Source organism: Pseudorca crassidens, chromosome 13 (assembly GCF_039906515.1).
Source record: "Pseudorca crassidens isolate mPseCra1 chromosome 13, mPseCra1.hap1, whole genome shotgun sequence".
In the NCBI taxonomy this organism is placed as follows: Eukaryota; Metazoa; Chordata; class Mammalia; order Artiodactyla; family Delphinidae; genus Pseudorca; species Pseudorca crassidens.
The window spans coordinates 31,668,642-31,783,589 of record NC_090308.1 but is presented as its reverse complement, the minus strand read 5'-3'; the positions used below and the strand labels follow the sequence as shown (position 1 = coordinate 31,783,589).

The 114,948-nt window shown below is 40.3% G+C and overlaps 1 protein-coding gene across 3 annotated transcripts; it reads left to right on the top strand.

Annotated features, from left to right (window-relative positions):
- Positions 1-36,998: 36,998 nt before the first annotated feature.
- TMEM200A (transmembrane protein 200A) lies at positions 36,999-114,635 on the top strand. 3 transcript variants are annotated; one of them, XM_067702115.1, is made up of 2 exons: positions 36,999-37,204; positions 111,669-114,635. In XM_067702115.1, the coding sequence occupies exon 2, from the start codon at positions 111,685-111,687 to the stop codon at positions 113,158-113,160; it is 1,476 nt and encodes a 491-aa protein (XP_067558216.1). In that variant the 5' UTR covers positions 36,999-37,204; positions 111,669-111,684; the 3' UTR covers positions 113,161-114,635. The 3 variants fall into 3 exon arrangements, with proteins under 3 accessions (XP_067558216.1, XP_067558214.1, XP_067558215.1); XM_067702113.1 differs by lacking the exon at positions 36,999-37,204 and adding an exon at positions 37,888-38,028; XM_067702114.1 differs by lacking the exon at positions 36,999-37,204 and adding an exon at positions 97,408-97,543.
- The last annotated feature ends 313 nt before the right edge of the window (positions 114,636-114,948 follow it).

Below are 114,948 nucleotides of genomic sequence, written 5' to 3'. Positions count from 1 at the left end.
TGTTGATGGGCAGGACTGCATCCCATGGTGTGTTTTGGGGTGTCTGTGAACTTATTATGATTTTAGGCAGCCTCTCTGCTAATGAGTGGGGTTGTGTTCCTGTCTTGCTAGTTGTTTGCCCTAGGGTGTCCAACACTGTAGCTTGCTAGTCGTTGAGTGGAGCTGGGTCTTAGCATTGAGATGGAGATCTCTGGGAGAGCTTTCGTCATTTGATATTACGTGGATCCGGGAGGTATCTGGTGGACCAATGTCCTGAACTCAGCTCTCCCACCTCAGAGGCACAAGCCTGACCCCCAGCTGGAGCACCAAGGTGCTGTTAGATGTTAGATGCCACATAGCTCAGAAGAAAAGGGAGAAAAAAAGAAAGGAAAGAAAGAATGAAAGAAAGAAAAGAAAAGAAAGTTATTAAAAAATAATTAATAAAAATTAAAAAGTAATAAAAAAAACAAGATAGAAAGAAAGAAAGAAGAGAGCAACCAAACCAAAAATCAAATCCACCAATGATAACAAGCACTGAAAACTATATTTAAGAAAACCCCCAAAATGGACCAACAGAGCCCTAGGATAAATGGTAAAAGCAAAGCTATAGAGACAAAATCACACAAAGAGACATACACACACACACTCACAAAAAAAGAAAAAGGAAAATATATATATACCTATATATACTAAAAAAAGAAAGGAAAAGAGCATCCAAATCAATAAACAAATATACCAATTCTAATAAACACTAAATACTAAACTAAGATAAACATAAAACCAGAAACAAATTTGATGCAGAAAGCAAACCCCAAGTCTACAGTTGCTCCCAAAGTCCACCGCCTCAATTTTTGGATGATTCATTGTCTGTTCATGTATTCCAGAGATGCAGGTACATCAAGTTGATTGTGGAGATTTAGTCCACTGCTCCTGAGGCTGCTGGGAGAGATTTCCCTTTCTCTTCTTTGTTTGCACAGCTCCTGGGGTTCAGATTTGGATTTGGCCCCGCCTCTGCGTGTAGGTCGCCTGAGGGCATTTGCTCTTTGTTCAGACTGGACGGGGTTAAAGTAGCAGCTGATTGGGGGCTCTGGCTCACTCAGGCCGGGGAGAGGGAGGGGTACGGATGCGGGGTGAGCTTGCGGCGGCAGAGGCCAGCGTGACGTTGCACCAGCCTGAGGTGCGCCGTGCGTTCTCCCGGGGAAGTTGTCCCTGGATCACGGGACCCTGGCAGTGGCGGGCTGCACAGGCTCCCGGGAGGGGAGGTGTGGATAGTGACCTGTGCTCGCACACAGGCTTCTTGGTGGCAGCAGCAGCAGCCTTAGCGTCCCATGCCCGTCTCTGGTGTCCGCGCTGATAGCCGTAGCTTGCACCCATCTCTGGAGCTCGTTTAGGCGGCGCTCTGAATCCCCTCTCCTCATACACCCCGAAACAATGGTCTCTTGCCTCTTAGGCAGCTCCAGACTTTTCCCCAGACTCCCTCCCGGCTAGCTGCGGCGCACTAGCCCCTTCAGTCTGTGTTCACACAGCCAACCCCAGTCTTCTCCCTGGGATCCGACCTCCAAAGCCCGAGCCTCAGCTCCCAGCCCCCGCCTGCCCTGGCAGGTGAGCTGACAAGCCTCTCAGGCTGATGAGTGGTGGTCGGCACCAATCCTCTGTGCAGGAATCTCTCCGCTTGCCCTCCACACCCCTGTTGCTGCGCTCTCCTCTGTGGCTCTGAAGCTTTCCCGCTCCGCCACCCGCAGTCTCCACCCGCGAAGGGCCTCCTAGTGTGTGGAAACCTTTCCTCCTTCACAGCTCCCTCCCACTGGTACAGGTCCCGTACCTATCCTTTTGTCTCTGTTTATTCTTTTTTCTTTTGCCCTACCCAGGTACGTGGGGAGTTTCTTGCCTTTTGGGAGGTGTGAGGTCTTCTGCCAGCGTTCAGTAGGTGTTCTGTAGGAGTTGTTCCACATGTAGATGAATTTCTGATGTATTTGTGGGGAGGAAGGTGATCTCTACATCTTACTCCTCTGCCATCTTGAAGGTCTGCCCCTGTCTTCTTATATCAGGGAATAGCATTCTACGAGAGTTTTCTGGCAGGCCTTTCCATTTGAGTCACAGGATCAGTTTCAGTGTGTTTCTAAGAAGGTAAAACACCATCACCATAATTGCCTCCCTACCTTTATAAATATTGGAACTTTTTAATATGAATGTAATCTTAGTAAAACCTATATTGCCTTTTGAGAAGACTTCATTTCATATGCAAAACATTTTAGAACCCTTCATGGGTAGCATTTGTATTAGTAGAAATATTTCATATATGTTATCTCATTATTGGCCAAAGGAATGATTTATTTTACAAGGTTAATTATCTTTGTCTTCTAAAAGTACTTGTTGGTTAATAAAACTATTTAAATTCTTTTTGTTTAAAAATTAAGTCACAATATACCACACTGTAACAAAATTCCTATACATTGTGCACATACATAGCTCTGGTTTTGATCTAGGGAACACAATTTTCTTGAATGTTATAGATTTCTATTCTATTTTAGTATTATAATTTTTCCTGGCAATAAATAATGTGCTTCTATTGAATTCAAAATTACAGTAAATGTGCTCACTGCAGATAATGTAACACCTGTAAATTCCCAAGCCCTACAATTGTAGATTGCATATCTCAAAGGCTTAAGGATCTGAATTCTATTGCAAAAGTAATGAGCTGAAGATTGATTGCAAATGTGTATCTGTTAAGACAGCCACTAAGTTTTTCTACTGCTTTGGATAGATCTGAGCATGAGGCATTCAAAAGCCACAGCAATGTTTTGGATTTAGCAGGTTTAGACCTTTAAAAAATAAACTAAAATCATAGCTAATACTCCTCTCCCAGAGATTGAGAAGGGAGAGTCGGTCAGTGGTAAACCCAATGGTAGGTACTAGCCAGGAGTACCTTCGGTATATGATCTCACATGGAGCAGTGCAGGGAGGATGGAATAAAGGCTGAAGCAGAGCCAGGAAGCCCTGACAAAGAACCACACATTCTGTGCTCCATCTCACCTCTTCTGCCAAATCACGCAGCTACAGAGAGGAGGAGCTAGATTTAAAAAGGAAAACCAATAGAATAAGTAAATAGAATCGACCTCCTCCCCATTCTTCTGTTTTTCATACTTTCAGAAGTGATGTTAGAATTATTTGATTCGAATATTTTCTTGTAATTGAGTCTTTTCTACTGAGTATTGATTTTATTTATCCAGTTATCAAAAGAGTGTTTTATTTTATTGTCAGAATCTCAACATATTAGCCCTGGAAGGTTATTTAGAAATCACTTACATTTGATTAAAGATGCATTTGACAAGACATGAGGGAACTGGGGCTTGGAGAAGCTATGTGCTCAGCCAAAGGCCAGAGGCAAGGGCAAGCCCCCACCCCAGCGCACTGACCTGCCCTGGACTTTCGTGCAGCCACTCTCATGGTACTGTGTGCCTGCACAGCAGTATTCTGAGTCTTCCTGAAAAAGCGAGGGAAGCATCTTCCAGGGGCTGACCTTCCTATACTTTTAAAAATCAGCTGAAACTTAGAGCAAGGGGAATGCCTAAAGTGTTAAAAATAAAATTTGTAAAGACAGTTGTTGGACTACTGCTTTCTTTTAGGCTTTTTCCTGATTCATCTCCTAGGTTCTAGTCTGGAAACATCCCATTGAGAAGGATCAAATATACATAAAAGGAAATACTTTGCTGAATATGCATTTCCTATCCTAAGGTTTGGATTCGGTCACACACTGGTGGGCTGACCCAGTTTATGGGGCTTCCAGTCCTAGATCCTTTTTCTCCCCAGACCATGACTGAGTTTTTAAAAGAGCAAACTACTCAGTCTTTAGCCAAGGAAAGTGTGGGTAGTTACAACCCGGAGTTGGAGGAGGGGATTTTTAAAAATTTATTTTGGGGGCTGACTTACCACACAGTTCGTTGTTGGAGCTTCCACTTCCTTCCATGTGTATAATTGTACAAGTCTGTAAGAGTAGGATTCAATCTGCCTCATTGTCAACTTGGGCATCAGTACAATAGGTGTCAGATATAAAATGATTGAGGCAAATCCTCCCACGCAGAATTTATGAAGAAAATGTTTGAGAACTGATTCAATATTTTTTTGACCTCTTTGCCAACTTCAAACGTAAAAGGGCTGAGAGCAAGGCAACTATGAGAAGCTCTTAGAGAGAGTTGTTATACTGTCCCTTCATCCCCACCAAACACAGTGGGAGTCACTGACCTCCAACTCCACACTAAGTGAGTGAGGGGCTGCTCAGAGAGCTTGATGCCTGAGACAAACTGAGAAAGTTTAAGCAGGATGGAGGTGGCTGTGTTGAGGACACAGGCTATGGAAGGGTTTTCTGTGGCCAGAAGCCAGCTGTGTTAGAGAGAGGGAGATGAAGAGCCAAAGGGAACTGGTCTGGAGCAGAATTTAAAGTCCTGTCCTAGAGGAACTTCTGCTTCTACTTGGTTGGACAACCAGAAGACCAGGAACCAAGGTTGGAGAGGTAGCTAGAGGAACGGATTCTATCTCCCATCAGGAGAGGGGCCTCTGATGAAACCAAGGAAGTGCCCAGTGAGGAACAAGCCTGTTTGAAACCTCCATTGAGCCCAGAGAGTGTCTCTTCCCCTCTTCTTCCTCACTTCCGAGACCTCAGGTGCTAAACCACTGTTAGCACTGGTGGCAGAAACAGAGCAAAAGAGAGGAAGCCAGAGCTAACAAACACCTCTTCCTAAAGAACACCTTCTTGCCTTTGTGAGTTGTAGCTGAAAGAGAGGGAGGAGAATAAATTTGGAACAAATAAATACGGAAGTGTTGATTGATATACTGGGCTGGACATTTCTCATGTGTAAATTGAGACTGTGTTTCGTGACTCTAAGTGATGGTGGAATATTTTATTAGTTTAAGAGTGAGAAGACATTGAAACTGCTGAATGTTTTTTCTGAAAACAGGAGAAGACAACTTTCACTGAACAACTTTGAAAACCACAGCGGGAAACAAAAAGTTAAGTAGGCACTGATTCCCAAGTCATACATGCTCAAGATATTGTTACAAAATGCTCTTGCCTTGTCAGGAAAGTCCTTCCTGGTCTCTAAGTTTTGCAGCTCCCCTCAGTCAGAGCTAGTATCTCAACGTTTGAACCAACTATCTGTCCGGAATCAATTCAGTCCTTAGAAGATAATAAAGTCATTTAACTCTGTTCACTCTGGGATTCAGTATCAAGTTATCCTTGTTATAATTTGGGACCTAATTTTGAGACCTCTGTTCTGATTCTGTGCCTTGTTTTTGAACCCCATCTTATTTTGTTGAATATTCATGTATTAATATTAATTACAGGTATACCTCATTTTATTGCACTTCACAGATACTGTGATTTTTTACAAATTGAAGGCATCAAGCCAGACTATCAGCGTCACTCTTCAAACAGCATTTGCTCACTTCATGTCTCTGTGTCACATTTTGGTAATTCTTGCTATATTTCAAATGTTTTCATTGTTGTTATATTTGTCATGGTGACCTGTGACCTTTGATGTTACTACTACGACTCACTGAGGGCTCGGATGATGGTTAGCAATAAAGTTTTTGTTAATTAAGGTGCGCACATTGTTTTTGTTAGACATAATGCTACTGCACACTTACTAGACTACAGTAAAATGTAAACCTAACTTTTATATGCACTGGGAAACAAAAACATTTGTGTGACTCACTTTATTGCGATATTTGCTTTTTTGTGGTGGTCGAGAACCAAACCCGAAATATTCCGAGGTATGTCTGTATAAGATTTCAGTGTGTGTGTGTGTGTGTGTGTGTGTGTGTGTGTGCAGCTGACCCTTGAACAACATGGGTTTGAACTGCATGGGTCCACTCGTACATGGATTTTTTTCAATAGTACATACTACATGATCCATGGTTGGTGGAATCCGTGGATGCAGAACTGCTGATACGGTGGGCCAAGTTATACGCATACTGTCAACTGTGGGAGAGTCAGCATCCCTTACCTCCCTGTTGTTCAAGGGGCAACTGGACATATATGCACACGCATAAACCTTTTGTTTGTTTTGGTGGCTGACTTTCTCAATAATCTTTTGATGTATCTTGATGTTTGTTCTTTTTAAAGAGTAAAGCACTAACAAGCTGATGGTTCTCATGGGGTAGGAGTGGGTTTCGCATGTGATGAGAATATTGAGGAAGTGACAAGACTTTTGCGTGGAGGATCACCAGCTCTCAGCACCTGTAGGACCTTTTTCTTGGGTTGCAATTTCCTTAGAGCGTTGGTTCAGCAATAGTTGTCATACTGTAGCTGGATCAGAATTACTCGGAGGGTGTGTTTAAAAGGAGGGCTGAGCTTCACCTCCCTCACCGCCACACGCACAGTCCTCAAGGTTTGTGATCCAGTAGATCTATGGAGACATCTAGGGAGAATTTGCATTTCTGTCAAGTTCCCAGTCATTGCAGATGCTGTTGATCTGGGGACCACACTTTGAAAATCACTGCCTTGGTACAGAGTTTCTCAAACTCAGCACTATGGACATTTTATGCCACATAATACCTCGTTGTGTGGGGCAACGAGGTATTATGCATTTGGAGGAGGCTTACCAGCATCCCTGGCTTCTACCACTACGATGCCAGTACCAAACATGTCTCCAGACATTGCCAAATGTCCCCAAAGGGGCAAATCACCCTGGACTGAGAACCACTGGCGACCTTATGTTTTTCTGTTCCCTGCCTGGAAAAGAAAAGCCCAGCTATAAGCAATCTGGGAGACAACGGAAGCCTTGAGAGTCTCACCATTCAGTTAGGACATTCAGTTAAGACATTCTGTTTAATTCCCTTAGTTTTGGTTTTGCCTTTCATCAATACCAACACACTTTCCATTTTCAACTGTAAGTCTCTCCAAAGATAAATCTCTTCAGTAGAGGTAGAAAAGGGCCAGACTCTTGGAGAGGGAACCTGGGGGTCTATCTGACTCTCACACAAACTTTCTACTTATCCTCCAGGTTGCAGTTTTTCTCTCAAGTTCTGCTTTCAGAAATATCTACTGTCTCTAGAATTTGTGCCTTTCTGACATTTAGCAGAGCTAAGCAACTTTCTCTCCGGCAAGCTCACAGTTCTGTTATCTCTGATCTGTTAAATCAATTACTTTTCATCCATCTGCTTCCCTGAGCCCAAAGTTTTGTTGACATCTTTCATCTGCTGTTATCTGTTCTTCCATTCTTTTTGTTTTTGTAGATTTGTGCCCTTTTATGCATTTATTTTCATTTTGCAGTATTAGAAAGGATCGACAGTAAATGCGTGTGTTTAATTCACTCTGTATAACCAGAATTCCCAGCTGCTTTTTTGATATTAGCTTTTGGTGAGAGGGAGGGTGGAAAGGGCATAAAAGTATGTGAATTGGGGAGGTATTATTAATGACTTTGGTTAAAGATGAAGAAAAGAAACTTAAAGATACAAAATACAGTCTTTTCACATGTTTTGGCCTAAAGTCCTTAGTGTTATATTTTGTTATCATCTGTTCAATAAAAACAGCATTCGAAGTGGAAAATATAGGCCTTATGAGATTCTGAAATGGCGAAACCCAAAAAGCAAATATCTTTGAGCAAGACAATATTTATTAAAAACCTTTTATAAATTTCAAATATACATCTATGTTAAGCTATAATTCCTCATTTAAGAATATAAAGATTATAGGTCTTAATTTACCCACAAAATCAAAGCCATATATTCTTATAGTAGACTCGTTCTCTACTTTGAAAATAACACTGGCAGTAATCCAAGTGGCTTAAAAATGAGTTTAAAAGCCCCTGGAGAATTTAGAGATTTTTAAAATTTATTATTGTTATTAATATTCTAGTCAGCAGAACCACTTGGCTGCTTCCCCCCAGATATTAATAATCTGAAATCTGAACACAATCTGAATGTGTTATTTAGGTATTAGTCATACTTGCTCATGTATAACTCCTCTTATTGTTGAGAGAGCCCAACTTGTGACTTTTGGGGATCAGGTGGGATTTAGTCATAAGTAACCAAAGAGGTTATTGAATTTAAATTCAGTGATTAACAAAATGACAGGTGGAAATTCTTTATAGATACATATCTGGCTCTGGGAAAATTACTGGATCCCTCAGAAGTAAATCTCTCTCAGTAGGGGAACTGTACGAACATCACGGCTGAAATAGACTAAGTGTCCCATGTCTAAAACTTTGACCTTGCATTTGACTTCTTCTGAGCTTTCTGCAGGTATAGTTGTATGTGACAAAATGCCCTCCAGCTACTTCTAAGAATGATCAGTGCTTTTTGAATACTAGCACTTTAAAAAGTTTGGTTAGCGCAGAGTCATTAAATATAAGTGAATAGTTCCATGGCATTATGACTTATTTGGATCTCAATATATGGACAGACCAGAGGGCTCCGTTAAAATTGTGTAGTATATCTGCAGGAATTCCCTGGAGGTCCAGTGGTTAGGACTCTGCGCTCTTACTGCCAAGGGCCTGTGTTCAATCCCTAGTCAGGGAACTAAGATCCCGCAAGCCGCGCTGCATGGCCAAAATAAATTAATTAATAAATTAATTAATAATAAAAATAAATTTATGTAGTATACCGTGCTTTCAAGCTAACAAGCATTGAGAAATAATACGGTGTTCTTGTCCTTGATTTTCACAACATCTGTTGACTTACAATGGCATGTTGTATAACTTGAATGTGCTAGGATGGAAAGTCAATAGAAAGTGTGGGAGGGGAGAGAAGAGGTCATTGCCATCCTATAGTGTGCCAGAAATATATATGGAACATTTATATATTCTCTATATACATATATAATATATAAATGTATGTAAAAACAAATATAATTATATGTGTATCAAAAAGAAGTCAAATGCAGAGATAATTTAGAATGTCGATGAAAACTTGGAATGGAGAAGGCATATATGGGAATAATTGTCATAAGAGCCAGTGATATATGGTGGTATATTCACTGGATTTGACATTTGGAGATCCAGGCTTGTGACTTCAGATACAAGTCATCTGGCTTCTCTGAAATTTCACCTTTTCATCTGTAAAATGAAGATAATATTTGTCTTTCCAGGCTCTCAAGAGGTTTGTGAGGATTTATTGAGATAATAGAGGTGAAATCACTTTATAAACTATATATATTACATGAATGTATGTTGTTTTTTTTTGAATTTCATTTTATTTTTATATGGCAGGTTCTTATTAGTTATCTATTTTATACATATTTTTGTATATATGTCAGTTGGGAGATTGTACGTTGTTGACAAGAATATAATCATAGAAAAAAACAGAACTGTTAGTATCCATAAGAGATTGCTTGGTTTACTCACCTGCCAAAGCCATTCAGGAAAGCAACTTATCTGTATATTCCTTTATTTATTTTGATGATATTTCAATGTTCTCCAAACATTTAACAATTGTATCTATTAAAACTGGGCACAGTATTTTTTTAGTATGAAATAGTTTCAAAAATAATTTTAAATTATTAAAAAAATAATAATCTATCACGTGAATGGGATTTTTCTTAGACATAAAGATGAGCTCCCCAAAGCAGGATCCCTTGATAGACTCTGGGGAAATTTGTGGCTTCCTTGAAATGCATGTGAAAGTGTGTGTACGTGCTAAGAGGCAACTTCTTGGGAAGAAGAGCCATATCTTTCATCATATTCTCAAAGAGATGAAAAAAATGGGATATTAGAGGGGAGAAGAAGGAAGGAGAAGAAAATGTAAGAAAAAAAGAAAGAGAAGAGAGAGGGAATAGAAAGTGTGAACGCATTGATGGGAAGAGTGTGCTTTCAGTTGTCTGTGCCCATCCAGGACCAAGAAAATGTCTTTTATTTAAAAGGAATGAAGGGCTTCCCTGGTGGCGCAGTGGTTGAGAGTCCGCCTGCTGATGTAGGGGACACGGGTTCGTGCCCCGGTCCAGAAAGATCCCACATGCCGCGGAGCGGCTGGGCCCGTGAGCCACGGCCGCTGAGCCTGCGCGTCCGGCGCCTGTGCTCTGCAGCGGGAGAGGCCACAACAGTGAGAGGCCCGCGTAACGCAAAAAAAAAAAAAAAAAACTTCCAACAAACAAAACTGCAGGACCACATGGCTTCACAGGCGAATTTATCAAACATTTAGAGAAGAGTTAACACCCATCCTTCTCAAACTCTTCCAAAAAAATTGCAGAGGAAGGAACACTCCCATACTCATTCTACGAGACCACCATCACTCTGATACCAAAACCAGACAAAGATATTACAAAAAAAGAAAATTACAGTCCAATATCACTGATGAATATAGTCGCAAAAATCCTCAACAAAATACTAGCAAACAGAATCCAACAACACATTAAAAGGATCATACACCATGACCAACTGGGATTTATCCCAGGGATGCAGGATTCTTCAATATACACAAATCAATCAATGTGATACACCATATTAACAATTTGAAGAATAAAAACCACATGATCATCTCAATAGATGCAGGAAAATCTTTTGACAAAATTCAACACCCATTTATGATAAAAACTCTCCAGAAAGTGGGCATACAGGGAACCTACCGCAACATAATAAAGACCATATACAACAAACCCACAGCAAACATCATTCTCAATGGTGAAAAACTGAAAGCATTTCCTTTAAGATCAGGAACAAGACAAGGATGTCCACTCTCACCACTATTATTCAACATAGTTTTGGAAGTCCTAGCCACGGCAACCAGAGAAGAAAAAGAAATAAAAGGAATACAAATTGGAAAAGAAGAAATAAAACTGTCACTGTTTGCAGATGACATGATTCTCTATACATAGAGAATCCTAAAGATGCCAACAGAAAATTACTAGATCTAATCAATGAATGTGGTAAAGTTGCAGGATACAAAATTAATTGCTCAGAAATCTCTTGCATTCCTATACACAAATGATGAAAAATCTGAAAGAGAAATTAAGGAAATACTCCCACTTACCATTGCAACAAAAAGAATAAAATACCTAGGAATAAACCTACCTAAGGAGACAAAAGATCTGTATGCAGAAAACTATAAGACACTGATGAAAGAAATTAATGATGATACAAACAGATGGAGAGATATACCATGTTCTTGGATTGGAAGAATCAATATTGTGAAAATGACTATACTACCCAAAGCAATCTACAGATTCAATGCAATCCCTATCAAACTACCAATGGCATGTTTTACAGAACTAGAACAAAAAAACTTAAAATCTGGACACTATAAAACTCTTAGAGGAAAACAGGAAGAATACTCTTTGACATAAATCACAGCAAGATCTTTTTTGATCCACATCCTAGAGTAATGGAAATGAAAACAAAAATAGACAAATGGGACCTAATGAAACTTAAAAGCTTTTGCACAGAAGGGAAACTACAAACAAGACAAAAAGACAACCCTCAGAATGGGAGAAAATATTTGCAAATTAATAAATGGACAAAGGATTAATCTCCAAAATATATAAACAGCTCATGCAGCTCAATATTAAAAACAAACAAACAGCGCAATCAAAAAATAAGCAGAAGAGCTAAATAGACATTTCTCCAAAGAAGACATACAGATGGCCAAGAAACACATGAAAAGCTGCTCAACATCACTAATCATTCGAGAAATGGAAATCAAAACTACAATGAGGTATCACCTCATACCAGTTAGAAACGGCATCATCAGAAAATCTACAAACAACAAATGCTGGAGAGGGTGTGGAGAAAAGGGGACCCTCTTGCACTGTTGGTGGAAATGTAAATTGATACAGTCACTATGGAGAACAGTATGGAGGATCCTCAAAAAACTAAATAGAATTACCGTATGACCCAGCAATCCCACTACTGGGCATATACCCAGGGAAAACAATAATTCAAAAGACACATGCACTCCAATGTTCATTGCAGCACTATTTACAATAGCCAGGTCATGTAAGCAACCTAAATGCCCATCGACAGACGAATGGATAAAAAAGATGTGGTACATATATACAATGGAATATTAATCAGCCATAAAAAGGAACGAAATTGGGTTTTTTATAGAGACGTGGATGGATCTAGAGACTGTCATACAGAGTGAAGTAAGTGAGAAAGAGAAAAATAAATATTGTATATTAATGCATATATGTGGAAGCTAGACAAATGGTACAGATGAACTGGTTTGCAGGGCAGAAATAGAGACACAGTTGTAGAGAACAAACATACGGACACCAAGGTGGGAAAGTGGCGGGGTGGTGGTGGTGGTGTGATGAATTGGGAGATTGGGATTGACATATATACACTAATATATATAAAGTGGATAACTAATAAGAACCTGCTGTATAAAAAATAAAATAAAATAAAATTCAAAAGGAAAAAGACACTGTTAAAAAAAAAGAAAAAAGACTCCTTGAATCTGTGACTGCAGATGGATCAACATAACTGGAAAGTGTTCATTCAAAGTACATTATGAGATGAATGATTTTGTGAACAAGCTGGAAATCTAACAACCACTCATGATATCATTTCTATATTCAAAGGAGTTTTGTATTCCAAGCAACCAACGTACAAACAGAAATTGTAAAGTGTGGGCTTGAGATACTTGCATTACAATTTGTCAATCATGGAGGCTGCTGCTAAGACCCACTAGGTGGCAGTGTGTTCGTGATTTGCTGGTAAACACAGAAAATGGAATAACTAGAGGTGAATCTCAAGCTACTATTTCTTTCTGACATTTATAAATGTACAATAGAAAATGTTCCCAGAATAGTAAATGGAAAGTCAAACAATGACTATCATGCCAACAGCCATTGACATATGAAATAAAATTGTTTTACAAGTAGTTAACAGTGAAGCATTTTATAAAAGTCAAAACAGCAAAGAATGTTGCCTGTTATGTTCTTTAGTGATTCTTCTGATAGATGAATATTAGACATATCTGAAGTATAGACAGGTGAGAGAATAGGATGATGAGTACCTCTTTGCCAACAGTTACAAAAGCCAGGTTGCCTGGCTGTGCCTAGCAGGCTTCAAGGGTTTTCTGTCCTCAGGCCACAATTCCTCTTAATCAGTCCACATTCCGTTTCCTTTTGAAATGCTATTGGAGACAAATCCCTGACAAGTCACTTCATCTGACTTTTTTTTTTTTTTTTTTGCCCTACGTGGGCCTCTCACTGTTGTGGCCTCTCCTGTTGCGGAGCACAGGCTCCAGATGCGCAGGCTCAGCAGCCATAGCTCACGGGTCCAGCCGCTCCGCGGCATGTGGGATCTTCTCGGACCGGGGCACGAACCTGCGTCCCCTGCATCGGCAGGCGGACTCTCAACCACTGCGCCACCAGGGAAGCCCCATCTGACTATTTTACTTCATTCTCTCCATTTGTATTTCTCTGAAGTTATGTACAAAGACACTCTAACATTTTGCACTGTTAATTTTCTCTATTCCTTTCTGTTTCTGGGACCACTACTTAACTAGCTAGCTGTGTGACCTTGGACAAATTACTTAACCCCTCTGAGCCTCATTTTCTTTATCTGTAAAATAGGATAACAATAGTACTAACTTCATAGGATTGTTGTAGGGCTTACATGAGTTAATATGAGCGCTTAAAATAGTGGGGCACATGGTAAACACCACACGATAGTTTGTTCCCCAACTGTTACTGAATCAAACTTGGGTCTGCTTGCCCGATGTACAGTAAAGCCAATCTACTGACACCAGGTTGTGTTGTAGGAAATTACAGTGCATATTGCAGGGCTAAGCAAGGAGAATGGACAGCTCATGCTCAAAGGACCTGAACCCCACAATAGCTTTCTGGGAAGGGTTTTTAAAAGCAAGATGAGGGAGTTCCTCCTCAAGGGCTATAGATAATATACTGAGCCATATCCTTGCATTGTTTTGCAGATACTAAAACCCCCACCAGGTGGAAGAAGTTAGCTGCATGCTTACCATAAGCACATAGACCCCAGACTGGTTGGAACCAGAAGGTTGATGATGTTGACTAGGTGAAATATCACCTAGTTACCTCACCACCAACCAATCAGAAGAATGTCCACAAGCTAATCACAAGCCTTGCAGAGTCCTGCTCATTTTCACCACCAGAATATAAGGGAAAAGGGGAAAAAAACTGCATTCTTGTTCCCTTTATTTGTGGCTTATAAGTGGTGGATATGCAGCATATGCTCAATAAATACTTAAATCAATGAATGAATAAATGAATGGCTAAAATATGATGGTGCATGTGAGATACACAAGGGAGGATTTAGTAAATACAATCTGGCATTTAACTTTGGAACATTTTTATGAATATATTATTCTTGCATAGTTTTAAAAATATTATTTATTAATCTATTATTTATTTATTTATTTTTGGATGTGCTGGGTCTTAGTTGCGGCATGCAGGATCTTCGTGGCAGCACGCGGGATTTTTTTTTTAGTTGTGGCATGCGGCTTGTTAGTTGTGGCATGCGAACTCTTAGTTGCGGCATGCATGTGGGATCTAGTTCCCTGACCAGGGATTGAACCCGGGTCCCCTGCATTGGGAGCACAGAGTCTTAACCACTGGACCACCAGGGAAGTCCCTTTTGTGATTAAAAAATAGAACGTTTAAAAAAATTTTTTTTAACATTTAAAATATTTTTTTACATTTTATATAGATCAAATGTTATTAAACGTTAGGATAATAGCTAAGAAAGATGAGTTGAATCCCAAAATATTGATTTAGTAGACTTTATTAGTTAGAAACTAATTTTGAGATAATTAGGTGAACTCTCTCAAAACAAGGCCTTTAAATTCAGTAAATTTTCTTTTCCTTTTTAACCCATATTGCTGCCCCAATCTGGTAAAAGCCGTAAGTATGATGAGTATGTTAAGTGTAGTTGATTTTATTGTTTAAAAATACATGTGAGGAATACTCTTGGCATCTTATGTGTCTGTATGGTTGTATCAATTTATGGAGTATCAAAACATAATTAATTTTGGAACTAGCTTCTTTATCATAAAAATATAAAATTTTATTCTTGGATCTGTCTTAGACTGTTTCAAATTATGAAGCACTTTCTGGATGTTTGTACCAATTTACTGTGTGCTTTCCTCTTCCTTGAAACTATTTCTCTCCCCTTGAGGAAACTAGGTTAAAACTCAGCTTATCAGGAAAATTAGGCTTGGAGGAAGACAAATGATCTTTTAAATATATCAAGTAAATTCCTTAGTTCAAAAGAGTTGAACATTATTCTTGAAAATAACTGGAACTAAAATAACAAAAGTTACATTTTGGAAAAAATTTCTTGGAACAGAAAAATGTTAATTCATGCATAAAACTTGCCCAGACGCCATCACCTAATCTGGTCTGGGTGCAGCCTTCACACAAGAACTAATCCTTTCCTTGTGTCTTGCACTGGAACACAACCCGGCAATTTGCCAAGGAGTTAGGGCGTCTTGTGGGGCTTTTTTGTTTTTGTTTTTTTTACCATTTTAAATGATAATCTTGTCATTTTTATTGAGTATCTTTTTATTGCCATAAATACCAGTGTAGCCTTAAATGAAATTCTGCAGGTGCAATTCGTCCGTGGAGAATTGTATCCATTTGCAAACAAAAGCTGTACCAAGCAGGCTTTTAGTTTAGCAGAAATCTCACTGCTGTTCATTTAGAATTTATATATTTCTTTGTATTCTTGGTGTAGTTCAGTACTGAGATTATTCTTTAAATTTCATGGTTGAAGTGCCTCAAATTCAATGTGTCCTTTACGGAACTTGTCATTGTCCGTCTCCTTTCCAGTATTACTGACTTCAGGGAATGCACCTGAAGTCTATCCAGTTGTCCATTCAGAAATCCAGAAGCCAGGCTGCATTGCTTTTACTTGCTTGCTTCCACATTTCTCAGGCACCTAATCCCTGAGTTTGTTTCTTGTGTGTCTCCCCTGTGTGACTGCAGCTGGGCAGGGACTTGGTCTATGAACTCAGAGAGGCTATCACAGTCTCTGATGTTCAATAAATATTTGAGGAATGAATGAATGATGAACATTTATCTACTCTATTCCCTCTTCTCTATTTCTGCCATATTGACCCTAGTTTCACCATTCACCATAGTCTTATCTGGATTATTGTAATAACCTCTAAGTTGGACTCTGACTCTATTCACATCTCATTGCATTTGCCTTAAGTCTAGCCTCTTCTTTCTTTACTCCTGACCTTATTTTTTTAACTTAAATAGTATTGAGCTGCCTATAGCTCCTATATACCCTTATATTTCTTGCCTCTATGACTTTACCCATGATGTTTCTCTCTAGAAATGCTTGGTTATTTTTTTTTATTTGCAAACTTGGTCATACACATTGCTCAGTCCATGTGACAAACTTCCCAGTAATTCTTTTCTGCAGTCCCAGCTTTTACTAAATGTCCCTTTTCTTTTGTCCCATTGCGCCTTGTGCATTTCTCTAACTGAATAGATGTCTTATAGTCTATTTTTGTCTTTAGCTGCATTTCCCTAACTGAATACACATATTATAGTCTATTTTTCTGTTTATCTGTCTGGCTTTCCTTCTATGCTCCTTTTGGGTGGGAATTCTCTCTTAGGCATTGTAATACATTCAGTGGTACACAAAAGTCAGTCCATAAATATTCATTAATTTGAAATGTAGGTATTTTTCTTTTTGTGGAATGAATAAACAGGAATTTAACATTGTTCCTAATTTTAAATGTGTCTACCATATCTTAAGACCACTGAGTACATTGTATACATTGTGCACTGCACAACTCAAGGGGTGGGTACTAGTGCCATAGATTATAATGTGAATGTCCTCTCTACCTCCCTTGACTTGTATGTAAATTATACGAGTTACCCAACTACAGGCAGTTGCCCTGATGGAGACAGAGGAAGCAATGCAACTGCAAGATGATTATATTTTAAACTGAAATTTACTTTGGGTTTTTAAATATCAGATCTATATTCACTAAACAAATAAATTTGGTGATAATTTTTCTGATACTGTCTCTTTTCATAGGAAAACATTTGTCTTAACACGATCTATTTCCTTCCAGTACACACCTCATACATTGTGAAATGTTTTACCTTTCTTTCCTGGACCATAGTCTCATTTCTTTGATTGAATTTGCAACCCCTGGAACATAAAGTTTGTATAAAGGGACAGATATAAGCCAATTGATTTCACTATGAAAAATAAACATTGGCTTGTAAAATAGTTATTTCCATCAAACGAATCAGTCAAAATTAGAACATTATTTTTTTAATCAGAAGATAAGGAGTTGATTCTAAAAAAGCTGCCAGTAGAAAGATATTACCTTCCTCCAGATTCTAGAATTAGACTTAGTAATTGAATTTATCATTAAATTTCAAATTTATAGCTTTAAAAAAGACATTACTTTTCTCTAGGAGATAGAAAAGCTTAACTCTTAGAGAATTTAGGACTAAAAAACATGAAATTCCATATTTAGTAGCTAGCAAATTATAAATTAATGGACAATAAACCAGATAACTATTTCAAGAAAGTGAATTTAGTAAAAATAGCCATTAAACTTGTGCATCAAGAAAGTATCAAAATAGGACTTCCCTGGTGGCGCAGATGTTGAGAGTCCGCCTGCCGATGCAGGGAACACGGGTTCGTGCCCCGGTCTGGGAAGATCCCACATGCCGCGGAGCGGCTGGGCCCGAGAGTCATGGCCGCTGAGCCTGCGCGTCCGGAGCCTGTGCTCCGCAACGGGAGAGGCCACAACAGTGAGAGGCCCGCGTACCGAAAAAAAAAAAAAAAAAAGAAAGCATCAAAATAAAAACTGGATAAATGGTCAACTTGGCATAAGGCCTAGTGCAGACTTATTAAATGAATAGTTGGTATTTATAATCTGTATGGAACAGATACAGATATTAATATTTATAACAACCACCATATTGAGGGTTATATAACTAGCACTCTGCTCCATGTTACGTACTTTTAATTTTGTCATTTTAATACTCAAAAGAATTTATAAGATAAAGATGATTACAATGTCCATATTATGATGGAGAAAACATATGTGTGAAGAGGTAAATACATAAAATAAGGAAGAATTGAATGAAAAATTAATCAAAAGGTAAATATTTTCAAATTGACAGTTAACATTAACGAGCCCATCATTGTCTATCCTTAGACATGAGGTTAAATATAGACAAGCCAAGGAGGCTATAACTCTCCACATATGGTCCATTCAGCCCCTGTCTGTCCCTGCCTGTCTTCCATCCACTTTCTGAGTTTTCCACACAAACTAAGCTTTGAAATTCACCTGCAGTTCATGTTGCAGATCTGGTATGGGTCCCTGGAAGTAGACTCATGGGCCAATTGACTGGTACCCTTCCCACAATTGCTACTAGTAGGCCTAACTGTGGGATGGACTCATGCCCAATTCTGACTCATATTACAGGACCTTCTGGGCCTGGAGCTATGTGCCCTGGACCCTGACTGCTGGCTACAGCCAAACGGTCCGGCCCTTGCCAACTCTCGCTTCCTGGTGGGCTGAACTCTGTCTCCTATCTAGAGGCACTGACTGGGGTTCTACTTCAGTCCCAAATTCCCTTTTTCCCCACCTCTCTTAGGATCCAGATGCTGTCACTTACACGTCCTCAATGCCCAGGAAATACTGATTCCACACATCATCTAAAAGAGTAGACCTTCTGGATATTCACACTAGCCCAGAAGGGAACTGAGTTTGCCAAGTCATCTTGGACTTGGAGCTTTTTACTGCCAGACAACTACACACAAGATCAACCCCAAAGCAAGTTTGGTCCTCTCAGTTTCTATCCAGCATACTTCCAACTCACCTCCCTCAGACCACCATGCTGCTGCTAGGATCACAGAATGCCTTGAGGCCAAACCTGCTTAGCCAATAACAATCCTAGAACCTTGAAAATGTTTTTCATTTGTTCCAGTCACCCAACTATTGACCCAGTTTGCTCGAATTCTGTATTCATGGCATCTATCTATTGTCAACTTTAAGGAATACTCAGGATAAAATATGGAAAATCATTTGGGATCCCAAGTAGATGGATGTAATGTAGAGACATTTAAGTGGAGAGAAAATAAGTAAAGTTTAAGAGTACAAAGGAGAGATGGTAGATTTGCCAAGATCAGGTTGATAGTTTCAGAGGGAAGTTAGAATATAAGAGATTGATTTGAGGTGGGCACATTTATATGTGTTGATCACTGGATTAACCGCTTCTGTTTTCTGTTTTTAATCAGGTAGCGCATATCTTTCACAATTGTCTGTGGTATGGTGGCTGCTATCATTACCACTGCCTTGCTTATAATAGCTAGATAGATGGGAACAACAACAAATCTCAAAAAAATGTCTGGTAGAGTTTAGCACTACTTATTAGGCTTGCCTCTATTACTGAAACTACATTCATTTTGGGGAACAATGACATCTGCCTGACACCTTTACCAACCACTTTCAGATACACAGCACCCAAAGTGAGGTCCTAAAGGGTGGTAGAATGAAACAGCCCAGTGACTCTGCTAAATGTGCGAACAATGAATAATTGCAGGAAGATACATCTCATGTATCATGGAGTAAGGAGAGTTATCTAAAAGTTAGATAGCCCCAGAGAATGGGAGGATATTGCCTGGGCTTGAGATGGATGCGAGAAGGGGACTTGTAGGATATGGGGACATAATATAAGGATCAAATGGCATGTTAGGGTATTGGTGTAGTATTGGCGTGGTATTGGAATGCAGTTAAAATGGCTATATTTTGTATTAAAAACTTTCCACTTAAACAGTATTTATGAGTTTATGTTGCCACCAAAGTTTTAATCTACATAACTAATCAAGAAATTACCAATATCAGGACTTCAATAGGGTAGAAAACAGTGAGATTCAGTCATGTATCTATGTTTTTAAGGATGGTTTACAGCTTAGAAGAGGGAAAGGGAAAAAATTTATTATGTGAATGAAGTGTTCATGTGCATCTGCTATGGTCTGAATGTTTGTGTCCCCCCCCAAATTCATATGTTGAAATCTCAGTGCCCTGTGTGACAATATTAGTAGGTATGGCCTTTGAGAGGTGCTTAAATCATGAGGGCAAAGCCCTTATGAGTGGAATTACTGCTCTTATAAGAGCCTCCAGAGAGATATCTTGACTCTTCCACCACATGAGGACACAGTGAAAATGCACTGATTAGGAAGCAAGAAACCAGTTAGGGGGCTCCTGCAGTAGGCAAGACAAAATATGATGATGATTGGGTTAGGATGGTAGTGGCAGAAATGGAGCAAAGTTGCGGGTTTGGGGGTAATTTTTTAGGAGGTAGAATTGACAGAATGTGAGAATTCAGATGTGGAAGGGGAAGGAGAGGACAATGAAGTACAGCTCCTAATTTTTTTGTTTTGAGTGACTAAGGCTGTGGAAGGTGGCACTATTTACTGAGAAGGAAAAGACTGGGTAAAGAACAGTTTTTGGGGGAAAGCAAGAGTTACATTTTGGACATGTTAAGTTTGAGAGATATATTACATATCCAAATGAAGATGCCAATCCCTAGATCTTGCTGAAGGTCTTCAGCACTAAAAACTATTTTAATGTATATTTGATGCATGCAAAAGAGTATTTGCTATGCATGTGTAAGTTATGAAATATACATAATAAAGGGAAGCCTTGTGCTCTTACCGCCCACTTGAGATCTAGACTTTAGAACCTGATCCCAACCACTCACACCCTTGCGTACTCTTCCCTGACCCCATTGCTCTGCCCTCCCCCAAGAAGTAACCAAGATTCTGAAGTGTGTGTTGTAGCCTAAGATGAATTAGTGATCTAATGCATCCTAACCCCTTCCTGCCTGATAGTTTCGTGAGTCACTACTAGCCATTATATTGTTAAATAGACCTGGATCAACTATCAATTCTAATGGAAGCTCAGTATAATTTAGTATAGAATTTTGAGTAAATTTATAAATTTAATTCAAGTACACCGTGAAAAGGGAACATTATGACAGATTATAAACAACAGGAAGATGAGTTTGAATAAAGCTTCCATATGCACTTGACTCTTGTTTGAGTCACATCCAGTACTGTAGAGCAGGGGTGATTCAGTCTATAAACGCTAGTGGCAGGAAATATCGCCTTATTTCTTATTTTAGATTCATATAAAATCTATTCTAAGCTCCCATACAGACAGAGGAGAAATTCAGTCTTAGTCATTAAGGCTGCATGAGAATCAAGGAAGTGTATGTGGTACTGACAAACTGAGAGAAGATTGTTTCATCTCCAGTTTGCCTTGGTCGTCTTATCCTCATGGCTTACGCCCATGTGCTCTGTTTCTATGCCACACAGAGGCTGCAAAGCCTATGCTTGAGGCCCAGCCACAATGGGACCAGAGGACAGCCAGACCCCTTGTGGAGCTGCCACTTCTCTGGGGCTCTGAGCTGGAGCTACGCTCAGGTTCCTGCACACAGATCTCCATTCTTTTCCTTCTCTGTTGAAATCTTTCCACCTCCCTCTGTTAACCTCAAAGGCACTACTTTCTCTTTCATCTATCCTTGGAGGACTTATCATAATAACGTCAAGGAGTTTAGTCTTTTACAAAAACTAGGAAAGTTCTCTTTTTTTTAAATTTTTTTTAAAAAAATTATTTATTTATCTTCGGCTGAGTTGGTTCTTCATTGCTGCGTGAGGGCTTTCTCTAGTTGCGGTGAGCGGGAGCTACTCTTCATTGCGGTGCACGGGCTTCTCATTGTGGTGGCTTCTCTTGTTTTGCAGCACGGGCTCAGCAGTTGTGGCTTGTGGGCTCTACAGCACAGGCTCAGTAGTTGTGGCGTATGGGCTTAGCTGCTCTGCAGCATGTGGGATCTTCCTGGACCAGGGATCAAACCTGTGGATCCTGCATTGGCAGGCGGATTCTTAACCACTGCACCACCAGGGAAGTCCCTAGGAAAGTTCTCTGATTTCAAGTAGCTTCTGCTTTTCAACCTGCCACACATATCCTCTCAGTCCAAGGAGCATATCCTTGAAACTGGAAGTAGGAGAAAAGGGGAGGAGGGAAACACATTTCAACAAATTACCATCTCAGTGAATAATCCTGCAACACTTCTACAAAATGCATGGGCATGTCGTTAAAGAAAATGTTTTAGGGACCCAGCAAAGACCATCAGACCAGCTTGAAGCAAACCGTAAGTGGGGACTGTTGACTTTCAGTGCCACCAGCATTCACCACCTGCCACTTGCACTGAGGACACTTGGGCACCTGGATCCACAATTATACTTTCTCCTTTCCAAACCCATCACTCAGAAAATAGGACTTCTAAGAATTAATTCACATTGTTAGCTTCTGCAGCAGGTTGTTGGGTGTAGAAAAAAGAATATTACTAGTTTGGATATTTGTCCCAATTCAATGTAAGATGTTGGCCTTTCTCATTCAAATACTCTACATAATTTTCTAAGTCTATTTCTCTCATTTTACCTGATCAAATGTATCCTCCTAATGTAGTCCCTCAAAAGTCAGAAGACTCTTAATATCTTGAAAGCTCCCCCATAGGACTTAATATGTGATAAAGTAGTGGAAATATTTTGTAAATATAATCTTATTCACCACTAAACTTATTGAGGGTGTCGGACCATAACTTATACCTCAGTATGTACCCTATCTTTAATGCAGAGATGGTCAAACAATATGTGTTTAATAATACTTTATTTGTCATCTATTGCTGCTATAACAAATCACCACACACTTAGTAGTTTAAACAACACAAATTTATTATCTTATAGTTCTGGAGGGCAGAAGTCCAAAATGAGTTTGCCTGGGCTAAAGTAAAGGTATTGACAGGGCTGGTTCCTTCTGGAGACTCTAGAGGAAAATCAGTTTCCTTGCCTTTTCCAACATTTCTTGGCTTGTGGCCCCTTCCATCTTCAAAGCCAGAAGCATAGCATCTTCGAATTTCTCTCTGACTCTCACTCTCTTATCCTCTCTCTCACTTACAAGGACTCTGTGATTACATTGTGCTTACCTGGATAATCCAGGATAAAGTCCCCACAACAAGGCCAGCTAATTAGTAACCTTAACTCTACCACAATCTTAATGCTTCATTACTATGTAACATAATATATTCACAGTTTCTAGAGCATTGGGGCATGGATATCTTTAAAGAGCCATTACTCTGCTGACCACAAATGTTAATCCTTTAAGTAAAAATAAGAAGGGTTAAGGTAAAACCAGGATGGATTCTTCAAACCTCATCTTTTAATTCTACAAGAATTCCTAGGAATCTCTAAAAAAAAAAAAGAAGAAGAAAATACTAGATACAATCAAATTTGATATTCTGATCATATTTATATCATTTTGAGACTTTTTTTCACAAACACCTTAGTTTCCTGCTATTGTAGCCAGCCATATAGCATCTGTTATGATTAAGTTCAAGGTTATGTTGCTTCAAATTGTGTTCAATCTCTTCTTGAAACTTTTTTTTTTCTGATGATGTTTAATTTCCCTGATGCAGTCAAGCCTCCAGACAAGTGTGTCATCTTTGAGTGAAATCTGTCTGGAAGCAAAAACTGTTGCCAGAAGCCTTAAAAGGTTTCCAGTATATTTGGACCACACAAAGTTTTAGGTGCCGCTAATGACTGAGCTTTACTGACATTAGATTCCACAGAGTCTCAGTGTTAAGGTTTTTTTGTGTATTGTTTGACAGTTTGCTGTCAAGAAATAAAGAAAAGCTAAGTGGTAATAACTAATATGGTCTGTCACTCTACCTTGATTTACCACAGAACATGACATCAGCATTCGTCAACTAATTGACAACGTAGGCTATTCTATGGACAATGCAAAATGGTCAAACATGAATGACTTTTAGAATAAAGATGCAGTAGGAATGCCTAGTTCTTGCTTTTAATTCAGATTTTAGTTTTGTTTATTTGTTGATTATTTTCTCACTTAAGAACCTACTGATACTTTTTAAATAAGGAATGGAGTAAAATCAGGCTTCACTTGCCTCAAAAACAAACGAAGTCCACTCTAGTTAGTTGAAGCCCACTCCGGCTTAAAAATTCCATTATAAATACAGGTGAATGAGGATATTCTGGGGCTGTAGATTCCATGACCCAGGTGATAGGGGTGTGTCTGTAGTCAGAGCTTTGCGTTGGTGTGGCGTGACTTTCATCTGTCCATGAGCAAGGACCCGGAGGGCGTCTTGGCATTGGTGCACTACATGTGGTGTTGATGGCAGCACGTGTGAGTGGGAAATTGTTGGTATCATAGCATCTTGTTAAACACACTGAAGCATGCTCTTTTGGGAGCCTTTCAGGAAATAAATGGCGAAAGGATGGCATTTCATTATGTCTTCTCTACTTTCTCTAAGCCTACTGACTGGCTGAAAGATTAAAATGCATAATTATGTGCTTTCTACACCCAAACACCTTCATGTTCAATAAATTTTCAGCTCAGCTGAAATTCAGCTCAATAAATTTTAACTATTCATAAACTATTCTAATGGATTAAACTTGTCAGGGAAGTAGTTCTTACAAAGCAAAGACATAGACATGTCTCTTGACCTTGACATAAAACCTTGACCTAGCATTTGGACAGGAGTTCTTAACCTCAGGTTTATGGATAACTGAATGATCCTAAAGGATATCAGGCCAACTGTGAATTCTCTCCAAGCATAGGAAAACATTTTGGGTATGATTGCATGTGTATTTTTCTGGGATGAGAAACCATAACTCTCATTTAATCCTCAAATGGCTCTGTGTCTAATAAATAATAAGGAAGAAAATAAAATGTTTAAGAACCAAAGATTTAGAATCTTTTTTTTTTAACAAAACGTTGCTTACAAACCTCAGGAAAAAATTGTTTTAGAATCCACAATGAGCTGTTTTTGGCTAGCATGCATAAACTGAGCAGTCATTTTGGAAAATTAATATGAAAACACAAAAATGTAATTGCTAAGCAACCTGTGCATTAAGCATCATTTTCAATTAATTTTAGCTAAGATTTGGGCTATTAATTTTAATATCTTACAATCACATTCATAATTAATTGAAGTTAATCGCTTTAAAACTCCCTTTAGAGGCTCTGCAAACCATAGCATGTTTTGATTTTTGCAAGGATTTCTCTTATTAAAAATATGAAACCCCATATCATCTTGACAGAGTCCCACAATACTGGAAATGTAGGGATCTCTTTCTTTAATGACAGCTTAAAATGTGAGACTCTAACATTCAAAAATAAAAAAGAAAATTATTTAACCCAATTCTTAATCATATAACTAACATTTTGCATGTAACTCAATATTTTAGTTGATTTTTAACTGTTCTTTATCTACTCTAAGAAGCTAACTAACTTTCTTGAAAGGTAGCAGTAACAAAATTATTAAAATGTTATAAATTTATCAAAGTGTTTAGTATGTAAAAGAAAAGGAAGCGTTGACCATGCTTTGGTAAGCAGTGTAGCTGGTGAACCTAGAAAATTCAGACCTTGCTGGGGGGGCCTTGATTCAAAGCTACTGGGAACAAAACCTGACTCTTCTAGAATGGAATCAAATAAGAAACTTTAGAAAACTTCTGGAAGAAGACAACGTTTTGGAAAAGATGATGGAATTTAATTACTTTGGGGATTATTGTTATTGATTTTTATGTACTTTGGGTATTTTTCTGTAATTTCATATTGAATCCGGCATAAAAGGCTATTTCAGGGATGCATTACCAACAGCTCGCAGAATCTTGTCAAATAAATTTTTACTTAGAAAAGATTTCATTTCACTGAACGTTCATTCTCCCTGACATCCCTCGAGTCAGCCCCAAATCTCCACAGCCTGAGGTCTTAAATGAATTACCTGTATTGTAAGTCATGACCAAGAGATGAAAGGATGCTTTCTAGTCACATAGAACTTTGTTGGAGAGTTTTGGCCAGCACAAAAATAACATGCCAATGTATGGGTGGAGAAATAATTAATAAAAGGCATGTCTCAGCAGTATTGTTGCAAAGCTAAATGTATCCTATAGCCCTAATTCTCCAGTGTTGTCCTGTTTCAAACATTGTCTACATTTTCCTCTCCTGGGGGTCAGAGGATGAATGCTGATTCACTATGAGGAGAGTTCAGTGTCAAGGGCAAAGGACAAGTAGCACAGTAGGATCTGGGCAAGTTAGAGGCTGGGAGTTCTGAGGGAAATAGCAGGAGACCAAGTGCCAGTCTAAGAAGAAATCACTGACAAAGGGTAATGGACACCTCTTCACCCCAGTAAATCCCCTGAGAGAGGGGCTTGCTGGAGTCCCCAAGCCAAGAGGCCACCCTCAGGGAGGAAACTATTTCTGGTTTTTGTTTTCCTTGTCTTATTAACAATTTATTTTTCTTGTTATAGAGTAGCAAATCTTCATTGTAGAAAATTTGGTCATACATATATAAGTGTATCCCTAACCAGTAAGAACAACTACTGACATTTTGTTACTTTTCCTCCCAGTGGTTTGCTGCATGTCTATTGCTTTCCATCCATATGTTTGCACACTGACAAAATCCCAAAATCTAAGTGGTAATCCAACTTTATTCATTTAATGTATTATGTGTAAATATTTCTCCAGAGACACTTGTTTCTGACTTTCCCTGGTTCTGATAGGCAATCCCTCCCTGCTGACACCCCACCCCCCATATATACATATACTTTTCTAAATTATCTGATTTTTTAAAAAATATATATTTATTTATTTATTTTGCCTGTGCTGGGTCTCAGTTGCAGCATGCGGGATCTTCATTGTGGCATGTGGGATCTTTAGTTGCGGCATGTAGGATTATCTGACTTGTTTTTTAAGAGAAAAGTTGAGTATTATTTTCACAAAACCAAAAACAGGAAGGAAAGGAAGGGGAAAGGAAAAGGCGAAAGAAAAGACAGGGGCTGGTGGGGGAAGAGAGAGAGAGAGAGAGGAAGAGAGACTGTGTTAGTTTTACTTTGGCCTAGGAAATGTTTTTTCTGCCATTTCAGGACACCTGCCCCCTCTATGCCCAACTCACCCCCTCCATGTCTTCTGTCAATATTTCTGCACACCTTCTTTGAGCCCCAAACACTGAACAGTACACAAGTGGAGGAAAGGGGGACCATTTATTGACCTAATATTGTGCTATGAATAAATTTCTGTCAAAGTAACCAGTCAATTTGCTCCAAACCTCTTGAGGTGGGGCAATGATCAAGTGGCCCAATAGCTAATGAGCACTTAATGAATGAGTGCTGAATTGAGGTGAATGTTTTGAGCGGGGAGAGGGCAGGGAAAGGTGGGAGAAGCCTGAAGGCAACAGGAAGGCATTAGGCGCCTGCATGGAAGTGGAGCTAGTAGGGTCCCACTCAAGGGAGAGAGGTGTTGTAAAAGGGGGCCTCGGGATGAAAAAGACAAAATTTCAAAACCTCACCATCTCTTTTCATCAATCAATCAGAAATGAGCATACGCTGACACCCACGGAGGCATTTCCTGTCTGGCAGCTCTGGAAACAACTCCTCAGCTTCTGCTGCCTGGGAGTGCTCCGCATCCTGAAAGGGGTGCTTTGGATGAAGCAGGAAGAGCTGCGTTAGTGTAGTTTGAACTGTATTCGCGTTGGTGAATAAGAATCCCCTAGACTAAGACAAGCCTTAGGCAAAATCATGAGGGAGGTTGGTTTTGAGGAGGTGGAGATAGGGAGAGAATCCAGGTCTCCAGAAAGCCCCTCAGAGACAGCAGCATTCAGAGCGCTTTCAAGGTCTTGTACCTGGCACAGGGCAAGCTCTCGGCACATGTTCTTTGAACAAGTAAACATGGAAACCGAGCCTTAGGCTCCCTCCCAGCAGGGAAGTGAGAATTCATCAGCTGTCCCCAACTGGCATAAAAGAAGTTGGGCTGCTTGACTTCACATATGAAAACAGGGAGCTCAAGAATAAAAAAAAAACCCAAAAATAGAGAACCGACCGTCATAACTGGGACTAGAAAATTCTCAGTATCTGTCCTGGGTCATGGATCGTGCCCTGTTCCCAAGTTGAATGTTAGGACAACAAGTAAGGCAATTCTATTAGTGTCCTGAGAAGGGTTATAGGGAAGTCTAGAAAGGTTGAAAAACACACTAGGTTGCTGTGGCAAGCTGAATATTTTGTATCTTATCTTTCTGTAAGAGGCAGCCATAGAAGTTTTTAGGCAAGAAAATGACCTGATTAAAAATTAACATGGTCATTTTGAGAAAGAAAGGAGGGTCAACTCCAGTTAAGGAGCTAAGTTAATGAACAAAGATATTAAGTCTTTATGAGTAAAAGTCCATTAAAATGGACTTAGTTGAAAACCCAAATGTGACTCACAACTTAAGGAGTTTGAATCGAAACCTCTTCACTTTATGACTTTTCTTACTATAAATAGAACCCTCACCCTTGCCAATAGTAACCACCAATTCTCATATTTATGATTACAAATTACTTCCAATGAAAAAGGCCCCAACTACCCATCCTTTCAACACCCATGCTAATGTAAAATCAAGGATAAGGCAATATCGCATCACTTAAAGATCATCGAAGAATAGGAAAATTTCTCCTTCTCAGAACTTATCATTGCAAGATGCCTGAGATCTTCATGCTCACTGAGTTAGAAACTAAACATTTTGAAGAGTAGACTTTTATTTTCAGTGGAACACATGGTTTCTGTGAGCAGCAAAGAAAGTATACACTGCTCTAGGGAGACGTATGTGTAACACCATGTCTTCATTCTGAGATTCTTAGAGCTTTGATATTAATGGGTGTCAGCCAAAAGGATCAATTGTGATATAGCTCATGTATTTTTGGTTTATAATTGTATTTTTGGTTTATAATTGTTGAAAAACTGTACTGTTGGAGGTGGTTGAAACATTTATCTTCCATTTCCTCATGTTTCTATGGGTAAAAAGCATAGTCAGGTGTTGGAGTACATACTTTTCTCTTTACTCCCTTTGGGGTCTCTGACGGACAGGAAAATTGTATTCTTGTTCTAGGCCTGACACTTATTAGGTGTCAAAATCGGACAGGAAAATTGTATTCTTGTTCTAGGCCTGACACTTATTAGGTGTCAAAATCTTTGTTAAACTCTTTGCTCCAACATTCCAGTGTTTATCTTCTCTCTCAAGGTTAAAAAAGTAATTTCAAATTCTCTATTGGGTAATTAATCAATCTGTGAAGGAAAACCTCCTGGCACACTATACACTTAAACACTGTAAAAGAGCATTGTTCATGATTATATTCGGTAAACTTTGTGAAAGCACTGTTCTCAATTTTTTGTTGGCACTTGTCAACTTTCGTTTAAGTAGTTAATGAGAAAGCCTATAGGAAGACAAAAGAGCTGATTTGGGGCTTCCCTGGTGGCGCAGTGGTTGAGAGTCCGCCTGCCGATGCAGGGGACACGGGTTCGTGCCCCGGTCTGGGAGGATCCCACATGCCGCGGAGCGGCTGAGCCTGTGAGCCATGGCCGCTGAGCCTGCGCGTCTGGAGCCTGTGCTCCACCATGGATGAGGCCACAACAGTGAGAGGCCCGCGTACCGAAAGAAAAAAAAAAAAGAAAAAGAAAAAGAGCTGATGTGACAAACACTTGAAGAATGGGGACTTATCTTGTCAGTAGGAAAAGAAATTCTAAATTTCCTATTCACTGGTACATGGCCAGTGAATAGGATTAATTTCCCTAAAAGCAATAATGTATCACTTTCTGTTTTTTAAAAAATTATTTGATGGTTGCTAATCAAATATACTACAGCAAAAAGTTGCATTCTCCCATAGAAGCAGAAGAGTATAAGTAGATAATGCTCTTGCTAGCAAGATAACAGAAAATCAGGCAACCATTACCTTACCTTTTTCCACATTTTGAAGTAAATTATTCTTTCACACATCTAAAAGAAAGAAAGACAATGAAGCTGCAGATTGATTGCATTTGCAAAAGATTCCTTGTGACTTTCATTTAGATATAATGAAAGTTCAGGAAGCTTTCAATTCAGTTTGCAGATCTCAGGAAGAATTTCAGAAATTTTATATTTTAGCTGATGAATTATAAGGTGAAACCTGGTTCTTAAATTTGTGGTTGCTTGTATATGTCAGTTTTGGAGAAAAGCTCTGAAAATATGAAGGTGAACTTCCTAAATCTGTCATTTATAAGTAAGATCCATCCTGTTGCTAGGTCCAGAGTTACAGAGGAGAGAAAGGTATCCAAGGTTATTGTCATTTTTTGAATGTTCATTATAAAAGTAACATAATGTCACTATAAAACAATTTTAAAAAACTAAATTGTATAAAATAAAAATTAGAAGAATCCTCTCACTGTTTAATTTTATTCCCCATTGGTAGCCTCTGCTAATATTTTAGTTTATATCCTTCCATGCCTTACACACACGCACACACACACACACACACACTTTTTAGCAAAGATGGGATCACACTATTCAAGATGTTCTACAACTTCTTTTCTCACTTAACAGTGTCTCTTTGACATCTACCCACATCACTGGTTATAGATCTTTTCTGTTTAATGCTGCGTTGTATTCCATTGTATGAACATCATAATTTAACTAGTGATGAGCACGGGGTGATTTCCAGTTTTCACTGAGAAACAGTTAACATAGTTCTTGAGAGCCCAGACTCTGGCAGCAGGCTGCATGTGCTCATAAGCCCAGTTCCTCCACTTACTAACTTATTCAAATTACTTAAATTCCTAGGTCTCAGTTATTTCATCTGTAAAATGGAAAGAAATTAGCACTTACCCTAGAAAGTTGTTGTGAAGAGTTAATAAGTATAGAATGCTTAAATAGTGCCTTCCTCACTGTAAGTAATATGTGAAGGTTCACTATGGTATTTTTGTTGCTAGGGACAATACTGCAATCTATTGCTTTCATATATATCTGAATTTTAACTCTTGAACAGATCGTATGTTTTTAAGGACACAGAATTAGGCTGTGGTGAAAATAGCCCATGAACTCTTAGCCTTCATTTCTTATATAGAAGAAATATTATGAACAGAAAAGGCAATACATTGCTCTGTTCATGGAACCCCAGTGCTAGAAACCATAAATAAAGACATTTATGTTCTGAATTTCTCCAATTTATCCCTATTTCCAAAGTCCTAGTTCAGTCCATCATCTTCCCTTGCCTGGGCTGTTACAAAAATCTTCGAACATCTTTGCCTGCCTGCTTCTGGGTCCCCCATCCCTTCCAACCAACCTCTACCACTGCTGCCCAAGGGACATTTTAATGCTCCTTAATCTCTCAAGGTTAAAATGTAAACTCTTTAACCTGGGATGCAAGGCCCTTTGTGAGCTTGTCCCTGCCTATCTCTCCAATCCTTTTTACAGCTCTGGCTTACTTCCATACTCCAGTCACACTGGCTTAACCAACACACCTCTGAATGCACCACACTGTTTCATCCTCTGGAAATTGCATGCACAGTCCTCCTCCTTTGATTTCTGTACCCCCTTTGTCAATCTTTTGAAGTCTCCTTGTTTTTTAAAGCCAAGATCTTGTATCCCCCTGTCTTTGATATCTCCTTTGAACTACAGCTTCTGAAAGGATTTCTGATGACTTTAACTTTATATCACCATTTTCTACCCTAATTAGGCACTTTTCACACTGCAACTATATGCTTATGGAAGTGCCAAACATACCAGGCCACAAATATGAAGAAAAGAGCTCGAACTCTGATTTTTATAAGATCCTAACTGAATATAATGTCCGATACATTATGCGAATGCTTTCTGAATTAATGAATGAACAATCTAAAACTGAAGCTCTACTTATTTTATCGGAAAGCTGTTTCCTTAGGTGTGGAGGCATGGTAAGGCTGGGGAAATGTATATACTTCCAGGGACGTGCTGAAATCTCTCAGTCGCCTGGGGATTTTAAAACAGCCTTTCATTAGTCATGTTTTACAAGTGTTGAATAAGCACTGAGTAGGAATAGAAAGACTTGGGTTATGATCATGGTCACACCACTCTCTGGTTATATGATCCTGAGACAGGCACTTATCTTGTGCTCATAAATTTAAAAATGAGGGAGCTGAAAGGAATGACAGCTAAGGTATTTTAAAGGTTGCTTTCCAGCAAGTTTAAAAACTGAATGTAGTGCCTAAAAGAAGATTTGACCTGCTCAAGTTCATTACAGCTCATTCCCTTATAGAAACAGGTGCTTTCAGATCAGCAATGGCACAGTGAGCAAAGATCCTAAGTGTCAAAACTCATCAAATTACTATTGTAATAGAGCAGATGATCAGGTTTGACATTTCTTTTGAAAAATGAATATTTCAACATTTCCTAATGTTCTAAAATACATGTGGGAAAGGGTATTCCCAGGGCTTCTACATAGCACAGTTAAAGCTGCATTCTGTTTTACCAACATCATGGCTTAATTAAGGTCTGTACATAAGTGTAAATGATTACTGTTTACAGAGTCAGCTGTGTGATGTACGGATTTCCGTTGGTAGTATAATTAAGACTTCCAGATATTTATAAACATTTTTTATTTCAAAATGACAAGTCATCTTGTACTAAATTAATAAAAAAGATCTAATATAACTGTCAAGAAAGACATTATCTTTCTTTACTCCAGATCATAAATTATAGGTGGAATATTCATTACCTCAAAAGGGAAACCCTGAATTCATTTAGCAGTCATACCCCATTCCCTCTCCCACAGATCCTGGTAACCACTAAACTGCCTTCTATATCCAAGGCTTTATCTTTTCTGGATATTTCATATAAAAGGAATCATACAACATGTGAAATAAATTAAATTATGGGTGAAGAAACACTAAACTGAAAGATTTGGTAGGTTTTAAATTTTTGTTTTATTGAATATTATTAATTTAATGTGTATGTAATGTGCTATTGATTTGATTGAGCAGGAACTGGTGATTAAACTTTTTTACAATAAGTTTTCACCATGCCTGAGAATGTTATGTAAAAAGGGCCTCCATCCTGGTTAGAGGATGTAGCATTCACACAATGGTTGAGAGACATCTGCTATGTACCAGGCTCCTATTTTATTACCATTGAATCATTAAAACAGCATCATAAGGACATACTATAATTATTGACACTTTATGAGTGAGAACGATGAAGCTCAGAACGGTCAGTACAAGTTGTTTGATTCAAAGGCTATGCTCTCCGGGTAACACCACACGACCATCACCAAATAAAATGTAGCGAAAAGGGCAACATTTGGGGTATGCCTCTGGAGGGGACTGAATTGAGGGGTGATATAAGCAGAGAACTAGGGAAGTCACAAGGCAGTGAGAATTGTGTCCTTGTGTTAACACTTCTCAAATTTCAACAAGCAGACTAGTCACTTGAGGATGTTGTTAATTGCAGAATATCATTCAGTAGGTTTGGGCTGGGGCTGAGATCCTGCTATATAACAACTCCTCAGTGATGCCAATGTTGCCGAACCTCAGACCACACTTTGAGCAGCCAGGTGCTCATGCACCTTGACTGGTTCAGTACCATGGACAGGAGAACAGGTGGACCACCACTACCATCTTCTCTGCCATTTCTCTCAAACCTCTAATATTTTCTATGGGTAGATTCTTGTAACAAAACACACAGTCAGAAATTTTTAAAGTACTTCTTGGATTGCTAGCAGCTATGTGGTGATCCTTCCCTTTATATAAGTAGGTACAAATCTGTCCAGAGGAAAGAACTGGGGCTTTATTTATTTTTTATTTATTTTTTATTATTTTTATTTTTTTGCGGTACGCGGGCCTCTCACTGTTGTGGCCTCTCCCGTTGCAGAGCACAGGCTCCGGACGCGCAGGCTCAGTGGCCATGGCTCACTGGCCCAGCCGCTCCGCGGCATGTGGGATCTTCCCGGACCGGGGCACGAACCCGTGTCCCCTGCATCGGCAGGCGGACTCTCAACCACTGCGCCACCAGGGAAGCCCAGAACTGGGGCTTTAGAAGGGAGAGAGGGTGCCTGTGTCTGCATTTTAAAAGTGTATGTCACTAGTGCTACTCAGGTAGAAAGAATCTAATCAGGTTTATTATCAAATAGGGAATTCATAAAATATTTAAGTAATATCGTCAGCCTCAACATTATAAAATATCTATTTGAGATATCTAAGTTGCACATTTGATGAACAGAAACTAGCAACATCTTTCTGCTGCTAAATCTACTCAACTATTAGCCACTTGTACATAATGAGAGAGAAAAATTTTAAATATGGCAAAATGCTACTCAAAATAACAGTGAAATTAAAATGATTTAAAATTTTAACTTTAAATGTATTTCTGCTACCTTTTACTTTCTTCTGGATTCTTTCCACCTAATTCCGTATTTTAAGGATGAACTCAGGCAGATAATTTTCTTTGACTTTGTCCTTGTTTACCCCTTACTTTGAAACAGCAACTCTGGGCGCCGGAAAAGCTTCCTCAGGGGCTTTATGACTATCAATCTATTTCACAGCTGGAACAAAGTAATTCAGATAAGAGTCTGGCAAACAATTCCATTTGTTTGCCATTAAAGATATTTTTATTTTCTGGTTGAGGAATTTTGTTCTTAGGTCTGGAGATGCTATGGGCTACATTTATGGCAAAAGCAAATGACTACCATCCCATAAACCTTCTAATAAGCCTTCCCTTAACCTTGTTACACGATCTGCTTATGAATACTTGTTCTTTTTCATTTTAATATATGTTTTCAAAATGAATTCATTCAAAATGTTTTGCCATCCATCGGGCTTATATTTGTAGTGTACCAAGAATGAAAATGTTGGCTTCCCTGGTGGCGCAGTGGTTGAGAATCTGCCTGCTAATGCAGGGGACACGGGTTCGAGCCCTGGTCTGGGAGGATACCACATGCCGCAGAGCAACTAGGGCTGTGAGCCACAACTACTGAGGCTGCTCGTCTGGAGCCTGTGCTCCGCAACAAGAGAGGTCACGATAGTGAGAGGCGCGCGCACGGCGATGAAGAGTGGCCTCCGCTTGCCGCAACTAGAGAAAGCCCTCGCACAGAAACGAAGACACAACACAGCCAAAAATAAATAAATTAATTAATTAAATTAAAAAAAAAAAGAATGAAAATGTTGAACTTCACATTTCAACATTTTTTCTCAAGTCAATTCTTGATTCCAGTGGAAGAGTCTTCTTTTTTACTATGTTAACAGCATTAAAACAAGTTTGTGGTGTGTGTGTGTAACTAAATATGTGTTGAGGAACTGTGTCACAGGTAAAAAGAGTCTTACACGTATTATTTCATTTAATCTGTGCAAAAATACTTTGAAATAGGTTTATTCCTACTTAAGGGATGGGAAAAATGAAGTTTCAAGTCCCTCTGTTAGTACATAGTTGAGCTTGAATTATGGGAATGTTCTGTTCCCACTATGCACTCTTGTAAGATGGGTTTGTTCTAGTGGAAATTTACACATCTCAGAAGGACACTGTAAAAAATACAATATGTGAAGTGCAGTGCAGCTTGATGGTGAGAGCTTCCATCCATTACCTCAAAAGAAAATATGGAGCTAAATTCAAAATCCATTACTGACCTGGTATTTTTGCTGCGCTTTTCCCAGATGGAGGGATACTGGCCATTAGCAGAGATGAAATAATTTACCTGAGTTTGAACACTCAATGCCAGGGAAGAATTTATAAATAATATCTTGGGAGTTGCTTGGTCTACTGAATTGCAGATAATCCTGTATTTATAGAATATTTTACCCCGTTTTTTCTGAGACTAATAGTAATTATTTTTAACAGAAATGTAAATAATTCCCCTTTGGTGATCTTATGTAGTCCATTTTTCAGCTTCTTTTTTAAAGTCTAAGTTCAGAAATGAATCATCAATATTTGTGGCCAAAAGAATGTGCTTATTCCTTATTTCATGGCCTGCATCTTTGAGGGAGGCTCAGTCTTTCACTGTGTAACGTGGCTAGATGACCATTTTAAATGTGTCACTACTTGTCTTAGGATGTCATGTTTAATGGTCCTGATGGACACCATGAGCCCATTCTTCATTTCCTAGAAAGCTACTGAACATAATCAGGAGATATCCTCTCTCAGGAGCTTTACAGAGAAATGTGGTTTCAAGATATTTAGTCATAAAAAGTAGAGGCTACGATTAGAAGGAAGGCACCATGGAATCACACTCCTTTAATGGGATGCCTGGGCAAATGTGTAAGAACACCTAAGTGAGTTGAGCAGTTGGCTGTGGGCTAAAGATTATAGAAAGAGGTGGGGCAAAAATAAAACCACAGATGGTTTACAGCGGTGACTCATTTCTCCACTCCCTTCCAACTTCCAACCCTTTTAGTTTTGTTTTTAACATTTCGATTGTGAAATTTTTACTAAAAGTGCCAAATCTCCAAGTTCTTCTAGTCGAGACAGGAAGATTGTACCAAAGAAATCCATTTCTACCGCAGTCTCTCTTCACTGCCCTGATTTCCAAGATTTTTTTTAATGTTAAAGTTTTGCATGGAATTCTATTCTCTCTCTCCCTGTCGCATACATTTTCCACATCCAGAAACAAACCCTTCTTGAAAATGAGATCAGCAGATTGCACATTGAAAGACACAAATACACTGCACTAGAATGCCATACTTGCCCTCTAGTTACCAGCTCAAATGCATTCAGGAGACACATAGGTACAACCCACTCCCTGCGCTGGTGGATTGTATGCTCTGTACCTGCCAGGGTTGTGGTTGGAATATCTGCTAATCCAGAGTTTTACATAAAACTTTATTTACTGAATTGACCAGCATATATACAACCATCAGTTCTGTCTCTGCGGAATAGGAGGTAACTATCATAACATTTTACTCTATGAATAGGGCACAGTCCCCACTCACAGGATGTTTGGGGGCAAGGAGGATTAACCTACACCCCTCCTTGACTGTGATGTTTGGAGTTGAACCTAAGCACTGCTCATCGAAGCCCTCAACGATCCGGTTCGCCCTCGTCCTCCCTGCCCATGACCCTCGCCCCCGAGCCGCTCTCCCGGAGCCCCTTTCCGGGCTAGATCTGGTGGGCGCTCCAGAGCGGTGTAGATAGCGGACGTTCGCGGTGTCCGCTCCGCGCGGTGTTTGGCTCCGCTTGCGCAGCGCCCGCGCAGCCCGCCAGGGGGACCCCGACCCACCCAGGCGCCGTCTGATAAGAAAGAGTCCGAGGGGCGTGGAGCCAGTGTCCTGCCGCGCCTGCTCCAGGAAAACCGGGATTCAGCCGGGTCTTCTCCACTCCTCCGGGGACTGGCGGGACCCCGGCTCCGAGACCTGGGGTTCCAGAGAGAGGCTCGCCCCGAGGGTGGGAGTGTCCGTTTCCACCCTCTGGCCTTCCAGCCCGGAGAAGAGCTCCTGGAAGCGGGTATTTTGTTCTCAAAGATAGGTTTTTGTCTGCGGTGATTCCCTGTTCAGGAAGTGCAACTTTGCGGCCGCTGCACGGGTCTTGGGGGCTGGGGGTCCTGGAGGGAGAGGATTGGATTTTGTCTGCATCCTCGAGGAGGAGGCTGGCGGCGAGATTGGGGGCGGCCGGGCCGGGGGAGTGCCCACGGGTCGTGGACGGCTGGAGCTTGGCGTGCACCAGGTCGCGATCGCGTGGCCACGCTCCTGGTAGCCCGCCCGGCCCCCTGCACCCCGTCCCCAGCCTCCTCTTCGGCGCTTGGGGCGTGAGGTTCGGTGGGCATCTTTCAGGAGCCGAGCAGAAAACTTTTCCCTTCCCAGCCCCCGGTCCCTTTTGTCTTTCTTGTGCGGCGGCGGCGACGACTGAGCAGCGATTCCCTGTCCCCTGCCCGGCGCACCGCGCCGGGTGACCTCCGAGGGCGGGAGCGCTCGGACTCCGTGCGCCCTACGGCTGCGGCCGGCGTCCCGACGACCCACGGCGGGCACAGACAGCGACGCGCCCCCCGCCCAGAGGCCGCCGCCGCCACTCCCCTCCGCCGGCCCGCACACCTCGCCGCCCGCCCCCTCGCCTGACTCATCCGCCTGCCGTGGCAGCGCCGCGCCCGCTGCCCGAGCCCCGCCGGGATGGGGAGCGAGACCGCGGCTGCCCGCGGCTGCCGAGCTTCCTGCTGACGCCCCCGACCCCGTCGCCTCCTTCGCTCGGCTCCGGAGGCGCCGGACGTCGCACCAGCTCCGGGAGTGAGAGCCGCGACAGGCGACCGGACCCCCGAGGCCCCGAGCTCAGGACAGGTGAGGGGGAAGGAAAGGGTGCTGCCGGCGGTGGGGAGGTGGGTGGGCAGTCAGTGCAGCTGAAACGGGGCGCTGCTTTATTCCCCCTCCCCCGCCCCGCTTGGGACCCCGGAGTTAGGGTAAACACTGTCTCCTGAAGTTTGCGAAATAAACCAAGCCCGCCGTCAGTTCCGGACTCCCCAGTCCTCAGAGCGCAAGAGGAGCCGCGAGGGGCAGCCTCTCAGAACCCGGAGCCTTGGAGCGCCTGGCTGGGTTTCTCCAAGCTACACCCTCCTTTGTCTTCGTTCCAGAGACTCAGCATTCTCTGTAAAGATGTCCACAGCGTAATTTATAGTAGTCCTTGGCAAGAGCAAAGTGTGGTCAGGGTTTCCTAAAGCAATATCTGTATGTGGTAGTATCTTCGTAGGCGACATGGAGACGCGAAGCAATTGTTTGCCAAGTTCAGCACTATTCTTCTCCCTATGGAGTCTGTCCTTAAGAGAAAGGGCTGAGGGTTTGAAAGATTTTCTCCATTAATCATTCTTTTGCTATAATTAATTGCCCAAGCCAGCATTTCACATTTTGTAGGTACAAGCTCTCTGTGTGTATTTACTGCTGCTAGATTTCGACTAAGAAGTATGTGTATGTGTGTGTGAGGTGATATTTGTAATAAGAACAGTTCACTATTTCAATACCAGTTTCAGGCATTGGTAATGCCAGATAGTCAGATGCTTCACATTTATGTAATTTACTCATTGAAGTCAGACCAAGTACACCCTAGTCTGGTGTTGGACTAAGTATGTTGGGCTAAAGTGTCTCTTACCCGGATTTTTCTTCTAAAGACCTTCAGAAGTACTTGTGGACAACTGTACATACAGAAAACATTTCAAGAATCAACAACTATTCTTATTTGTCAGTAAGAATATTGAACTTTTAGGTTTTGCTGTCAAACCGAGTTCTGAGATACACTTTCTGTAGTGCTTTATGAATAAATTATTACCAGCTCCTATGAAAGCTATTTACTTTGCTGGTTTGTCACGTCTTGCGTTATGGAAACTCTTATAAAATGACCTTCAAGTTTGTTATTTGGCTACTGATACTAGAATGTATTACCATTTTGTAAAAAGTAGGCTAAATTTCAAAACTTCTCAAATCTTACTTTATTTTTCCACTACTTTTTCCCCATACAGAAGCATCTGCTTTAGTTTCATGCTTTTCAAACAGCTTAAGTGAAGAATAGGCATTCTTCGTAACAGAAAGTAATGCTTCTATTAAGTAGAAACTATAATTAAATGCTTTAGTAAAGTAATGTTATGAGATATTTTTCACTCAAAATATATATACTGAAGGGTTAGGAATGATTTTCTCTAATGAAGTCCTACTACAGAGCTCATAATTGTGAGATGATTTAGGTATAATTTGTAACCCTGGTTATAATTAGCTTTGTATCCTAGGCTGGGGAATCTTTCAGTGAAAGAGAGTTGTGTGGGGAGCTTCTGTATGCAATTTCCAGGCAGCTGGCACATAGAGATTTACCTGCTGCTTCTGAGTCAGGTCCAGAGAAACACATGTAGTATTCCAAAGGCACCCACAGCAGAATGGATTCTTCAGGAAAGATCATTGTAAAGAATGATGGCTGCACTTGTATTCCAACTTGGAGGAATTATTAGTGAAGCTTTTGAATCTTCCCAGAGTGAGATCGCAACACCTGGACTTTTGTAGTTTCAGAATTTTGACAATAGCTCATTGGACAGAGAAAGATAACTACTGACATACAGAGGGAGTGGATTTGAATGGTTTGTTTCCCATGATAATTCTCAGCATAAAGGAAAAGAAATTCATTTTAATTTAGGAGAATAGATAAGAGCAAAAATAAAAGCAGATGTCACTTTTTACATTTCTTAAACAAAATTAGTAGAAGATAAAATAGTCTTCATGGTAATGCATATTACTTATCAATAGAATGTACAGTCTAAAAGAGGAGGCAGTTTTAAAATAAATTTCATTTAGTGTTGGTCTCCCTAAATGAGAGGCTGCATGGGAGTTCGGTCAAGCAGAACACATCTGCAAAAAGAACTTGTGTAGAGATGGAAAAAACAAATCTGCAGTGAGAGGGACCCCTCATTTTATGACGCAAGATATGATTTGCAGTTTTATCAAGTGTATTCATTTCAGGACTTAAGATATGTTTTGTCTGCTAAGGTCTGATATGTGCCCAAGCATTCAGAAAACATGGGTGAACCCTTGTTATGGTGCCAGGCTTGCTGAAGGACAGCAAAGTAGCCTCTCCTATGGGAGCTTACAGGCTGGCGGGGAGGGGACTGGAAAAGTGCCATAGATCGCGGAGCACCTGGAGGAGTCCTTGAGCATCAGGGGACTGCTTCATACTGGGGAGCAGGATGGTGGATTTCCAAGGACACTGGATGGGCAGTTGGAAAAGCCAAGTTGTTGTCCTGGCTGAGACACTAATGATGTGGCCCTGGGTATGTTTCTAGGCTTTTCTGAGCCTCTCTGCTTTCATCGACAGACCAAGGACTTTGGACTGTGATCTTTTCATCCTCTTTTTAAAATGCTGCATTATGAGGAAAAATCAGGATGAGGTGTGGGTGGTGGTGGGGTGGGTGAGTAAAGTCTGGGTTGGGGGAAGACAGGCTGTGCTGTACACAGGGAAAGAACAATGACCATGGTAATAGAAGGTCAAGGAGATCTGACCTGGGGCATCTGGCCCATCGTTGATTATATGAGTTTAAAATACATAACAGGGGCTTCACTGGTGGCGCAGTGGTTGAGAGTCCGCCTGCCGATGCAGGGGACATGGGTTCGTACCCCGGTCTGGGAAGATCCCACATGCCGCGGAGCGGCTGGGCCCATGAGCCGTGGCCGCTGAGCCTGCGCGTCCGGAGCCTGTGCTCCGCAGCGGGAGAGGCCACAACAGTGAGAGGCCCGCGTACCGCAAAAAAAAAAACAAAACAGAAAACAAAGTAATAAATAGCAACATTCACTTAGTACCTGATGGTTTTCGATGAATTTTCACACATAATGCCAATCGATTTTCATTACAACCACAAGAGTTTATTCAAGCAGAAAGGTGATGAAACCAGGACTAATTTCTCAAAGCACGTTTGCACCAGTACACTCCATTGCCTTTCTGTAGGAACAGGAAAAGCTAGAACACACTTTGGAAACCCTGTGTAAATGGGAGAGAGATATAAGGGTGGCATCAGATTTTAGTGGAGTTTCAAATTTCTGAGTAAAAATTTAGGTTACATTCTGGAAGATAAGAATCTCCAATTGTGAGATCAAGACCTGACACATCTGGAATTCTGATTGTTAATCTTTAGTTTGATTACTCCTGTTCTGGGCTTCCTCCTGATCTCATCTCCCTCCCCATTCCCAGCAGGAGTTCTGGTGATTTGATTATTACAGTCATTGATAAGACTTTTCCAAGAGTTTTGAGTGCAATTGGAAAAAGGAAATTCTCATATAAAGCTGGGGATTCTTGGACCATTGTACTGTTAATTAATGGGATATGTTCCAATAGCAAATTGTGCTTTGGAAACTGTGACCAGAGGTGAAATTACACAAAATTCATGGGAATGTGAGCAAAGTGTGAAGAGGTGGATGTGTGCACTCCTTCCTACAGTGTCCTTGTCGCTCTGCTCCAAGCACTAAAGGGGTGTCAAGTGCACTAAAGGGGGTCAAGTCCCCTCCCCCTCCCCCTGTGTTCCTGTGGAAGGGAGCTGATCAGGATTCATCTGGTTATACACTCGAGGGACCTACATTTAACTGCGTTAGGCAGAAAAAGTAGATTTATTGGCTCATGTGACTGGAAAGTCCAAACATGGACTTTGCTTTAGTCATGGCGGGAACCCAGAGCCTCACATGACTTTGTTAAGGTTCGTTCTGTCTCTCCTCATTTCTCAGCTTCTCTTCTTTCTGAATCAGCTTCATTCTGAGGCCTCTTTCTACGTGCTAAGAAAGGTGACCATTGGTAGTTCCGAACCTGCATCCTTTGGCTTTTGATCCATAAGAAAGAGAGGTCTTCTCTCTTCCAGGTCCCATTTATAGAATCTCCTGAAAGGGCTATGGTTGGCCCTGCTATGGAGGTCATTGAATCAGTCTCTGTGTCCAGCAGAGAGTGCTACTGTGATAGTCTTCGACTGGATCATGTGCCCAACCCTGTATATATGTGATGCTAGTGGTGGGATGGGGAAAAGGAGACCGGTAGAGGCACCATGATTGACATGATCTCTGTTAAGATCATATAGATCTCCCAAGACAATGAGGCTGCCAATCAAAAACAACATGTCTATTATTGCGGAGAATTGCCCCCTCCATTTTGAGACAGCCACTTGCACAACGATGTGAAGTTTGCACATGGAAGCAACTCAGGTGACCACGGCCATGCAAATTCCAGAAGTGGGACCTTCCTCCCAGCCAAGGCAAAGCTAGGTGATGAAATAATTCCCTCCATGTCTAGACTTTGCTAAGAGGATCTAGAATTTTTTTTTTTTTTTTTTTTTTTTTTGCGGTACGCGGGCCTCTCACTGTTGTGGCCTCTCCCGTTGCGGAGCACAGGCTCCAGACGCGCAGGCTCAGCGGCCATGGCTCACAGGCCCAGCCGCTCCGTGGCATGTGGGATCTTCCCGGACCGGGGCACGAACCCGTGTCCCCTGCATTGGCAGGCGGACTCCCAACCACTGCGCCACCAGGGAAGCCCCCAGAATATTATTGAATGAGGAGCCCACCATTTATCCATGTCCATGTGCTTTTAGCAAATACCCCTGTGCCTTATTTCCAGCCTAGGGATTTTATTTCCTGAAGGCCTGGTCTTCTAGGGATCATTTGATTAGAGACTCCTACTTTGGGCATTATGAGATTAGAGACCCAGTGACACAGTGACAGTTTGAACAAGGAAGTAAAGTGATGAACACAGAACTATTGTTTATAGAAGTTCATTGAGTTTGTGAGAAATGGGCAGAGAGGAGGCAGCAGGCACAGATTAGGGTTACCACTTAGGAGACCTAAGGTAATAGGTCCTAAATTAGAATACTGGCATGTGTGAGCAACATTATTAAGGTCTGGTGAGGATGAAGGAGCGTCTGTGTTGACAAAAACATTGGTAGGTTGAAACAGATCAAGGGGAACCAAACCAGGAAGGTAGGCTGGGCCAGTAGGTGAAGTGGCTGTGTGTTGCAGGTAGATTCATAGCAACTGGACTGTATCAAAAGGAGGCCTGTGGCCACCACGTGTCCTAGGGGCAAAACCTTTATATGTGTAGCACTGACATTTATTAAAGACCTACCTAGTATGCCAAGTACCATGTTAAATGCTTTACATTCATTATGTTATTGAAATCTCAAAAAAGCCCTCTACTGTGAGAAAGCTGAAAGTTAGGGAGGTAAATAAGTTGCTCAAGGTTATGTGGTCATTAAGTAGTAGACCTGGGATTCAAACCCTGGCAGTCTGAAACAAAAGCCTGTGCTTAAACTACGCAACACCACCTCTCAAGGTCAAGGTCAGAATCTAGTATATCAGGCCAAATTGAAGGGTGGGCCCCATATTGGGCCTCCCAGTAGGCAACCAGAGTGCCAGGAGTCCAGGTCAGACAGAGGGGATGGAATAGAGGCTGTCAGGGTGAAGGTGTAGAGCATTCGTGCTCAGTGGCAAACTGGACAAGAGTGCCACAGTAAGAATAGAACAGGGGTAGATTCTTGGTTTGGGGTTTGGGTACAGGGAGGAAAGTGAGTGGGAACAGCATCAGGAAGTTGAATAGGTGGGCAGATCAATAGAACTAGAGCTTGATTGTTGATCTGAGAACAGGAACTCTGCCCTGCTTTAGATATCCTTCGTGGTGTAAGTCAGTAAGAATACGGCATGGGCAACGGGCAACTCCTTAGAGGGAGACGGAGTTCTATTAGTTGTCAGGCACTATTAAGGGAAAAAAAGCTAACATTTGTAGAGCATCTGCCATGTGCCTTAGATACATAATCTCACCGAGTCTTCATTAGACTCCTGGGAGGAGATATATCTCGGCTTTTTTTTTTTTTTTTTTTTTTTTGAGCAAGGAAATGAAGGCTTAGAGAAGTTAAATTACTTGCCTGAGCTCCTGGAGCCAGACTGGAAAATCAAGGAGCTGTCATGGAAACCGAGATATATCTGTATCTCCACCTCATCCTGGATCTTCAGGGAGACATCCTGGTCCTGGCAGGGCAAGGTCAATTTCAAGTCTGGGCCATAGACAGGGGGAAGTCAGCAGGGTTGTATGGTTGGGAAGGGACATCGTGAGTGAACGTTTAGACATCTTAATGTGAGCTGAGAGCAGGTCACCTGAATGGCATTGTCCAGCAGGACTATATCCAGCTTTGGCAGAAAACTTAATAACCTAGTAGGTTTTTCCCCCTCAGCGCAGGCTCGCTATCATCATGCAGGATAGATACGTCAGCAAGTCAGATGTTTGGAGGGCTTAATTTTAGTCACTGACTTCAGTTGAAGAGAAGGGACCTTTGCCAGCTGCCATGGCCTGAATTTACCTTTATACACAAAGGTACTTTTCCCAGAAATATGATAAATAAGAAATAGATACATATATGGAGAGAGTTGGAGAGAGAGGAAGAGCATTAGCACATACTGAATGTAGCAGGTATGTGGAATACACTCCAGCTATAAAGGTCTATACTGGAAGATGCTCTAAATGAAACTATTTCCTGATGAAATATGAGTGATATATCATTCCCCAACAAACGCAAGGTCAAATCGGTCTCTGTGTAATTTATGACTGGATGTAGATGTTCGCTGTGTGCAGTGAACTGTGTATACATATGATAAGAAGAAAGGGAATGAAAAGGTAAGTGAAAAGAAATATTTGAGACATAGTTTTGAGAATTCATAGCCTGTTTGGGGAGGTAGGACAACCATGCGTAAACTTTTAAAGCAGCACGATGGAATAATATGATTTCAGAGTTGGCAGTATTTTTCAGAGAGTCATCAGGATCACAGTGCCAGCCAGTATTATAAAATACAAACTTAATAGTAGCAGATGAACGTAAATGTTATGGAAACTAAAAAGAGTGGAACCATCTGAAACCTGGAAGGCTGATCAGGGGAAGCTTCTGGGAGTTCTGATAAGTATGTGTGGGCAGAAAGAAGAGACAAGCGTGTTCCAGGTAGGATGACTAAACTTCTCAGTGAGCCAGAGACCACTGGGAAATGACTTGTAGTTGAACAGGTTGGGTTTGCTACTTGTTACAGTGAGGGAAAAGGTACACCACAGGAAAACATGGGGTGTCGCAGTAAAAGGGTGTTAGAAATGCGTGATTATAGGATTTGGTCTTGTAAGTGATTTGGGAGAGGGTTTAAAGAAGCAGGACTGGGCTTCCCTGGTGGCACAGTGGTTGAGAGTCCGCCTGCCGATGCAGGGGACACGGGTTCGTGCCCCGGGTCCGGGAAGATCCCACATGCCGTGGAGCGGCTGGGCCCGTGAGCCATGGCCGCTGAGCCTGCGCGTCCGGAGCCTGTGCTCCGCAACGGGAGAGGCCACAACAGTGATAATGCTATGAGTTTGTATCTTAATAAGTCTTCTCTAGAAGGAGCAAGACTAGAGAGGCTGACACTATAATTGGCAAAGATGCAGCAAATACTCATTAGCCAGATTAGGGGAATATTGGTCATTTTGGGGGTTGGATAATATTTGTGTTTTTGTTTGTGTTCAGATAGGATTACACAGTGGTCTTGTTTCTGTCCTGATTCAGCACGGTCACAGAGTGGCCTTGTCTGGTGCGGATGCTCTGTGAAATCATTTCCATCTAAGAGGAGGACCCCAGGGCCAGATCCCCGATATAATATCTACTGTGCTCTTTCATAAACTGCAAATGATATTCCAAAGTGTACCTGATTTCATGCACCAACTGAGATTCCCATTACAATATGATGCTGTTAGTGAATTCTTCTCTTGGAGTTATGGAGGTGATTTTCTTCCTATTTTGTAAAATTTTATTTAATAGCATTTATTAAGTTCCCACTGTTTACCAGGTAGCCTGTTAGATTCTGGGGAGGTCAGGATGACAAGGATCTCAAGAATCTCATAATCTAATGAGAGAACTGCATGCAAGTCAGTGACTATGATGCCTTGAAATAAAGCTGGTAGAGATATGAGAATAGGTAAAGAAGAAAAGGGGCTCCTGGGATGAAAGTGATGGTGAGAAAAGTGATCCTCTTTTACAAACAGTGAGCTCATCACAGAGGTGCTGATAGGTGGGCAGCTGCTAAGGTATGTTTGCAGTTTTGAGAATCAGCATCTTTGGGCTGAAACGCAGTATGAACCCCAAGATTCTCAGTCCTCTCTCTAAGCTGATCTTGGTATAGAAGAGGCATGCATTTTTGGCTCACCTGGCAAAGCAAGTATCAGATCAGCTCAGTGCAAGTATGAGAACATACATGTGCAAGTATTTGTGATACAGTAGACTTAGCATTTCTGAAGGGGTGTTATTATTTCTAATAAAAGCAATACATGCTTCTAATGAAACTTTGGAAAATACAGTAACTATAAAAAAAAATCAGGGAGACAATTTGCCTATAATCCCATGACCCCAAAACACCCATAAGAGTCTGGCATTTTTCTTCCCCTTTATATTTAATGAAGTTTTTCCATAGTTAATAACATATTACAATGAGCTCTGTTTGCTTAACCTTGTGTCCTAAATATTTTCCAGCTTCTCGGCAAGCTTTATTAATGTTGTATAATATTTGATTGTATGATTTGCCATAATTTATCAACTATTCCCTTAAGATTGGACCGTTAGGCTGTTTCCAAATAACTCGTCTTATAACTGGCATTTTGATGAAATCTTTGTTCACATTTCAGATTACTCCTTTAAGTGAGATCCATGGAAAGGTAATTCCTGGGTCAAAGAGTTTAAATATTTTAAGACCTTCGGTACTTAATGCCAGACTGATTTTCAGAATAAGTGAACTTGTGGTTGACAGTGCAGGGGAATCCCGCCTCACCGTGCCTGCACTAGGGGTTTATTTATTTTTTTCTTAAATGAGAAAAGCTACCATTTCAAAATGAGTAACAGTTCCATCAACTGCTGATTCGGTTCCTTTGTACCCAAACCTCTCTTTTAAAGTGGAGGTTGGTCCAATGTTGTGATGAACCACTCGATTTAAAAAAATTTACTCACGAAGTGGTCCTGAATATTCAGATAGGGACCCACGACAGAGAGAAAATGAGCTTGTGAATGACTTTTTAAAGCCAATGACAGGCAGGCACATCGTGCGAGGGCACACTTCAGACGGTGGCGTGGAGAACCTGTGAGTGAAGGTGATGCTGGACAAAGGCCCCACTTTTGGGAGCAAACGCTCTACCAAGCCCGCCTCTGTGGCCTGGCAGTCAGGTCCTCGCAGTCCTGGAACTGTGGAACATTTGGAACTGTTGAGCTCGTGGTCCCTACCCTGTGTGAAGGGGCTGTCACCCAGGGAGCATGGTCTGTTTTGTTCAGGGCCGTGCTCTCAGCAGGCGACCCAGGAGCAGTTAGTGCTGATGGGTAGAATCTGAGGTCGGCTGTGCCCTAAGGTAGGATGTGAACACCTGGGAGATCGCTCCTTCCCGAGGCCCGAGGCCCTCTTAGTCACTGATCCGCGCAAAACGAGCCAAACAAAGATCCTGAATGTGGAACCTTCTGGTTTTACTCCCTTTCCCAAAGGCAAGCCAACCATATCGAAGTGTCTAGTTTTTTGTTTTTGTTTTGTTTTTTTTTTTGCGGTACGCGGGCCTCTCACTGCTGTGGCCTCTCCCATTGCGGAGCACAGGCTCCGGACGCGCAGGCTCAGCGGCCATGGCTCACGGGCCCAGCCGCTCCGCGGCATGTGGGATTTTCCCGGACCGGGGCACGAACCCGTGTCCCCTGCATCGGCAGGCAGACTCTCAACCACTGCGCCACCAGGAAAGCCCGAAGTGTCTAGTTTTCAGAGTGATAAACCTTGCCTTATTGCACAAGAAGGAGGAACTTGGAGTTTATTCAGACCTCTGTGGGGTGTTTACTGCAAAGGAACTATTGAACTTTACCACAGCAGTCAATTCGAGGTGGTTTCTCAGTGCCTGTCTCAGTTTTTCCACAACTGCTCTTTTGCTGCAGAAATAATTCACAACTACAATAAAAATACTTCTGGTTTTCTTCTAAAAGTTGGAGAATATTATCATAGTGTTACGACTCCATTTTCTTCTGTGGATCTCAGTCAATAATTTTGAGCAAAATTATTTTCATTCATTTGTTCACCAAATCATTATTTACTGAGATTCATTCAGTAGTTGCTGTTGAATTATATTTAGGACCCATTTTGTCAAATGTGAGGTGTGCCTTACACCATGATAGTGTAGAAAACCTGGTAGGAAAGTATGACCTATACATTTATTATTTGCTCTCTGATGAAACATATAAAAGTTCTCAAATCATCATGCATAACGTAGTAAATGCAAGCTCTGTAGGAAGTTCATTCATTAATAATTGATTCAATAAATGTTATGTACCAGGGGCTTCCCTGGTGGCACAGTGGTTGGGAATCCACCTGCCAATGCAGGGGACAGGGTTCAAGCCCTGGTCCGGGAAGATCCCACATGCTGCTAAGCCCGTGAGCCGCAACTACTGAGCCCACGTGCCGCATCTACTGAAGCCCGTGTGCTCTATAGCCCGTGCTCCACAACAAGAGAAGCCACCGCAGTGAGAAGCCCGCACACTGCAACAAAGGGTAGCCCCCTGCTCGCTGCAACTAGAGAAAGCCCATGCACAGCAATAAAGACCCAACACAGCCAAAAATAATAAATAAATTAAAAAAAATAAATGTTATGTGCCAGGATCTGGGGATAGGGTAAAGATCAAAAGAAAGGTTGTGGTGGAGTGTACATCCTAAATGAGGAAGACAAGTCAGTTTCAGGAAGTAGAAAGTCCTATGAGAAAGGGAAGGAACCTGATGTAACAGAGTGCCTGGGGTTCTGTAGATCAGAAGGTCAGGAAAGACCTCTCTGGGTTTGTCATTTGAACTAAGGCCAGCCTTGCATATTGGGGAGGGGAGGTAGGCTTTATTTTCAGGGAACTGGGAAGCCGTTAGAAGGTTTTTCTTCTGGAGCATGATGTTTGAGGTCATTTATTAAAAATAGTGGTTGAGGTTTAGAATGCTAAGCAATATTGTGATGATGGTGTTGGAGCCGGGAATGAAAGCAACGTTCACGTTAGAAACTCCCTGTGTAGTTCCGCTCAAGATGTGCCCTGCATTATTATGTGGCTGAAGGCATCCCGTAAATAGTATATCCACCTTCAAAGGGTTTTTAATGTGACTACAGATATTCTATATTAATATAAGTATAGTTCTGTCCATAAAATATAAACAACTTAATCAGTCCACTGTGAAGTTTTTATGTAAAGCTTATATTTTTTTAACTGTGCCTAGCATAGTGGCTTGTGTATTGTACGCATTCAGTTAATGTTTGCTGAATTAATTATATTGAATCTTCTATACTGTCAGTAAAATATCACCCTACGATATAAAATCACATTTAAGACAGAGTATTTTTATGAAAAGACCAAATTATTTCTTAGAAAAAAATTTAGATAAAATGTTAACTGTACTCTGAATATTAATTTTCAATTATAGTCAAAATTAAAAATTGAAATATTGAAAATAAAAATCTAATTCACAGCTATAATTATCTTCTTTATATGCAGTATAGGTGGAAGTCTCTGGAAAGTCCACATGTTAGATAAGGGTTTCATTAGCAACAGTTGGTTTTATCACACTCTATTTAACACATGTGGAAATTCCTTCTTTATTTTATGAGTCTCCCAATCGTTGAACCAACCTCTATTCAGAACTCTTCTACCAACACTGGCATAGTGGAACGTAGATGATAATAGCATATAATTAGTGATGTTTGTTAAGCTCATTGTCTTACGGGAGACCGAGTTCAAAATATACTTATTGAGTCATCAGACATTTATGGAGAGTGGGCCAAGTGCCATCCACTGTGGTTGGTTCTGGAAGTTAACAGGCTTCTCGCGAGGAACTCACAGTCCAGAGAGCAATCTGGTACGTACTTAGAGCAAGGGTGAGAGTTTTGAAAGATGATCTTTGGGTCTCCCTGAGTCTAAGCTTGGGGAAAGGAGATGGTAATGAGTGAAACTGGGCATTATTTCACAGAAGCCTTCAATGTGGAATTTGGTTAGGTTTTTTTTTTTAAAGACAGATTACAAAAAGGAGACAAAGAAAAAAAAAGGCAGCACGTGCCATCCATCTTCTGGCAAGAAGGCCATCTACGTCCCGATTCTCATTTCTACTGATATTACCCTGGGGGTTCCCCAGCTGCCAGTGACTCAGTGTTCACTTGGCAGGAGACCCAGGGACTGGCAACATCCCCCTGCCTCCTCCAACACACAACCCCATGAACCCTGCCCCCTTGGCTCACCAGCCTTGGGGTCTAGGGACCCAAGCTTGCCCTGCATGTCCTCGTGGGCACCACTCCTCCAGACCTTCACATACTCCTGCAGCTTTAGATCTGCTGTCTTCTCGGTTGCTAATAGAGCATCACTTATTCATTGCTTTATCCATTCACTCATTCAATAAATATTTTCTGAATACCTACTAATTTAGGCACTGGATATACAACAGGAAACAAAATGAAGTTCCTCGGGAGAGAGACAATACACGTATACTTTCTTGTGACAAGTAATGTGAAGAATGAAGCACAGCTCAGGGACAGAGAACGCTGGGATGGGGGTAGTGTAGCCTGGTCACGGAAAGCCCCTGTGATCAGGCCTGATGTTTGAGCAGAGACCTGAATGAAAGGGAGGGAAGGACTCATTAGAACGTCTGGGGGAGAGGAGAGTGCCAGGCAGAGAGCAGAGGGTGCAAAGGCCAGAGGAGGCCGCAGGAGAGGTGGGAGTTGGCTTGGAATGTTTGAATAGCAAAGATGCCATATGGGAACATGTATATGTATATGTATAACTGATGCACTTTGTTATAAAGCAGAAACTAACACACCATTGGAAAGCAATTATACCCCAATAACTGTATATGTATAACTGATTCACTTTGTTATAAAGCAGAAACTAACCATTGTAAAGCAAGTATACCCCAATAAAGATGTAAAAAAAAAAACAGAGCAGGGGCTTATAGAGGGCCTTGGGGCCACGAGGGAACTTTGGGCTTTCCTCTGAGTAGCATAAGAGGCATCTGCCAGGGTCCTGACCTACAGTGGGGGCTTTGCTGGGCTCAGTCCCAATGGTCCTTGACTAGTCTCAGAAGGGAATGTGCAGCGAGTGGAGGCCTAGGTGTTCTTCCCCATCAGCTGTAGGCCTGACTTGATGGGCCTGAACTCCAGTTCAGGATTCTCAGCAGTGATGTGATCAAATGAAAGTGACACGGATAAGGACTTTGAAGCAAGAATAACCCAGAGAATTCCAAAGGAGATGTTTTACTTTGGGTGTGAGCCGAATTTTGCTGTAGATTGGAAACTGCATTCACCGATCCAGAGTGTGAGAGCCATGAGGAGACTTTTTCATACAACAGTAAGAAATCTGAAGTCTGGAAAGGCAGTCCGCTTTTGCTAAAGTTCACTTACTAAGTATTAGGTGCAGATACAGGATTAAAATCCAGGCCTTCCGGGGCTTCCCTGGTGGCGCAGTGGTTGAGAATCTGCCTGCCAATGCAGGGGACACGGGTTCGAGCCCTGGTCTGGGAAGATCCCACATGCTGCAGAGCGACTAGGCCTGTGAGCCACAACTACTGAGCCTGCGTGTCTGGAGCCTGTGCTCCGCAACAAGAGAGGCCGCGATAGTGAGAGGCCCGCGCACCGCGATGAAGAGTGGCCCCCGCTTAAAAGAAAAAAAAAAAAAAATCCAGGCCTTCCTCCTCCTGATCTTGGCTCTTGAAGAATGGGGTGACATACATGGGTTAAGGAGGAGAAACACTGTGATATTTGGCCTGAGATTAGCTACCTAATAAGAACCAGGACTGTCAGGGTTAATGACTTGGAGCATGCCCAGAAAACCTCCTTAAATATCAGCATTCATTTGGTCAAGAGATGCTCATGGAGCAACTCCTGTGTTCTGGTTACTGACTGCGTGTGGTGCAGGGGGAACAGCGAGCTGTGTTCACAGGGTGGACAGGGAGCTTATGCTCTAGTAATGGGGGCAAAAAATTACATCATAAATAATAAGTGTGGGACTGCCCTGGTGGCGCAGTGGTTAAGAATCCACCTGCCAATGCAGGGGACATGGGTTCGAGCCCTGGTCTGGGAAGATCCCACGTGCCGCGGAGCAACTAAGCACGTGCGCCACAACTACTGAGCCTGTGCTCTAGAGCCCGCAAGCCACAACTACTGAGCCCGCGTGCCACAACTACTGAAGCCTGTGTGCCTTGAGCCCATGCTCCACAACAAGAGAAGCCACTGCAATGAGAAGCCCACGCACCGCAGCGAAGAGTAGCCCCCACTCGCCTCAACTAGAGAAAGCCCGCAAGCAGCAACGAAGACCCAACACAGCCATAAATAAATAAATAAATAAAATTTATATAAAAAAAATAAGTGTAATTCGTGGCATGAAGACACACAGGTTGCTAGGAGAGAGGTTCGTGAGTCAGAGGGTCAGTGAAGGCTCCCCTGAGAAATGTCTTGTAAGATGGAACCAGAGACGAGAGGAACTTGTCTGGAGAAGATGCTTGCCAGAAAGGAAAACCCAAGCAGGGAGGTTGAGGAAAGAAGGAGTTGGGTTGTTTTTGAAGGACAGAAAGCAAGCCCTGTTATTGGTCAAAGTGAGCAGGGGAGAGACGCTGGGCCAGCCATTATGCTGTGCCCTGAGGGAAGTGGTAAGGGTTTGATACTTGATCCAAAGAGCAGGCTTTGCAAAAAAGAGGAATGACATGAACTGATTTGCATTTAGGTATCATTCTAGGAGTTTCCTGGTGAAGGAGTTGGAAGAAGCAAGAATGCATAAAGGAAGAGATAACAGGGCCTTCGATCGGGTGGTGGCAGTGATGTTCAAGAGAAGTGGACAGAGTAAAGACAGGTTTTGTGGGCAGAACCAGCAGACATTGGTAACTGAGAGCATGTGGGAAAATGTGGTCCAAGATCCTCCAAGATTTTAGCATGGATGGTGGTAGCATTCATATAGGTGAGGAAGACTTTTCCTAAGTTCCGTTCATGAGTTCAGTTTTGGACATGTTACATGTGAGTTGCAGGTGAGATATCCCAGGGGAAAGGGCAGGTAGGCTTTTGGACAGATGAGTGTGGAGCTCAGATGATAAATTTAGAATGGAGACATAAATTTGAGAGTCCTTAGCTTGTAGTTGGTAATAAAGTCCTGGAGAGGATAGAGACCAAACAAAGAAGGTGACTTAGGAGCATGCTTTGGGGATTTCCACATTTAAGGGTGGTTAGAGAAACATACAGAGAAGTAGCAGCCCTGGAGGTAGGAGAAAAGCCAACGGTGTGATGTCATTCATGAAAGATATGTGTTATTAGCGAGAAAACTTTGTTTGCCTGCTCCTTCCTGAGCCCTTTCTGAAGATTTAGGTTCAATTTCTTTCTCCAATTAAACTTACAAGTGCAACCGTGATGTAGTTTAACCTATAAACTTTTGGGTGAAATGGGATTAGAAATTGCTGAAAATCTTTTTTTGAATTCTATGTCATAGTTGTTGATGCTAAATTAGAACAGAATAAATGCACGAATCATACCTTCACAAAAAAATCATGATAGAATAGCATATCTGAATGTCATTTTCATTATCATGCTGGTTACTCATCTATTCCTACTATCAATTCCACTGCTGCCTTCCAATTTGGTAGGTCTTTGAACTTTTAAAAGCATTTGCATATACATTTTTTATTTAAATTTTTAAAAAATTTTATTTATTTTTAAAATTTTATTTATTTTTTAAAGATTTATTTATTTTTGGCTGCATCGGGTCTTAGTTGCAGCATGTGGGATCTTCATTGTGGCGTGCAGGATCTTTCGCCACGGCACGCAGGTTTCTCTCTAGTTGCAGCGTGCAGGCTTCTCTCTAGTTGTGGTGCACGGGTTTTTCTCTTCTCTAGTTGTGGCACGCAGGCTCCAGGGCGCGTGGGCTTTGTAGTTGTGGCGTGCGGGTTCCAGAGCGCGTGGGCTCTGTAGTTTGCAGCAGGCAGGCTCTCTAGTTGAGGTGCGTGATCTCAGTAGTTGTGGCACACAGGCTTAGTTGCCCCACAGCATGTGGGATCTTAGTTCCCTGACCAGGGATCAAATCCACATTCCCTGCGTTGTAAGGTGGATTCTTTACCACTGGACTACCAGGGAAGTCCCCATATATACTTTTTAAAAATTGAGACATAATTGATGTATAATGTATGAGTTAGGTATACAACAAAATGATTTAATATATGTATGTGTTGTGAAATGCTTACCACAATAAGTCTACTTAAATTAACATCCATCAAATTAACGCATAGTTACAAATTTTTTTTCTTGTGACGAGAATTTTTGAGATCTACTCTCAGCTACTTTCAAATATACAATACAGTATTATTAACTATAGTCACCATGTTGTACATTACATTCCCCAGGACTTATTTATTTTATAACTTTATTTTAAAGCATTACTAGGTCATATGTTATCTATGTGACAGGCATTTTAAAGCTATTTTCTTTTCCAGGACACTATAAGGAAAGTATATAATTTAAAAGAGAGTTGCTTGGATAGCTAGCAGAAGACTCAGAGGATTACCCTGGCTCTTATTACAATTGCATTTTAGCTCGTTAAAAGTGAAGAGAAAAGACACCTGTTATTTGAGGTTGCCTTTAGCCTCCCCACTTGGGAGCTCAGCTTAGCCCATTCCGTGTGTGACAGTGGACCCTGAGGGAGCATCACATCCTTGTTTTTGTATTTTCCTACAGGAAAAGACACAGTGGAAATTCACCAGTAGTACATGAAACTAATGTGCAAAATTAAAAATCACCCTTGTGTGCGCATTGTCAAATTAGAGGGGATTAACTACATTTATACTTTCTCTAATCTTCTAATGTAGTCTTTTCATTTTTTAACATTTTTCTTCATATTAAAAGATTATTTAAGATTCAGGAATGACCTTATTTATAGTATGAAGTTATCAAAACACTTAATAATGCTATTATGTCCATAGTACTTTCTTAAGTTATGATTGAAAAGTATATAATAAAAAACTCTCCTGGACTTTGAGTCCTTTGGGAGTTTGTACCTTGCTACCCAGGGTCCTCTGTGTCAATGAGAATCCTCCAGACCTCCTTCGGCACCTTTCTTTTGTTATTTGAATGCTTAGAAGGTGAACTTACCACTGGTTTTATCCGTCCTGGCATAAGTGTCCATCAGTTACATAAGACCTTCACAGCAATGTGTCCTAAGAAGTAGTGCCAGATACTGCTGGCTATATTTGATGATATGTCTTCTTGCTCGCTCCCAACCAAAAAACAATTTTTTTCCCCACATCTGTGCCTCTGCGTGAACCATTTCTGAAGATAACCTTTGAGGAGAGAAGTGGGGCCGTTTTCTGGTTCAGAGAGGACTTTTTATAAACTAGTCATGGAAGTTGACTTCCCTGTGTATAACTATGTCTGGTGCAGAAGATGAATGAGAAATAACTGTCAGCCCTGGATTACTGTGCTGGGGACTCCAGTAACTTTTCTGCAAGTGCAGTTCTTTTAGAATGTCAGCCATCTTTCTGTACAACTGCAGTACATTGAGTGACAGTCCCTAAGCTGCCTTGTGCTATGTCAGACACACATTATAGCATGATATTATTCCTGCAGAGTGGGAGAAAGCCTTTTTTTTTTTTTTTTTTCTGTCGAGGTGCACATATAAAAAGCAGTCTGTGGAAAGAGGCAGAGTGCCATTTTTAAATTTAAGTGTAGGCACCAGAAAGGTTTATATGGTTCTTATCCTTTAGTTCTATAGTTTAGCCGATGAGATTTGAGGAATTGCTAATCAAAGGTTAAATTTTGAAAGGCTGGCTCCCGGACCTGCTGGACCATCTCTGAGTGGGATCCCATCTCTTACCTGCATTTTCTCTTCCATTCATTCCAGAATCCCTATCACCTGGCTGAAGTGGCTCCCCTTCAAAGATATTTTTTAAATATAGAGTCAACTTTTGATTATCTGGGCTATTTATGATTTAAGTGAGATTTTGTTTGAAAAAAAGAGTCCCATTGCCAGGGATAATTTGAAAATCACTGGAGAATTTGAGCTTTACACCCTAAAAGCTATGTGATCTTGGTCAAGTTACTTAACCTCTCTGAGCCTTAGTTCACTCTCCCTAGCGTGGGACAGCATGACTTCCTTGGAAGCATGGTTGGGTTATAAAAGGTCATGTAAGTAAAGGGTCTGGCACAGTGTGAGGCACGAAGTGGAAACAGTATGAGGTAGCAAGTCTGGGCGTCCTGTCATTCCAGAGCATAGCCAGATGGGGAGTGTTCAATGACAGTAGATAATCCAGTCCTTTTCTTGGCCTTTTTCTCCACTGGCTCCCACCACCATGCCTTTGTTTTGCACACACAGTCTGTGGGATACAACTGTTATCTCTGCCTGTTACCTAAGATGAAATCCTTTCTTGGGGTGTCGGGGGGAGGGTGGAAGCACTTTTCGTTCTAGACCCACCTTGATTACACCTCTTCTGTGGCATCTTCCCCTGCCTCTCCTGGGAGAGTTGGTTGCACTTTCCTGCACCTTCGAGATGCTTTGCTTATGCCAGCAGTTAAGCCTGACCCACAAAGAGTGACTTTTCTACCTTCTGTCTCTGTTCTAGACTGAAGTGTATAAGTAGTGAAAGTGGACCTAATGCCTCCCCCAGGACAATAAAAAGAGTTGAATGGAGAGTGGAAGGGGAATTATTTTTTTCTATTGGTGGTGGTACCACCAGGAATGTTACCAAAAAATAGAACCACTTCAGCTTTTTGGAGACCAGTGGACAGGGGTCTCAAGAAAGGCAGCAGCCCCACAAGCAGTAGGGGTATAGGATGAAGAGATACAAACTAACTACTATGCATAACATAGATAAGCAACCAGGATATACTGTATAGCATGGGGAGTTGTAGCCATTATCTTGTAATGAAACTAATTCTGAAACTAATATAATATTGTAAATCAGCTATACTTCAATAAAAAAACAAAAGAAGTACCTCCTCCCCACGCCCAGAAAGGTTCTTTCTCTGTCTTCTCGGGGCAGGGGCAAGGTAGACGCACCAAGCAGCCAAGTTTCTGCTCCTAAGTCTGCTAAGGTCCTGCTATTAAGTTTCTTCTGTGACCAGGCTCCTCTAGACACCTGCTCTGGCCCCCTAGGGACTCCATACCGGAAGCAAGCCCTCTTACCTGATGAATGGTGTGAGCTCCTTATGGCCAGATGTGGTGTTCTATTATGTTTAAGACTCCTCTCTAATTTTTGAATTGTCAAATTCAGTTGAATTAAAACAGCAGCTCTGAGGGGTTTATGAACCCCTGTAGTAGCATCAGGTGGGATAGTGTCACCTTGGTTGACGCACAGGTCTTATCAAGCCAAAGGTATTATCTAGTTCAGAGGAAGAGCTACCCTAGACTTAGTAGCTTTCTTCACTTTTCTGTAAAAAAGAGTCCCATTGCCAGGGATAATTTGAAAATCACTGAAGAATTAGAGCTTTACACCCTAAAAGCTATGTGATCTTGGTCAAGTTACTTAACCTCTCTGAGCCTTAGTTCACTCTCCCTAGTGTGGGACAGCATGACTTCCTTGGAAGCATGGTTGGGTTATAAAAGGTCATGTAAGTAAAGGGTCTGGCACAGTGTGAGGCACGAAGTGGAAACAGTATGAGGTAGCAAGTCTGGGCATCCTGTCATTCCAGAACATAGCCAGATGGGGAGTGTTCAATGACAGTAGATAATCCAGTCCTTTTCTTGGCCTTTTTCATTTTGATGTTTTGAAACATCCATGAAGGTATCTTAATAAAACTGAAAGTTGAACACTTGAATGCCTGGCAGTGACAAATAATCGGCTTCCCAAACATAGTTCATAACTCAGCTGTGTATCTAGATATTACTCCCCGGTCTCTCTGAAAATACTGATCAATAAAGTATGAGCTGTCAGGCTCAAAACCCAATAAGTGTCTTCAGTTTCAATTTTTAATGTTTTAGCAAATCACATTTGGTTGGCATAGAGATAAAAATGAATATCAGAAAGTGGTGAATACTGTCTTCATTATGAGTAGAGAGGATTATCATTCTCTTTTAAAAATTTTCTGAATAATTCTGACAAATATTAAAACTTTGAGGGCCAATGGACCCAAAGAATTTTACAGGAATAATATATTCAAATAATATGAAAAAAGAAGAAATCATTTCTTAAGTACTTTCTCAACATTGTAAGTTGTCTTTATCGGTACTTTATAAAAAGTAAATTTATTCTTTATGAATTATTTTTAGTTTATTATAAACATTTGTCATGGTACTGAAGTTTTGATAAACATACCTTTCTAAAGGCTGCAATGTGGTCTGCTACCAACGTTTTCAAATTATAGTTTTTAATTAATTAAAAAGGAAATATTGATTCTTGTGATATTTAAAACTTTCCTTTGCAATTTCTTTGCAGTCTTGGGAAAGAAAAGCATGTTTTTCAGATGTATCATTGGATATTTTGGAATTATTTTAATGAAGCTTAACATTTAAAGTGAAGATCGGGTCACACTTGTTAACTTGTCAAGGGGCAGATAACCATCCCCGAAAGTTTTCTGAAGGAATTTTTTTTCTCTTAGAAGCTTCACGGTGTCAGACACTTGGGGATTATTTTTGCTTTTCTTCTAATGTTACAACAGTTAACATCTGGAGTACATTTATTATCTTTTCGTAAAAGGATTTATCTTTATTAGCATCTCATCCAGTGGTAGAGAGAAACACAGGAAGACTGTCAGGTTTAATACAATCTTTTGGATATAAATATGGAAGAAAGTAGTCAGAAAAAAGTCTTTATCTAGAAAGGGGATTTTCTTTGTTAACATTTTGCTCCATGCATGCATTTTGGAGGAATTATCAGTTATGGAGACCACATGATAAAACTTTTAATTTCTTATAGCCTGAAGCTAGTGCAAGGTCTGATGGGGACCAGGGCTCCTTACTGGGACTCTGTGCCTGGAGGTGAGTGAGCGACAGTGTGGGATGACATCAGGGCCCTGGAGGACATGGTCACCTGGAAGGTGGCTTTCTATGATTATTTTTATTATCTGTTTATTCTTTCAGGGATCTAACAAAGTTCCTTTAAATTCCTAACAGTCTATTGTCAGGGATTTGGCAGGCCATTGCTTTTGTTAACCTGATTATATAAAGCAGTTGTCTTATTTTGCCAAAGCTTCTCCAGTAAATACTTTTAATGCACAATAAAGATAGGCTGCTACTCTGGTGAAACACTCACTGTAAAAAAGTTTGCAGATCACTTTGTTGAGGAGGCTCTTTAGCAGGATTGCCTCTCATTCCTCCAGGTCTTTGCTCTCCACCCAAATCCCCAAAAGGAAATGCCCTTAGTTAGAAGCTCATTGTCGAAAAGAAAAATTAATTTCTCTGCACTTCTGTAATTGTAAAACTACATTATGTTCTGCTTGGAATGAAAGGAGGTCTATAACCTTGCAACCACTGATCTTGCCTGTCATTTTCCTTTTTGAAAACCTTTTCTAAGAGTCTGAGCCTCAACTAACTCATAACGCTATGTAATCTCACATTATTATAAATAAACCATAAGAAGAATTTTCAGATGAGTTTTTCGGGGCGACATTTTGCCCTTTGGTCATGCTTTGAAATGCAAAATGAACAGCTGAGAATATTATCCTTCAGTTGAGAAAGAAACTCCTGTTCTTCTGAAATCATATTGATATTCTAAGGAAAATTGTTAATATATTTGCGAGCAAAGGGCTCTTACATTTACATTATCTAGAATTTTCCTGTATTCTTTATTTCACTCCTGTGTATGTATCAGGGTTTATACAGCAACTGTATAGTCGTTGGGAAAAATATAAAGTATGGAAAAGTATTTCACCCTTTTAGGGCAGAAAAGAAACTGTAGGTCTTTTTTTTTTTTTAACATCTTTATTGGGGTATAATTGCTTTACAATGGTGTGTTAGTTTCTGCTTTATAACAAAGTGAATCAGTTATACATATACATATGTTCCCATATCTCTTCCCTCTTGCATCTCCCTCCCTCCCACCCGCCCTATCCCACCCCTCTAGGTGGTCACAAAGCACCGAGCTGATCTCCCTGTGCTATGCGGCTGCTTCCCACTAGCTATCTACCTTACGTTTGGTAGTGTATATATGTCCATGCCTCTCTCTCGCTTTGTCACAGCTCACCCTTCCCCCTCCCCATATCCTCAAGTCCGTTCTCTAGTAGGTCTGTATACAGACTGCCAACAAACACATGAAGGAATTCTCAACATCATTAATCATTAGAGAAATGCAAATCAAAACTACAATGAGATATCATCTCACACCAGTCAGAATGGCCATCATCAAAAAATCTAGAAAGAAAAAAAAAAAAAATCTAGAAAGAAACGGTAGGTCTTTAAAAGCTACTCGAGGCCATTAGCATTGAAACACTTTTTCTCCCACCTCCCCACAGCCAAAAAAAAAAAAAAAAAAAAACCAAAAAGAAGAAGAAAGAAAGAAAAAAGAAACTAGTAAAAATGTAATCTCAGCAGGTATGACCTTGGAACATTTTATAGTAAATTTGCTTTGCAAATTTTGCTTTGTTATTTTAAAACTTGGGCTCAAAAGTCAGTATTCCTTTTTCTTCAGCAGCAGCAGTTGAAAGCCAGATCCTTTAATAGATTTCCCTGCAGGACTCCCAGGCACTCCCTCACTGAGAACCTATTTCTAAATCGGAAACCTTTCAGCTGTGTTGAAGGCAGTCTCACAACATGGCTCATTCATCAATAATCGTCTGATGCTAAGTGAGTGGGTAGGAGAAGGCCCTTTAATTATCAATTCTAAGAGGATCTGACCTTTATGATCCATTCTAGCTCTATCATCTTGTGATAGTATGTCTTCCTTATGTGAAGTTGGTGGTGCAAGACTCTGAAATGCATGAAAAGAAAGAAGGAGGGGTTACCTGTCGGTAAGTGTCCCCCAGCCCTATTGTGTTTATCATAAAAATATCAATCATATAACAACATTAAAGGCCTTTGGGAAAATTCCCATAATTCCTTTGTAGCAGAAAGGCTGTTTTGTCTGGGTAGTGTTGTAAAAGGATACGTCATTGGGTGTGGTCTTTTGAGTGTGGTCATGTGGACTCAACCACATGACTTTTCAAGTTTGTTTACAAATGGTTGAGCCAAGGGGACTCAAATCTGTAGAGGGGACTCTAGATCAAAATCATGGTACAGTTTCCATACCCTTAACTGTGTTTCCCTGGAACAGTCGTAGGTGAGGCTCTTTGGCTACTGGATTTGGGAGTATTTAGGTTTAAACTTTTTTGTTTTGGAGATTTTCTGATATATTCATTGTTTTGTATATTTATTAGGTTTAAATTTTCTGATTAGAGTGACTCAGAGTGCTGTCCAATTGTTTTCTCTTTGGAAGTTTCAAAAATTCTGTTTCCCTTTGTGAAAGTAAGAAAGAATGCAAAGATGTGAAGGGTAGGTATTCCAGTGTCTCAGAGAATTGAAAATTTACAGTTAGTTTCCACTTCTCAGGATAATTTTCCCTTCACAGGTGGACATTTTCATAATGAGTATATGGGAGTGGAAGGGAGAAAGGCAAGTTCCACCCAGGAAAGAGGAGAGTGAAATTTTAAATGTCAGTAACATCCTTATACTATACACTAGTGGAGATCATCATGTCCACTCCAGTAATCTCCAAATGAAGAGGCCGTGAGGGAGTTGATGTTCAGGTGAGCAATAAGGCCTGCTTAAGATGTTGCAAAATGTGAAAGGAACTAGGATTATTCTGGAAAAGAGAAAGTATATTAATAGCTTTCAAATGTAAGAATCAGATACCTCCCTCTTTATTGAAAAAACAATTCGAAAGGAAATGTGCTTAAATTACAACATTAGGAAATTAGCTATATAGACACTTCCTAAGTTGATAACCTACAGAATGAATAATCAAGAGAGGTATTATATCTGTCCTTAGGGAAAATGGGACGTATTTTCAGAGTATGACAATTCATTGCTTAGATAAGTTCAGTGTCTGTTGATGTTACATGTGCATTCTTGATTATGTGTGTTTTCACTCCCTAATCTAAACCCATATAGCCCTATTTTTTCTACTTCTGATAAGGTGATTGATTTAGTGAGTGGCATAATTAGATAACCATGCTTTCTCAATCTTGTCACTAGAAACAATGACTATTAATTTTTATGTACATTAAGTACATATTTGATTTTTTAAAATAATTCCAGTACTTAAAAAATATGTGCATCAATCAGTTCTAAACACTAAAATCACTAAGACTGAAAAAAAGAAGCATTTCAGTATCCTTCCAGAAAGCATATTTACTGCAGTTTATGTGAATTACATCAACCTCTGCAGGTATGTGTGCTTACAAAATCATATAGCTCATGGCACTCACTGAATGGTGGTAATTTTAACACTGATCACTACGTTAAAGGAGAAGACAAGAAAACTTATTAAAAAAGCAACAGCTCATCATTAATCTAATAAAGGTAAATTGAATATAAATATAAAATAAACATAATTTGAAAATACTACTATATTCTAGCTTCATTATGTTTAGGTAATTAGATAAGCCAATGATATCTTCATGGCCTCTCAACAAATTAGAACCTTAGGATAAAATTTTAGGTTATAACTATAGATTGTTAGATTTGGGTAGACTATAGAAGACCTTCTGATATAGTCCTCTGATTTTACATATGAGAGAACAAAGAGTTAGAATTGGGATCCAGTCATACTGCAAGATATTAGTGGAACATTAGTGGAAGCAGGAAGCAGATTGGGAAGGGCCTGAGGGGTCTCCTGATTCTCAGCCCAGGGCATGTTCTCCTGTAGTGCATTGTCCAGAATGCCAGGTGTAGACTTTGAAAAGGGCAGTGACGGCACAAGCTGGGAGTAGTTATGAGCAGAGTAGATATATCAGTGCTTGTATCATTAGGGGAAGAGGGAGGTGTGAGCCTGCAGAAAAGGAGTAAGGAAAGCTTGGAGCAGGAACTTTGATTCACCAAGCCGGCTCCACTGTACATGACCCCTGTGAAAGGTGGCCTTCCCAAATGGAAAGGTAAATATTACTTTAGAACTTGAATTTCATCTTTCTGTGAAGGAAAATACCTAACATTTGTTAGTATGTACTCTGTGTACCTTGCTAGGTACTTTGTCCATGCCTTCTCACTTGATTCTCACTGTACCATGTGAGGTAACAATTGTGCATCTAAGAATATTCTAGAAAAGTGAAGGAACTTGTCCTTGGTTGCTCATCGAGTAAGGGGTCTGTCACTGGAGCTCTTGCTCCTTTGACATTATGTTGCCTCCCTCAACGCACAACTGTATCATCATCTTATAAAAAATTGAAAGTAAACGTTATATACTTGAGAGTAATATATAAGGTTAATGTGGATCCCAGGGCCCTCCACCAAAAATTGTTGAGTATGAAGGAGGAAAGCAGTGATACAGCTCCAGAATTTTGAGAAACCGTTACTTTTAGATATAGGAGATCACAGCCAGATTTTAACACCATCAATAGATTCTGATGATTCACTGAATTTCAGATTTTCCCGGAAATTTCAAACTTTCTCAGTAAAATTTCCAGGTTAGTTGTGCTAAGTAAAGGACATATGTTCAAACTTCTGTGGGCTCATTACATGCGCCCACTTCGTCACAATAAAGCTATAAATTCTCCGCCCAGTTCTTTGTGAATATGCGTCCTTAGGAAGGTTTAACCAGGTAAAAATTGCTCGTATTGACAATTGAGTTACTAATAAAAGTTATTCTGCTTACAAGTACATTAAGCACACCTCGAGAATGGCCAGAAGTGTTTTGATTTCTTGGGTGTTCTGCTTAACTAAAAATTACTCTGAATGCTTTATCAGTTTCCAAAACACTGTAGGAAAAATTAAATGCCCAACAGCCTTCAAACTATTTTTGACTACATAATTTAATTTTTCTTTGATTATAAAATTTCAGCCCTGACAGACATAATTATAAATCATACAATTTTACTTATTTTATCTCAGTTATTTGGATTCTGGAGAAACGAGATCTTATTATACCTCTCAGTCATCTAGTTATTTTTGTTCTTTCTTTTCTTTTCTTTTACTTTATTTTCATTGAAGTATAGGTAATATATACTGTTGTGATAGTTTCAGGTGTATACAGCAAAGTGTTTCAGTTATACATATATATATTTATTCTTTTTCAGATTCTTTTCCATTATAGGTTATTATAAGATATTGAGTATGGTTCCCTGTGCTATACAGTAGGTCCTTGTTGTTTATCTATTTTATAGGTCGTAGTGTGTGTCTGCTAATCCTGAACTCCTAATCTATCCCTATCCCCAACCCCCCAGTCATCTAGTTTTAACCAGGAAGCGTTCTGAAGTTCTTCGCTGTAGCTGAATAGCAAACTTGACTGAGTCCCGTTTTGGTGAAATGCCGGGTGCCTTGTGTCATGTCGGGTGAGTGTGAGCTGCGTTCTGCAGGGTGCTATCATGCAGAGGGCAGGAGAAGCAGAGGGTGACATCAGCGTTTGGAGCAACACCACCACGTTCTGTGTGGTCTGCAGTATGTCATTTAATCTCAGTGAGCCATTAATGAACTGACAAAGTGAGGCTCGTACTACCTGCTTCACTGGATTACTCTGAGGTTTATTTATCTTTTTTTTTTTTTTTTTTTGCGGCACGCGGGCCTCTCACTGTTGTGGCCCCTCCCGCTGCGGAGCACAGGCTCCGGACGCGCAGGCTCAGCGGCCATGGCTCACGGGCCCAGCCGCTCCGCGGCATGTGGGATCTTCCCAGACCAGGGCACGAACCCGTGTCCTCTGCATCGGCAGGCGGACTCTCAACCACTGCGCCACCAGGAAAGCCCTACTCTGAGGTTTAAATGATAAAGTATGTGAAAAAGCTTGCTAAGTTAGCTTTCTTTATACCCTTAAGAGTGTGAACCCTGCCTTTCTTATGAATATTTCTCCTCCATATCATGGGGGGATTGCATTGCGTATACTAGGTGCTTAATAAATGCTGATAATGGATTGGGACTGTGAAAAAAAATACGGCTCGGCAAGGAACACGGGTCCACTAAGATCAGATATCCACTCATTTCCTGGCAAATTCCTTCGGCTGGAATCCACTCCAATGCTGAGGTTGCTCTGATCCTCCAAGGCAGCCCCTTGAGTGTTCGGTCCCTCTGCCCTGGACTTTGCTCTCCTTCATTAGAGCAGGATTTCTCAACCTTCCCACTATTGATTGTTTGGACCGGATAATCCTTTGTTGTGGAAGGTCGTCCTGTGCGTTTTCGGATGTTTAGTCTCATCTGCCAGTAACTTCAGCGTTAAGAGCAGACCAAGTTGAACAGTAAAAAATATCTCCTGACATTGCCTCTTGGCCTCTGGGGACAAAGTTGCCAGCAATTGAGAATCACTGTATATCCAGCATCCCTGGATTTGTATGTAATAATCAGCTTGCCTGTATCTCCTCCCAACCGGACTGCCAGCCCCTAGGAGGCTGCACTGTGTCTTTCTCTGAGCCTCAGCTCCCACACAGGGCAGAGGTGCATTGAATATGGAAAGAAAAGGAAAAGACACTTAAAGAACTAATCAATTATAGTAACTGTGTTGGTTCATCATATGAATTTTTTGTTTTCTTCTGGACCAAAAGGGCAAGGACCCGCCATAATCTCAAGTCTCTTTTCTGAAACCATTAGTGCTACCACCTTCTCAATCTTCCTTTCCCCCATGCCCTGATAGTTGACGGAATTATGCAGTGTGTTCACTCAAAGTGGCATTGGATACTTGAGACTTTAGGCTTCAAGGTCCAGGCAGAGATCAAAGGTGCCTCTTTCTCTCCACCTTTTTTTTTAAACTTTATAACACTTTCTGCACCCAGTCTTCAAATACCACCTGTACCCTGAAGATTCCTAAAAATGTATCTTTAGCTTAGAACCTCCCTATTAACTCCAGAATCATGTTTCCTAGCCCTACTAGAGATCTTGTCTTATATATTTCACAAACTCTGGAAACAAAAACCCAGCGTGTATCCAGTTGAAATCATGATCTTACTTCCTTGCCCCTTTTCAACTTCCTTCAGGATTCTTTATCCCAAGGACTGGTGCAGGGCTCTGGAGTCAGAATCTTCCTTTGTTCTTTGATAACTCAGTGACCTTGGGCATATTATTTCTGCTCTTGTTGCCTCCTCTGTCAAACGGATACCAATCTTCCAGGGTTATTGTGAAGATCAAATTAAGTAATGCATGTAAATCACTTAGAAAATATTGCCTGGCCTGCTTAATAAATGGTAGATGTTGTTATTGTCCAAAAACATGCCTTCACCAGGTACCTGAGAACCATCTCTTACTCCTTCGCTCACCATTTCCCTGGTCCCACCCAGCAAATCCCTACAAATCCCTTTTGTTAATCCCACCTGTCATTTCAGTTCAGTGAGGCCCATTCTTATCCATTTTAAGTGCAATGGCTGCAGTGAAGGCTTTGGTCCTTTCTTGCTTAGATTGTTACAGCAGTCCTTAAAACCAGCCTTTCTGCCTCTAGTTCCACCTTCAGCCTATCTATTCGTTGTCTTGCTTCCTGGGTGGGGATACTCCTTAGTGTTTCCCATTGCCTTTATAATGAAGGTCAGCCTCTCAAGCATGACGTGGATGGCCCTTGGTGACCTGCTTACCTTTTAGGCTCACCATGGGTAATATCCCAACGTGCTTTAGCAATCAGACCCTAACATGCCAGGTTCACTGATGCTTGCATGCCTATGCCAACTGTTGCCTCCTCCTTGTTTTTTCTCTTTTCTTTGTTAAGCTAACATCTATTCATCTTTAAGTCAAAGTTCCACTGTCTCTTTATCTTAGAAGCAGTACTTGACCACCCTTTGCTGAAATAATTTGTCCACTATGTGCCTGTGCTCTTACCATAGTAACACTCTGCATAGGTATCTTCTGGCACTTACTATGATGACTTATGTTTCTTGATTGTGTTTCCCACTAAATTGTGAATTTTTTTTTTTTTGGCCTTGTCACACAGCTTGTGGGATCTTATTTCCCCGACCAGGGATGGAACCTGAGCCCTCAGCAGTGAAAGCACGGAGTCCTAACCACTGGATGGCCAGGGAATTCCCTAAATTGTCAATTTTTGACATTGCATTCATTTTGATTTCTCATTCATTTTGGTTTCCCTAGTGAGTAGCTCATTTCTTGGCACAAAATAAGGTGACGACTGTAAATAACTACTATTTATAGTTGAGTAAAGCTAAGATTCCATAAGATTGAGTCAGGCAGTGTAGACTCACAAAACTGCAGGAACAAAACTGAATCAGAATAAATGGACAGAATTAACCAGCAAAGTTAGGAATGAAGAAACCATGTAGGTATCTCTATTGGATGGAATCCAGCGGTCAGTAGATACAGAAGCTTAAAGCTGAGATCAGGTTAGAAGTCTTAACAGAGAAAGCTCATCTGTAATAGATAACAGAGGGAGGAATTCCAAAGGGTCTGGGTGTTCAGGCATGCTGCCTTCTCTTACTGTCGCTGAGCACGAGGGAGACACACCAGAAGGAAAAGTGAATCAATGCTTATAATAGAGTGCTATTTAAAAAGGTATACACCTAGTGTTATGGCAACAGAGATGAAGTACTTTTGCAACAAATGGAGTCATTGCCTGGGGGCCAGAAATGACCAGCTCAACCATCAAAGGCACATGCGCAGTGGGCAGATGTTATACAGCAGTTTCGAGCCTCCAGTGCCAGTAACAGCTGTGTATAAAGAGCTGATCAAAGATGGTGTTCAGCGGGCCACGCTGCCTTGGGATCACATGGCCCGAGCCACAAAAGGTACCAGTGTTTTGTCATTTTCTACCCAAGCGTTTTTAGACTAGTTCGCTGCCAAAAGCAGTAGTCTCAAGAGTCCTTTTTCAGGAAGACCATTTTTCAGGCCTGACATACAAAGTGGGGAAACGTGGTGTACAGCTTTCTCAACATTAAGGAGGTGACCAAAATATCATTTAGTGACATCACTAATTATTTTAACCCATGATTCCATCGAAGGAACCATGTTGTTTTCTGGTTGGGCAAAGGAACACATTTCTTTGTTGTTCAAATATGTGCCTTTTATAAATTACATTTGAAAATTCTCTAGTCATGTTTTATCGTTTGAAATGTCATCTCATCTTCTCAGGAAGGATTTCTCTCCCTCTTTTTGATTTGACATATCGAACAGCACATGTTGCCCTTCAATTAGAGTAATGAACAAGTTTCCACGCCCGTTATTTGTACATTGCTTTGTCACTGAGGTGAAATAGCAGTGAATTGCATCCCTGGTTTTATTTAAGGGATTCAGTAAACTGTATTTGTGAGTCAGCTGTTAGAGTTTGACGTCAAATTTCATCCATTTCTGAAAAACCTTATACCAACACCAGATTTGGGTCTCGACTGCTCTGTGTGGAAAATGCCAACACCCTTCCTCTAAACCCAGCTGAGAATCTGTAAGCCTGGGACTGCTTCAAGGGAAATGCAGAACTGCTGCGCAAGAAAGACCTTTTATCAAGGCTTGATCTGATTTTGCTGTTTCACAACTGTCACACTGAAATTCCCTTCCGTTCCTGCAGAAGGGGATACTTCCTTCTGCCAGCAGGTTCCTGCCAGGAGCTGGAATGCATCCCTGTAAATACTCAGAGTAGCGGGGGTGGAAGAGCTTTCTTCTCTCCCCACGCTGCTTCTGCTTCGGGCAAAGGTTTGGGTATTGGCAGGGACGCCCCGCCTCTGCACAGTCTGCTCTTGGAGGTGGGGAATTCCTCTTACTTCCAATTACCAGTTTCTCTACACGTGGGAGGACATTTCTGGGCACAGATTAGCCTCTTTGCTTCATGTCTGGCTGACAGCGCCCTTGCTGATTTATTTTTTGGCATTTTTTATGCATTTGTTAAGATGTCAAATGGTACATACAGAGCATTGGAGTGAAGGCTGAATTTACATGCTGGAGCTTCCAGTAGGTATGGGATGTTAGAAGTTCTGTCTTGGGAATGAAAGTTATAGTACTGCGTAGACAGAGGGTAGTGGGTGTGATTTACTTGCCGTCTCGCAAAAGTCTCAAGACCCTTTAGTGAACAGTGAATCACAGAATCCTAAGCTTGTAAGTGGGTCAGGATTTGAAAGTTCATGTGATCTATTGCCACGTGATCTGTTGCCTTCATGGAGGCTGAGAACACTTAAGTGACTTACTGATGGCCACCCAGCTGGCCCATGCTAGAACCTACGCCAGAATACTGGTCTTCTCTCTTTGTCTTGCATTATTTTCACTATATCTCAATGCTTCGAAAGTAGTACACTGAGTAGAGCACTCAGTACATTTTATTAGGTATATCGAATACCTTCATGGTTGTTTCTGCATATAGGATGAAAAAAAAAACCCTCATCCCTTTCCCCACCAAAACAATCCTGGCTAGCTGCATAGCCATACTGGATGGATGGCTATAATTCTTGCAGCTAGATTGAGTTTCCTGGAAAAAGGGTCATTTCAGTAGTTTTCCCTTCTCCCAAGTGGTTGGAACCCCTAGTTGAAATGCCAGCCAGCTGAAACATATCAAAATCAATCTGTAATTTTGGAGCAGTTCCAATCGCCTGCCCTGGACAGTCTGTTCCATTATACTATCTGAAACATTAATAGCACATTTGTGAAGGCATGCTCAGGAAAAACAGATCTCACAAACTGTTTCTTCAGAGGGAATGATCACATAAACAACTCATTTGAGTGAAAGTAGCTCAGAAAATATTTCAGGTTCTGGCTGAGAATCTCAAATGCTTAATTAAGTAATTTTTACAAAGCTCTTATGAAACCTGGCATTAGGAAGTGTTTTTTTTTTTTAAATAAAAGGTTAATAAACTATATATCTGTTCATAACAATGGCTTTTAAATTCACTGGTCAGCTGGGGAAGGTTTTGCTGGTAGTGATGTTAGAAGAGGCTCGCCACTCATTTCCTTGACTGCATGGTGTTATGTATTCAAGAAGGTTACTAGCTGGATCAAAGTCTGATTGAATTTTTTTTAAAAAAACACTGATCTTCTGACTTGCAGTTTAGTGCCCTTTACCTTAGAGCCCATGATTTTATTTTATTTTATTTATTTATTTCCTTTGGCCACTCCGCACAGCATGTGGAATCTTAGTTCTCCGACCAGGGACCGAACTCGCGCCCCCTGCATTGGAAGCACGGAGTCTTAACCACTGGACCGCCAGGGAAATCCCCTGATTGAATTTAAAGCAAATGCCGCATATAATGGTAGTTAAAATATAGAGACCATAATGGTGTGGCCTTTTTTGACGGCAGTTCTAAAAAGCGCAGGGATATCAATTTTGTGATGGTGTCCTTAGTGGCTAAAACTTAACACTTTAATGTCTTCATCTTCCTCCCTGGACTAAGTATGAAAATGCTAATAAGGGACATTTGGTGTTGAAATCGTTTTCAAACAAAAGTATCAGACATACTTTAATTATGAACTTGGGTGCAAAATCTATACGGTTTACATTTTTAGGGGCCTTAAAAATATCAGCGAAAGCTTTAAAAAACGTTCTCCACTCTCAGACTTTATATTTATTAGTGTTTCTGACATTTATGGACGTGGGGCCAGCAATTTCTTACACATAGTGGGTGTTCTGCAGATACTGGCAGGTGATAATATAAAAAGATTTAAAAAATTTAAGGAAAATCTTTTGCACCAACTTTTTCTCTATGTATTTTCTAAAATTTACTTTATTGAAATATAGTTGATTTACAGTGTTGTGTTAGTTTCAGGTGTACAGCAAAGTGATTCAGTTATACACATATATACGTTCTTTTTCATATTCTTTTCCATTATGGTTTATCACAGGATATTGAATATAGTTCCTTGTGCTATACAGTAGGACCTTGTTTGTTTATCCATTCTATATAGAGTAGTTTGCACCTACTAATCCCAAACTCCCACTCCCTCCTTCCCCCACCCCCCTTGGCAACCACAAATCTGTTCTATAGGTCTGTGAGTCTGTTTCTGTTTTGTAGATAAGTTCATTTGTGTCATATTTTAGATTCCACATATAAGTGATATCATATGGTATTTGTCTTTCTCTTTCTAACTTACTTCACTTAGTATCATAATCTCTAGGTCCACCCATGTTGCTGCAAATGGCATTATTTCATTCTTTTTTATGGCTGAGTAGTATTCCATTGTATATATGTACCACATCTTCTTTATCCATTCATCTGTCAATGGACATTTAGGTTGTTTCCATGTCTTGGCTATTGTATTATTTATGTATTTTTGTTTGCTTATATCGTTATTGGAATTTTGAGGAAATCATCAGACATTTTGGGCTTTGACCAGTTTTATTTTTGAACTAAGAATATTCCAAATTGGTGAGATAAAAGTTATAAAAAAAATCAAATTTCCCAAGAGGAAATGAGGGAGTTGGCTTTTGAGACTGTTGTTGTTGGTTTTGTGAAAATAATACTCAACTTTTCTCTTAAAAAACAAATCAGATAATTTAGAAAAGTATAAAGAAATAAATACAAGTCAGTGCAACCTTCATACTCCAAATCTGCAGTGGCTTAATGTCATATTATTTCTGTCACTGGCAGCCTTGCTTCTCTCCTTCTATCTCTAGGTACAGCTGCACCAGGTAAAAACATTTGGGAAAAGCACATGGATGGAACATTCTGTCTTGTATTCCTCACACTAATGGTCCCCCCCATGCTAAGAGGTATCTGACATGTGACTGCATTAGTGATCACTAATTACTACTTTGAATTCTGTTCATAAATGTAACAGAACATTCACAATAATTAATTTTTGATGACAGCAGATCACAGATTTCCTTTCCCATTGTTCAGACAGAATGCATGACCAAAGAAGATATCACTCCCATACCAAGCAAATGCTAGATATGTAGAATAATGGAGTCTTCTTTATTATTGTTATTATTTTGATAAATGGTGTTCAGACATAGTTCTCTCTTTTTTTACCTTTGAGGAAATTTTTCTGGCTAACTTACATTGGTGATCCCTTATATGATCACAGTGTTATTGGAAGAAGCAAATTGTATGTTTAATATTACAAAATTTTGAAAGAGAAATGTGTAATCTTTGATAGCTTGTATTTTTAAATCCAAAAGCATGAATCATTCTATGATTTTTGAGTGAATCATTCTTTTTTTTAAAAGAATTTAATTAATTTATTTATTGGCTGTTTTGGGTCTTCATTGCTGCACGTGGGCTTTCTCTAGTTGTGGCGAGCAGGGGCTACTCTTTCTTGCAGTGCATGGGCTTCTCATTGCGGTGGCTTCTCTTGCTGCAGAGCACGGGCTCTAGGCACGTGGGCTTCAGTAGTTGTGGCTCGCAGGCACTAGATCGCAGGCTCGGTAGTTGTGGCGCACAGGCTTAGTTGCTCCGCGGCATGAGGGATCTTCCTGGACCAGGGCTCGAACCCGTGTCCCCTGCATTGGCAGGGGGATTCTCAACCTCTGTGCCACCAGGGAAGCCCGAATCATTCTTATTATGGAAACTTTGAAGAATTGCTTTACTCACTTAAATCCACTACTGCAGCAGTTTGTTTTGATTTCTTCTTACCATGCACTTTCCATTAGTTGATTTGGTGTCATGGTGGGAGAGTCACTTCAAGATGGAGAAATTATGTGCATCACATCCTTGTGAACAGTCACTCACCTCTGACAGCTGGATTGCTCAGGGCTGCTGGAGACAATGCCACAACCTTGCACATCACTGCCCTTACACAGTTGTGGTCTCCAGCCCTGGGTGTGCTTTCAGCACTGCTCAGAGGTCCTCTTGGGAGCCTCTTGTCCTCTTCCTATGCCAGCTCATACCGACCTCCCCAGGTTTCCTCACCCACTGCTTTCTGGTCCAGATGACAGACTTGCAATGCGTACCACCTCACTGGACCACAGCCTCTCCACGTATTGGACAGATCCATATGAAATTGTCAATGTTTGACTGGTTTTGACTTGCAAAGTCAGCAGTTGCATCTGCATCAAACTAATGTGTGCTTCTTTTCATATTTTCATCCTTCTGTCATTCCCTGACTTCTAATAAAGAATAGATGACCCTCTTTTCCAAGGTTCATTCATCCATCTCAGGAACCCATAAATCGTTGCTCTTCTGGGATCCACCTCCAACAGTTATGCTTGTCTTTTCATAACTTCCATTTCTAACTTTCACCTTGGCTCCTTTCCATTAATATATAATATAGCCAAGTCATTTCTGTCCTTTTATTTGATTTTGAAAACTATATACAACATACCACATGTATAAAGGAGAAATATAAAATGTATGCGCAGTTTAAAGATTAACACACACAACCTAGCTTAAAACTAGACCGTTTCCAATACATCTGAACCACTTGTGTGCTCTGATCCTCTTCCTTCTCTCCCCCAAACAATATCCTGAATTTTATATTATTTTCTCCCTTTTCTTTATCGTTTATTCACATGTGTATGTATCTCTTAAAAATCTTTTTGCATCTGAAAATGCTTAAACATATTTTAAGTAACTTCTGAATAACTATGATAGAAGCAAAATTAATTGGAAAAAATCTTACCGAATGTTTCCTTTTATCCAGGGATTCAATCACTTTGGAATGTGACAGGTATCAAGATTGTGAAATATGACACATGTTTGGCACATGTTTGGCATCACATGTTTGACTTCTTCTCATTTGGGCCAGGGTCTTACTATAGTAGGATTGCTGTGCTTAAGAGATATATTTTGTCTGCATTAGCAAAGATTATTAAAATAATGATCTAGGTAATTCAAAACCAAACCTTTGTTGCCTAAATTATCTCTATTCAAATAATTATCTCAATAATTTAACATCAGTTACACCTTTACATGAAGATACTCTTTACATCTATGTACACCTATGTACATGAAGATACCTATGTACATGAAGATACTTGATTTGGCCAATATCATAAATGCCTACGATGTTTAAAACACTGATTCGGGCTGTAAGAAACCCAGCAATGAATAGGAGAGACAGCCCTCAAGTTGCCACCAATCTAGAGGAGAAAAAACCCAAAGTAGACAAATAATGTATATTGCAAATCAGCCTACAAATGGCATTTAATAAACAGAAAAGGTATATAAAGGTTCATGTGAAAAGGGAGCTTGACTCTCACAAACTTTGAGACAATTTTCTTTTGAAGCAGATTTAAGACTACATCTCAGACCTGATTTTTGAATTTTCTGTCCTCTATCCTTTTATTTTTATATAACAACTATGTTGATGTATTACTTACATACCGTCGGTATTCTAACACTTGTGATAAATTCAGTTCATTCATCAAACTTGTGTTGGTACTTACTATGCTCCACTACAAAGTGCAGGCATACAATGCTTGATAAGATGTGGCTGAGAAGTTCAGAGCAGTAAGGAGATAGATGTGAAAACCGTGGGATGGAGAGCGGGGGAAGGATTAGGAGTTTGGAATCAGCAGGTTCAAACTATTATATTTAGGATGGATAAACAACAAGGTCCAACTGTATAGCACAGGGAGCTATACTCAATATCCTGTGATAAACCATAATGGAAAAGAATATGAAAAAAGGATGCATATATGTATAACTGAATCACTTTGCTGTACAGCAGAAATTAAACACGACATTGTAAATCAATTATACTTCAATAAAATTTTAAAAAAAGAGACCATATTCCTAGTACAGTATAAGTGCCCCAGTGTACACAATACTGTAGTGACCCAGTGGAGAGAGGCAGGCGGGAGCTCTGATTAGATCAGGTTGCACAGGCTTCAGGACCCAGTGGGGCTCTTAAAGGATGAATAGAAACTTACCAGAGGGACACAGAAGGGGAGTGTTCCAGGTTTTCTGCCCAGGTGGACATTTTTCATGGATTTTTCTCCAACTACACCTGGGGCTGGCGAAAGTCTATGACAGACCTCTTCCCAGACATTTTGATTAGTTCTAGCCTTGCTCTGGTCTCCACCCTGCATCCTCAGATCCCGACCTCCTATTTCTTACCTACTTTCCTTGAATTCTGACTCTAGGTTCTGGATGCCTCCAGAGCCCAGAATGGATTTGTCAGGTGTTGTGGCTTAGATGGGGTTGGGGAATCAGACACAACAGGAAAGAAGGGAGCGTGTGAAGAGTCAGAGAAGCAAAACTGGCATGCGGCATGTGGGGCATGAGTAAATACGCCTGGCTGGAGCACAGGTAGGATGCTTATGAAGAAGAGGTGGAAATGGAGTTGACCAGAAAAAGCAGGATCCAGATCCTGAAAGAACATATGTGCTTTGCTGAGGAGTTTGGACATTATTAGGTCGAAATGGGAGAACCCTGAAAGGCTTTCAAGTAGCAGAATGACATGAAAGACTTGTGTAGTAAGTATATTCATACTGTTTAGCTAGTTTTATTGTTTCTGCATTGAAGCCGTTGATGAGGTTGCTGTTCTGACCTCCCTTCAGGAGGGAACTGCTGTAGGAGTAGTTAGCCAATAGCCTGCAGGTGCCACATCTTCTGATCTGACACAACATCCTCCTCAGGGCCACACTCTCCGTGGGCTGCTCCCAGGGTAATGACTGAGCGGAGCCTGGGGCCAGGCCAGTTCTGCCCAATGGGGACTCTTCCAGTGGGTGGTCTGCTTGAGGCTGGGCTGGCAGAGACCTTCTCAGAGCCGTACACATCCGAGCCTCCTCCTATTCAATCCTTCTCCTTCTTTTCATGGGTGCCAGGGGTTTATGATAGTCTCAGCCTTCCTCTGTCTATTCCTGAATCCCTCGCCCTTTATCTTCAGGAGTTTCCCCCAGTGATCTCTTTTAGTTCTAATTCTGTCTTGACATTGGCTTTCCATAGGACATGAACTGACATATGATGCCTCAAAGCCTACTTTTAAATTTTAGCATGTACCTTTAAGCAGTTCTTTATATTTTTACTCTCTGAACTAGCATGCTTTCCTTTATATGAAATACACTGTTTTATGAAGTCAGAGGTAATCTTAAATAAATGATCTCAGGACAGTTTGGATTCCTGGGCATGCCAAGCTTCTCCACACAAGTTTGTCATTACAGCTACCTGGGATCTGACAGGCTTCTGAGGAACTAGGGCAGAACTGGCAGCCTTGCTTAGTTCTACTTAGTAATATATTTCCTACATCCCATCGTGGCAGGATTGGCTCAGGTTCAAAGAGTTGATTAACAGGAAATGCTTCAGACAGAGAAGACTTTTTTCCTGACTCTCATTCTTATAAAGTATTTTGATATCTCATGACTAGCAGGTGGTTAGATAAAAGAGGAAGATAATTCAGCATCTTAAAAGCCCGTGACCTAGCATTTGGGAGGACAGGATTAATTATAGCAAATCACTGTATGATTTTTGAGGCAGTGTTTCTCTCTAGAATATGGTGCCTTATATATGAAAAGCACTACCTCTCTCTTTCTTTTTTTTTTTTTTTCTCTCTCTTTCTTTAATAAAAAAATCACTTTAAGTAAAAACAGTGAATCCTGTTCTTGAAGTAGGTTGTGATCTTCAAACATGAGAAATCTATGGAAGTTAATTTTTTGTTTTTAGAAGGTCTGTCATATTGCAGTTTATATAATATGGCTAACAGCAAAATTGTGTACTACATTTACTTAAAATGAAATGCTAGGTTGAGTATCAAGATTTTTGAAACTAAAATAAATTTGTTTGAGTTAAGTTGTAGAATTGAGCATTATCTAATCTCCTGGGCAGACTTTCAAGTGTTCCTGTGATCAGAGGTCTTTTGTGAATTCTCTGTGAACGGGGATTCCCTGTGTGGTCCAGGATTTAAGGAGGGATTGAGGACCAACCTCATGGTTTTAGCTGCACTACTTTGCTCTCATTTTACACACAGAATCTCTTCAGTAAGTGACAACTAAAAGGCTGACAGAAATTCAAATGGATTCAAACTATGCAGAATGATAAAATGCTAAATACCTTTAACATTAACTTTTCTATTAAAAAAATGTATATCTATTAAGGCCTAATGATGTAACTGGAGTTGTGGGCATTATCTAGTAAGTTTTCATTTAAAGATAATACATAGTAGTTGCTTAAATGTGAAAAGAACCATGTGAAGAAAAATCTCCTATTTCTCTGAACTTACTTAATAGTGCTAAGAAGTTTATCTGGTGAAAGGATTTTGTGTGATATAATTTTGCAGTATTAAGACCCATGCACAATTGAGATGTTGCTCCTGTTCATGTGGCATATCCCTTCTTTAAAAAAATCTAAATGATAATCAGTGAACATGACAAGAGTGATTACTTCAAAAGCCCAAATGAAATACTGATAAACTTATGTCTTAATTCTGATAAGATTGAATTTCGGGGGCATGACCTTCTTATTCAATTAAGAATAAGTTATTAATCATAAAGATCAGATCAGAAATAAATGAAAAAGAAATAAAGGAAACAATAGCAAAGATCAATAAAACTAAAAGCTGGTTCTTTGAGAAGATAAACAAAATTGATAAACCATTAGCTAGACTCATTAAGAAAAAAAAGGAGAAGACTCAAATCAATAGAATTAGAAATGAAAAAGGAGAAGTCACAACTGACACTGCAGAAATACAAAGGATCATGAGGGATTACTACAAGCAACTATATGCCAATAAAATGGACAAACTGGAAGAAATGGACACATTCTTAGAAAAACACAACCTTCTGAGACTGAACCAGGAAGAAATAGAAAATATAAACAGACCAATCACAAGCACTGAAATTGATTAATACTCTTCCAACAAACAAAAGCCCACGACCAGATGGCTTCACAGGCGAATTCTATCAAATATTTAGAGAAGAGCCAACACCTATCCTTCTCAAACTCTTCCAAAATATAGCAGAGGGAGGAACACTCCCAAATTCATTCTATGAGGCCACCATCACCCTGATACCAAAACCAGAGACAAAGATGTCACAAAGAAAGAAAACTACAGACCAATATCACTGAGGAACATAGATGCAAAATTCCTCAACAAAAGACTAGCAAACAGAATCCAACAGCACATTAAAAGGATCATACACCATGATCAAGTGGGGGTTTATCCCAGGAATGCAAGGATTCTTCAATATATGCAAATCAATCAATGTGATACACCATATTAACAAATTGAAGAATAAAAACCATATGATCATCTCAATAGATGCAGAAAAAGCTTTCAACAAAATGCAACACCCATTTATGAAAAAAACCCTCCAGAAACTTAGAGGGAACTTACCTCAACATAATGAAAGCTATGTATGACAAACCCACAGCCAACATCATCCTCAATGGTGAAAAACTGAAATCAGTTCCACTAAGATCAGGAACAAGACAAGGTTGCCCACTCTCACCACTCTTATTCAACATAGTTTTGGAAGTTTTAGCCACAGCAATCAGAGAAGAAAAAGAAATAAAAGGAATCCAAATTGGAAAAGAAGAAGTAAAGCTGCCACTGTTTGCAGATGACATGATACTATACATAGAGCATTCTAAAGATGCCACCAGAAAACTACTAGAGCTAATGAATGAATTTGGTAAAGTAGCAGGATACAAAATTAATTGCACAGAAATCTCTTGCATTTCTATACACTAATGATGAAAAATCTGAAAGAGAAATTAAGGAAACACTCCCATTTACCATTGCAACAAAAAGAATAAAATACCTAGGAATAAACCTACCTAGGGAGACAAGACCTGTATGCATAAAACTATAAGACACTGATGAAAGAAATTAAAGGTGATACAAATAAATGGAGAGATATACCATGTTCTTGGACTGGAAGAATCAACATTGTGAAAATGACTACACTACCCAAAGCAATCTACAGATTCAATGCAATCCCTACCAAACTACCAATGGCATTTTTCACAGAACTAGAACAAAAAATTTCACAATTTATATGGAAACACAAAAGACCATGAATAGCCAAAGCAATCTTGAGAAAGAAAAACAGAGCTGGAGGAATCAGGCTCCCTGATTTCAGACTATACTACAAAGCTACAGTAATCATGACAGTACGGTACTGGCACAAAAACAGAAATATAGATCAATGGAACAGGATAGAAAACCCAGAGATAAACCCACACACATATGGTCACCTTATTTTTGATAAAGGAGGCAAGAATATACAATGGAGAAAAGACAGCCTCTTCAATAAGTGGTGCTGGGAAAACTGGACAGCTACATCTAACAGAATGAAATTAGAACACTCCCTAACACCATACACAAAAATAAAGTCAAAGTGGATTAAGACCTAAATGTAAGGCCAGACACTATAAAAATCTTAGAGGAAAACATAGGCAGAACACACTATGACATAAATCACAGCAAGATTCTTTTTGACCCACCTCCTAGAGAAATGGAAATAAAAACAAAATTAAAAAATGGGACCTAATGAAACTTAAAAGCTTTTGCACAGCAAAGGAAACCATAAACAAGATGAAAAGACAGCCCTCAGAATGGGAGAAAATAGTTGAAAATGAAGCAACTGACAAAGGATTAATCTCCAAAATTTACAAGGAGCTCCTGCAGCTCAATATCAAAGAAACAAACAACCCAATCCAAAAATGGGAAGAAGACCTGAATAGACATTTCTCAAAGAAGATATACAGATTGCCAACAAACACATGAAAGAATGCTCAACATCATTAATCATTAGAGAAATGCAAGTCAAAACTACAATGAGGTATCACCTCACACCAGTCAGAATGGCCATCATCAAAAAACCTACAAACAATAAATGCTGGAGAGGGTGTGGAGAAAAGGGAACCCTCTTGCACTGTTGGTGGAAATGTAAATTGATACAGCCACTATGGAGAACAGTATGGAGTTTCCTTTAAAAACTAAAAATAGAACTACCATACGACCCAGCAATCCCACTACTGGGCATATACCCTGAGAAAACCATAATGCAAAAGGAGTCATGTACCACAATGTTCATTGCAGCTCTATTTACAATAGCCAGGACATGGAAGCAACCTAAGTGTCCATTGACAGATGAATGGATAAAGAAGATGTGGCACATATATACAATGGAATATTACTCAGTCATGAAAAGAAATGAAATTGAGTTATTTGTAGTGAGGTAGATGGACCTAGAGTCTGTCATACAGAGTGAAGTAAGTCAGAAAGAGAAAAACAAATACCGTATGCTAACGCATATATATGGAACCAAAAAAAAAAAAAAAAAAAAAGTCATGAAGAACCTAGGGGCGGGACAGGAATAAAGACACAGACCTACTAGAGAATGGACTTGAGGACACAGGGAGGGTGAAGGGTAAGCTGAGACAAAGTGAGAGAGTGGCATGGACATATATACACTACCAAATGTAAAACCGATATCTAGTGAGAAGCAGCCACATAGCCCAGGGAGATCAGCTCGGTGCTTTGTGACCACGTGGGATAGGAAGGGTGGGAGGGAGGGAGACGCAAGAGGGAAGAGATATGGGGATATATGTATATCTATAGCTTATTCACTTGGTCATAAAGCAGAAACTCACACACCATTGTAACCAATTATACTCCAATAAAGATGTTTAAAAAAAAAAAGAATAAGTTATTAGTGATGTCACAGCTCTAGGGAAACCACAGTGGATTGTAGACTTGGCTACTATTGGGAGGCTGCCTTTGTCAAGTGGAATTTTTGGAAAACTCAATATGGCATCTCACATTGACACTCGAGATTTGTTTCAAACCAGTAATTGACTATGTTGGGATGACTGGATGGGGCACTAAATCAAATCAATGCCATTTTGGGAAGTGTTTATTTTTTTTTAAATCTCATGCTTACAGAAATTTTTCAAGTATAGTACAAAGAACATTTTTTCCTAAGCCACTTGAAAATAACTTGTTGGCATGATACCTTCACCTATAATATAACCATCAAATTCAAAACATTCCCATTGGCACATTACTACTGTCTAATTTTCTGACCCTATTCAAGTTTTGCCAGTCGTCTCTATAACGTAAAGGATCTAGTCCAGAATCATGTGTTGGATTCAGTGGTCATGTGTCTTTAGTCTCCTTCCATCTGGAATGTTTCTGTAGTCTTTCCTAGACTTTCATGATCTTGAAAGACCAGTTACTGTAAGATGTCTCTCACTGTGGGTTTGTCTGATGCTTCCTTGTTGCTACATTCAGGTTTGGTGGGAATATCACAGAAGTGTTGTTGAGGTGGAAAATCACTTCTCCTTTATTGTCTTTAGTTCAATGTTTGGAGGCCTTTGAATTAAACTAACAAAAGACAGATTAGCGAGAGGAAAGAAAAACAGATTTAATGCACATATGCACAGGAGTTCTCAAAGAAATGTGACTCAGAGAGGCAGTTAGGATTTGGGGCTTACATACCATCTTAATAGAGAATCGGAAGGGCCAGAGAGATACCTCTGGGAGAGCAAATAACTTCTTAGAAGGGAAGTGGAGAGAAAGGGCACTTAAGGAAAAACAAATGACATTTTGGAAAGATAAATGGGCCTTAGGAGAATAGATAGGATATGTAATAGTTTTGTGACAGTATCTGTTTGGCGGTAGTGCCAACTTCTCTTTCTGAAAGAGAAGATTGGAGTTGTTCCCAGGGATGGGATTTATGACAATTGAATTTTTTGAGTTCTTTTGAGAAGCTCTGCTTTTAGGCCGATAAGGGATTTCAGGAACTCAAATGGCTTTAGCTTAAAATAATTTTTATGCCACAGTGGCTTATTCTGGATCCCTTCATGGTGCTGTGTTGTGTCATTTGGTGTGTGATTTCAGTTCATCTCATGATAATGATGTTCACTTTGATCCCTTGATAAAGGGGTATGTGCCACTGTAAAGTTTCACATTGTTTTCCATTTTTAGTTAATAAGTATTTTGTGAGGGGTACTTTGAATTTATGCCAGTATCTTTCAATTTACACATATGTGAGTTTATATTATTGTGGTCTCATGGTTTAATGGGTTATAATCTGTTACTATCATTTATTTTGAGGCTCAGTTATCCCTTATTTGGCCAGTGGAAGCTTATTCAAGCTGACTTTTATGTTGACACACCCCCATTAATCTTTGAGCATTTCCTTGTTTTTTGGGAGGCACATGTTGCTCCAAGATCATCTTATACTTTCCCTGCCTTAGCTCTGAAATGAGCCATTTCTCCCAGAAGCCCTGATTCTTTTTAGTGGAGAATGGTATTTAGAAACCAAGATCTGGATGATAGGTGTGCTCATCGCTATCAGGGTGTTGCTGCTGCCCACAGACTCTCTCAGTAGGTACACAATCTCTCATCACTGCTGCTCCCAAGCCACCCCTTGGGGACTCCCTCCTCATTGTCAGTGCTCTGATTCCCTGCACTAGGCTACTGTGCAATAGCACTCCTTCCTCGTGCTGCCCAGGTCTCAACACCCACGTCAGGCCACCTTGTCCCCTCCCACAGGGAGTCCTATCTCACCTTGCTCAGGCTCTGATGCCCTGTGCTGGGCCACAGTTCCAGGTAGAAATGCTTCTTGCTTTGCTTGGGCTCTGAAACTCTGTGGCTAGACACCTCCCACCCCACAACCCCATGCCCTGCTCTGGCGATGCCTTCTTTCTTCCAATCAGATTTTGACACCCTGGTTGGAGCTGCCACCCCTGTGAGTGTACATCGTCCTCATCCTAGCCAGCCTTTGACACCCCACTCTCTGTCATCATGGCTCCTCTACTCCTGTGTGGATTTCTGCCTTCCTTAGCGCCACCACATGGCTTCAGGGATGAATTGTTCATGAAGGGGAATAGCGCTCAATGCCATTTTAAAGTGTGGAGTTAGAAGTTACCTAATAATTTACCAAAGTCGGAAGATCTGTGGTCTTATTTTTTAACCAAGATTCTGGAACATATAATTGAAGAGAAATGATTTCTTGAGACTCCTTATGTCGATTTTTTTTAAGATTTATTTTTAATGTGAAAATACATATTTTAGTAAGGCAAAGGTTTGATGTTTGATTCTGCATTCAATGAGAAACTAACATATATTTATAGCATATCTTCTCCAAAATATACATGTGCATTAATTACTTAGGAGTAAGTTATCTTCAGAGGATTCTGTGTCCAAAATCCATGATGAAAATTTTGGAATCCAAGTACCAGCAGTTCCTCATTTACATTCCATCAGATCTGTACTTTTTTTAAAATTAATTAATTAATTAATTTATGGCTGTGTTGGGTCTTCGTTTCTGTATGAGGGCTTTCCCTAGTTGCGGCAAGCGGGGGGCCACTCTTCATCGCGGTGGGCGGGCCTCTCACTATCGTGGCCTCTCCCGTTGCGGAGCACAGGCTCCAGACGCGCAGGCTCAGCAGTTGTGGCTCACGGACCTAGTTGCTCCGCGGCACGTGGTATCCTCCCAGACCAGGGCTCGAACCCGTGTCCCCTGCATTGGCAGGCAGATTCTCAACCACTGTGCCACCAGGGAAGCCCAGATCTGTACTTTTAAATCAGACAAAAGGTCTAAGGTACTCTCTGTTCTACACGTGGGATGTATACTAAGGACCCTGAGTTTATATTTCCAGCCCAGATCTTGGCCCTAGAACTACCTTCAGACTCCCTCTGTTTTGGACTACCCTTTAGTCTCAATGGTACTAAAACTTTGTCATTGAGATGGCTATGAGATATAAAATGCAGATGTCAAGCAGGCATCCCCTATGCTTCATGCTCCTATAGCCAGTGCCTATGTGACATCTCCATTTTGATGTGTCACGGGCATCTCAAACTCAGCATGCCCACACCTGAACCCTTGAATCCTGATACTTCCCTCCAGAGCACAAATCTTCTACTTCTTCCCAGTCTCAGTTAATGGCACAACCATCCCCCCTTGCCCCCCACAGAGCCCCAGCCAGAGATCTGGAGATGTTCTTGGCTCTTCTCCTTTGTCCTTTATGTAGAATGGATCAGTGTATTCTGTGGTCTGTTCTGTTCTTTTCAGCACTTCCTGTCTCAAGCCTAGTCCAACCCACCGACATCTCTCGCATGGTCTACCTCTTACTCCATTCTTGCCACCTTGTGATTCATTATCCTCACAGCTGCCAAAGTGATGTCTGCATATTGGATCATGTCACTAACCTACTTAAACACACTTAACAAATTCTACAATTCTTATGTACACCTGCATGACTAGCCCCCTATTCATCGCTGCAGCCTCACCTTGTGCTATTCACCCCCAAGCACTTGGCCTTCTTTCTGTTCCTGGAACATATCAAACATTTTGCTACCTTAGAACTTTTGAATATCATCTGTCTAAAATATCATTAACTTCCCTATTCCAAATAGAACCTTTGAATCTTTACACTAGAGCCAAAGGCTTACTGATGAGTGTGATTTGGGGACTAATCTCTGTGCTCTTACAGATTATTTATTTTGTACTTGAAGGAGAATCTCAGTGGCAATTAGTACGAAATAATTGTTAAACTTAATTTACTATTAAGAAAACAACAAGAAAGAGTCTGCTTCCAACTGCTTCCAAAATAAAAATCTTAATAAAAATCAATGTAATTATGACATTTAAAATGTAAAAAGGAAAAAAAGGCACTATGTCTATAAAATATTCAGTATATGAAACACTTTGAAACCCTGGAAGAAAAGGGAATTCAAAGTATTATTGTTACCAAATTATTACTAGTTTACTTTTCACATGACTCATTTCAGTAAAGATGGTGAATTTTTATTAATGGTGTTTGTAAATACTATAATTCCTTACATGTACGTTGCACAGTCCAGTGTACAAGAATGTGTGCATGCATTGTTCTTCTTGAATTCCAACCTCTTGAGCACAGAGAAGTGACTTGTTGTAGCATCACTTGGCCAAGTCCAGTTCTCTAGACTTATCTTCATTCAAGAAATGTTATCTGAGAGGATATTGTGCATCAAGTGCTATGCTAGGAAGTTATGAATAAAAATGTTCTCTTAGAGCTCCTGGCCTAATGGAGTAGATGCATAATAAACAAGTCAGCCAGCAAATGCATACATGTGGCTAGAGGGGTATTTTTCCTTGTTCATACACACCGTTTTTCTGGAGCCAGGAATGTACTGAACTTCCAAACCAATCTTTGGATATTAAATACAAAAGAAGGGAAGAGTCAGAGACTCTTTTGGCATTATCAACTCATAGGAGGTAAATCATTTTATGGCATTATGAAAGATTTTATTGTTTTGTAAATTATTTGGGGGCATTATAAAAGGTTTTATTTTTTTTATAGATAATCTATCCATGAGAGCTAAAAGCCCATCCCTACCGCCCCATTCAGAATAGAATTCAGTGGAATGTAAGGGCTTGCAAATTTAGCCTCTGAAGAAGGAGGAGCAAGGGGAAGAGAGTCAAGGAGTTAGAGACAGTGGGGGATGTAAAGAACAGAGGTCTAGCCCAGACAGGGAGGGATTTTTTTCTCCTTCCAAATGCATGATAAGGTGCCAAGTCAGGAGGATAAGCAGAAGAGAGTACTTCCCCCTGCACCCTGTAGAGACGACAAGATGAAATTGGAAGCTGAAGAGATGAACCATTTAGTACGTGCTTCTCCATTCTGTGTGCTTGACTTACCAACAGCAAGCTTCATTATTAATGAATTGCATCATTACTTGGTGAAGAAGTTAGCTCTTTATAACTTAAAGAAAACTACATGTCAGTAGTTAGAAAAAAGAGAACCAAAATCTCCATAACGTAATAGACCCTTAACTTTTGAAAGGACACTGGGACTCGTTTGAACACCATTTTTATAGTTTACTAAATAATTACGATAAATGTGTCACCCCTTTCCTGCTCATGAGATCTATTTCTCTCTACTGAAGTGTCATTAGATGCCTCCTTTCCTGCTGCCCACAAGACAATTTTTAGAGGGTGTCTGGGGTTGTGCCCTTATTTAAAAGAAAACTGCAATCTGATGTATAAATGAGTTACTGTGCTATATATGTGTAAGGAAGTATTATAGTATTTATAAGCATCATTAGTGAAAATTTATCTTGATTGAAACAAGTCATTTGAAAATTAAACCACAAATAATCTGGTAACAGTAGTACATTGAATTCCCTTTTCTTCCAAGACTTCAAACTGTTTCATATACTGAATATTTTATAGACATTGCTACTTTTTTTCTTTTTGCATTTTAAATGTCATAATTACATTGATTTTTATTAAGACATGTATTTTGGAATCAGGCTTTTTTGGGTTGTTGTTTTCTTAGTAGTAAATTAAGTTTAACAATATTCCATACTAATTGCTACTGAGATTCTTTTTCAAGTTATAAAATAAATAATACTGTAAGAGAACATAAATTAGTTCCAAAATCACATTCATCATGTAGTATTTGACTAGTGTAAAGATTCAAAGATTCTATGTCACTAAGAAAAACAGCATCATTATGATTCAGTCATTAAGCCTCATGCTTGTTTTATCGATGGATTAAATTTTCAGCTTTTGATGAGTGTGTGTGTGTGTGTGTGTGTGTGTGTGTACATGTATCGTCAGTTAACAGTAAGTCTCTAGGAATGTAAGATCCAATGTTCAAAGCTAAAATTTTCCCTCCAACAGCTTCTTTCTATTTGTTCCTTATTTTTCTAAAAGGTGCCATTATCCACATCCAGTTGCTCAAGCCAGCAACTGGGCATCATCTTGACAAGTGTCTCTCCTTTATCTCCCACATCTACTCTAATGCCAGGATCTATTTATTCTGCCTTCTAAACTGCCTTCTCAGTTTTGTCCACTCATTGATCCCATAGCCGCCACCTTCATTCAAGTTACCACCATCTCTTACCTGGATTGCCACAGGGCTTCTTAACTAGTCTTCCTAGATCATTTGTACCTCCTTTCCGTATGGCAATAAGAGTCTTATAATAATGCAGATCTGATCCTAGTCTGTCTCTGCATAAAGCCCATGCATCATGTCTCCTAAGATAAAGTTCAAAGCCCTTAATATGATCTATGAAACCTCATGTGGTCTTGCCCTTACTATCTTTTCACTCATCTCCTTGCCTGAGCCACATTGTTTCTGTTCATTTCTTTGAGAACCTGCTACTCAACCATTTCAGAGTCCTGGAACGTGCTGTTCTTCCCTCCCTTCTCTACACTATCGCAGTGTAAAGTCACTTCCTCATACTTCTCGGACTGAGATAGGTCACCTTGATATTCACTTCCATGTCATCTTACACTTTCCCTTCTTAACACATGTAACTCAGAATTATTTATTCAAAGTCTGTCTTTCCCACTCAACAGGTAGATCCAAGGAGGTGAGGATCAAGTTTGAGTTGTTCATCATTTTATCCTTTTTGACATTATACTTACTTTTGACATAATGACAGAGTTCAAAAAACCCAAATAATTAAAATTTGAACACAAGTGGGTAGTGCTTATTAAAAATTTGTTTGAAAGTATGATGAACAGTCGTGTTTATTCAGGTTCAAATTGACTTGGCAATGTATGGGTACATATGGAAAGAATCTTCCAGCTGAAGAAATTTCAATATATTGGTAAGCCCTGAACAAGTGGCCTCTTTATGAGAATGTATGTGGAATGTAAAATTTAGAAGAGATTTATTTTCTTGTAGTCATGCTGCATGTATCTAAACACATAAAAGAGGTTCCAGTATACTAACTTTACACTCACTGGAAATTTGCAGACAGATTAAGAGCAGCAAAACAGGAAGTAGACACACACCCCAAAAGTCAAGTAGATGTCATAAAGCCCAAAGCGTATGTATCCTCAAAGCCTTCACTCCAACTTTGCTTGCTCTTTATTTGTAGATAGTATCAATAAATCTATTTGCTTGGCTTTCTCATTTCTAAGGCCAAAGCCCCAAACAAGAACTGGACAGGGAAAGACGGTTGCAGGAACCCACTGTTCCCAATGGCAGTGTCGGCTAACAGCAGGGTCATCTCGCCCTCCTCCAGACTTTGGTGGGACCTTACTTGTGTGACAGCACTAACCATATGCTTTCAAAAAGTGGCATGATTATGCTTTCAAAAAGTCACTTCCCATTCTTGATCATAAGCTCTTAAGGGGAAACCTCGACTTTTTACAAGACTTTCAGAGCATCACACAAAACCATGTCATAGTTGATACTCATAATTAAAATAAAGCAAAACAACTCTGAATCATCAAGAGAAAATTGAATTATGTTTAATATTGTTTGAGGAACCTGGAATGAAATATTATATTTTAGAAATGTTTTCATACCTAATAATGGAAATGAAAAGCTTTTCTTCTAAAAGAACTGAATACAAAGTTATTACTTCCATTTTTTAGAGCCACTTATAAACCATGAAGTGTCTCAGAGCTGAAGTTTTACTATTTACTACTCCTAATTCTATTGATGTATAGTTTGCAAACCCTTTTTTTTTTTTTTTCTTTTTTAAACATCTTTATTGGAGCATAATTGCTTTACAATGGTATGTTAGTTTCAGCTTCACAACAAAATGAATCAGTTATATATATACATATGTTCCCATATCTCTTCCCGCTTGCGTCACCCTCCCTCCCACCCTCCCTATCCCACCCCTCCAGGCGGTCACACAGCACCGAGCTGATCTCCCTGTGCTATGCGGCTGCTTCCCACTAGCTATCTACCTTACGTTTGGTAGTGTATACATGTCCATGCCTCTTTATTGCTTTGTCACCGTTTACCCTTCCCCCTCCCCATAGCCTCAAGTCCATTCTCTAGTAAGTCTGTGTCTTTATTCCTGTTTCACCCCTAGGTTTTTCATGACATTTTTTTTTTCTTAAATTCCATATATATGTGTTAGCATACGGTATTTGTCTCTCTCTTTCTGACTTACTTCACTCTGTATGACAGACTCTAGGTCTATCCACCTCATTACAAATAGCTCAATTTCGTCTCTTTTTATGGCTGAGTAATACTCCATTGTATATATGTGCCACATCTTCTTTATCCATTCATCCGATGATGGACACTTAGGTTGTTTCCATCTCTGGGCTATTGTAAATAGAGCTGCAATGAACATTTTGGTACATGACTCTTTTTGAATTATGGTTTTCTCAGGGTATATGCCCAGTAGTGGGATTGCTGGGTCATATGGTAGTTCTATTTGTAGCTTTTTAAGGAACCTCCATACTGTTCTCCACAGTGGCTGTATCAATTTACATTCCCACCAACAGTGTAAGAGGGTTCCCTTTTCTCCACACCCTCTCCAGCATTTATTGTTTGTAGATTTTTTGATGATGGCCATTCTGACTGGTGTGAGATGATATCTCATTGTAGTTTTGATTTGCATTTCTCTAATGATTAGTGATGTTGAGCATTCTTTCATGTGTTTGTTGGCACTCTGTATATCTTCTTTGGAGAAATGTCTATTTAGGTCTTCTGCCCATTTTTGGATTGGGTTGTTTGTTCTTTTGTTATTAAGCTGCATGAGCTGATTATAAATTTTGGAGATTAATCCTTTGTCAGTTGCTTCATTTGCAAATATTTTCTCCCATTCTGAGGGTTGTCTTTTGGTCTTCTTTATGGTTTCCTTTGCTGTGCAAAAGCTTTTAAGTTTCATTAGGTCCCATTTGTTTACTTTTGTTTTTATTTCCATTTCTCTAGGAGGTGGGTCAAAAAGGATCTTGCTGTGATTTATGTCATAGAGTGTTCTGCCTATGTTTTCCTCTAAGAGTTTGATAGTTTCTGGCCTTACATTTAGGTCTTTAATCCATTTTGAGCTTATTTTTGTGTATGGTGTTAGGGAGTGATCTAATCTCATACTTTTACATGTAGCTGTCCAGTTTTCCCAGCACCACTTATTGAATAGGCTGTCCTTTCTCCACTGTACATTTCTGCCTCCTTTGTCAAAGATAAGGTGACCATATGTGCGTGGGTTTATCTCTGGGCTTTCTATCCTGTTCCATTGATCTATATTTCTGTTTTTGTGCCAGTACCATACTGTCTTGATTACTGTAGCTTTGTAGTATAGTCTGAAGTCAGGAAGCCTGATTCCTCCAGCTCCATTTTTCGTTCTCAAAATTGCTTTGGCTATTCGGGGTCTTTTGTGTTTCCATACAAATTGTGAGATTTTTTGTTCTAGTTCTGTGAAAAATGCCAGTGGTAGTTTGATAGGGATTGCATTGAATCTGTAGATTGCTTTGGGTAGTAGAGTCATTTTCACAATGTTGATTCTTCCAATCCAAGAACATGGTATATCTCTCCATCTATTTGTATCATCTTTAATTTCTTTCATCAGTGTCTTATAATTTTCTGCATACAGGTCTTTTGTCTCCTTAGGTAGGTTTATTCCTAGGTATTTTATTCTTTTTGTTGCAATGGTAAATGGGAGTGTTTTCTTGATTTCACTTTCAGATTTTTCATCCTTAGTGTATAGGAATGCCAGAGATTTCTGTGCATTAATTTTGTATCCTGCTACTTTACCAAATTCATTGATTAGCTCTAGTAGTTTTCTGGTAGCATCTTTAGGGTTCTGTATGTATAGTATCATGTCATCTGCAAACAGTGACAGCTTTACTTCTTCTTTTCCGATTTGGATTCCTTTTATTTCCTTTTCTTCTCTGATTGCTGTGGCTAAAACTTCCAAAACTATGTTGAATAAGAGTGGTGAGAGTGGGCAACCTTGTCTTGTTCCTGATCTTAGTGGAAATGCTTTCAGTTTTTCACCATTGAGGACGATGTTGGCTGTGGGTTTGTCATATATGGCCTTTATTATGTTGAGGAAAGTTCCCTCTATGCCTACTTTCTGCAGGGTTTTTATCATAAATGGGTGTTGAATTTTGTCAAAAGCTTTCTCTGCATCTATTGAGATGATCATATGGTTTTTCTCCTTCAGTTTGTTAATATGGTGTATCACGTTGATTGATTTGCGTATATTGAAGAATCCTTGCATTCCTGGAATAAACCCCACTTGATCATGGTGTATGATCCGTTTAATGTGCTGTTGGATTCTGTTTGCTAGTATTTTGTTGAGGATCTTTGCATCTATGTTCATCAGTGATATTGGCCTGTAGTTTTCTTTCTTTGTGACATCCTTGTCTGGTTTTGGTATCAGGGTGATGATGGCCTCATAGAATGAGTTTGGGAGTGTTCCTCCCTCTGCTATATTTTGGAAGAGTTTGAGAAGGATAGGTGTTAGCTCTTCTCTGAATGTTTGATAGAATTTGCCTGTGAAGTCATCTGGTCCTGGGCTTTTGTTTGTTGGAAGATTTTTAATCAGAGTTTCAATTTCAGTGCTTGTGATTGGTCTGTTCATATTTTCTCTTTCTTCCTGATTCAGTCTTGGCAGGTTGTGCCTTTCTAAGAATTTGTCCATTTCTTCCAATGTTGTCCATTTTATTGGCATAGAGTTGCTTGTAGTAATCTCTTGTGATCTTTTGTATTTCTGCAGTGTCAGTTGTTACTTCTCCTTTTTCATTTCTAATTCTATTGATTTGAGTCTTCTCCCTTTTTTTCTTGATGAGTCTGGCTAATGGTTTATCAATTTTGTTTATCTTCTCAAAGAGCCAGGTTTTAGTTTTATTGATCTTTGCTATTGTTTCCTTCATTTCTTTTTCATTTATTTCTGATCTGATCTTTATGATTTCTTTCCTTCTGCTAACTTTTGAGTTTTTTTGTTCTTCTTTCTCTAATTGCTTTAGGTGTAAGGTTAGGTTGTTTATTTGAATGTGTTACTGTCGATTTCCCCTTTTATGGTTGTCAGTATTTGCCTTATGTATTGAGGTGCACCTATGTTGGGTGCATAAATATTTACAATTGTTATATCTTCCTCTTGGATCGATCCCTTGATCATTATGTAGTGTCCTTCTTTGTCTCTTCTAATAGTCTTTGTTTTAAAGTCTATTTTGTCTGATATGAGAATTGCTACTCCAGCTTTCTTCCAGCTTTCTTTTGGTTTCCATTTGCATGAAATACCTTTTTCCATCCCCTTACTTTCAGTCTGTATGTGTCTCTAGGTCTGAAGTGGGTCTCTTGTAGACAGCAAATATATGGGTCTTGTTTTTGTATCCATTCAGCCAATCTGTGTCTTTTGGTGGGAGCATTTAGTCCATTTACATTTAAGGTAATTATCGATATGTGTGTTCCCATTCCCATTTTTTTAATTGTTTTGGGTTTGTTATTGTAGGTCTTTTCCTTCTTTTGTGTTTCTTGCCTAGAGAAGTTCCTTTAGCAGTTGTTGTAGAGCTGGTTTGGTGGTGCTGAACTCTCTCAGCTTTTGCTTGTCTCTAAAGGTTTTAATTTCTCCATCAAATCTGAATGAGATCCTTGCTGGGTAGAGTCATCTTGGTTGCAGGTTTTTCTCCTTCAACACTTTCAATATGTCCTGCCACTCCCTTCTGGCTTGCAGAGTTTCTGCTGAAAGATCAGCTGTTAACCTTATGGGGATTCCCTTGTGTGTTATTTGTTGTTTTTCCCTTGCTGCTTTTAATATGTTTTCTTTGTATTTAATTTTTGACAGTTTGATTAATATGTGTCTTGGCGTATTTCTCCTTGGATTTATCCTGTATGGGACTCTCTGTGCTTCCTGGACTTGATTAACTATTTCCTTTCCCATATTAGGGAAGTTTTCAACTATAATCTCTTCAAATATTTTCTCAGTCCCTTTCTTTTTCTCTTCTTCTTCTGGAACCCCTATAATTCGAATGTTGGTACGTTTAATGTTGTCCCAGAGGTCTCTGAGACTGTCCTCAGTTCTTTTCATTCTTTTTTCTTTATTCTGCTCTGCAGTAGTTATTTCCACTATTTTATCTTCCAGGTCACTTATCCGTTCTTCTGCCTCAGTTATTCTGCTATTGATCCCATCTAGAGTACTTTTAATTTCATTTATTGTGTTGTTCATCGTTGCTTGTTTCATCTTTAGTTCTTCTAGGTCCTTGTTAACTGATTCTTGCATTTTGTCCATTCTATTGTCCATTCTATCTCCAAGATTTCGGATCAACCTTACTATCATTATTCTGAATTCTTTTTCAGGTAGACTGCCTATTTCCTCTTCATTTGTTAGGTCTGATGGGTTTTTATCTTGCTCCTTCATCTGCGGTGTGTTTTTCTGTCTTTTCATTTTGCTTATCTTACTGTGTTTGGGGTCTCCTTTTTTGCAGGCTGAAGGTTCGTAGTTCCTGTTGTTTTTTGTGTCTGTCCCCAGTGGCTAAGGTTGGTTCAGTGGGTTGTGTAGGCTTCCTGGTGGAGGGTACTAGTGCCTGTGTTCTGGTGGATGAGGCTAGATCTTGTCTTTCTGGTGGGCAGGTCCACGTCTGGTGGTGTGTTTTGGGGTGTCTGTAGACTTATTATGATTTTGGGCCGCCTCTCTGCTAATGGGTGGGGTTGTGTTCCTGTCTTGCTAGTTGTTTGGCATAGGATGTCCAGCACTGTAGCTTGCTGGTCGTTGAGTGAAGCTGGGTGCTGGCGTTGAGATGGAGATCTCTCGGAAATTTTTGCTGTTTGATATTATGTGCAGCTGGGAGGTCTCTTGTGGATCAGTGTCCTGAAGTTGGCTCTCCCACCTCAGAGGCACAGCACTGACTCCTGGCTGCAGCACCAAGAGCCTTTCATCCACAGGGCTCCTTAATTTGGGATGATTGGTTGTCTATTCAGGTATTCCACAGATGCAGGGTATATCAAGTTGATTGTGGAGCTTTAATCCGCTGCTTCTGAGGCTGCTGGGAGAGATTTCCCTTTCTCTTCTTTGTTCTCACAGCTCCCAGGGGCTCAGCTTTGGATTTAGCCCCGCCTGTGCGTGTAGGTCGCCGGAGGGCGTCTGTTCTTTGCTCAGACAGGACAGGGTTAAAGGAGCCGCTGATTCGGAGGCTCTGGCTCACTCAGGCCCGGGGGTAGGGAGGGGCACGGAGTGTGGGGCGGGCCTGCGGCGGCAGAGGCCGGCGAGACGTTGCAGCCTGAGGCGCGCCTGTGCGTTCTCCCGGGGGAGTTGTCCCTGGATCCCGGGACCCTGGCAGTGGCGGGCTGCACAGGCTCCCCGGAAGGGCGTGTGGCTAGTGACCTGTGTTCGCACACAGGCCTCCCGGTGGCGGCAGCAGCGGCCCTAGCGTCTCATGTCTGTCTCTGGGCTCCGCACTTTTAGCCGCGGCTCGCGCCCGTCCCTGGAGCTCTCTCAAGCAGCGTTCTTAATCCCCTCTCCTCGTGCACCAGGAAACAAAGAGGGACGTAAAAGTCTCTTGCCTCTTCGGCAGTTCCAGACTTCTCCCCGGACTCTCTCCCGGCCAGCCGCGGTGCACTAACGCCCTGCAGGCTGTGTTCACGCCGCCAACCTCAGTCCTCTCCCGGCGCTCCGACAAAAGCCGGAGCCTCAGCTCCCAGTCCCGCCCGCCCCGGCGGGCGAGCAGACAAGCCTCTCGGCTGGCGAGTTCCGGTCGGCCCGATCCTCTGCGCTGGAATCTGCCCGCTTTGCCCTCCGCACCCCTGTTGCTGTGCTCTCCTCCGCGGCTCCCAAGCTCCCCCACTTCGCCTCCCGCAGCCTCCACCCGCGAAGGGGCTTCCTAGTGTGTGGACACTTTTCCTCCTTCACAGCTCTCTCCCGCTGGTGCAGGACCCGTCCCTATCCTTTTGTCTCTGTTTAGTTTTTTCTTTTGCCCTACCCAGGTACGTGGGGGATTTCTTGCCTTTTGGGAGGTCTGAGGTCTTCTGCCAGCGTTCAGTAGATGCTCTGTAGGAGTTGTTCCACGCGTAGATGTATTTCTGGTGTATCTGTGGGGAGGAACGTGATCTCCGCGTCTTACTCTTCCGCCATCTTCCCGGAAGTCAATCTAAATAAAAAACTGCAAACCCTTTAAACAACCTAGCTGACAGCAACCTATGAAGAAGAGAGGGTAAGTGTTCTCACTTTACAAATAAAAACCCTGAAGCTATAACATAAATTATTACCTCAAGATTACAGCTATTAAGGGCCAGAACTTTTAGTCTTTCTGGATACATTTAGCCATAAAACCAATGTAGCGCTGTGGTAAAATAACAAGCTTTAGTGTCAGAAACATCTAGATTTGTCTTTCCTTTAGCCACATACGAACTGAGTCACAGTGGGTGATGTGCTTAATCTCTTTAGATGAGGGCAAACTGAGCAATTATTAGTCATGTGATATATCAGTTTGGCAAAGTATGAACTGGAGCCACAAGGGGGAATCTTTGAGAAATCAGCTAATGAATTCCTTTGGGTTTTGAAGCCAGAGGATCAGGTATTAAACAAAAAGACATTTCCTGGTGACACCGACCCTCTGTGTGTGTTTTAGTAAGGTATTTTTCAGTCCATGTGACTCTCAGCTTCTCTGGGTATAACACTGGAATAACAGTAGTACCTATCTGTATCAGTCAGAATAGGTTATGTGCAGTAACGAAGACTCCCCAAATCTCAATGATTTAAAACAAGATGTATTTCTTACTCACTTATGTCCGTTGTGGGTTGCCCAGTAGCTCTTTCACATCACCCTTATATGAGAACCTGGGATGATTGTCTTTTTATTATCTGGAAGGTTGTCATTATGGCATTATGACCATTATGGCAAGGGGAAGGGATCACAGCAAATCACACACGGGCTCTTAAAGGTTTTTGCCAGGAAAGGACATACATCTCTTCACTCACATTTGACAGACCAAGGTAAGCCACCGCTCTTGCCTAACTTCATGGGGTTGGGAAAATGAAAACCAACAGTGGGCCTGTGAGCCTGGGAAGAGAACTGAAATATTGATGAACAGCCCTAATGATCACCACCTGGCCCTAGTAGGATTGCCAGGAGGGTTAATTTAGTGAATGTAAAACACTAAGCTTAATGCCTGGTACCTTACAAGAACTAAGTAAATGTTAGGGATTGTTATGACTTACATTGGTTACAAACTTTATTCATAATGATGATTTGAACCTTATATCAGCTTGTTACATGTAGTGTGTCTTAGGAAAATAGAATTTTTGAAATAGAGCCTGTGTCTGGAAGAAAAATAGAGCTGCATGACTTCCTAACCTTGCATGAGGGAAATGTCTCAGTGTGCTACACAGACACAGCATCAGGACTCAGCTGACCTAGATGGAACAGTAGTCAGTTATTCTTTTCTGTCCAGATGGGAAATTTGTTATTTATAAACTGCTAAATAACAAAGAGGATTGGAATTATACATTTCATGTTATAGAGCCAAGTTCATTATTTTTGAGTGTCCAACCCTGTTTCTGCACATTCCTTTGCACTGTGTTAAGCTGCAAAGCCCTGCTTATGGTTCATAGGTTCTTCCAGGTTGATGGTAAGCAAGTCCTACTATAGTCAAAGCCATTTAGGCAAAAATAGGTCCTCTTGGTTTTTAGAGTCCTCTTTTGTCTTCCTTCTTCCTTGGGAGGAGACATTTCTCTTGCCTTATTTTTTCACTCTTTTCCGCTAAGCAGGAAAGAATCGGTCATTGGGTCATTGTGGTGGATGGTTGATTGATTACATTTTACCACAAGTGACTTCGTGTGTTAGTTGGCACTTTGATCTTAAATGTGTTATTCTGGCCTGTGAGCTTCTCTACAGTGAAGACCCTGTCATCCTTTAGCCTTGGGTCCCCAATGCCCAGAAGCATCTGGAACTTAGTTGGTCTTCATTAACCGTGAATGAAGGACAGAATGACAGTGCAACAAAGGTACAGTCCCCAATTAAAGGAATTTCAGGCATAAAGAGAGAACAAGGGGACATTTTCTCAGTGCAGGGACCCCTGCAATCCTATGCTAATTATCTTTTTCCTTTCTCCTCATTTCTTTCATCCTCACGGCTGGCAGTGACCACTGGGGAAGCAAGGAGGGGTCTCCCAGATCCTACAGCACTGCTGGACATTGTTGCCTCGAGCTATATTTCTCTAACAACAGCATTGCCTTCCCTACCTCCTTCCATCCCTGAAAAAGCATCCTGTTTTAGAAGAATACAGTCAGCCGTCCCCTCCCCACTGTTGCATCGGAGTAAAGACTGGGTCTGTTAAGGAAATTCCTCCATCTCAGTGGCTCTCAAACTTCAGTAGCATCAGCATCACCTAGAGGGCTTGTGAAAACAGATCGCTGAGCCCATCCCCAGGGTTACTGATGCAATAGGTGGCAGAGGGCCCATGAATCTGCATTTCTAACAAGCTCAGGGGTTATACCAATGCTGTGTTACTTTGAGCAGCACTACTCCATCTGAACTGTTCTGCTGCTCCTTCCAGAAGGAGCACCAATTTTCCAGTGCTAGTTTCTTTCTAGGTACTGGTTTTGCTTCGTTTTTCATGTTGCTTTTGAACTGGTGGAATGTTCCTAATTATTTATCTTTCTGATATCATAATACTTGTCTTCTCTTTTATGTGTCTACCCAAATGTTGTTTTGATTGTTACGGATTATGAATTCCTACGCACGGGAGCTGTCTCATCCCAGAAGACCTTGTAGAGAGAGAAAGCTGAGGGAGTTGCCTGCCCAGCGCTTATGAAGGCTGTATTTGGTCAGTAAAGGGATGGTTTCCTTGTAGCAAACATTTGGAGCCTTTAACCAACTAAGAAATTCATGAGGTTTTTTCTTTTTTTATTATATTCCTGGTATCTAGCTAGTTAGCTGGTCAGCCTTTTTGAAATCATTAAAAAGGAATTACTTCAGCTATATTGGTAGGAGATAAAATTAATGTGTCTGCAGTGTTGCACAAGGAGTTTTATCATTTAGTTGACTGCTTCAAGCTTTAATTTCATGGTATTAGCTCTTAAGTTGATCTTGACGTAACAACAGAGTAATCTGACTTTTGAGAATAAAGACACACGTGAGCCTGAAGAAATGAAAGTCCAGATTTTAAGCAATTTTCTGTTTGGGATGTTTATTAATAGATGAGCAAACTAGAAATTACATTAGTTAGACCATAAAATCAGCTCTTTTCCAAATGGCTTATCTGGGTATTTTCTTTATGTATATCTTTTCTCTGTGTATATCTCTAGTTACAACAGGGGAACTTGTGTAGCTCAATCAGTACACTATAAACAGCTGTGTACATTTTGGTGTCTGTTCTCCAGCCATGTGTGTTTGGGGTGTGTGTGTGTGTGTGTGTGTGTGTGTGTGTGTGTGTGTGTATGTAAAATATAAATTTTCGAGTAAATGAGATTGCTACCACATTGTTCTTTTTATATTCAATTAGCATATTTATTGAACATTTCTTCCTGTCATTAAATGATTTTCTAGATTTGTAAAACTGACTACATGGTATTCCTTTATTTGAGTGTATCATAATTAGTTGATCAAATCATTGTGTTAATATAATTGAAAGGAAAAAAAAACCATGTTGTCAAATTACCCTCTGGAAAGAGAGAAAAAGCTTTTGTATAAACAGTGCTAACAAAAGCCTTTTGCTAACATTTCCTTAGTTTATACTTCTCATCTGATACTTTAGGTGAAAAGTGAAATCTTTAAGCTGATTGGGTTTTAAAATATTTTCTATAAGTTTAGGGTAACAGGAGTCAGTTTTTCATATCCTTAGTTTTGGAGCAAGATGGTAAAATCTGTAGCAGTAAAAAGATAAAATACCAAAACTTATGCCTCAAAGTAATAAGATATATAAGAAGCTAAATAGATTGAGTGTTGCCATCCGTTACTTGCTTTTGGGGATATTTGATCTTTCTTTTATCTATGTATTGGGTGATGTGGTATTTGGGTATTTGTGGTATTTGGTTTTGTTTTGTTTTTTGTTTTTTTTTTTTGAGGAACTTGATTACTTCCCACATACTATCTTGAAAATTTTTATGTAAGTGGTTCTTGTAAAGGTTAGAAGCTGAACTCATTTTGTCATCACCAACAATCACAAGTTATTGAGGGCGTGGCACTATGCCATGCAATTCAGAGATGCATATGATTTTTTTCTTTAAATAATGTATTTTTTCTTTAGTGACACCTTTGTTTTTTTCTATAAATAATGTATTTTTCCTCACTACATCCTAAATTCACGATGGTAAACTCTTCTTTCTCCCCCTCATCTCCTTGTTAACTCTCAACATTTCCAATTATGCCTCCTTCCCCTAATCCTATTTCTGTTAACAAGCAATACAATTGAAGGAGAAATCACATGATTTTAAGCTAAACAGATCTGGGCTTGAAATCTTGCTCTTCTACTTCCTGGCTGTGTGGTGTTGAGCAAATTACTTACCCTATCTGAGCCTCAGTGAAATGGTACAGCTTTTCCTCTCTTACAGACATTTTCTGAAGATTAAATATGATAATATGTATTAAGTTCCTAAAAAAAAAAAATCAGAGCTCAATAAACACTAGTACCTTTCTCATTTTTAACTTTTTATTCTTTTCTCAATTTACATCCTCTCCCCCAAAGTCTCCAGATAAATCATTTGAACTTCTTGGCAGTTCTCTTGGAAAAGATTCAGGATAAAACTTTTTCCCTTCTTTCTGGGATTCATTAGTATTAAAAAGTCACCATTTGGGCTTCGCTGGTGGCGCAGTGGTTGAGAGTCCGCCTGCCGATGCAGGGGACACGGGTTCGTGCCCCGGTCCGGGAAGATCCCACATGCCGCGGAGCGGCTGGGCCCGTGAGCCATGGCCGCTGAGCCTGCGCGTCCGGAGCCTGTGCTCCGCAACGGGAGAGGCCACAACAGTGAGAGGCCCGCGTACCGCAAAAACGAAAAAAAACCCCTCAGATTGAAGTCATGTGAATTTATAGGAAAGCTCATCCTTGGCATAAACTCATCTTAAATAAGCCCAGGGTTGTTAATGCCTTGAAGAAAAGTTCAATGTAAATATACCTTCTTTAGGTTCCGATTAAGCAGGGGAAAGGCACGTATGAGGTAATCCTTGAGTGCAAGGGTGGTCTCCTTCCTGCCCCTCCATCCAGCTCCTGCCATAAGGCCCTGCCCAGACAGACCCTCCCACTGGGATGACTCATGGGTCTCTGTAGACACTGGGCTGTGCTGCACACAAAGGATGAAACAGGGTAAATGGAGGGGACAGACAGAGATTTCACTGCAGAGCATGAAAATTAAATAAAATTCCGTCTTGCTCCGTCATCTTTACGAGGAGGTAAATATAAATCAGGCTAAGTGGAAGACCCCTTTCCGGAGCCCCAGCCCAGTTTCCCCCTCATAATGAAGCTGAAGATCTCTGTCCAGACTTGGTGACTGCATGCTTTATGAGAATAATAATTTTGAAGTTGCCAGATAATCGCCACAAGAAACCCATTTGCATAATTGAATCAAAGTTGGAAGGTGAGAGTAACCAAAGGCTCTCAGCAAGGACTGAGCTCTGGGGAAAGAAATCAAGCCACACCTCCTCTGAAAGCCAGAAGGGAGTTGTGTGAATAGGTCAGGATGACCCAGGCACAGAGTCATCTGTGACATTTCATACAGTCTATCATTCTTCTCAACTTTTCCCTTTTAGCTAATATATTTATTTAGAGTCAGGATTTGTAGAAGATTCAGTCATCCCAGCAAACCCAGGAGGACAATTCCTGTCCTTATATAAATGTTTCTTTAAAAGAAGAGATGAAAAGAAGTAAGGACCTTTAAGGAAATATACAGGAGTTGTTCATGCTTTCAGATAGTTAATGTTTGCACTAATAATCCATAATTTTCTCCCCCAATAAGTTTCTCCATCTTGTCCTCCACTTTTCCCACCTTTCCCTCTTCCTTCTTTTCTGCCCTTTGCCCATTTTCTCTGTCGTCCTCTCCCTCAGCAGCTCTGAATCAGTTAATTTTGTCTCCTGGAATTCTAGGTAAAAAGTCTTAGTTAAAACAGGCATTGATTGGTACTTTTTCAGGGTGAAACAGTAGGCATTCCCATTCAATAGGAGCGAGGCAAGGATGTCCATGTCATTCCTGTTGTGTACTTGTTTACCTTTGCTCTCTGGGTAGTGGGGGATAGTTAGATAATAGCAATTGTAGGTTTAAAATTGGGAAAGGGGGGCTTCCCTGGTGGCACAGTGGTTGAGAGTCTGCCTGCCGATGCAGGGGTCGCGGGTTCGTGCCCCGGTCCAGGAAGATCCCACATGCCGCGGAGCGGCTGGGCCTGTGAGCCATGGCCACTGAGCCTGTGCTCTGCAACGTTAGAGGCCACAACAGTGAGAGGCCCGGTACCGCAAAAAAAAAAAAAAAAAATGGGAAAGGGGAGGCAAAAATATATCTGGATGACATAATTATATTTCTAGAACTAAGAGAATGAACTGAAAAGTTTTTTATTTAAGTGAGCGAGTTCAGTAAAGTAGCTTAGTACTAAATTAATGTACAAAAATCAGTAGCCTTCCTACATCCAAACAACAATCACTTGAAGATAGAAATGATACTGACAGAAAACACACCAATGAGCAATAGAAACCCAGTGACAAAATACCCAAGAAATAAAAAGTAACACAAATTAAGAAAGATCTATGTTTAAAAAAACCATAACATAAAATAAAACCTTTTAGATAAAATGCTGCTGTGGTACAACAATGCCAAGTTTCCCTATAGTTAGGTAGAAATTTAGCATGATCCCAATAAAAATACTAACCGGATTTTTAAAAGTCAAATTCTAAAGTTCGTAGGCAACATAAAATGTGTAACAATAGACAAGAAACTTTTGGCAAAGGAGAATGAGAATGGGCTAATCTTATCAGATATTCAAATATGTATTTTAATACAAATGGTAATTAAATGAGTTTGGTTCTGGCAAACTAATAGACTGATTAATGGAACAGAATGGTAAGTCTTTTTTTTTTTTGAATTTTATTTTATTTATTTTTTTATACAGCAGGTTCTTATTATTTATCCATTTTATACATATTAATGTATATATGTCATTCTCTTAATATTGATCCATATGCACATGAGATTTGGTATATAGTACTGATATATGAAAGTAGTACGTAATGGAAGTAGCATTTCAAATCGAGAAAGGAGTGACTGATTACCTGTGAACAAAGTAGATCCCTATCTCAGTTCTTACACAAAAAGGAATTCCAGATACATCAGAAAATTAAAATGGAAGAGAATTGGCATATAAAATTATTAGAAGAAAACATGGGAAAATTTTTAATATAATCTAACATTGAAGAAGGTCTTTCTAATGATTATATGAGGCCATCAATCAACATACTGATAAGGTTAACCACATACAATTGGAATCTTCAGTTTGGTTAAAGATACAATGAAAAAAAGTAAAAATATAAATTGAATATGTTTGCCAGGCATATCACTACCAGAGAGCTGATTTCTTCAGTATATAAACAACTTGTATAAATCAATTGTGAAAAACCAAATGAGAAAATATTCTCCCCCCTCTCTGGAAATAGCTAGGAGAAATCCAACACTCTGCTTACCTCTGGGAAAGGGAACTAGAGAAAACAGGGGTGGGAGAGACTTCTTCACTTTGTACTGTTGGGTTTTTACCTTGAGCACAAGTAATTCCCAAATAGAGAAGATAAGAAAAACACAGACTGGCCAACAAATACTTTTTTTTAAACTGGAAGCCTAAAAATATGTTTTCCTCAATTCCCCTTGCTGCCACTAACCTGTACAAATAGGAGAAGAGAGGGAAGAAAATGAAAATAAAAATAGTTACATGCATCCCCACTGCCTCCTGTATTGTTTTTTCAATACGTTTACCAATAGTAGAGCTTCTCTAAAGGACCTGTGGCACATGTCCCCTAAATGCTAAGGGACTTCTGTATTTCCAAGCTTAATAGATTCTTTTTTAGTGTGAGCTGTGGAGTCTGGTCTTGCCATCCCTCACAAGGCCTCTCTTCATACCACTTTCTATTTTGCCTGAAAGGCAATCCTGCTCAGATTTTACTTATGGGGAAAAAATGTAAATTCTCTAGATGGACTTTGAACTATTTCCTAATGTTTTTCTAGGGTTTTAAAAATGCTATGTAGCTTAGAGCTACTAAGCTACAGTTGGAAAACTTGATAAGAAATTTGATGTACTACCGTACTGTTAGTATGGATTAAAAGATGACATGGCTCACTGCTAATTCAGATGGTGTTTTTGCTCTGGTGAGAGGTGGTTCCTTCTTTACAGTAGAGAAGAAGGTAAGACCTTTTGCATCCTTAACGGTGTTGGCACAGCTGTGTTCCATGCAAAACTGACAGACGTATACAAGATATTGGCTAGAAAGTGGAGCAACTGGGATTGAAACTTCCTACTGCCCTCCAGCTTTTTCCCTTGTCCTATAGGAATGTCAGCATGTATTTGGATTTTCCAGACATTTAAAATCACTGGAAAGGACATTACTACTTTTTAGAGTCTCACTTTCCAATATCGTCTTCAAAAACATGGTCACCCTACCTGTAAGTGAAGTTACGAAATATGTTCTTCTGCAGAGCAGGGATCTATATAAAAAGTCCAATTTGTGATTTTAAATACTTCAGCTCTTTATGCAGGAATATCTCAGCTAATTTCCTGCATCTTAGTAAATTTGTTACTTCTTTAGTGATAGCTTCTTTACACCAATTTCAAGTCGACTTCCTGTCAGGAAACAAAGTGAACAGGGAGTGTGACAATCCTTCTAAGGACTTGTCCAGATTTGAAGAATTGGGATCCAGGGCGGGAAGTATATTTCTACTTTGGGGAAAGAGGTTCTGATTTCTTCTGTTCCTGTGGAAAATGTCTCCCACTGGCTCTCAGCAGAGTTTTTTCTAACAGCTCATTATGGATCTGTTATTTGGCCTCCTGAAGATTTTTGTGTTCCATGGGCTTCCTGGCTTTTAGCCCTTGGAAAGAAATTGTTCCACGTCATTGTTACACAGCTCATAATTGGTTTAGGCCCATATTTTATAGTTTGTCAGGCTGGCAGGTTATGAAAGCATCAGTAACAAAAAACATATATAGATTTCCAAGTGCATTTTCCATTCCTAGCATTTCTGCATGTTTAGGAGGTACTTGACCATAAAATGATATTTTATCTTTAATGACTGGGTATCATGCTGCTAATTATCAAAAAATTCTCTATTTCCCTTTAGTTTTAGCATTCACGTGGAAGTAGAGCTATACTAAGTATTAAGAAACCATTCTCTCCATGGTAGGCCAGCAAAGGTCTTCAGAATGTACATAAAATCATAGCTTAAACTTTTTGTCACAAAATTCACATATTGTAAATTTTCACTTTATGTCACCCTTTCAGCATCTTCTCTAGTTCTCATATCCCCAACCCATATTCTTCATTTTCAGTCTGTTTTATGTCCAGGTGTCCCAATGGAAACAGAATGGTGCTTGCAGAATTCATCAGATTACTCAGGCATACGATTTAATTGCATCACTAAGTAAAAACAGCAGATGAACTGGTTTGGGTTTTTCTACCTTGTTTTTATTATTGCTATTATTTTTTGACAGAGACAAGTCTCCAAATCTCAACAAATAGAATGAATTGAAAAGAAAATCATGCTTTATTCTTTCTGTAACATATTTCCCACCTGTCTCTCTCTTACATACACTCAACTCTTCTTTGCAACCACCAAATTATTAATGCTTCTGCCACTAAAATACACAGACGCCACTCAGATAGTTTTTGACTCTAAATCCCAGGACAAACTTGCAGTCATAATTTCCTTCCCATGTACAGTGACCCATCATTAATTATTTAACTCAATATATTAAAATATATTTTTAGTTTGCCTACCTGAGCAATGAATAATAAACAATGAAGAGTTAATAGCTATTGTTTATTGAGGAATTACTGTAAAGTGTAATAGTGAACACTTTATATGCTTCATTTTATCCTCAAGAAGACCTTAAAATCAGACACAGCTGACATCACTGATGTAGACCTTAGTTCCCAGACACTGAGCTGTGCTTTGCATTTATCATTTCCTTTGCTTTACAACAACCTTATTGGTACTATCCTCGTTTTACAGATGAGGAAACTGAGGCTCCAAAGGTTGAGCCAGTTTTTCAAGGATGGCTATTAAGTGGTGTGTAGGGATTCAAGTCCCCCCAGGTCTTCTGCCCCCAGTGTACTGTATCCTCTGTATTAAAGACGGGTTTTGCCATTTTATACATGAAGGAACTGAGAGGAGAAAAGTTTAAAACAACACGCCCATGGTTGCATGGCTATCAAGTGATGGAGCAAGCGTGTGAACCCCTGTCTTTCTGATTTCAAGGCCCATGTGCAAAACCATTATGCTACACATTAAAAAATGATTTCTATTCTATTCTTATTTTTTAAACTTTAATATGATTGAGCTATCTGTCACCCATAGGCATTTTCTCTTTCAGCTCTGGTAAAGATATAGATTAGAAATCCTCCTCTAAAAGTTTAAAATGTCTCTACAGGGAAGGAAGTCCTAAAACTGTTCTAGCTTGAACAGAAAATATTTCCATCTGTCACATCTGTGGATACCACATGGGGTTTTAATATAATGCTTTTGTTTGGTTCTGAAGGCATAGATTAATTTTCACCTCCTTTTGGCAGATAGCTTCACTGTCTGACAACTTTTTAAACCTCGAGATTAGAATAAAAATTCAAAGTATACGTAAGACAATATCAAATATATTTAAAATAATAGGCACACTTCAGCTGAGAAGATGAAGAAAAACTGTAGGGCGAGGACTCTCGTGGAACAGTGAGGAACGAGAATGACCTAGAATCTGCATGGCAAACTCCTACTGATGCACCAGGTCTCCATGACTTGCTGCTGTTTCTTGGAAGCTTCCCTTGATTCCTCCAGATGGTGTGGAAGAGCATTCTCTAGTATAGCTCCATCAGAGCAATTCATTCATTCTACTTTAAACGTGTACTTTGCTTTCCCACTGGACGCCATACTCCTTGAAATCAAGGATCGGGTGTCGTTATCTTTGTGTCCCTAGTTACTAGCATATTTCAGTCATAGTCAAGCCTTCATCAAGGCAGTTCACAGTCAACAAATAAACTTGCTGAGCACTTAACTACATTCCAGGCACTGAGCGAGGCATTGGAAGATAGCATGAAAAATAATACAAAGAGGAATATCTAACCAAGAATGAACACTGGCCTGGGAGTCTGAAAACTTAAATTCTAATCCTATTCTTTCTGCTGATTCATTGTTAGATCTTAGACAACATTCCTGTTTTTAGCTGGCTAAAAGGAATGTCTGGATTCAAAGTCTTCTAAAGCTTTCAACTCTGCAAGTCTATTTACTTACCATTACCTTAGATATGAGCACGTGAATGCATTTAGAATCACATCTGGTGTATAACAGGCTCACGTGTGGTGAGAATAGTAGGTCAGTGTGGTCAGAAGAAGACTTAAGTGTACAGAAATAAACTTCCATGGGGCTGTGAATATTCAAAACTTGTATGGATTAGGGCTGTGAAAAGCGAATTCCAGAACGTGCTTAAACTTGTAAAAAGGGTAAAGGACAACAACAATAAGACTTTTAGAAGTATAATCAGAGCAAGAATAGGAGAGGATACACCTGACAGTTAGATGCGATGGTGTAGTGTTGATACGTGATACACAGGCAGAAATCCTCCTAGTCAAGGAGAAAGAGCTTTCAGCTGAAAGGTGTACAATAAACATGGTCCAGAGGAGAGATGAGCCCAAGGTAGACGAGTAGATGTTAAGCGTGCTTGAAAGAATGCAAGAGTCTGCGTCTGTAGTGAGAAAGGTAGCAAATGAAATTGAATTCCTACTGATGATTTCTGAGCTCTACGACTAGTGGGTACGATGGCAAAGGCCTGGAGATAGCCCAACAGGATCCTGGTTTGCACAGTGAAGAAGCAGGTGTGTTGTGTGAAATTTAAGCTGCTGATCTTTATAGCTGTTGCTAGAAAAATTGTAGCTGATTTATGAACACTGAGGATGAAAAATAGGACGATTGATATGTAGCTAAAAGTTAACCCGAACTAATTTTTTTTTGTTTTGTATTGTTAACAGAAGAATATCTGTCTTCTAGCTTGGCGTTTGACAAAATCGTGATATCTCTTTGGAGAATACGGAGACACTGAGTGTAGCTGACCCTCTCGTTAGGCTAGTTGAATGACCCCCTCAAAAAAATAGCTGCTAATCATTATATTCTTTAGGCCAGGACACATATTTTGAGCCCTATATCTACTACAATACCAGATATCAGTTTTTACTGATTACGTGAATGAATATTTACATAAATTAACAATGTCCACCTAGGAGGCGGTCTCTAGGGGAATACCACAGGGCTTTCTTCAAGTTTCAGAAGTTTGGGTGAAGCCTTGGATCCAGAGAGACTGATAAACAAAAGCTCTGTGCCCAAGTTAACAAAATGAAGTTCAGTGTAGAGAAATTCTTCACTTGGATTTTTGAGGAAATAAGGCCCGGTCCTACCCTACCCAGGATGGTAGAGTAAGGAGGGGAGTCGGGGTGGAGAGTGGTCTGTTCTGAGTCTGCACCTTCCTATGCTGAAGGTGATCTAGACAGATGTGAGCGGCCAGTGCTCACCCAAGGACGGGTCTTCACCCTCATCTACTCCCCATGAAATGGAAGTGGAAGTCAGTTGGTTCATAGTCACAGTTCTAAAGGCACAAAGCATTCTTTAGGGTCTGGTGTTCTGGCAGAAACAGGAATCAAAATAAGAAAATGGACAGGGAAAGAAAACCTCAAGCAAAAGCAAATTCAGAGCAAATTTAGAGGCCCATCCGCTTCTCAAATTCTGTAAGAGCATACGCTCTGGAGCCACCTCTGAGCTGTGTGACCTTAGGCAAGTCACCTAAACTCTCTGAGCCTCAGTTTTCTCATCTGCAAAATAGAGATCATAATGATCATAATGATTGTGTCCACCTCCAGAATTGCTGTGAGAATAAATATGTTCTTATACCTAAAACACTTCGAGTGGTGCCTATGAGCACTGTGTGTTAGCTATTATTACAATTATTGTTATTATTAAAACTTAGAAGGATGTTATGATTTGTTACAATAAGAAAACTGTAGTGAACGGGGTCCCTATGCTCCAATCCCTTCACCACCAGCAAAAAAAGAAAAGTCATAAAAGTGTAGGATGGAAGAGATGTGGCTTTGCAGCATAAATAAAGAAGTAGACTTAGCTGTTTTTGCATGTACTGAACACATTGGACCAAGCTGACATTGCAGTTTGAAGATGCTGAGGCCTGTGCGCATTCACTGCCTCTAGGTTTTATAGTTTCACTAAGTTTCTTATTGCAAAGCTGCCTTTAGCATCCTCACGCTATTTCCCAATATCAGTCCCTCATTACGGCTTTCATCTACAAGTTGAGATTCATTTTCCTAAGATGGCAACAACTGTGTTTTTCATCTTCCTCCAACTCCATTGAGTGTGAGTGTAGCATTCAAGCATTCGGGAATGACTCTTACTCCCTCCCAAGACCTGGCCCTCCCCCTCCCTCTCTAGCCTTGCCTGGTTCCCTCCCTCAGTGCCGCGCTGGGTGCCAAAGGCTGGGCAGAGCTCTGTTCCCCAGCCTTTCTTTTTCTTGACCTTACCCGAAGTACCATTCACGTGATGTTTTTACCGTGATAAATGTTAGAATGCTCTCGCCTGCATGAAGCCTGCTGTCAAGGTCCTCCCTGATTGAAACTTGTATTCTAGGGGTTACCACCTTATGTTTTATGTAGGTGTATGAGCCCCTTCATTAGCTTGCAAGCTCTTTGAAGCAGGGACTGAGTTTGCACACTTTTGCTTTGCCAACTCAGGGTCAGCTTGGGGTCCTGAATCCCAAGAGAGGCTCACGTAGTGTTGAATTGCCTTGATTGGAATTGAGGGAGGACAGACACGCACCCTGAGCTTGCCGATCCTTGGGCGTGTTGGTGCCCCTGTCCGGCTGGCCAGGGCAGACTGGCTGAAGAAGCTGTGTGAGCCTCTGTCTCCCCCTCAGTCTCATCTCGATTTATCAACTCCTCCAGGAATCTTTCCTCCCTTCACTCACACTCTTAAACGGCCCTTGCTTTTTCTTCCTGTCTCTTCTGACTGGCTTTGCTTGCTTACAGAAGAGCGCAGTCACTCACTGCACTTTTCCACCTTCTCTCCTCATCTGTATTTCTCAAACTATTTTTTTTCTCTTCCATCCCCTTTTCCTCTATCAGCTTCAGGAATAGAAAATGGCATCACTAGCAGAAAATGTTTTCCCAAGTTGGGGAGGACTGGGAATGTGTATGGAATGGGAATTCACCGAGGCTGCTTTTAAACCAGATGCGAGTCTTTTGCCCTTGTTTTCATTCTATTCAGAAAGAGTTTAGACAAATTCTTATCCTGCCATTATGGAAATAATTGAGTTAGATGGCTCCTATGTAATCTAAGCATTTTTTTCAAGAGCTCGAAACTGTTTTTGGTTCAAGAAAACGTAGGTTGACACTAAGCTTTGTTTTAGCCAAGGTTTGGCAAAGGTTCTAAGCTACAGTATGTATGCTTTGATAAATTTCACAGACTAGAGCTATGGGTTATAATATGGTTTGTTCTTCCAATATTCAACTAACTTTAATCTAACTTACAATTCCAACGAAGGCTGGATTTACTCACCAGCCAGTTCAGCTAGCTAAAACTATAGATACCATCCACGACCCTGTTATTTAAGGACAATTCAAAAATCATAAATAGAAATTCAAAGGGAGAGCTTGATTTTGCAAGACAGAATTCAATGCTATGAAGCAACCCTCTCAGAACTTTGCCAGAGACCTTGTGGGTCTTAAAATATTCTCTGTTTTCTACCAGCCAGATCTGGCCGCTTGAGAGCTATTCATCACAAATGATGACAACCATTTTACCAAGTCACAAAATGTTGCTGTTTATTTTGGTATGAAATTTGTTCAAATTTTTAACTAGGAAAGTTAGTATAGTAATATTATGATTATATAGAAAATCTCAGGAAAAGTATTACTCCCTTACTGAGCATTTTAGCAAATATCTCTTGACACTAGCTATGTGTAAGGTATTATATTAAATATTTCTGATAATAATAATGTGGATTGAACTGGATGTTTGACCACAAGAAGTGGAAAAACTAAGACATTATAATATGGTGAGTGCCATAGAACACTTGCTAAAGTGTTCTGAGGAATGAACTCGTGTAGGAGTTTGCTTAGTGAGCCAGAGAAGGCTTTACAAAGGAAGTGGAATATCAGCTTCAGTGATTAGCCAGATGATAATATGTGAAATATGTGAAAAGGGGGATCTAGAGAGATGAAACATTATTAACGGAGTCTCAAATATGGTATCGTATGGAGTACAGGCAATATGGTTGCGTTTTAGTTTTTGTAAATGAAAGAGAGCAGCTGGAGATGAAGCTAAAGGCAGTAGTTGAATTCATGGGTTTGAAATCCCAGATTAAAACTTTGGTAGGTAGTGGAGAATATTTTATCCATTCTTCCACTCTTTAAACAACTTTGGAACTGTATTTTAGGATAATTAATCTGCCCTCAGCGTGTGAGCTTGATTGTGGAGGAAGAGAAATGGAGTTTGGAAGACCAGTTGGGAAGTTATTATAATGGTCTAGTACGAGTTCATAAGACCTGCACTAGGCTGGGAAGAGCAGGATTGGAATGAAGGGGTAGAACTGAGAGACATTCTATAGTGAACATTTCTAGGAGTTAGAACCTGATTGGAAGATGAGAGGAAGAAGGAAGGGAGGAGTTAAAGGTAACTATGGAGAGTCAAGCCTGAGAACTGAGAGCATTGAAAAAGTCAGACAAGTCAAGTAGTATGGGTGGAAGGTGAGTCCAGCTCTGTGTGCTGTGGGATGGAAGGTGAGTTCAGCTTTGCTAGAGGAGCATCAATGTACATATATATGTCCCCCAGTGGAGAGCTGGAAATGTGAAATTGAAACTCAGGCTACAGTTTGAAATACAGACTTGGGCCTCATTAGCTTAAAGGAAATGGTGGAAAGCGTGGGAGGGAAAATGAATACCAAGGGGGAGCATAAAGAGAAGATGGCCAAGGACAGGACACTGGAGGGAAGGTGGTCTACTTGTAGGTGAGAGAAGATGAGCCAGAATCGAAATAGTCAGTGAGGTCAGGGAAGAGGCAGAAGACTTAGTAGCATAAAAAGCTGGACAAGAGAGAGTTTCAAGAAAGGAAGGGTCAGGTAATATCCATGGAAAGAGAGAAGTGAGGAAGATGAGAATTGAGCAGGAAAAATTAAACGTGGTAGGTAAGTGTTCATTGGTGACCTTCACAAGAATGGTCTTAGAACTGTGAGTTGCTGGAATGTATTCTATTTGTAAATCTAGAGTTTGTTTGGGGCCTATTAAGTGTTCTGGATTTTTCTGTTTCTTTAAAATAACAGATAATGAAGGATGATGTGTGTGTGTGAGAGAGAGACAGAGACAGAGAGAGAGAGAGAGACAGAGATAGAGAATATGTGTATCTTGTGACCAAGGAACTGTTTTATATGATAAGTGATAAAATTATTTAAGTAAAATATACCTTGAGCTCACATTTCATTAATAATAGAAACACTAATTCAGCCAAAAAAGGAAATCTCCAGAATTTTACATTAGTCAATAAACAAAACTTCTACCCAAATTAAAGCCTTATTCCTCGGCCCCATTGCATTACATGAAGCAATAACAACAATATACAGCGTTGGCCAAAACGTTCGCTCGGGTTTTTCCATAACGTCTTATATAAACAAGTGCTGAACTGCTGTGCATACCTCAGAACATACTTCAGACTGTCGTCTTTTTCTCTTCTTTTCAGCATAAAAGACTGAACTATGATAGCAACTGGTGGAGTGATAACAGGCCTGGCCGCCTTGAAGAGGCAAGACTCCGCCAGATCACAGCATCATGTCAACCTCAGCCCGTCGCCTGCCGCCCAGGAGAAGAAACCGGCCAGGCGTCGACCTCGGGCCGATGTCGTGGTTGTTCGCGGCAAAATCCGGCTTTATTCCCCATCTGGTTTCTTCCTCATTTTAGGAGTCCTTATCTCCATTGTAGGAATCGCAATGGCAGTCCTTGGATATTGGCCTCAAAAAGAACGTTTTATCGATGCTGAGACGACATTGTCAACAAACGAAACTCAGGTCATCCGGAGCCAAGGTGGTGTGGTGGTTCGCTTCTTTGAGCAGCATTTGCATTCCGATAACATGAAAATGCTTGGCCCTTTCACAATGGGGATTGGCATTTTCATTTTCATTTGTGCTAACGCCATTCTTCACGAGAACCGTGACAAAGAAACAAAAGTCATACACATGAGGGATATCTATTCCACAGTCATCGACATCCACACGCTAAGAATCAAGGAGCAAAAGCATATGAATGGCATCTACCCTGGTCTAATGGGGGAAACGGAAGTAAAACAGAATGGGAACTCCTGTGCCTCGAGACTGGCAGCAAATACCATTGCTTCTTTTTCAGGTTTTAGGAGCAGTTTTCGGATGGACAGCTCTGTGGAGGAGGACGAGCTGGTGAGAAATGAAAGTAAGAGTTTTGGACATCTTATGCCACCTTTGCTCTCTGACAGCTCTAACTCTGTTTGTGGCCTCTATCCACCTCCTTCCCAGACAACTGATGATAAGACCAGTGGCCCTAAGAAATGTGAAACCAAGTCAATTGTGTCATCGTCCATCAGTACTTTTACATTGCCCGTGATCAAACTTAATAATTGCGTTATTGATGAGCCCAGTATAGATAACATCACTGAGGATGCTGACAACCTCAAAAGTAGGTCGAGGAATTTGTCAATGGACTCCCTTATGGTCCCTTTGCCCAATACCAGTCAGTCCTTCCAGCCAGTCAGTATGATGCTCCCAAGGAATAATTCCGTTGGGGAGTCACTGTCAAGTCAGTACAAGTCCTCTGTGGCCCTTGGACCTGGGGCTGGACAGCTCTTGTCTCCTGGGGATGCTAGAAGACAGTTTGGGTCCAACACATCCTTGCATTTGCTCTCGTCACACTCGAAATCCTTAGACTTAGACCGGGGTCACTCCACCTTAACCGTTCAGGCAGAACAACGGAAACATCCAAGTTGGCCTCGGTTGGATCGAAGCAACAGCAAAGGATACATGAAACTAGAGAACAAAGAGGACCCGATGGAGAGGCTGCTTGTACCCCAGGCTGCAGTCAAGAAAGACTTTACCAATAAGGAGAAGCTTCTTATGATTTCAAGGTCTCACAACAATTTGAGTTTCGAACATGATGAGTTTTTGAGTAACAACTTGAAGCGGGGAACTTCTGAAACAAGGTTTTAATGTTGAAAAAAGATCTTATTTTACAAGGCTATATATTCTAAACCTATTTTCACCAGTGTTCCCTTGTTAAAGCCTTGGTTATAAGCCTTTTTAACCAAATGGTTTGTAGTGTATTAGACCTGGCTGCTTAATTCTGTAATGGAGATGGTTATATGTTTGGATTACTTAGGATTGCAGTACTCTATATTACTGCATATGAATTAATTTTTTTCTGTTCCCTTGAGCGCATGGGTTCTTTCATTAATATGAATACAAAATACTTCCATCCAAATTAAAGTTCCTATTCTTTACTTTAAAGTTCTTTCACGGATGGTCATATTCATGGAGCAAAGTGTCCAGTTTAGAAGAGGCAGGGTACCAAAGTGTAGACTAGAAGTGCCAAATTCAATGCCAATCTTAGGTGTCATTTTCTGAAAATTTGCTTTTATATAGGATTGGTTAAATTATTTAAAAGGAAAAAGATCTAGCTTCTGTGCAAGCTAAATAATGTGAATCGGGTAAATTGGCTTAGTACTGAGTAGCTAATTGACAAGAATTGGTTGAGTTTGGTTGTGACTAGTACCCTGAGCTCTAGGTAGGCAGTATTTTTTTCAACATCAGTTCTATTTTAGTGATATTTTATTAAGAAACCATGTATTCAAGAGCCATGGCTGAGAATGCCAGATATTCTTAGGGGTAAATATCAAAATGCTCAGCTATAACTTTAGATATTCAGAATCAAAATTTCTTTGCAACTGACTTGAAAAATGAATGAACCAATTTAGTGTTTAGAAGTGCTATCTTGAAATAATTACATATATGAAGAAAAGATTGACTAATGAATAAAAATACATGCTAGTTAATGCTAACTAGTCTCAGTACCTTTTCCTAGCCGTCTCTCTTATCATCTAATATCCACTCACTCCCACATCCTTGTTTTCCCCCAATATCTTTTAGATCCTGTTATTTGGAAGATAATCAGCTAACCTTGACATTTCTTTTATCTTTGCATATCACTAAGTTGGTGGTTGAAGAAAATTTAGTCCTTGATACATTGCCTTGACATTTACCTTATGCTAGAAAGCCGTATGGTAACTCTGAAGACTTTCTTATGGTTTAATAGATATTTTGGATTGTGGTTCTCAGTTATTGAAGATAATAAATATTAAAATGCATTTTCCATCAGAAAATTTTCATGTTTTCCATTAAGGTAACCTAATTTTAAAAAATTGTTTGACGGAACACTCAGGAAATTTTACAAGTTTTTCCCAATGCATACACATTTCTGAACATCAGTATTGCAGTTGTTGTGGAAGAGGAGAAGGAAGATATCTTTGTATTTGTAGCTCCCCACAATTCCACCTTGTATTAGCATCACGAGCTTCCTTGGACTGAGGCACAGTGTTACTTGTTAGAACATCAAGCCTGTGTATTGTAATGGAGTGGGCTTAATACTTTACAATAAAGCATTTAATAAACCTCCAGTCTTAATACTAGTGTGTGTTCTTCATACATTTCTATTATTTTTTGAATAAAATACATTTCTGTTCAAAGTACCATTTTTCAAACTTTCAGATACGTTGTACTGAAGGGGCTTGATACCCTAGCGTCTGCATTGGGTGCTCTGGCTTTTTTCTTTTGCTTCTATTAGGTTAAAGAGCTAGGTCCATCCACCTGTTGTATTGAGCTATTTTCATATTTTGTTATTTGGACGTGATGGTTAATTTTATGTGTCAAGTTGACTGGGCTAAGGGATGTCCAGATTTCTAGGTGTGTCTGTTAGGGTGTCTCCCGAAGAGACTAGCATTT

Coding starts and splice junctions, on each gene's coding strand:
- TMEM200A (XM_067702115.1), top strand. CDS start 111,685: ATGATAGCAACTGGTGGAGTGATAACAGGCCTGGCCGCCTTGAAGAGG.